This window comes from Colletes latitarsis, chromosome 7, assembly GCF_051014445.1.
Source record: "Colletes latitarsis isolate SP2378_abdomen chromosome 7, iyColLati1, whole genome shotgun sequence".
Lineage (NCBI taxonomy): Eukaryota > Metazoa > Arthropoda > Insecta > Hymenoptera > Colletidae > Colletes > Colletes latitarsis.
This window is the reverse complement of record NC_135140.1, coordinates 2,043,998-2,185,309: the sequence shown is the minus strand read 5'-3', so window position 1 is coordinate 2,185,309 and position 141,312 is coordinate 2,043,998. Positions and strand designations below refer to the sequence as shown.

The following is a 141,312-nucleotide window of genomic DNA, read 5'->3' as shown; positions in this document are numbered from 1 at the left end:
CCCCGAAATCCTACTCATTTTCTAGAAAAAAATTCAAGAAGGTGTGGAATTTTGCGACGGAAAAAAAAAATTTGAAATCGTTTTGGAAAAATTATTTTCGGTTGCGGGGGTCAATTACAATCATTTTTGGTAAATAGACATACCCCCGAAATCTTGCGTATTTTCGAGAAAAAAATTAAAAACGGACGGAACTTTAAACGTTAATAACTTTTTAACGAAGCATCCATCAACAAATTAGTATTCTTGATTTTCGTTTTATTTTAACCTCTAGAATCCCCCATTAAAATTTTTCCCAGGGGTGGCCGAAACACCCTGTATATTCCAGCCCGAAACGGACTGCAATATTCCGCGAGTTCCAAGAATGCTACCAAATTAAAAGCCGAAAGATTTCAAAATTGTGCATTACGCACTGGCTTTCCCACCACGCGGCTGCAACTTCATTATTAGATAATTGGGATTGTATTGTATCATATCTTCGAGAATTTGTCTTGAGCGAAAAAACAAAGTCTGAGGAACGTCTTCTTATCTTGTTACAAAATCCAGAAATAAAAGCATATATCTATTTTTTGAAATATGCTCTTGGCTTTTTCGTTAAATTTAATATATTTTTTCAAAGCCAAGAAGCCATTTACTTCAACAATCTGTAATATCTCTTTTGCAATGCATGCTGCGAAATTTTTTGAAACCAGAGTTGTTGAAGCAAATAGATACAATAATTAATGTAGATTTTTCGAGTCACGGAAATCAAATCAAGCTTGCTGAGATATGCGTTGGTTCAGAATGTGGTAGCTTCCTCGATGATTTGATTGAGAAAGGCAAACCCGATATTGCTAAAACCGTTCGAAAACATTGTTTGGATTTTTATATTACAGTTGCAAATGAAATTCGTCATCGATTACCAATCAATGACAAATTTCTCAGCAGTCTACGTATTTTCAGCCATCAATGGGCTTTAATTAATAGAAACAGAGACAATTCCTTCAGAGTTGTTCTCTATATTGCAAACAAATTCGATGGTTTCGATATAAAGGGTTTGCGAAAAGAATGGTTTGGTCTACATCTGGATTTTGATACTAAAGAAAAGGAGATGCTTTCTAGTAAGAAATTTGATGGTTTATGGAAAATGATCTTGTTAACGCGAGATGAAAATAATGCATTTAAATACCCAAATTTGGGTAAATTAATCAATTCTATTAGATGCCTACCAAATTCGAATGCCGAAGCCGAAAGAATATTTTCCATATTACCAGACGTGAAAACTAGAAAGCGTAATAGACTTTGTTCAACTTCCACGAGTGCTGTTTGTGTGTTGAAATCGTCGTTAAGAACGTCAGAGGGAAAATACCGAACTATAGAGGTAGATGAAAAATATCTATCTCTAATGAGTTCAAAAACTTATATTCAACAACTGCTAAGAGGCAGAAATTTCAATTACGTATTCATGCCGTAGATGATGACGGTACCGCGAATATTCCCTCTACGTCATACAACGACGATGATCTTTCTATGTCATATGACGTGGATGTTCAAGATTCATCTACGTCACATGACGCGGGCTAGACTGCAGTTACAAAGCAAATGTTTCCCACGATATCGCAGTATTTCCCTGTTTTGTTGCTTCTATGAACCGCGACATAGGCGCAACAAGACGTAATATCGGATAAAAACACTTGCATTGTAACCGCAGTCCCATTGGTAATGTCCAAAATATATTTTTTTGGATATTGCCAACTGACTGTTCGATCTGTCTCGCGCTATTCTTTTTTTAACTTGCTTGCTAGTAGTATTGTAGTTTTTGCTTGCTAGTAGTATTGTTGTTTTTGCTTGCTGTATATGTATATACGCGAAGACAGTTGGCGCGGAAATGCTTGTCCGCAGGTAACTGTAGAATAATCCTCTCCCACGCACCCTTTCCTTTGGAAATGTAAACAGTTGTATAATACTTTTGTTCCTATAGCTCGTATGTGCATTAATCAAAAATTAATGTATCTACGAGCTCTTTTTTCATTACATTAGTTTAAACATTTTAATATTGCACATTGCATAATTAAATAACAGTTTTTTACATTTCCCTCCTGATGGAAGAGACCACCACCTTCCCGTGGTTTCCATTGAGCGGTATCATGCACGTTATTAATTTTTATGGATCGATAAAATCATTTTTTTATGCAAAATTAAGCCAAATCAAACATATAATATTTAGTTCGTCATAACAAATTGATACAGTTAACGCAAAATATATCGAGGAAAATCATTATTAATTAATTTCCGCAACTATTAATTCTACTTTTTTGTTTATGTTATAAAAATAAGAATTCTTATTATTGAAAAATGCCACAGCGTGCACGATACTGGCAAAGAGTGGACTCTCATTTTAATTTATTAATTTTCAATCTTAAAGAATTTTGATTTTTAAAAATCGTATTATTAATATACATATGTACGCTCATACATGGGAATAGTAAAAAAAATTTCTTCTTTTTCAATAATTAAAATATGATCAGGGGGTCTTAAAACGTGTATTTCCGTAAAATAAATTTTACAAAATTTTTTTCCATTATGGGTACTTTGCTTATATGCGCCTACATAGGTCGGAAAGTAAAAATGCCTGGGCAGTCGAGAATCACGGCTCGAGATTCCAAATCGTACGCCGTAGACGGGAGGTCGGATTTCAGTTGTTAAGAACGAGAAGGCAAATGTGAGCCTTTCTCTCTCGACTCCCCCGAGGCAGTCCGAAATTACTTCGGGCAGCTTCGGAATAATCGAGGAAGAGGGCATGTGTCAGTTTGCCTTTGTACGCATGATTTGCCATGCGTGAGTATCGCGCCGGGTGCTGAATCTGGCATCTATGCCCGTACGGTGAGCATGCTCACGGGATCCACCCACTTGGAGCCTTACGAGCTCCATTTGGTGATCCGTCCGTGGCGAAACCGCCCCCGACAGGTATGAGTGAATTCTCTTCTGTTCAGGGCAAAAGTCTCGTTGATAGTTTAAATAAATAACTATCAGCGAGCAATAAAAAATACAGTCCATTGATCAACGCTAAACGACAGCTGATCTCCCCCTCCAAGCGCACCGATAGTCGTTAGGAGAGCGAGGCGAACAGCTGACGAGCGTGTGTTTACGATACGTCTACGCACGTATTTAATTTGATCGAACCTTTGTTACAGAAACCAAGGTCCAGCAAATCCGAGACAACGCCGGTGAGGCCACTCCCCCGGCCATAGAAAAAATATATTCATATTTTTATATTTTTTATATTTTTCAAATTTTGTTTTTTTTTTTTTGAATAAACGGCTTGTCGCAGCGCAACAAGCGAAAACATAAATAATAAAACTTGTCAATTAACTTTCCCTGCTACTTCCCTCGTCCGGACCCCGGTTAGAACCCTCAGATTCTAACAATATTCAAAAATCATTGAAATCGGAAGTACCGTCCGTAATCTAAATAATTACCAATTTAGGGGGTCGTTTCACCCCCTACATATGAAAACGGGCCGATATAAAAAAATACATATATCTTATTTTTTGCTCCTTTAAAACATATCCAAAATTCAGAACAATCGGAATCCGACACCTAAAAAACATTCCTTGTAAGTATCGCTTCCAGCAATCGTGTACAAGTAATTAATTACATGAAAAAATGTATAGAAAAATGGTTGAAGAACTTAATTAAATATTAATTAGATTCGAATAATATTTGGAACAGTTATATGGGATTATGAAACTTTGGAATCCTTAAAAATTAAGAAATTAATAGGAAAGACAAAGGAGAATGTGAATAAAACACATGGAAAATATGTACTATGATTTTGATTTTATATTGATATAAATATAAGGAATGTTTTACACATTCCTAATATTAAATAAAAAAAAACATGCCTTGAAATCTTCATACATAGCACGTTTTATAAATAAATTAAACTGATGAGTAATGTTTTTATAATAATAGTACTAATTGAAAATATTTTTTATAAAATATATTTATTTATTTACATTTTAAATATCATAGCTGACATATTAAAGCGTGTTAAAATATTTTATATAATTGAACTAATTTTTTCTCGTTTCTGTTTTATTTCTATACTAACGTTGTTCCATAATCCAAAATTAAAATTTGTAAGTTCTTCCAGCTGGTCTAAATATTTATGTGTTCTTTTTACTAGAGACCTGTAATATGAAAATATAGCTTTCATAAATTTAATTTAATTTCAACTTTAAGTATACTGTAATTAAAGAATAATAGATTTACTTATATGCATCTGTTGTAGTATCTAACTCTTTTTGTAAATATATAATATATAGGTCTGTTAGTTTATTTAATATGTTTAAAAGCTCTATACTGGATGAACCAAATCTTTCTGTAATTGTAGTAATTGTATTTTCTAAGCATGCTATACCATCCTTCCATTGTCCTAAAACATTACATTCGTTTAGTTACACAAAGTTATTTGAATATTATTATATGTAATTTGTTTTGTACAAACCCATTGTAGTATAGATTTTTTCCATTAGATTTAAAGTGATTGTAATATCTACATTATATTTATATAACACTGCTTTTCTAATATGTAAACATTTTTTTAATTCATTTAAGGCTTCATCAATTTTTCCTAAGTCCATAAAATCTTGAGCTGTATGAAACATTTTTGCAGCTTGTTGTATTTTACTTTCTTGACAAATTTTTGGTTTATTACCACAATCTAAACAATATAAAGAATTTTCAATGTTGCATAATGCACCATTACATATTAAACAATTCTTGGCGTTGAACCTTTCCTGAAATTATAATGTTTTTTATTATAATGTACTTCTCTATTATAAATATTTTAAAAATGTTTCAAATAATTAAAAATTTGTGTAAATTGTGCAATCTAAAAATTATTGCTTTAAATATATTGTTGGATTTTTGCAATTATATATATATAAACAATATACAGGGTATTTCATCTAACTTGAACACCTTAAACATATCGCTTATTTTGTATGATAGAAAAAATGTCAGGAGAAAATATTCTGTTCGAAGGCGCCAATACGGTGATGGGTCGAATTTTTTTTCTCGGGGTCATTTTTTTCGAGATTTCAAGGACATCGTAGTTTTTTTTAATGGGACTGCATATTTTCACTACACAGTCTCATAGCTTATAAAAAGACGAATCCAACGAAGTGCAATATGTTGACCTTCACTTGACCGTTAGTGAAGAGATTATGAACCTTCAGAAAAAAATTCGAACTACCATCGTATTGGCGCCTTCGAATAGAATATTTTCTCCCCCTGATATTTTTTCTATCATACAAAGTAAACGATATATTTAAGGTGGTCAAGTTAGGTGAAATGCCCTCTATACACAGGGTGTTGGGTTACTCCTGGAAACAATTTTAATGGGGGATTCTAGAGGCCAAAATAAGACGAAAATCAAGAATACCAATTTGTTGATGGAGGCTTCGTTACAAAGTTATTAACAATTAAATTCAAAAATTTCAAATCGTTCTGGGAAAATTATTTTCGGTTGCGGGGGTCAATTACAATCATTTTTGGTAAATCAATCAATTTTGGTACCCCCGAAATTTTACCCACTTTCTAGAAAAAAATTCGGGTATGTGCTGAAGTTTTTCGACGGAAAAAAAAATTTCAAATCGTTTTGGAAAAATTATTTTCGGTTGCGAGGGTCGATTACAATCATTTTTGGTGAATAGATATACCCCCGAAATCCTACCCATTTTCTAGAAAAAAATTCAAGAAGGTGTGGAATTTTTCGACGGAAAAAAAAAATTTGAAATCGTTCTGGAAAAATTATTTTCGGTTGCGGGGGTCGATTACAATCATTTTTGGTAAATCAATCAATTTTGGTACCCCCGAAATTTTACCCACTTTCTAGAACAAAATTCGGGTATGTGCTGAAGTTTTTCGACGGAAAAAAAAATTTCAAATCGTTTTGGAAAAATTACTTTCGGTTGCGGGGGTCAATTACAATCATTTTTGGTGAATAGACATACCCCCGAAATCTTGCGCATTTTCGAGAAAAAAATTCAGTACGAGCGGAACTTTAAACGTTAATAACTTTTTAACGAAGCCTCCATCAACAAATTGGTATTCTTGATTTTCGTTTTATTTTGGCCTCTAGAATCCCCCATTAAAATTTTTCCCAGGGGTGGCCGAACACCCTGTATATATCGGACATACCGCTCGCAAACACGCCGCGAACATTAATGATAAAAACGCTAATCGCTCCTTCGTTTTAAGACCCCGCAACTCATGTCTCGCTTGCAACCCCCCATTCTCACACGCGATTCAAATTGAATTGGACATCCTTCACTCCTACAATATGTAATAATAATAAATTAATTAATTTGATATTTACCACAAAATATTCCAAATGTGGCAAAATGCAAGGGTTACATTTGCAAGTAAAGCAATATTGAGCTTTTAAAATTTTCTGTCTCTCCTTTCTTGACATTTGTCTATAATGTGGACCTATGTATAATAATTTTTAATCAGTGGTAAGATGCTACTAATATGATTAAATAAAATTTCTTTGGACAAATTTTTAAAAAAATCTTATTTTACCATAACAATTGAAAATTTCTTCATTTATTGCAATGTGTTTTGATGCTCTCACAATTATATATTGATCCATAAAGCTAAAATACAATAAAAATAATATACAAGATATTATTAAAAGTACATTATGTAAATATATTATATATATTTAAAAATTACATGTTAATTATATTAGGATCACAAGAATGGTTCATCATACTTGCAGAAGGATAAATTCCTGCAGCCACAATATTTTGTTGTTCCATGGAAGATTCATTTTCATTCAATAATATGTTTGATTTTACAATTGCATGTCCATTACAAATAAGTTGTAGAATATGTCGCAAAAGTAAAGAACTTACATAAATTTGTTTGTCAATATTTGTTGAAATATTAAAATTAGAATTGAAAATACTATCAGAAAATTTGCTTACAAGACAATCATTAAGATTATTTATTTTAAAATAATCAGTATACTCTGATAAGTACATTGTAAGCATAATTGCAGTCTGCAAAAATGGTAACTGTATAAATTAGGTGAAAAGTTTTGGTTTTCCTTTAGTATATATACAATTTTGTTGTTTCATATTATACATACAATTCCATACACAATCAAATCTTCTATAGATAGTTTACTAAAATTAGTTACTAAGTTTTGCATTGCATTAAATTTAATTGTATCTGTTGTAGTCGTACACGTTAATAAAACTTTTAGTGCCAAATGTCCTATTCCAATTTCTTTCCATAGACCCATTTGATTTCCTGAACACTCCCAACAATGATATGAAAACCATGCTTCATTTAAACAATTTACATCGCAATAAAACGTATTTAAACATTTTGTGCATCTAAAATAATGTACAATTTGGAATATTTAAAGATTTAGAGAAAATATTTAGAAACTAAATATATATTACTTACGGAATAGGAATGTCTGTGTTTGAACAATTACAGTGTTGACAATGATGATTTACTATGGGTTCATGATTTGATAATACAAAACTTACGGGTTTCTCCAAAAAGAGAATTTCACCTTTTTCAATAAATCTATTTGCTATAACGTATCTCCCTAATTCTTTGTCATATTTTCTATCTACACTTGCAGATGCATTTGGAAAATCAGGATTTTCATCAAATACAATTTCAGACTTTAATTTCGATAAATTACTTATGCTTGGTAAGTCATTCTCTACACATGTTGTGCTGAAATTTATTTCAGAAATTCGCTTTTCAATATCGTCTGAAAATTTACAAAATATTTCTAAAGAACAATATTATAATTATAGTACTAAAATATTCTGATAATATATTTTATACCTTTCGTTGAAAGTGTAGTATAATCAGGATTATTTAGAATATCACGTAATGTTAAAAGTGTTTCTTTGGCTAGGTTCTGTTTGCCTAATTTCATATAACATTGTACTGCGCGGAAATATAATTTATAATGTAATTTTTTAGGATAATCAAACTTAATTGCTAATTCGATATCTTTTATGCAGTCCTTATCATTGTTGAACAATATTCATTGTATATATGAAATGCATATATAAATAAATTTTAGTATAACAAGAAAAATACTTAATAAAATAAATTTTGTTATATTTAAATGCTAAGTGTTATTCTTGAAATATAAATTTTATATATAGTCAAAGTATTATTAATTCTTATACTTACGTCATATCTATTTAAATAAAATAAGGAAGCTGACCTATTTGCAATTGCAACTGATAATTCATAACTATTTGTAGGCGCATATAAGGCACATTTTGTGTACGATTGTATACTTTGAATATAATTTTTTTCTTGAAATTCTCTATTTCCCATTATTTTAAAAATTTGTGCTTTCTCAATTGATTTAGATTCTTTTTTATTATATTGTTGCTCTAACCATAAGAGCACAAGTTTCCTAAATAAACAATAATATAAAATGTTTTGATTGCAATACAATAACAATAAATAAAAACAAATTGAATTTTTAAATTTTGAAAAGGAACCATTTAACCTGTTTGGAAGTTTCCATCAGTTTTTAATTTCAATATTGTAGAAGCTAAATTTATAATTAAAAATATCAATTACAGTCAGTCAAAAAAGTCTCCGTACACTATTCTAAAATTTATTGAATGTTGCATATTAGCCAAGGAGGTCAGAAATAAATAATTTTTAAGTTATTATATTCAAAAACATAACACTTATTATTAGTAAGAAAGGAAAGGGTATATATCCATTTATTAATGGAATATAATTGGTGAAAGCACAGACGTAACAGAAATGTGGTCAAAGAAGTCTCCGTACACGTAAATTTATTAACTATAGTTTTTCAGTTAGTGATCAGTGGGTCCTTCCTTTAATTTAATAATTTCTTGCCTGCTTTTTGCATGTTACATTTTTAGTTAAATCTGGTTAAATATTATTCCATTCTAGTAGTATTTTGGATTTCAAATCTTTCTTGTTTTTAATATTGTACCTTTTTAATTTTTTTTTCATTTCACCCCATAAATATTCGATGGGGTTCACATCAGGTGATTGGGGAGGCATATGAAGCTGCTTTGGGATATTATACAGTAACCATTCTTTTATTTTCTTTGCCATATGCTTAGGGTCGTTATCTTGTTGGATAACCCAGACCTAAATTTGATTTTAATACAGTATGGGCCAAATTTTCTTTCAAAACGTTCAAATAAACATTTTGATCCATAGTACCATCAATAAATGTCATGTATCCAACTCCCATAGCACTCATACACCCCTAAACCATCATGCAGCCATATCCATGTATAAATTTTGGATACAAATGTTTAGGTTCCATTTGCGTGTTTGGTTTTCTCCATACTTTATTCTTTCCATCTGAATTAGAAATAGTGAATTTTCTTTCATCACTGAGTATTACATTATTCCAAAAATTTTGGTCTTTGTTAATATGTAACTTTGCAAACTCTAAACGCTTCTGTTTATTAACTTGGCTTATAAAAGGTTTTTGTCTAGCTGTACAGCCATTGTACCCTGCTTTCCTTATTACAATTCGTATTGTCTCAAGTATTACTTGTATATATCAGTTTCTATCATTGATGCCAATTTTGGATCACTGTTTATCACATTAAAATGGCACGCTTATTGTGTGATTCTAATTTTTTAGGTCTCCTTGTTTGTCTTCAATTTTGATTTGATCCTGTTTCATTCTATCTCTAGCATATATATTGCACTGTAGAAGTTGACTTTTTTATAATTTGTGCAATTTTTTTTAACATTGCACCTTCTTTTCTTAAACAATTAACTTTCGAATCGCAACAGGGATTTCCATTTTGAAGAAAATACACACAATATGAACCTTTCTGTTTGCTAGTACTCAAGAAACTAACTTATTCTTAACTTTGGAATATTGTTCCAGTCTTGTTTGTAAACATTCTACAGAATTTTTAGAACTAGACTGTTGAATACTTCTTTGTATGGAGACTTTTTTGACCACATTTTTGTTACGTTTGTGCTTTTGTCCATTATATTCCATTGATAAATGGATTTATGCCCTTTCCTTCTTTGCCACTAATAATAAATGTTATATTTCTGAATAAAATAACGTAAAAATTATTTATTTTTGACCTCCTTCTTGGCTAATATACAACGTTCAATAAATCTTAGTGCAGTGTACGGAGACTTTTTTGACTGACTGTATGTTTTTGTTAAAATGTTTTCTATTTACCTTGTGGCTGCTTCAGCCCATAAATAAGACATTAATTCATGTTCATGTTTTAATTTTTTCTTTAAGTTATGTGTGGCATTAAATTTACGCCTAAGAAATTCTAATACGCTCTGCCATTCCATTTTATTGTCAATTATATGTAAGTTGAATTGAAAAGTAAAAATTTGAGGTTATGCATAGAAGCACAAATGCAAACGAAGCAAGTACGAATAGCGTGATTTGAATATTTCTAACAATTATCTTACTAATGTATTAAAAACTTAGTTTACAATTTATATTGTACTGATACAATATTTAACATGTACAATATTATATATTTTTCATTAATATTCTTAAAAACAGTATCATAACAACGAAGAACCGTTTTTCGAATACGAATTATACGAAACTATTTTAGCGAATCAATTTTATTAAATTTCAAATAACAATTTAATATAAATTAATTGTATTACACTGAAACCTTGATACGTACAAAGAGCAATTTACAATGTGTCACTTTGAATAAAATGTTATGGGTGCTTTTCGACGCAACAAAGTTTCATTTTTTTAGACACTAATTCACGCATATATGTAAATAATTGGTGAACATATAAATTAGAACAATATTTGTACATGAAGAAATGATATTTCTGATATTGATACTCATTGGTATTGAATCGCTATGAAGAGACAATTAACATGCACGTTTAACACTAGGTTTAAGGCCGGAGGCACACGGGTGTCGAAACACGTGTGTTTCTATGTTCTTCCTTGTCTTGCATTTGAAAACAACGAAAACAGAGAAGATCGGCGTTCCTATGTCTTTTCAATTGTAAGACAAGGAAGGGCATAAAAACGAACGTTGTTTCGACGCTCGGGTGCCCCCGGCCTAAGGAATGCGTCAATTTGAACGCATTCAGATTCTAAACTTAACGTTACAGAACTCATAAATATTATTTGTTAGTTAAAATTTATGTTGAGTTTAATTGATGTAATTATATAAATATAGACACTGATTAAAAAAAATAACTGCATTTTAATGTATTTGTCAACACAGCGAATTACAATAAAAATATACGCAACGAGTGTCCGTAAACCTAGTGTTAAACACATAAATGTAAACAACACGAAAATTAATGTTTCGTTTACAATCACTTCATTAATTCATACTAAAATATTACAATCGAAAGATTCCATGAAAAGATCGATTTCGTATAAATTATTTGTTTTGCAATATTACATATTAACATTTTTATTGCGAACAGTTTCGTACAATCTAAGAAATTTTTTTTTTATTTAATTTAAAGAAATTTTAATAATTGATGGTTGTAACTTATGACACTGTGTGTCTCCGTGATTATAAATAATTACTGTGTAACGCACAAAAGCTTTAAAACAAGTCCGGTACATAATCGTCATCACCATAATCACCGTAATCATCCGCTCCGGGTGGCACGAAAATTCCTCCAAGCAGACTCGAAAGATTTTCACCAAGACCCATGGCCGACGCAACTCCAAAAACCAGCCTCAACATGAGTAATCTCATGAAGTTTACTACGTTTGTTTCTTTACTTTGAAGAGATAATTGCGTAGTTTTTTTTGCTTTGCCATCGACGCAGTGAATCTGTTGATAATTACAAACATTTATTATGATATACCTTTTACAGATGTTAAATATGTGGCAGAAAATTAAAGAAAATATATTTATTCATTTCATTTATCATATAGTATTGCTCATAATACTTTGGTATTACGAATCGTAATATACTGTTCTGTCCGCTGACTTGAAATCTCGCGGGACGGCATAAGGGCAAGGGAAGTCGGACCGCCCATTTATCTATCTTGTTCCCTTGCTCTCAGGCAGTCCACATGTGTGTGTAAATACCGCGACGAATAGCGAGCTAGAAATCAATGTGTACGTGGGAATACGTCTATCCCTTCTACTTCTCTCGCATTCCTTCCGGGAGACTTCAAGTCAGCGGAAGACTGTACCGTGCTTCCACGAGAAGAAAGCACAGCGTGTTTACATCCCCACTCCTATTCCAGTCCGCTGACTCACAGGTATTGGTCGAAAACGGTGGCGAAGATCGGTGACAGCCAATCAGCGGACTGCAGCAAGAGTGGGGATGTAAACACGCTGTGCCTTCTTCAGGTGGAAGGACGATACCATTATTGTCCTTATTTTGTATTACACGAAAATTGTATGCGCGTTAGGTATACTCGACCTATAGTGATAATAATTTTAAGGAAAATTTACGATATATTTAATTACCCCATAAGTTCGTACCATTCGATATTTTCAGATCGATGAGGATGAAATTCATAACGTAGTAGGAAAACAAAAGAAATTTGTTGGTTCAAGAGATTTTAAAAATTTTTAACATGCCAAATGGGAGTTGTGTTGAAGCACAAAGTATGAGTTTCACACTGGGTAACGGAACGAAACTTTTTTGATTGTGTGACTGCGTGTATATCTTTGTTCGCATATTCTAAAATCGAATTTTTCCTAAAGCATTTAATAAGTGGAGATGAGAAATGAATTTTACACAACATGCTAGGATTACATCCTCATAAAGTTCTTCTGTACGCTTCCTGGGATCATGAATGTATTTTTTTTGTTTGTGTTTTTATTTCAAATTATGACTATAAAATGGAATTATCGTGTCTGATGTACATTATGAAGCAAAACTGAACACATACTTGGAATTTTAATATAAACAATATTTTATTCAATAAAATATTGAAGGTATAATATAAAATGCGTATTATTATTTACAATAATTTAGTTTTCTATGAAAAATATTAAATTCGTATTATTGTCATTATTTCACTTAATACGAATTTTTTGTGTGGAATCAGTTTTATACTGCAACTGATTTTCAGTAAATTGTTGAGTTTTGTAATGTGGTACTTTATAAAAATGCAAACACATAAATGACAAGGAATTGAAGCAACGGCTTTCTTTAACGGAACAACATAATGCGGTACGGCTGATGTGTGGTCATGGGCAAATTTATTACACGAAGAAATAGGAAAAGTCATTTTTAGCAATGAAAAAAATATCGATTTGCGTGGCTCTGAATGGAACTTTTATTTTCGTGAATTTATTAAGGAAAGACGAATGGTGTTTAAGTCGCTATCAAATGAGTGATGATAGTACCATGTTATGTACCAATATTGGCTATCGCGAAAAAATAGAAACAAGTTTTATGTCAAAGTACAATATATTTCTTTTATACAGGGTGTCCCGCAATATGTGCACATGAAAACAATAAAAAAAGTTCATATAAACATATGCCCTATTCGTCTTTGTTTCGAGTTATGGCGAGTTTCTTCTTTAACACATCGTATTTGCTCACCTTCACAACAAATGTTTGAATACAGGCCTGGAGACGTTTTATCATTGACTGTCTTACCCTTTTCATTTGTCCAGGAATTGTTCAAATTTCATGGAAGCCTTGCACAATTCTTTCGCGTAGCATTCCAGCGTTATTAATAGGTACTTTGTATACAATGGATTTCAAATAGCCCCAAAGATAATAATCCGTTGGATTTAACTCGTCGTAGCTCGAAAACAAGATCGAATAGGACGTATGTTTATATGAACTTTTTTTATTGTTTTCATGTGTAGAATCTAGTCACATGCTATGGGACACTCTATATACGTATAAAAAATATATGTATAAGTATTCAAAGTGTCTTATATTTTTGTCCAGTGCCCTATTAAAATTATATAAATCCTTCTTAATGATGATCAATCTTTCGATCTGTTAGTAATTTGAAAACGTACACCGTTATAATTCTTATTTACGATTAATTGTCCTTCTTAATGCATTAATTAATTCTTTACATTTGAATCGTACTTTCGCTTAATTTGAACTTACGTTGACGCAAGCAAGAATAATTGCTACTAAAGCAAGCGTGATTTTCATCTTGTGTTTCCGCTGCGTTAATCACTTCCGGTGAATACCAGCGAATCCTTTTGAGACTGTTGATCGCACTTTTCGTTGCGTTTACGTTTGTTTCCTGCGACAAGTAAATACGTTTAGCATCGATAGAACTGTTTCGACCGCGCACGCAGAGCGAGCAACGAGAACTGAACGAACCACGTTTACGCGACAGAAACTCACCCAGTTCTTCTTCTCGTTATATTTCGCGGCTAATAGAGGACATGAACGATCGAACAGATTAACGACAATGACATAGTGAAATAAGTGGCAGTGTCATGATCATAGTATCTAAGTTATTCTATAGTAACGGTACACGACGAAAAAAGGCATCCAGGCCACCTCTCCAGGTTACGCGTTACGTGCTCAGGCGTTGTACAGTCACGGATGGCGGAGGATCCCTTTTGGAATCGAGCGCGTGAAAAGAGGCTCTTGAAAGTGTCAACACATTGTCGATCGAAGTTCACGATACTTTCGTCGACGCCCGATAGACAACTAAAGCGCCTATGATTTTTTTTCTAAATTTTATTAGAGAACTTAATGGTCATTATTCTGTATTGAATCTTTAATGAATCACCGGACCAGGAAAAAGAAAGTAGCGTAAAAGGTCAAACTTTAAATTCTCAAGTTTACACGTTTCGAACAAAGTAAACGCGGGCGCACGGACTGCCGATAAGCGACACTGAATCAACATAAATGATTTTGAACGTTTTAAATAACTATAATTTTCTAAGAACGTCACATTGAAATGTTGAATCGGTATAATAAAATATCGAATTAAGATAAACGCATTATAATATCATTGTTCGGTGTTATGGGGTTTTTCTTTCAGTACCAACAGTTTGTAATCGACGAAAGTTATTTCATTATCGTAGCAAATGAGCGTTATTAGATCTAATTATGTACTTCTAGATTTAAATATTGAAAAAAAAGAAAAAATAAATCATGATGCGTAAAGGAGACGGATTTTAAGGGAACTAGCACGCGTGTATCGTCTATACAGGGTGATCGGCCACTCCTGGGAAAAATTTTAATGGGGGATTCTAGAGGCCAAAATAAGACGAAAATTAAGAATACCAATTTGTTGATGGAGGCTTCGTTAAAAAGTTATTAACAATTAAATTCAAAAATTTCAAATCATTCTGGAAAAATTATTTTCGGTTGCGGAGGTCAATTACAAGTATTTTTAGTGAATAGACATATATACGAAATCCTACTCAGTTTCGAGAAAAAAATTCGAGTAGGTGATGAAATTTTTCGGTGAAGTTAAAAAATTTCAAATCGTTCTGGAAAAAATATTTTCAGTGCGGAGGTCAATTACAATTATTTTTGGTGAATAGACATACCCCTGAAATCCTACCCACTTTCTAGAAAGAAATTCGAGAAGGTGTGAAATTTTTCGATGGAAAAAAAAATTTCAAATCGTTTTGGAAAAATTATTTTCAGTTGCGAGGGTCAGTTACAATTATTTTTTATGAATAGACATACCCCCGAAATCCTACGCACTTTCAAGAAAAAAATTCTTAACCGAAAATCTAATGTGAGGCCAGAAATGCTTCCCTGAAATTTCATGCATATCTTTAAAACGTCGTAACTTCTGAACAGATTGAAGGATTTTAATGTTTAAAAAAGCAATCAACGCGTATTTTAGTAGAGAATATGTAGAAATTCTAAAAATATTGGAAAAGTTGCTCCTTGATCCCGTAAAATGTGAAAAATCCCATAAAAGTGGTCCAATTTATAAACGGCCATAACTCCTACAATAGTAAAGGTATCTCATTGAAATTTTTTTCTGAAGCAGAGCTCATGAACGCCTACAAAAAAGTATTAGGCAATTTTTCTGTAGGGTGTCAAACAAAATTATTAAAAACAAAATACGAATATTTAAGAAAAATCGACGAGGGGAAGGTGCCTAAATTTTTCAGCGAAAAAAAAGATTTCAAAACGTTCTGGAAAAATTATTTTCGATTGCGAGGGTTAATTATAATCATTTTTGGTGAATAGACATACCTTCGAAATCCTATCCACTTTCTAGAAAAAAATTCGAGAAGGTGTGAAATTTTTCGACGGGAAAAAAAATTTCAAATCGTTTTGGAAAAATTATTTTCAGTTGCGAGGGTCAGTTACAATTATTTTTTATGAATAGACATACCCCCGAAATCTTGCGCATTTTCGAGAAAAAAATTCAGTACTAGCGGAACTTTAAACGATAATAACTTTTTAACAGAGCCTCCATCAACAAATTGGTATTCTTGATTTTCGTCTTATTTTGGCCTCTAGAATCCCCCATTAAAATTTTTCCCAGGGGTGGCCGAACACCCTGTACGTACATCGTAAACCATTATGCTGGCTTATCCAATTATGTTGACCCTAATCGATACCTAAATTTAATCGATGCGAAGAATATCATCGAAAACGCAAACATGCGACCGGTTGGCGTTGACGTTTGAATATGGCCTTTGAAGGTAGTCGAGTTGGTTGTCTAGATACTGGAACGTTTAAAAAAAGAAACGGACGAAAAAGAAAAAAGAAAAATAAAAAGGATTTCCGGACGGAAAGGACGTGCGTTAAAAAAAGTTAAAAGAATTTCTTGTAAAAGACCCACCCGTTTTCATTGAATATTCTTTCTTGTTAATAAAGTGTGTATAAATTGGTTAGAAGTTTTAATCAACATGAAAAAAGTAACGAGACAAAGGCTTGGTCGTCCGAGAGAACCTGGTAGAAGTAGTCCAAGAGCAATGGCTGATAAATTTGTTTCTCTGACATGTATATTATTCTAACGACATGCAACCTCAATGATCAAGTTTTTGACGTTCAACAGAAAGATTTAATGCTTCGTGGTAAACGTTAAGACATTGTATGTTGTTAACAGCGAGCAAGGCATTAACCTGAATACATGTATGTAATGCAAGTAACAATGCTGACATGGATGGTTGCTTTACAGCTACTTTACAGCTACCGGTATGAACTTCATACTATGAAGAGGGTAATCTACTGTAAACATTTAAACGAATCGATTGTTTTTTTTTCACATTTTTTTGAAGAATAGTTACATACGCAATATCCTTTATCCAAATTTCTTGTTTCTTTCATATTTGTTTAATTCACGAAAATGATAAGAAAAACTTTAAACGCGTTTATCTCAAATCTATACATTATTAACTGGTTTCCATGATGTCTGAAAATCTATTTGTCCGATTGATTCAGTACATTCGTCATTATAGCCCGTACCAGAATCAATTTAATGTTTTGTTTTCTTCATATTCTTTTGGTCCGCAAAAATAATAAAAGACATTATAAAATCGATAATTAAACTTTAAAGTGTTGCCATTTTTTAAATTATCGACCTTTTCCTTTCAGTTTAGTGCCAGTCAGTTATGACCAAACTTGAGAATTTTTTATTTAATTTTCATTTCAAACATGTAGAATTACTGAAATCATAGGAACCATAAAATTACGTTTTCCTTTTTTTTTTACTATATTTCGAAACATGCAAAATGACTAACCATTCACACTGAACGGAAATACATGTCGAAAGAACGGATCACTGACACCAGTCACCAGCAACTGATTATGAGTGTGTTGTTCGAAAGGAACCTAATCGAGTAAAACATTTAAATTGACAGAAAAAGGACGATCGTTAAACAATGGTTGACGGTCTAAACGATTGAATGGAAATGAAAGTCGTTCAGAAGCATTCCGACAATGACCACTGATCGCTGACCGGGAATGACGCTGCCAACGGCCGACGTTCGATTTGTGGTGTATTCGAAGGACAGTCGAGGATTCACCTGCGACGAGGGTTTCCTATGGAATCGGCGATCGAGCGAACACGAGGTGTCTCTAATGAAAGGCAGGATGCGCCCGGGACCGGACGTGATGTTCTTCGCATACAGAAACAGTTCCAGAAACGAAGGAAACACCGTCGCTAGGCTATGATGATCCTACACCTCCATCAAGATAACCGTGCCCTAAGTATGGCATAGCGAGAAGACGTCACTGGATAAATTTTTACGCCTTGACAACAATTTCCGTATAATATTTGAGCCGGTTATTATGAAAGTGGTTTAAATCACGAAACCAAACAAGTTAAGATTTTCATTTAGTATTATGTCGTACCAACTACATTTCATTATTATAACAGAATTTTTATCAAGTTGCCACGAAATAAACAATAAAATGAAGTTGCCATTTTCATTACTATCTGCTGCATATTTATATTTACTTTAATAGCGACGTGAGTCACTTTTTCTTCTATGCGCAGCGGTATGACACTATAAATGATTTTTTCGACCGAGGAACTAGAAAAAGCAACGGCACAAAGAGTCAAAAATACTGATGAAAGACCAATTAACTGATTAAAAATACAGTGAATACGATACATAAAGCTCTATATAAAATGTTTTATAAAACTTCAATTGATTGTGCGGCGAAACTTTGTCCCTTAGATCTTTCGCTAAGAAGGGGTAGACCAAAATTATTTTGTAACCTACAGTTGTCTTTAATATTCACTGTCACAGAAAATACTTTAATGGATTTATTATCTTACAATCTATCAATTCATCACGAATATTTCAAGTTATTCAAGCGTGCTATACAGGCTTCGTTAAAAAGTTATTACAAAATTAAATTAAAAAATATCAAATCATTCTGAAAAAATTATTTTTGGTTGCGGGGGTCAATTATAAGCATTTTTGGTGAATAGACATACCCTCGAAATCCTACGCACTTTCGAGAAAAAAAATTCGAATAGGTAGATAAAATTTTCGGCAAAATTAAAATATTACAAATCGTTCTGGAAAAATTATTTTCGGTTGCGGGGGGCAATTATAATCATTTTTGGTCAATAGTCATACCCCGGAAATGTTATGCACTTTCGAGAAAAAAATCAAATAGGAAGACAAATTTTTCGGCGAAATTGAAATATTTCAAATTATTCTGAAAAAATTATTTTTAGTTGCAGGAGACAATTACAATCATTTTTGGTTATTACACATACCCCAGAAATTCTACGCATTTTCGAGAAAAAAATTCCTTATCGAAAATATAATTTCAGACCAGAAATGTCTCTTCGCGTTTATCTTTAAAACGTTATAACTTCTAAACAGATTAGAGGATTTTAATTTTTCAAAATGCAATCAACGCGTACTTTTGCGAAGAATATGTAGAAATTCTAACAATATTGAAGAAGTTGTTCTTTGACTCCGTAAAGTAAGGAAGATAACATAAAAATGGTCTAATTTTCAAATAGCCATAACTCCTAGAATAATGAATATATTTGAATGAAACTTTTTTCTGAAGTAGAGCTCATAGGCTCCTACTAAAGAGTATTAGACAATTTTTCTATAGGGCGTCAAACAAAATTATTAAAAATGGAAATCGAATTTTTAAGAAAAATCGATAAGGAGGTATAGGTAAGTGCTTAAATTTTTCAGCGCAAAAGAAAATTTCGAATCGTTCTCGAAAAATTATTTTCGGTTGCGGGGGCCAATTACTATTATTTTTGGTCAATAGACATACCTCCGAAATTCTGCACATTTTCGAGAAAAAAATTCAGTACGGGCGGATCTTTAAACCTTAATAACTTTTTAACGAAGCCTCCATTAACAAATTGTTATTCTTGATTTTCGTCCTATTTTGGTCTTTAGAATCTCCTATTATAATTTTTCCCAGGAATGGCTGAACACCCGCTTTTATGATTTACCACTCAAGTCGAGACGTCTCCGCCGAAAATCAGTAAACTTCCAAGCGTTATATCTTGAAAACTAATAAAAATCAGGTAAATAAATTGCAGGTTAATAAATTCGTCTTGGAAAACACTATCGCATGATCTAAAAAAAAATATATAGTTCCATTTAAAAAACGAAACTTCATCATCGTATCTTTTAAATTAATAACATAAACAAAATTTTCATTACGCCAAAATAAAGATCCTATTTTATCCTGCAATTTTTATATAAAGAATTTTTCCGTATCATCAATAGTTATTGAAATATCGCGACTGTCACACTTTAGCTGGGACACCCTGTAGAAAATCCTGTAGTTGAAGTAAACAACGCATAAATAATGAAATGTTAATTATAAAGTTGCAATCATGACATAAATAATACAATTCTAAAACTAAATTAATTTTTGTTAAAGTTATTTTCCTAATGAAATTTGTAATTTTTCTGTTAGCGTAGGTAACATTTAATTTTTGATACAATTTGCATTACGATGAAAAAATATTTTTTAATATGGTCATTTGCAAACGTTTAAATATCTCAAAACGGGAAATACATGACTTAAACCACTTTCATAATAACCAGCACATTTATAACGTGACACTAATTTTGTGCCCGTTCAGTTGGAAATTGCATAGATACAGTCAGTTTCCTAAATATTGGTGCCCTTATATATAATTTATAAAAAATAGTTTTGAAATTCAAGCGATACGTGTAAGATTTTGTAATAAATTTATTATAAATGAATACGCGTATAAAGTTTATTTCTACCAAATTTTAACAAAACTTCGTAATTAATAACAAAAATTATATTAATTTTAATCTACATAGCACATAATAACAAAATTTCACAAAAATATTCGTACGTACATATTCGTGCGTGCGAAAGATAAAAACTATTATTCATTTGTATTATTTAGTCAGTTGAAAGTGGAAAGCATATGTTGTGATAGAAAAAGTATTAAAAGTACTTTTGCAAATTGTTTAATTGACGCTTTCTTTCTTAAATACATACCTATGTCAATAAACACAGCAAATTATCAATCGAAACATTGTGTCTAGTTGGTAACAACAGAGATTTTCGTTGAGAAAAGCGATTCAGTAAAACGAAACGATCAATACCTATCAATGGGTCTTTCTGTTGCAAACGAAGGTAGGCATAGAACGAAGTAAACGTTTGTTGAGAGTTCATAGACCCAGTCAGGCCATTATTTAAGTTGCTCCATTCAAACGTACATATCACCTAATGTAGTTATGCAACCTACAGGATAAACATAAATTTCTCAATATTCCTTCCAAAATTTTGCGATATTCTTACATTCTTTCAGACAGAGTCATTGAGTAATTGATTATTTTTTTCATTACAGTTTTAAGGAGTTACACCACATTGACGAGCTCAAAACAAGCGATATTTTCATGAATTTTTTACAAGAAGTGTGTGCATTCAGTCGAAATGATCTACTTACCATATATGAAGCATTTCTTCAACTTTTTAGAACAATTTTTTTTTGAATGTTTATATTTATTTATAACGGAGAAAATGGTGTTATCCCGAACCATGTACGATACGCTGGTTTACGTAATAAATCAAAAACCATTCAACCGAATTTAATGAGATTTGATACAGATATTATCAATAACATTCTCTATCCTTAAATGTTCAATGAGTCCATTGTAATAAAAAGAATCATTGTTATATTAATCATCGTTGAGATTAATCAATCACAATCTATACAGGGTGTCCCGTAAATAGTGTAGGAGCCGGAAATGTGGGGTAGCTGAGACGATTCTGAACAACAATTTCCTTTGCAAAAATGTCGGATGGAGCTTCGTTTTTGAATTATTAACGAAAAACACTGACGAATCACGGCGCGTGCCTGCCGCGCGCTCAGGGCCGTCCGAACTAAGAGAGCCACCGTGTCGGGTAGGTAGCAAGATGTGCATCGGAGATACGTCGAGGAATGAATACAAATAATTAAAAATACTACCACTGCAACTGTTACCTCTGCGGATTGGATAAATCAGTCAGATAAATCGAATTTATTAATTATTTGTATTCGCTGTTTCCAAGAAAGAAGAAATAAAATGTAGGAAGATGCTCTCGGAATTTTTAGGAAATTAATTCTTCGCACCTGAGTGACGCTTCTCGCCAGAGTGTGTTAAAATTAAAATAAGAATTATTTTCAGAAAATTAAAATAAATACGGTAAGAACCATTTGTAATCGTTTGTTATTAAAAACTGTACTGGAAAAGCAGACTGGATTTGTGCGTACCGAAACATTTTTCGCATGCAAGGGGTTAATAGAGAATTAATTGAAATTCGCCTTACCCATTTACTTGCAAGTTGCAATAGGGCCAGTTAGTGCACCCCTGTCGATCATGGAAAGGTCGAAGACCCCAATAAAAATCAGCTGATGGGACGACCCGGTCACTGCACTCGCTTCTTACCCCGAAAACACTTTACAGTACGGTCACTAGCACTTTTCACTTTTACATTTTCGGGGTAAGAAGCGGGTGCAGTGACCGGGCCGTCCCATCAGCTGATTTTTATTGGGGTCTTCGACCTTTCCATGATCGACAGGGGTGCACTAACTGGCCCTATTGCAACTTGCAAGTAAATGGGTAAGGCGAATTTCAATTAATTCTCTATTAACCCCTTGCATGCGAAAAATGTTTCGGTTCGCACAAATCCAGTCTGCTTTTCCAGTACAGTTTTTAATAACAAACGATTACAAATGGTTCTTACCGTATTTATTTTAATTTTCTGAAAATAATTCTTATTTTAATTTTAACACACTCTGGCGAGAAGCGTCACTCAGGTGCGAAGAATTAATTTCCTAAAAATTCCGAGAGCATCTTCCCACATTTTATTTCTTCTTTCTTGGAAACAGCGAATACAAATAATTAATAAATTCGATTTATCTGACTGATTTATCCAATCTGCAGAGCTAACAGTTGCAGTGGTAGTATTTTTAATTATTTGTATTCGTTCCTCGACGTATCTCCGATGCACATCTTGCTACCTACCCGACACGGTGGCTCTCTTAGTTCGGACGGCCCTGAGCGCGCGGCAGGCACGCGCCGTGATTCGTCAGTGTTTTTCGTTAATAATTCAAAAACGAAGCTCCATCCGACATTTTTGCAAAGGAAATTGTTGTTCAGAATCGTCTCAGCTACCCCACATTTCCGGCTCCTACACTATTTACGGGACACCCTGTATTTACAGTTAACGATTACAAAGTGCATTTTATGCATATACCGGGTGTTCGACCACTCCTGGAAAAAATTTTAATGGGGGACTCTAGAGGCCTAAATAAGTCGAATATCAAGAATATCAATATTTTGACTGAGGCTTCATTAAAGTTATTAAAAAATTAAATTAATTTTTTTAGTAAAATTGTATTGTTTGTTTTTTTTTCATAAATCGATGCATCTTTGTATCCTTTTGAAAAAAGTATTAGAGGCTTTAGGTTGAAAATTGAATAGTTTAGGAGTTATTAGTTTAATCTCGAACTCTCATATACAGGGTGTTCGGCCACCCCTGGATGAAATTTTAATGGGAAATTTTAGAGTCCGAAATAAGACGAAAGTCAAGAATGCCAACTTCTTGATGTCGGCTTCGTTAAAAAGTTATTATCGTTTAAAGTTCCGCTCGTACTGAATTTTTTTCTAGAAAGTGGGTAGGATTTCGGGGCTAGGTCTATTCACCAAAAATTATTGCAATTGACCCTCGCAACCGAAAATAATTTTTCCAGAACGATTTGGAATTTTTTAATTTTGTCGAAAAATTTCACACCATCTCGAATTTTTTTCTTGAAAGTGGATAGGATTTCGAGGTTATGTACAATGACCAAAAATGATTGTAAATAACCTCTGTAACTGAATGTAATTCTTTAAGTATGATTTGAAATTTTTTAATTTTGTCTAAAAATTTCAGTATCTACTCGAATTTTTTTATCGAAAATGGGTAGGATTTCAGGGATATGTGTATTCACCAAAAATGATTGTAATTGACCCCCGCACTCGAAAATAATTTTTTCAGAACGATTTGAAATTTTCGAATTTAATTGTTAATAACTTTTTAACGAAGCCTCCATCAACAAATTGGTATTCTTGATTTTCGTCTTATTTTGGCTTCTAGAATCTCCCATTAAATTTGTTCCCAGGGGTGGTCGAACGCCCTGTATGACAGTCTTACAAACCAAAAAATAACAAGCCTCGAATTTTGAAAAAATTAACCATGAATCTGATGTCTTGTAATAATAATAATAATTCTCTACCTACTGGACCATGAAGAATTGTCACGAAATTATAAAAAAGGAGGGCAACTTTAATTCGATAAAAAGGCACTGCAAAATTTGTTACGAAAAAAACGTTAAAAATTTAGGTTCTCAATCGGCAAGAAACTGTACTGTAAAAATTGCAATATTCAGTGATAGTTGTGTGGATAAATCATATTTATATTTGCCATGTTTTAACAAAGTTCACCGTAACATCCCTTTGTGATTGTATACAAATTTGTTACATAAATATAGTATTAAACATATTTCAATTAAAATGTTTTATTTTAAACTAATATAGACATAATAAAAAAATATTATGTGCGAGGATGCGACTCGCTTGGTAGAGTAATGTTCAGCCAGGTATTTGTTAAATCAATTCCTAGAAAATGCGTTATGCATCTTGAACTATACACCCTTTCCTTGATAATTATGATTTGTGCACTATTTTAATCATTTGTAAGACATACGCCAGAAACAAAACAATACAATTGTAAAGCGTTTACAATTGTTCAGCGGCCTGAACGGAAAGTCCTCAAAAAACGAAAAATTTCTTTGAAAAATTAATTTTTCATTCGTCTTAAAGAAACTGATATCCTAAATATGCCGTACTTCCCCTATAACTGTACATGACTACTTCGATCGAGCGTCGCCGTTCTTTCAACTTCATTCAGATTCATCCGGAAGCACGGACGTTGAGTGGGTTTCGTGGAAATAAAAAATTCATGTTACGTCAATTTAAAAATCGATTATCATTGAGAGAAGATCGTTTTCTCGTGACGTGCGTGCGTTAATGGAATACGTGTCGCGAAGCGTGAAACAATAGCGCGTGTTTCTGTCCTTGTTCAATCGAACGCCGCTAGGAATCGGTTCCTCTTGTCGAGGTATCCTTCGCGAGAAAGAGAGGACTCTCCTCTCTGTTAGTGCGTGCTTCACCCTCACGGATGACACTTTGTTCGGACTCCGCGACAACTTTTACCCGCAGCCACGGATTTCCATTCGTTCCTGGCGTTTCGAAGCGGGATGCTACAAACGTACTTTCTTTAACTCTCAGAAAATCTTTCGATTCGACGATAATAACAACCATGTTCTCTTAACGCGCGTTCTTAAGCAGTATTTCTCGAATACAAATGGATGAGCGTGCCGGTGTCAGTGAGTTAAGAATTACAAAGTCGTTCCACTTTGCCACTGGATGGATTTTCGATTTGAAACTGTGAATCATTTTGGCGCTATCGATCGCATCCTGACGCAAAATTTTGCGGAAAAAGAGTGACGATCGTGTGTAGATATCGTAAGAAATGAACGCCGAAGAGGTAAAAGTTGGTTGCTTTCAAGTGGTCATCGTGTTCCTGCTGGCCATTAATTATGTCATAGTCGCTATGAGCCACGCGCTGCCAGTCTTCCATAATTACACGCCGAAATTTTATTGTCAGGTAAGCTTCTCGGATTTTAGTTTAATTTACAGATGGCTTTTTTTCTCCTTTTTCTTTTGTTTGTCTAAGAAATATTTACTGTATTTCATCACGAACTAAAAATCTTGATAAATATTTTTCAAAGAATTAAATTATTTATTAAATATAACTTGATGTAAATTAAATTAGTTGCAATTTAAATAGACGAATAAGCAAAATGAACTTCAGTAGTTAATTGTTTCCAACAAATCGAGCATTGCGAAAAGTTGTGAGAATGTGTGCAATGTATGAAAAGTTGGGAATAAAAGATTAGAAGTTAACAGGTGTAAACTTTTTCACAAAATAATAAAGGGTTTAAATGATCATATTAAACGAACGTTGTTTTACAAGTACTACGTCTTGTACGTTTGAACAAAAATGACTGTCATGCATTCGGGAACTTTTGCTTGGCGAGAAGTACTGAGATCCTTTTCTATGGCGAATCTGTCTGCGCATACAAACAAAAGCCACAACTTTACATAATGCGTAGCAGCAAAATACAGTACTTGTTGAATAAAGTACGATCTATAAAAAACAAATTGTACAATAAAATTGTCCAAACGTTCTAATGCCTTTTAAATTTCTTGATAACGATTAACAAGAAACAATTTACTCGTTCTTCGTATTAGTTCAGCTTAGTAACTATTTTTCAAATAAATAATTCAATTGGAAATAAATTAATTAATTTTCCAAATGAAATACTTCATGAAATAATGGTGTTATTTCGATATATATTATTTCTCAAATAATTCTGGAAGTTAATTTTAAAATAATGTATCACGAAAATTTTTTAAAACGTTCACGTCTAATTTAAAGCATATTGAAAATTGAAGATTTGTTTTCCTATTACAGGAAAGAAATGGAACGAGACGAACGTACGGTTGTCAAGAACTTGGCAACGTGACCGTTGCAATCAATGGGACTTTCAATCTCAAAGAATCTGCGGATTCGGATTTGTGTTTCGGTGATTATCAATTTGCAACCGAGTTCGGGGAAACTAGCGTAGTAACGGAGTGGGGTTTAATTTGCGAGAAACAATATTTGACGTTTCTTGGCCCAACTGTTTATTGCATTGGGGTTTTAATGGGTGCTTGGATCGCTGGTCTTTTAGCCGATCGCATAGGAAGACTTCCGGTTCAGGCAATTTGTCTTTATACACAAGGTACAATGGCTGTAGCATTATACGTTGTGCAGGTAAATAAATTATTTTAAGTTTTCACCTTGCGAATAGAGAACATTAAACATTTATAAATACAGCATACAGGGTGTTCGGCCACCCCTGGGAAAAAATTTTAATGGGGGATTCTAGAGGCTAAAATAAGACGAAAATCAAAAATACCAATTTGCTGATGGAGGTTTCATTAAAAAGTTATTAACGTTTAAAGTTCCGCCCGTACTGAATTTTTTTCTCGAAAATGCGAAGGATTTCGGGGGTATGTCTATTAACCAAAAATTATTATAATTGACTCCTGCAACCGAAAATAATTTTTCTAGAACGATTTGAAATTTTTTTTCGCCGAAAAATTCTCGAATTTTTCTTTCGAGAGTGGGTACAATTTTGGAGGTATGTGTATTCACCAAAAATGATTGTAATTGACCCCCGTAACCGAAAATATTTTTTTTAGAACTATTTGAAATTTTTTTTTTTCAGCGAAAAATTTAGGCACTTACCTACCCCCTTGTCGATTTTTCTTAAAACTTCGTTTTTCATTTTTAATAATTTTGTTTGACGCCCTACAGAAATTTTGTTTTGTACCTTTTTGTAGGTACCCACGAGCTCTATTTCGAAAACAAAGTTTCATTGAAATATATTCACTATTGTAGGAGTTATGTCTGTTTGAAAATTAGACCATTTTTATGGGGGTTTTTTCACTTTACGAGGTCAAGGAACGACTTTTTCAATATTGTTAGAATTTTTACATATTCTTCACTAAAATACGCGATGTTTGCCATTTGAAACATTAAAATCGTCCAATCCGTGCAGAAGTTATGACATTTTAAAGATTTGCATTTTTCGGGCAACATTTCTGGCCAGAAACTATATTTTCAGTAAGGAATTTTTTTCTCGAAAGTGCATAACATTTCGGGGGTATGACTATTGACCAAAAATGATTATAATTGACCCCCGCATCCAAAAATAATTTTTTCCAGAATGATTTGAAATATTTCAATTTCGCCGAAAATTTTGTCTACTTATTCGAATTTTTTTCTGGAAAGTGCGTAGGAATTCGGGGGTAGGTCTATTCATCAAAAATGCTTATAATTGATCCCCGCAACCAAAAATAATTTTTTCAAAATGATTTGAAATTTTTTAATAACTCTTTAATGAAGTCTCAATGAAGAAATTGATATTCTTGGTTTTCGTCTTATTTTAGCTTCTAGGTTCTCCCATTAATATTTTACCCAGGGGTGGCCAAACACCCTATATAAACGTCAATATAAATAAACTGTTTTTGTATTCCAGTTAAAATTAAAAAACCAGTCTACGTTAATCCCATTCTAAATTAAAAAAATTGATTTTTTTCTTAAACTCAAACATTTTAAGAGCCGGCCAAAAAGGCTTGCAATGTCTCTATATAACAGTTTTATACCGATGATGGTCTTTGCTATGATCAATATTTTCATTAATTAACGTTCTATTGTATTTAGATTTTACTCTTATGAATTAAGAACGATTCTCTTTCTCCTCTTAAATGTAATTTAAATTTTAGAACTACCAAACGTTCCTGGCCTTTCGTGGACTTCAAGGAGTCTTCGTTCAGGGTCTGCAGAATTCAACATACATTCTTTCTTTGGAATTGTTTCCTGCGAAAGCCCGGACTTTCGTCGCATTAGTAATGCAAATCGCATGGGCGATCGGTTTGGTGCTTTTGGCTGCGCTCAGCTACGTCATACCTGACTGGAGAATTTTACAGCTGGCGGTTTCGGTTCCCACAGCGGTAACCGTACTTTATATTTGGTAATTAATTTTTTTTATCACGAAAGAATTACATATGTATGTCAGTCTTATACTTGTTGGTGAGGTCGGGATACGAAATAATAAACTGTATACGAAATAATAAACTTAGACACGATAAACGAACAAAATGGAAATTTATATAAAAGTAAATATGGCTGCACAGAACTGTTCTGTTTTACATGTGACGATGTAATGCGACGATCTCTCGTCGCAACGAAATATTTGCGACGTGTTCAAACATTTACTGCTTCTCAGCAGGCGACGACTGGACATCTATCCAGTGCCTGAGAAGAATACTAGTCCATTTTTCTGACAATACTGTTACGAAGATACGTGACTACGATATTGAAATGTCTTTACGGAAATTCATTTGCCTTATTTAATGTAATTTCTGATTTAAGGGAGTATTTTACTGCAAAACGCGTATTTTAGGTTCTTTTTGATAACCTTTTGACAAAGAATACAACTTTCTTTGTCCGAAATTCTCACACATATTTATGGATAAATCACTGAATTTTAGGGAGTATTGCTGTTTAGGCTGTCATTTCTTCGGCCTTCTTTTGTGATTTTTTTTTTTACGTAGGTAGGTTGTTTTGTAGTGACATTTTGCAGATATATTTATTTGTCTTATAGGTATGTATAGTATTTTTGTCATCAAAAAATATTAAAAATTGCGAGAGTTATAGCTTCTTGTTTAAAAAAACGCATTTAAACTGGCTTACATGATATTTCAAGATCTAGCAGACCGATTGACTTCAAATTTGAAGAGAATATTCAGCAGACACGCCTTTATAGCTGGAACTAGAGATTTAAAAAAATATTGAGTTTTACTATTTTTTTTGATACGCTAAAGCCAAAAGAACGATTAACAAATAGAAATTCGAAACTTGAAGCGTTGCCATTTCTTTATTTATCAGGATTTTGACTTCTCCCTAGTTCCTGCTATAACCACAACCTTCCTTATGAAGATACTTTAACCCCCTCCGTTTCAAATTATCTCTTTTCCAAAAGAGCAATTAAATAAGAAGTTATAATTCCCACGATTTTTAATATTTTTCCATGAAAAAAATATTCTACATACTTAGAAGATGAATAAATATATCTACAAAGTCTCAGTACAAAACAGCCTATCTATCATTAAAAAAAAATCACAAAAAGGGCCGTGAAATTGACAGTCTAGACAGCAATACCTCCTTAAACATAGCATTCATCCGGAAGCTATGAACTCGAGTACAAACAAACTGTAGTTTAATCTTTATTAATATCAGTAACAATTATCTGATTGAAAAATTGTTTCCCATTGGCGTAATTGGCGAACCTAATCCATTGGTTTAAAATTATTTAAAGATTCTTTATGAGTCTTTAAATGTTTGTAATAAATGAGTACTCGAAAGTACGTAGGATTTCGAGGGTATATGTATTTACCAAAAATGTCTGTAATTGACTCCCGCAACTTAAAATAATTTTTTCAAATGATTTGACATTTTTTTTCACCTAAAAACTTAGGCACCTACCTCCTGTCGATTTTTCTTAAAAATTCGTTTTTCATTTTTCATAATTTTGTTTGACGCCCTATAAAAAAGTTGTCTAATACTTTTTAGTAGGAGCCCATGAGCTCTACTTCAGATAAAAGTTTAATTGAAACATATTCATTATTATAGGAGTTACGGTCGTTTGTAAATTGGACCATTTGTATGGTGTTTTTCTCAGTTTACGGGGTTAAGGACCAACTGTTCGAATATTCTTTGAATTTCTACATATTCTTCACCAAAATCTCTAAAATCCTCCAATCCGTTCAGAAGTTATGATATTTTAAAGATTCGCATGAAATTTTCGAGCAACATTTCTGATCATAAATTACATTTTCGATTAGTAATTTTACTTTTAGGATTATACCAGAATCGCCAAGATGGTTACTAGCAAAGGATAAAACGACAGAAGCAGACATGGCGGTGGAACGTATTGCAAAGTACAACGTTTGTTGCACAAGATCGCGCAGGGAAAATGACGCCAAACCTGAAACAAGCGTAACTGAGAACTTGACACCGGTTAAGCCAGAAAGGAAATCGCGTGTTTCATGCACGGATTTGAAGAAATCGAAAACCGATAGCGATATGAAAGAGGAAGCTACTAATTTACTGACCAATAATATGGACGTTGCTCAACAAAAAGTTCAAAGTAAGAAAGACGAAATTATCGGAGACAACGATTATCCACCATATTTAATAGAAAAAAACATAATAAAATGATAATAATAACGATAATTTATTTAATAAAGAAAAAAATGTTAGTTTTATCTGGACTCTTTAGAATATCCTAAAAATGTTTTTACAAAAATTCTTTAAGATTTTCTTGACTGCTTTGATCGAACTCTAGAATGTAAACAAATAGATAAACTCGATGCAACAATTTCTAATACTCCGAAAATATGCTCGTTACAAGTACTTTTTGTATGCTATATCGTCTTTTCATATTTTAGAGATGATCCATCGATCGCTTTGCAAGAAACACTTTGTACAATTCCTCCTAAATTGCTAAACTGATGAAACAATATTGCAACGTAGATGAATTCATGGATTTTGATAAATATTATTGATAAATATCTTACGTGTATTTTCCAGAAACAAGTTTGAGGGCAATTTCAGAAAATTTAGAAAACAAATTTCCGAAAACGGTGTCGGCATCGGAAATTTTTCAGTGCGGAAATGGAGAAAAGGAAAAGGGAAATACACCGTCGAGTTCGAAAAGTCATCGAAAGTCGGAATCGATATCACAGCCGGCCAGTAATCAACGATTATCCATGAAAAATGCGTACGATATTGTAGAACTAAGAATACCCGCAAAAAAGAAAATGTTAAGCAACAACGAGGAGATGATAAGCAGCAAAATCGAAGAAAAATCTAGTAATGTGAAAACGGAACAGGAACTGAAGAAACTATTTAAATCCATACTAATGAGAAAATATGGCATAACATTGGTTTGTCAATGGTAAGATTCCAGGTACTTACTCTTTACACAAAAAAATATTTGTGAAACACTAAACGGCTTCGTAATCTTGCTACTAATAAATAGGTTTCTACAGGGTGTTCGACCACCCCTGGGAAAAATTTTAAATGGGGGATTCTAGAGGCCAAAATAAAACGAAAATCAAGAATACCAATTTGTTGATGGAGGCTTCGTTAAAAAGTTATTAACGTTTAAAGTTCCGCTCATATTGAATTTTTTTCTCGAAAATGCGCAAGATTTCGGGGGTATGTCTATTCACTAGAAATGATTGTAATTATCCCCCGCAATCAAAAATAATTTTTCCAAAACGACTTCAAATTTTTTTTTTCCGTCGAAAAATTTTACACCTCGAATTTTGTTCTAAAAAGTGTGTAGGATTTCGGGGGTATGTAATTGACCCCCGCAACCGAAAATAATTTTTCGAAAACGATTTGAAATTTTTTTTTTCGTCAAAAAATTTAGGCACGTAATTAGATTTTCGGTAAGGAATTTTTTTCTCGAAAGTGCGTAGGATTTCGGAGGTATGTGTAATGACCAAAAATGATTGTAATTGACCCCCGCAACCGAAAATAATTTTTTTAGAATGCTTTGAATAATTTTTTTTCGCCGAAAACTTTCAGCACCTACCCGATTTTCTTTTCTCGAAAGTGGATAAGATTTCGGAGGTATGTGTATTCACAAAAAATGATTGTAATTAACCCCTGCAACCGAAAATAATTTTCTCAAAACGATTTGAAATTTTTTAATTTAATTGTTAATAACTTTTTAACGAAGCCTCCTTCAACAAATTGGTATTCTTGATTTTCGTCTTATTTTGGCCTCTAGAATCCCCCATTAAAATTTTTCCCAGGGGTGGCCGAACACCCTATTTATTCTCTTGAATAACCAATATGTTTGTGAACATGATTTAATTTTCATTAAAAAACATTATAGACGATACAAGCATATCTTTATTTTTTGTTATTATAACTTTTGATCTTACAGTATAGATCAATTACTCAATTAGGTTTTCAAACATTTTGGGAGAAGACTCTAAAAAGAAAAAAGAAAATGTTTTTATTTCTTCTTAAACGTATGTATGATATAGTATGTTTATTTTCTATTTGTTCAAGGTTGACTTCTTCTATGGCGTTTTATGTTTTCATGGCACTCGTACCGAATTTATCCGTCAACAGGCACGTTGCTTTCGCACTTGGAGGGGTATTAGAAATTGCAACATACGTGTTGCTCTATTTTGTATTATCTCGATACGGCAGACGAGTACCGATGTCTGTATATCAATCTTTGAGCGGTGTTATTTGTATTTTGACGGCCGCAATCATCATTATGTCGAAGCCCATGATCGGAATCGGTATATAATTTAAATAACAAATACTTATTCGCAGGGCCATCTTGACAGCATTTTTGACTCCGAGGCAGATCTGTAAATGAGGGCCCTTATCTACACAAGCACTTATAGAAATACAAATGTAGAAAATTGATAAAATTAAACATATGTTTATTTGCATTTGCTAAAAAATAGTATTAGGCAGTTGAAAAATTAATGTTTTGAAACTAAATTTTTGGTATTTTCATATACCAATATTTCGATATTTCGGATTCTATAAGGGTTATACATACAGGATGTCCGGCCAACCCTGGGTAAAATTTTAATGGGAGATTCTAGAGACTAAAATAAGACTAAAACCAAGAATATTAATTTCTTGACTGAGGCTCCATTAAAAAGTTATTCAAAAATTCAATTAAAAAATTTCAAATCATTCTGAAAAAATTATTTTTAGTTGCAGGAGACAATTACAATCATTTTTGGTCATTACACATTTTCCGACGAAAAAAAAAAATTTCAAATCGTTCTGGAAAAATTATTTTCGGTTAAGGTGGTTAATAACAATCACTTTCGGTGAATAGACATACCCCCGAAATCCTACCCACTTTCTAGAAAAAAAATCGAGAATGTGAAATTTTTCAACGAAAAAAAAAAATTTGAAATCGTTTTGGAAAAATTATTTTCGTTTGCGGGGGTCAATTATAATCATTTTTGGTCATTAGACATACCCCCAAAATTCTACGCATTTTCGAGAAAAAAATTCAGTACGGCAGAACTTTAAATGTTAATAACTTTTTAATGAAGCCTCCATCAGCAAATTGGTATTCTTGATTTTCGTCTTATTTTAGCCTCTAGAATCCCCCATTAAAATTTTTTCCCAGGGGTGGCTTAACACTGTATAATAATTATATTGATCGTACAAATAATGATTTTTAGCAATTCATATAAGATCTAAAATTCTTATTCATTATTTATGGTTTTATTTTCAGATCTCGCGAAAACCATTCTGTTATTACTTGGCAGAGTAACAGTAATGAGTGTAATTTCTATAGTGTATTTGTATACAATAGAGATATATCCAACAGTTGTACGAGGAACCTGTTTAGGCTTGTGCACCATTTTTGCGAAAATCGGCAGTTTGTGCACACCGCACGTATTATTATCGGTAAGATTCGCGTATCATTTACATGCTCCTGTACTCAGAATTCATTTAACGGAATATGTAGCATAACTGTTTCGAAAGTCAAGCCTTATTTGACTTGAATTTTTCTCAATACTTGTTAACCAACGGGAGGCTTGAAACTACATTTTACACACACAACTGTGCAAATTTTATTTCAAATCAAACAAAATATTATAAAATTAGTGAATTCATTTTAGATTAAGAATGAATGAAATTATAATTATTGTTTTTTCAAAGAAACTGTCCGACTCATTCGATCAATGCAGCGGTAAGAATGAGAAAAATTTTAAAAATATATGTAGGTACATTTGTTAGTAAAATTTTAAACTTCTACCATTTACGTCAAAAACTCTACCAATACGAAAAACACGTTATTAGGAATATCCTAATTATCAATGTTTGTTTCAGGAAAAATACTTTCCAGTCACTGTTCCATTAATAATCATTGGAATGCTTTGCTTAGTGTCTGGAGCACTAGCTCTAATTTTGCCAGAAACTGAGAGTAAAATTTTACCTGATTCAGTAAACGATTCAGAGTTACTGGTCGTGAAAAGAAGAGAAAAGAAGAATAATCAGAATTTAAACAATGAAAACACGCACACAGACGAAGATCTCTCAGAAAGAGAAATACTTAGAGCAAAACTCTTCTCAGAAGATTGGGTGGATGCTGGAAATGGTATATTAGTAAATTTTACAGAGAATAAGAATTCTGAGTGAAAGATAGGTAGGATCTTACAAGATAAAAATAGATACAAATTTAATGTTGCATTTTTGAAAGGACTCAACTATCTTGATCACTAAGCAGTGGCAAGACTAGGAGATGAGAGAGTGTGGATCGCACTGGGTAACACCATCAAAAGAGAACACCAGAAATTTGTAAATCCTCGAGTTGAAATTCTCGTCTTTCTATTATCCTTTGCAATCTATATTTTATTGTTTCATTTTATACAAGGACAAAATATTATTCTCGTGTTGACCTCTTTAACCGATTAATTCTACTGGAAGGGTCCAAGAAAGTAATACCAATCCCAGTCACGCTATTGTCACTAAACATTCAATGTTTATTATTAATAAACAATGATCAATAACGTTGATACAATGTTGTAGAACGAGATTGGTTTATTTTATTGTTTACTTAACATATGTTTTATCATAAAGATTTGTTTATTATAATAATTTTTCTACTGGATGGTTCGAACTATGAATATCTGACTGAACTACAACAATATTTTAGTTTTCTTTATATCCATTTAGTATTTTAAGATTTATGATTGTGGTTTATTCATTATTACTGAAACAAACCAAAATTCAAATTGCATGTATGAAATAAATTTTCTTTTATTATATTTGAAAATGAATGTGTACGGTATTTTCGATAAAATTGTCTTTATAAATTTAGCAAAATATTCATAAACATGTATCATTGTGTACTATATTCTCCATACAAACGAACGTATTAGGTTATAATTATAATGTAGATTAATCTATATTTATTATTTGTTACATTAAAATATCAAATATTAGAATAATTATAATAAAACAATCAATTGTCACTGCCTGTTAAATTAAATATAAGTTTTATTATAGAAGCAAAATATTTATTAGAGAAACAATAAAAATTTAGAAATGTTATCATTTTAGATGATAAAGTAATGTTAAATGATATTTTATTAATTTTTTTATATAGAGTATTCATACATTTCCATTTGTAATTTCAAATAAATACATTGTACATAGAATAACAAAATATACATACATGTGTAATTACTCTATAATTGAATTTTAAATAAGACATCCAAGTAAAAACTATAAAAATGTATGTAATCAATTAGAAAATAATGCATTAATAATATCCCATTAGTAATTTAATTATAAAGGCCAAGTATTATGAAATATAGTTTGATACCTTTATGAACATTCTACTGAGCAGATATTGTATATTTTTATTACCTCGATTAAATCCAAAAAATTAAATTCTTTCACAACAGAATCTTATGAAATGATAAATAAATGAAATCAAATATTATTTGAAATATTATATTTATACATAATATTTCAAAATCAAACAAATTTTCCAATAAAATAAAACGAGTAGACTTACTAAGGCTGCCAAAATCTGCATCTTCGACGACGACCTTCCACCCTTTCCATTGTCTTGAAGCATAAATAGTCTATTCTATTCAGGTTTCAGCATCACTCGTCCAAAATCAGATTCTACAATTGGAGTGCCTTTATTTCAATTTGCTTACATTGGTCCCATAATATTAATAAACTTCACCAAACTCAATACATCTCAAAAGCTTAATTTTTGTAATCGATTATTTATTTACTTAAATTATGTTTTTTTTTAATTACGAGAGGATCAATTTGTAATTTTGTTAAATACAAAGTACATACATTTAGTGTTTATTATTATAATAACTTCTTTTAAAATATTAAATTTTAAATGTAATTTACATATTAACGACAGATAGAAGGAAAAGAGGGAAAAGTATGACAGGTGTATAATGAACATAGAAAAGTACTTTATTTGTGATTTATCACAGTCAAAAAACATAACGCATAAAACAATTCTGATAAGGAACTATATTATAGAAATAATCTTATGTGGTGTCACAGATTTTATGGACCCATTTAATACTGTTTTTTTGCATATATTACTCAAGGAACTTTAGGTTGTACAATACCATTGTTTTGAGGATTTACATGCTGTGTTTGTTCAGCAGCAGCTTGTAATAGTCTTGTCCTACGTCTGGTATAATGTTGCCATAATAATATTTGTTGATCATCTATAAATTTCGTACACTGAGAGTTTACTACTTCTCTTCTAAAGTGTTCGTATTGCAATAAATCTAGGAAATACAAACACATAGGATATTTTAAATATTTTGCGTACTCAGGTTCCTTCCAATATAACAGGTACTTGAGATAATTTATGAATGTTGCATCCTTAAAGTAACCACGTTGTGCTAGAACTATAATGTAACAATTATTAGTACATTTGAAAACAAATTAACAAAATATTCAATAATCATTATGAACATACAATTCAAATAGTTTGGATTAGCAAGACATTGAACAAATTCTAGTTCAACCTGAAATCTTAAGCGTTGTTGCTCGTCAGTTTCTGGACCTCCTGAAAAATAAATTGAATCTTTTATTGGTAAATAACATTACTTCAATGTATATATTAAGTTTAGTTTATTACTATATTATTTTTAATACACTTATTAATATTAATACAATATTGATTTAGTTATGATCTAAATATTAATTTTCTTGTGTACAACTTAATTTTTTCTATCCTAATGAAGGTTAAAACTTTGCAGATCGTAATTGAAAATTTAATTTTGATAAATGTTCATTGACTTATTAGATATCTCATATACTAGCACAAACAAGTATTAAAACTATACAAAGGACGTATGGAACACGTAGAGTATTCAATAGAAATTGACAGTGTAAAAATAATAAGAATGGTAAGAATTCGATTAAGAAATACCGTTCATTCCAATGAAAGATGGTTTTCTGCCTTTCATGAGACTCGGAGGATCATCCAAACGGTTCATAGTACATTAATTCTTAACAGTCAATTATTCCTCATAACGTCCTGATAATAGAAACACATTTATATATTTTATAACAAAAATACACAACGAATACTTAATATGATTTGAACGTTCATTAGGTCCAATAAAGTTCTTAAATAATTCGGCATACCATTTACCGGGTATATTCGGAATTTCCTCTTCCACTTTCGTACACTAATGCCCGATCGCATGTGCGTGAGCTCGAATGAGTTTCGAATGGTCGAGAAAGACAGGTTAATACTTGCCCTCTCTCTCGACTCTTCGAAGCTGTCTGAAGTCTGAAGTGCCGCGCATACTTCGGTCAGTTTCAAGGAGTCGTAAAAGAAGATAAGTACGAAGAAAACTGAGTAAATAATTATTTTATTATTTTAAGTATTTTGTATACTTTTTAAATGTATAAATTTGAGTGTTACTACACGTTACTTGTCAAAAATGGACGATATTCAACGCATAGTCGAGTACTATTCGAATGTTCGGCAATGCGTTAAACGAAATTGTTAGATATCTCTTTTAACCTAAATGTACTCAAAATAAAAACGGAGAGTAACTTTAGATAGTTTGAGAATCTCTGACCATACACAATACAATTAATCGATATCTAAATTGAAAGAATGATTTTGTATTTTTTTTAAATATACGAAATATAGTATATGTATTGTTCTTATTTTTTTATCGTGACTAGAGTTTCCGCAAAAACGAAAACGTTTATCTTCTGCATACCAATATAAAATACTGTTTACTGAATTCTTTAAAGTAAAACGGTTATGTCATGGAATTGTATAAAAACATTTAAAATGTTTAATCAATAAATTGTTAGTTTAAATATATGCTAATATGTAGATTGATTTTTGTACAATATGTTCTTTATTATAATTTTTCTTATTCTTATATTTCTTAATCTTATAAAATTTCTTTTCTTTACACTAAGAATCATATAAAATAAAGGAACCTTTTATTACGCTACTGATTATACAGGGTGTTCGGCCATCTCTGGGAAAAATTTTAATGGGAGATTCTAGAGGCCAAAATAAGACGAAAATCAAGAATATCAATTTCTTAACCGAGGCTTCTTTAAAAAGTTATTACAAAATTAAATTAAAAAATATCAAATCATTCTGAAAAAATTATTTTTGGTTGCAGGGGTCAATTATAAGCATTTTTAGTGAATAGACATACCCCCGAATTCCTACGCACTTTCGAGAAAAAAATTCGAATAGGTAGATAAAATTTTTGGCGAAATTAAAATATTACAAATCATTCTGGAAAAAATTATTTTTGGATGCGGGGGTCAATTATAATCATTTTTGGTCAATAGTCATACCCCGGAAATGTTATGCACTTTCGAGAAAAAAATTCAAATAGGTAGACAAATTTTCGAACACTTTCGAGAAAAAAATTCCTTACCGAAAATATAGTTTCTGGTCAGAAATGTTGTCCGAAAAATGTAAATCTTTAAAATGTCATAACTTCTGAACGGATTGGACGATTGTAATGTTTCAAATGGCAAACAACGCGTACTTTAGTGAAGGACGTGTAAAAATTCTAACAATATTGAAAAAGTTGTTCCTTCATCCTGTAAAGTGAGAAAACCCCCATTAAAATGGTCTATATAGGCATAACTCCTACAATAATAAATATATTTCAATGAAACTTTTTTTCCGATGTAGAGCTCGTGGGTACCTACAAAAAAGTACAAAACAAAATTTCTGTAGGACGTCAAACAAATTTATTAAAAATGAGAAATGAATTTTTAAGAAAAATCGACAAGGGAGTAGGTAAGTGCTTAAATTTTTCGTCGAAAAAAAAAATTTCAAATAGTTCCAAAAAAATTATTTTCAGTTGCGGGGGTCGATTACAATCATTTTTGGTGAATACACATACCTCCGAAATCCTACCCACTCTCGAGAAAAAAATTCGAGAATTTTTCGGCGAAAAAAAAAATTTCAAATCGTTCTGGAAAAATTATTTTCGGTTGCCTGGGTCAATTATAATCATTTTTGGTGAATAGGCATACCCCTGAAATCCTGCGCATTTTCAAGAAAAAAATTCAGTACGGACGGAACTTTAAACGTTAATATCTTCTTAAAGAAGCCTCTATTAACAAATTGGTATTCTTGATTTTCGTCTTATTTTGGCCTCCAGAATCTTTCATTAAAATTTTTCCCAGGGGTAGCCGAACGCCCTGTATACCTTTTCTTATTTTTTACGGAACTTACTTCATAAAAATCTGCATGTATTAAAAACGATGAATTGTTTGCCGTTTATATTTTTATTTTACCATTTACAGAATTGTTATTTCATTTGTAAGTTACAAATCGTGTAAGATGATACCGTAACAACAGATACGATATGTCAGTCAATTTATACATTAATAAGGGATATTACCTTACAGATGGAACTATAAATTCATTCACTTGTCAAAGTTAATTTCTTGAGTGTGAGAATCTAATTCGGCGATACGATTTATTTTTTTTCGAAATAATAATGGAATGGTTTAACGATCATAAAGATATTTTTTATAAATAAACAAAAACCTAGTTTATTATTATTATGACGATATATTTATATCCAATTATGTTTACAGAAGTAAAGCACAATCTTCCGGAGTCGTTCAACGAATATCTGATTCCCCTCGTAATTAAACATAACATTTTGCATATTATCGTAACTAAGATTGGACTCTTTGATGTCCATCGTGAGTATTTTTATCATAAAGCACAAATGCAGGAATTCACGAGAAGCATCTTCAGCTATCTTTTCTCTGAATCCTTCTTTATTGAAAGAAGACGTATCGCATGCCATTATATTTAATTTGTCCACAAGTGCGTCATAATATAAATCCATCAGATTTTCGAGTTGTTTGTCCGTGACGTTGGTCTTGACACTCGAAAACAAATAAAAAATTAAATCCCGTACACAACTACTGTATACGTATATTTGAAAATCGACAAATTTTACATCGTCAATCTGACCCTTCTCATTTCGATGAAACATTAAGTTGTTCACCCAAAGGTCAGAGTGAATAATTGTCATCCAAGGTTCACGTGGGGTATCTGCCCAAAACTCCATTACTGCTGCAGCATTCAGTCTCTTATAGCATTTATCGTAATAGGGATTCATTTCCGGATCTTCTTTTATTTTCTTCAATATCACAGTAAACAAATCGTCGGAATTACCTTCTACTTCCAAGTTTTTCGAGTGCATTTTGAACACTTCGAAAATTTCGGGTTTCTTCAGTTTCATGGCCATACCTAAAGCGTGAAATCTTGCCAAACTTTTAATTGCCATTTCCGAATGCTCCAAATCATAACCTACATAGAATAATTGAAACAGAAGAGTTTTCTTTTAAACGGTGGATTTTTTGTTTTTGTCGTGGTTGTACTGTGGCGCTGCTTCACTGCGGGTAGGAACTCGTGAGAATCGTAGGAGGACAGAAAAGGAAAGAAGGGGGCACGGGGTTTCGTCCGAGCCTATAATGGACTTATCTCACAATCAGTAAGACTTTCTAGCAGGCTCCGCCTTAGACGACTGGGATATTCGGAAGATCGGAAGTCGGTCGAGGAGTGTATACAGGGTGGGGCAGTAACTATTAGCACCTCAGATATCTTCGAAACTATAAGTTTCACAGAAATGTTTGCTAAAGTAAATTGCACAGTACGAAGGGCGCTATTGGCTGGCGATAATAGTTTTTTTGCAGGTGGAGGTACTTCGGACATTTGAAGGTCACATCCATTTTTTTAAATGGATCGGTATGATTTTGCTTCCGTATCACGATAGAGAATCTTAAAACGAGTTCAACGACCTATTACACAAGGTCATTGAAGGTCATAGAAAGTAGAGAAAGGCGATAATACTTACGGTTTTGGTAGTAATTGAAACATACGTATTGTCAACAGCAGAGGAATGCGTAATGCTTACCGTTTACTTCACTGAGAATAAACACTGCTTGAAGGACACTTTAATAGTTTGCAGAGTAAGATAAACATCATAAGATTAGTATCGATAAATCGGTCAATCCGGCACGATGTATCCGTTTGAAGAGCAGGTTGATATGCTTCTTATTTATGGCGAATGCCAACAAAATTCTGTAAGGGCGAAAAACTTGTATGCTGAACGATATCCACATCGGTCTCAGCCTTCGCGTCAAACATTTAAAAATGTGTATGATAAACTTAGGCAAACCGGTAGTTTAAGTGTTCGTAAAAGTGAACGCCAGAAACGAGTAATTAACGAAGAAATGGAAATCGGTGTGCTCGCTAGTGTGTCTAGAAATTCTCATACTAGTTCGCGACAAATTGAACGCGAATCTGGCATTAGTAGGAGGAGCGTACTTCGCATTTTGCACCGTCTATCACGGTGTCACGTTAGTCTTCACCAAGAATTGCATGGGAACGACTTCATGAATCGCGTTGAGTTTTGTCGATGGGCTATACGTCAGATTCAAAACAATGAGCTTTTTTTTAATACCGTCTTATTTACTGATGAAGCAACATTCACAAATCTCGGGAATGTTAATTTGCATAACATGCATTTATGGGCAGCGGAAAATCCACATTGGCTGCGACAGGTTGAACATCAAAAACAATGGTCTGTGAATGTATGGTGCGGTATCATAGGTGATAAAATTATTGGACCTTATTTTATCAATGGAAATTTGAATGGCAAAATTTCGAAAAATTTCGAAATCGTTGGATTGGACGCGGCGGTCCAATATCGTGGGCAGCTCGTTCACCAGACATAACACCTTTAGATTTCTTTCTGTGGGGAACACTGAAAGAGAAAGTGTACAAAGAAGTACCAACTACATCTCACGATATGCAATAGCGAATTATTGCAATCTGTGCATCAATAAGTTCTGACGCTGTAAGACTTGCAAGTCAATCAATCGTAAAAAGAATCCAACGGTGCATTGACAGTGATGGTCATCATTTCGAACACCTACTATAAACATGTTTCATTTACTACCAAAACCGTAAGTATTATCGCCTTTCTCTACTTTCTATGACCTTCAATGACCTTGTGTAATAGGTCGTTGAACTCGTTTTAAGATTCTCTATCGTGATACGGAAGCAAAATCATACCGATCCATTTAAAAAAATGGATGTGACCTTCAAATGTCCGAAGTACCTCCACCTGCAAAAAAAACTATTATCGCCACCCAATAGCGCCCTTCGTACTGTGCAATTTACTTTAGCAAACATTTCTGTGAAACTTATAGTTTCGAAGATATCTGAAATGCTAATAGTTACTGCCCCACCCTGTATATGTATAAGACACGTTTAAAAGAAGAAAATGCACGTTTTGTACAGGGTGTTCGCCCACGCCTGGGAAACATTTTCATGGGAGATTCTAGAGGCCAAAATAAGACGAAAATCAAAAATATCAATTTCTTGACTGAGGCTTCATTAAAAAGTTATTAACAATTAAATTCAAAAATTTCAAATCGTTCTGGAAAAATTATTTTTGGGTGCGGGGGTCGATTACAATCATCTTTTGTGAATAGACGCACCCTCGAAATCCTACGCACTTTCGAGAAAAAAATTCCTTACCGAAAATCTAATTACTCGTATAAAGTCGACAAAAAAAAAATTTCAAATCGTTCTGGAAAAATTATTTTCGGTTGCGGGGCTCAATTACAATCATTTTTGGTGAATAGGTATACTCCCGAAATCCTACCCACTTTCTAGAAAAAAATTCGAAAATGTGTGAAATTTTTCGACGGAAAAAAAAAATTTCAAATCGTTCTGGAAAAATTATTTTCGGTTGCGGGAGTCAATTACAATCATTTTTGGTGAATAGATATACCCCCGAAATCCTGCGCATTTTCGAGAAAAAAAATTCAGAACCGGCGGAACTCTTAAACGTTAATAACTTTTTAACGAAGCCTCCATCAACAATTTGATATTCTTGATTTTCGTCTGATTCTGGCCTCTAGAATCCCCCATTAAAATTTTTCCCAGGTGTGGCCGAACACCTTGAATAGTAACCGAGGGGTCTGTCGAGCGCTTGTCAGAGCACGACCCCTCTGGTGGCGAGCATGGGAGGCGACGCCACAAATCTTAAAAAAAAGATTTTTTAAAATTACTTTACTATATAATATTATTTATATTATTTATATTGATTTGTTAGGCGTCATTTGACCCAGTACCTATTCTATTTTTTTTTAAATAAATTATTAAACACACCTTCAGTTCTGTTGCCATTGTAGTAGCCTTTGCTTTTCAAATTCTCCATAAGAAAGACAGCGTCGTCGTCTATATCAACGTCCGGTTGCAAGGATAGTCTGGATCCATAAAAATACGGCAGTATGTGAGATATCTCGCTCTCTTTTATTCCAGATTCGAGTTCTAGTTTATTATATGCTGGCATGATGGTCTCGTACATGAAGATCTCTTTTGTAAATGTTTGCGAACTATTAAAAATGAGCCTTTGGAATTCCGTAGGCGGTAACATCTTCGCGATGAGACGAAGATCTTCTTTCATCCCTGTATTTCTATTTTTCAGTACGACATCAACTTTCAGGATCGTACTTCCGTAATTCTCACCGGGTAGTAACAAGAGCTCGGTTGTAAAATTTTTAACGATCACACACTTCCCGAGCTTCTGTTGCAGAACAGGCTCTACGTCACGGAGCACAATTTCTTTTACCGTTTGGTCACTATTATTCATAATTACATGCGAAAATGTTCCGTCGTTTAATTTTATATTTACCGAACGCCTAGAGTAATCGCTGCTTGACGAAAGATACGACTGAAGAAACTGTGCGAAACAATTTATACTTCTTTTACTAATATCGTTTGAATTTATAAGACCAGTCACCAATAAGAGCTAGAGATTTCTTATCAATTAATTCAATACGTGTATTAATGTGTAATTCGAATGTCAACGTTAAATATCTGCGAAGTAGTATGATATCAAATCCCAACTTACATATTGTTCCCCAATTTTACTTATCTTCCGTATCTACAATGATAATGATTATTTCCTCCTAACGATCTCTCTTACTTACTATATACGATTCGTCTTCGTTTTAAATGGGCATTCTACAACCAGGAAGACTATTAAGAGGAAAATTGATTTTTTAAATATATACGTTCATTACAATGATCTATTTATAGCCGAAAATATTTGTGACGTTTCGTTTATTTCTTATAAAAGTTCGTGAATCTGTTTCTTTATATTCATTATTCTTACATATTTAACGTCACTAACTTAAATAAAAAAAAAAACGTAGTACGTGTTCAAAATAAATCACAAATGCTGCTTAAGCATCGCCACCACATTTGTTAACTATGTCTAAAATAGAATTCTAAGAAAATAAAGTGAGAGTGATCGACCGACCATGAAAAGAGCTTCTGTGTGGTAGATAGTTAAAGACGCACACCGATTATACTACGTAAACATATTTGATTCTTTGCCGTCTAAACTTATCAAATCACGTTCTCTTATTGTTTCAATTGATTTTCAACATATTCAAAGTTTTTGCAGTAAAAATGTTTCATAAATTTGGATAATATTAAAAAGTCATGTATGATAAGGGTAAATTTATTTGTGGAAAAGTATAATGATACAAAAATATGGCATTTCTGTAATATTAGAACAGAAATTATAACAATATAATAACTCATTTCTATACAAACAAGTGTGTATATAATATAGTGTTTTCATTTAGAAATAGCTTATTAAGTAAATATTATACACGAAAATCGTGTTTTCGTAAAGTCTTCGGATCCATCTTTTTAAATTTTTTCTGACATAGCAAATTATACATCATATTATATCGATATTTTTCCAGGCTCGTCAATTAATTTGCTGTGAATGTCCCATAAATTCTGTAAAAAATAATATATTATACATATTTATTGAATAATTAACTTTTATAAATTGATTTATCTAACTTATTATATCATCTTCTTTTTACATCTTAATTATCTTACAACTAATTATTATGATAATCATATGAACTAAAATAATCCAAAATACCTAAATACAATATCTACGCATTTGATAAAATCTAGTGAACTATATTGCAAACATCTAATGTATCAATGAGCTATCACATGTTAAAAATGAATAGTCACTATATTTAATTACATATACAGTTTTGATAAAAACAAAATACAAATCTATTAACAATAAACAATGCTGAAGAGAATAACTACCATTTTAATTGTTTTGTATTGAACGACGGGGGATTGCATCTCCATCTTCCTCAATCAATTTGTGATGTACAGCACTGAGAGCCTATATACCAATATGTATAAATTCATTGCAAAACCAATTCAATGAAACAATACTTGAATTGAAATTTATATATCTTTCAATCTCAAACACAAGGTGTACAAATTTGTTTAAAAAACCTTACAAATAGGAATGTTTAAATGTATACCTTAAAATATTTTACAGTTTTCACACGCAATTCTAAAGTTGCATCTTCGTCGCAAATAATTATTGTACGAGGGTGCTGTTGGAAAGCTGATACAGTCCACATATGATTTATGCCTTCTTCTATCGCCTTATAAAGTGCGAATGCTTTATGAGATCCTGTAATAAGAATCATTACTTCTTTAGCATCCATTACCGTACCAACACCAACAGTTAATGCTTGCTTTGGAACTTTCGAAATATCATTTTCAAAAAATCTTGCATTGGCTTCCAATGTGTCTTGTGCTAATGTTTTTACTCTTGTACGTGATGCCAAGGAGGAACCAGGTTCGTTAAAAGCTATATGACCATCTGGACCAATACCTGGGAAATAATATTTTATTGTATTAGAAATTGATTTCTTCTTATAAATTTGTTCATCGTGGTAAACAATATATAAATAAAAACAAATACCGCCAATAAATAATTCAATTCCACCTGCCGCTTTAATTTTTCTTTCAAAATCATTGCATTCTTTTACCAAATCCGATGCATTACCATCAAGAATGTGTGCATTCTCTGGATCAATATCTATATACTTAAAGAAATTATTATACATATAATAATGGTAAGATTGAGAGTGATTCCCGGGTAAATCAACATATTCGTCCATATTGAATGTTTTTACATATTTGAAGGAAATTTTACCAGCTTTGTAATATTCTATAAGTTTTCTATACATTCCCAAAGGTGTACTTCCTGAATAATAAATCAAAATAAATACGATTTATATTAAAAATTGGCATTATAAATTATAATAATTAAAAAGACACATACCTGTTGGAAGACCAAGAACAAAATATTTATTTTCATTCGGTTCAAAATCATTTATTTTTTTTAAAACATATTTGGCAGACCATTCTGCTACATAATCTACTGTATCACAGATTACTAAACGCATCTTTAATTTATACTATAAATAAATCTCCGCTTAACTAAAAACAAATATAATAGTATACAATACAGTAAATAAATTTATATTTCAAAGAAAATTTTAATTTGTAAAAATACAATTAAACGCCTTCAATGATACAATTAACGCTTCAATTTATCGCAAATAAGCAATGCATACTATAGTTTTACCAATTCCCAGTGAAATTTACGATATAATGTTCAGGATATCTTTATGGCAACGACCTTTTATCAAAGATGCCAGACAGAGCCCCGGGTGCACCGGGGCGCTGTGGCCAGATTTGGCATAATTGAGTGAATCGACGTTGACACTAGAAACGACGAACTTCCTTAACGTCTAACGAAGTGGTGGGGATAGCAAACATACCTACCGCACGAGCCACGTGTACGTGAGCTCGGTACGTCGCACAATTTCGGGAAAACAATAAAGAACGCTAGTGTGAGCCTTTCCTTCTTGCTCTTGTCAAAGAGAAACAGTTAAAATACGACCTCGCGATAATCGGCATACGATTCCAAGCCTCGACTGCCCCATCATTTTTACTTTTCAACCTATGTAAGATATAAGGAAGATACCATAATGAAAAAAATATTTCGAAAATTTTTTTAAGCGGAAATACACGTTTCAAGACCCCTTGGTCATATTGTGACTATCGACAAAAAAGAAATTTTTTTTGTTCCTATGCTATTAACACGATTGCGTTTAAGCAGCTGAATGAATTTCAATGAAACTTTACATTTAAGTTTTATGTTCTCGTTTCAAGGTCTGATTAGATTTTGAGTGTGATCAGCTCTTGGATAATAATGATTAAACGTCTTGTAGTTTTTTAATTATTCCAATACATATACATTATTTGTAAAAATTTTTCAAAACGATTTATATAAATCTTAAGAAGGGTTAAGATCAAATAAACTTTATCTCTATTCTTTCCATCTGCTGTTACAGCAGTGACTCATGCAGGTGATGACAGTGTTTTGTTTATACTCCTCGCGGGTCGCTGGGTCGTAGAAACGACGAGAATGGAGAAAGAAGGGGCATAGATATACATACTTACATAGCCCAGTCTCCGTAGGTTTTTAAAGGACAATAATTAAAAATAAAATTCTATTGCATGAATAGCAGTTAATTTAATATATTCCAGTAATGAATTCAATAGGGAATAAAAAAAGGCAAGACGAATGTGGATGTTTTAATATACGGCGTATGGTAATGTTACAAATAAATAAGAATTTTTTACATCCTAATGGAAAGAGGGAAATTGAGATCCATCAGATTTCCATTGAACAGTAACGTGCACGTTATTGTTTTTCCAATATTTAAATTATTTTGTTATGTAAAGTTAAGTCAAATATATAACATTTGAAAACCATAGCGGGAAAAGTCAGTAGTAATCCATTTTCCTATTTAAATCATATTTTTACAAAATATTTGTTACTGAAGATTGTTACAGCGTGCACGATACTGGCTAAGAGTGGTTTTTCATTTTAATTAACCCTTTGAGGCGCTGCTTCGTTGTGGTGTGGGTCTCGTGAGAATCTCGTAGGAGGACAGAAAAGGAAAGGATGGGGCGTGTTTCGTCCGGGCCTGCTAGTGGATTCATCAATAAAACTTTCTAGCAGGCCCTACCTTAGACGACTGGGATACAGAGGTGCCAGAACTGCACCGAAGGTGCTCTCTCACACTATGCCAGATCACGCGTACGTGAGCTCGTAGAGTTTCGGAAAGTCGACAAAGGCAAACTTGACGCATGCCCTCTTTCTCGATTCTCCGAAGCTGCCCGAAGTAATTTCGGACCGCCTCGTGGTGGGAGTCGAGAGAGAAAGGCCGCACATTTGCCTTCTCGCTCTTAACAACTGAAATACGACCTCACGTCAACGGTATACGATTTGGAATCTCGAGTCGAGAATTCTTGACTGCCCAGGCATTTTTACTTTCCAACCTATGTAGGCGCACATAAGCAAAGTACCCATAATGAAAAAAAGTTTTGTAAAATCTATTTTACGAAAATACACGTTTTAAGACCCTCTGATCATATTTTAATTATTGAAAAAAAAGAAATTTTTTTTTATTATTCTTATGTGTGAGCGTATACATATATGTATATTATTAATACGATTTTTCAAAATCAAAATACTTTTAGATTGAAAATTAATAAATTAAAATGAGAGTCTACTCTTTGCCAGTATTGTGCAGGCTGTGATATTTTTCAATAAGAAGAGTTCTTATTTTTATAACATAAACAAAATAGTAGAATTTATAGTTGCAGAAATTAATTAATAATGATTTTCCTCGATATGTTTTGAGATAACTGTATCAATTTGTTATAACGAACTAAATATTATATGTTTGATTTGGCTTAACTTTTGCCAGGAGTCACGAGATCCTCACCATCAAACCCTTTGAAACAAAGGAAAAGTGATCCCGTTTGCCAGTTTAATACAAAGTATGGGTTGGATTTAAAATTTTACAAGGACATAGTCGAATATTTTTAAAGGTACAAAACATAGCGTTTCATTTTAGAACAGTAACATGAATTAGCAGGTACTATCATAAAACTGTTTTACCCAGTTATATCCCTTTTTACCTGAAGTATAAGGTAAAAAGTACGAGGTATATACAAGGTACAACTGTCCGAAAATCGTTCACATTTTATCAATGTAAATGAAGCATTATAAAAAAATATTCGAAGGTCAGACAAAAATATAATGTTACATTTAGTGTACGATTAAAATATGGTTGAAAAAATAAAAAAACGATTTGTTCTGCCAGGGTTCGAACCTGCAGAGCAAAAGAAACTCGAACCTGCAGAGCAAAAGAAACTCGAACCTGCAGAGCAAAAGAAACTCGAACTTGCAGATAAACACCTTATCACTTACGTCACGCTGATTAGTTGTAAATATGGTTCTATTTCTGAATCTAAGTACCTGTAATAACCTAACCCAAAATCGGGTACCATTCTAATTTTTCCTTGTTAGAATCGAGTTTTCAATTTGTCTTAGCGAAAATCGCAGCTGGTTAAGCTTCTTTAAATATCGCGTTAATTCGACAATCGAAAAACGTCGGTTAAACCATCGCGTGATCGATAGAAAAACGGGCCATTTCTTGTACGGTGTCGTTCCTAGTTTACGCGACATTCCAGAGTCTTCTCTGCGGTGTAATACGTTCCGGGAACAATACCGTATAGAAAAACTCCGAATTTACTTTCGATAACAGTCACGCGATCGGCCCAATAGCGGTTCCTAGAGAACAGGTGTTACTACGCCGCAACAAAGAGAGGATACAACGATAATAAGAGATAGACAACGAAAATCAGACAGCGCTGCGAGACGACAAGTTTCCCTCTCGTGGCCGCGATTAGGAATGTCTGTCTCTTCAAACACTCGCTATTTGGTTCTCGACGAGAGCGGACCTCAAACGCCGACCTCGTCTGAAGACGGAGACCGATTCTCGACAAGTTAGTTTTATCTAACTTGTCGTAGAATCACGTGAACGAAGTTGCACGGAATTGAGACTGTAGCGGATTCTAAATAATCCCGCCTTGAGTCGAAATATTCCAGCCATACGTTCACGTGCAGAAATCGGTCACCGCGTCGAACGAACCATTTTGGAATGAAACAAAATCAGACTTATTATCTTTCCAAAAAATTAAATAGCAACCGGTGGCTGAAAAATACCGAGCTTACACTTTTATAGTGATTGGTTACAGCCATCGGTGCGAGGTAAACACGTGCCGCTTTAGTAAGCGTCGTGTAGGAGGTATCGAGAAAATTTCTCGATCCTCCCTTGATTATTGCACGGTGCTAAAATCATCCAATAGAGGCCTTTTGGCGTATTCCCTGGGTGGTGTCGCTGTCCTCCAGGGTCGAATCTGAGCTTGGAATAACACCCCCATAGGGGCCTTCTTGGCACATTCCCTGGGTAAAATCCCAGCTGTTTTCGACCTGCTCGAGCGTGGTTTCCGGATCGTCAGTGTGTACGGACACTCGACGTAGAGCGACGCTCAAAGGGCACCGTGGTGTAAGCACCTTAATAGTCAGTCGCTTCTTGCGCAGTTAAGGGACTGCACCACACCGGTCCCGTACTGATCAGGGGACGGTGAAGAGCCGCGGAGTTGACAATATTCGGAGCTTTACAACCTCCGTCTGTTGCTCACTTCAGCAATAATCAAACCCTGCAGTCAAGAGAAAATCGAGATTAGAATCTGGCCTTCCCATACTGCAATCGAACGTTTCTCAATCATACGAGAAACGTTCACTTATACAGTCCACTAACATAGTTGTGTATCGCTGTGTAAGAATCCCGCTCCTGTTTACCGTAAACGGAGTAAAGAGCGTGTGGATTAGAGCGAGTCAGACAACGCAACGAGCGTTGTCAGGTATTAACAGCCGGATTTCGGTATTTCTTTTGGTTACAGAAGACCGAGACGAGAGCCGTAGGGGCCGACGGCGACGCAAGTTTTTTTCCGAGCCATCAGCTCGGGTTTTTTCCTGCAGGGTTTTATTACATAAATAAAATATAATTTAATTTTATTTTTTAAATTTCCTTCTTTTTGTTTTATTTTGAATTTTAATTTTTACATAAACGGCCTGTGTCCGGTGGACTAGGCGAAGGAAATATTTCCAGTGTACAACTCACTTTCCCACACAATTCCAATCCTTCGAAATTCGGACTCCACGTTAATGGGTGAGAGATCAGGTCACGGGAGAAAACACAATGACCGACTCGCACCTATTTTAACAATTAATCTATTTCTATAGTAATTAATTCTTCTGTTTAGATCATATCTTTAAAAAACATTTTGTTAATAAGCTGATGCTTTTAACGACGAAGTCCGGATAGAGGGATCGGATTTTTATTGTGGGAAGTGAGTTGGGAATGTAAGATTTTCTTTTTCAAAAAAACTGTTTATTATAAAAATAAATAAAATAAACAATAAGAAATGAAGAAATTCTTATTTAGTTCTCCCGGTAATCGTTTCCAATTCTGGTCGGAACCGACACGTTGAAGTAGGCCAAGATTCTGTGAACAGAAAAACACGGCAATGTGTTAGACACGTAAACACGTTACACGTATATTCGCCGCGTGTGTGTCCTCACGCTCCTGGCTTCGATATTCGAATGTATAGGAGCGGAGAATTTCGCTCGCTCGTAATATACGAGCTCGCAAGTGGACTGTATTTAATATCTGGCGTGAAAAGAATTAAATTTCCTTTCGACGCCGAACTGAGTCGATTGTCTAGTGGACGGGGATGCAAGTGGAGGTTGTAAGGCTCCAAATGCACTGATCCCGTGAGTATGCCCACGGAGTCTGTGCGTCGAGTCGCACTGCAGTACAACGGCACGACCGTCGATCTGCGGCTTCTCTTTAACGTTCCAACAGATGACTTGTTGGTCGAGAATTGTATTGCGAAGCCCGACAGCACGTGGTTCACTGCACGAATGCACCACTCGATGTGATTCGTGACAGTATTTGAACTACGTGGGGGCCTGACCCGCGACTCCTTGACCTCTCCGCACAGGTGCTCCTCTAAGCGTTACACCGGCGGGGTCTGTAGAAGGAAGGAATCGAAGACCGAAAGTCAAGCGTCCGAAGTGGACGCTGACCTGACTCCAGTGAGCCCACCTGGAGGTTCACCACGTAGGTGCCTCCCTTCGGTGTCTCCTAAGCCGAACGACAATCACAGAGAAGTTTGAACGGTATTCGCCCACTTCTCTGTGTTTCAAACGTTTATACGCTTGAAACGACAAAATAATACTGCACGAGGGGGGTCGAGCACCTTATTGGTGTATTCTCGAGCCCTCCAAACTAGACAGAAAATAGAAATTGAGCTTGTTTGGGACTTTCCCGAATGAAACTCCTGAATGCTTTTATTCGAATCGAGAGTCGACTCGTTTGATAAGCAAAGACTAAAATTAATGAGTGCTAGTTTGAGTTTTAATGAATTCTCAGCTGTGCGAGGTCAGAGGACCCGCACCAGACTGAACATCGACTCGTTGCACCCTTTATTCAGTAATTGTCTGCTAGCTTTATCTCGAGAATTTCACTCTCGAGATTCGCTCGAAATTTGTTCGGACACGATCGGGAGCCGATGTGCCTTCTTCAGAAGTCGTTGTGAGACTGTGTCGATTGACAGCCGAAAACGTCGCCGCGTTGCTCCAATTAGCCGTTCCGCGGCGCTGTCCAAATTTCGGCAGTCGATCTTTGTCTAATTCTCTACGCGCTACTCTCGCACGGTACTGACGTCATCAACACCGTTAGCACACTCGAATCGAAGGTAATGAGCCGTTACCGATGGCAGAAAAACTAGTAATACACGCGTTTTTCTATCACTGTTTGCTGTACAAATCCTATTAGAGATAATCTCCTTCGAATTGTACGTTAACAGGATTAACGGTAATCGCGGCCGAGGACAATCGCTCGGCATTATGCAAATCTTTAAACACATTTGCTGTTGAAGATTATAGCGTGCACGGTACTGGTATTACAAACCGGGTAAGAAACTCGTAAACTATCGGTATATTACAGGTATAATATATTTCAGTGGTTTCTAATACCACTTGCTTACGATAAAACTAACGAGAAATGGCGTGACGTGAAGTGATTGTATTCGAATTCGTACTGAAAATAAGTAAGTCTATGTTTTGGGGCCTATACATATACATACAGGGTGTTCGGCCACCCCTGGGAAAAATTTTAATGGGGGATTCTAGAGGCCAAAATAAGACGAAAATCAAGAATACTAATTAGTTGATGAAGGCTTCCTTAAAAAGTTATTAACAATTAAATTCCAAAATTTCAAATCGATATGGAAAAATTATTTTCGGTTGCGGGGGTCAATTACAATCATTTTTGATGAATACACATACTTCCGAAATCCTACCCACTTTCGAGACAAAAAATCGGATAGGTGCTGAAATTTTTCGGCAAAAAAAAATTTTTCAAACCGTTCTAAAAAAGTTATTTTCGGTTGTGGGGGTTAATTACAATCATTTTCGGTCATTACATATACCCTCGAAATCCTACGCATTTTCGAGAAAAAAATTCCTTACCGAAAATCTTATTAGATGCCTAAATTTTTCGACGAAAAACAAAATTTCAAATCGTTCTGGAAAAATTATTTTCGGTCGCGGAACTCAATTACAATCATTTTTGGTGAATAGACATACCCCCGGAATCTTGCACATTTTCGAGAAAAAAATTCAGTACGGGCGGAACTTTAAATGTTAATAACTTTTTAACGAAGTCTTCATCAAGAAATTGATATTTTTGATTTTCGTCTTATTTTGGTCTCTAGAATCCGCCTTTAAAATCCTTCCCAGGTGTGGTCGAACACCCTGTATACATACATTATTCTGGTAAATTGATGGGGAAGCGCGAGCGCTTAGCGACGAGGTAATGAAAGATGAACTTTGCACGGAATTGTATTTTGTCAGCGTGCTGCACCGACTAACAATAAGATGTTTTTGCAGACTTCGGCTATTTGACGAAAGGATATCGTGACTCAGGATAGATACAGATAGTAAATAGAAGACCGGATCCTCCAACAAAACTAGCTAAGATTGGTTTTTCATTTTAATAAATTTTACTTGTTTTTCAATTTCTAAATATTTATTTCTTAATTAACCCTTTACGAGTGAGACTGCTTTGAACAACATTATTCTAAAATATTTGTGGTATACGTTTTTAATTTGGTTTAGGTAGGTATGCAATATGTAAGATTTCTTTTAATTTTTCCTTTCTAGAGAAGATAGAGATAAAGTTTATTCAATCTTAATCCTTCTTAAGATTTATATAAATCGTTTTAAAAGAATCGAGACTTGGAATCGAATGCCGATTGTCGCGAGGTCGAGTTTCAACAAGAGCAAGAAGGAAAAGCTGGCATTCGCCTTTTTTCTCGATTTCCCGAAATTGCGCGAAATGCCGAACTCACGTACACGTGGCTCGTGCGGTAGGTATGCCTGCTATCCCCACCACTTCGTTAGACGTTAAGGAAGTTCGTCGTTTCTAGTGTCGACGTCGATTCACTCAATTATGCCAAATCTGGCCACAGCGTCCCGATGTAGTGTGGCCAAATCAGGCATAATTGAGTGCATCGAAATCGACAATAGTGACGACGAACTTCCTTAGCGTTTAACGGAGTGGTCAGAATAGCAGGCATATACAGGGTGTTCGGCCACCCCTGGGAAAAATTTACATGAGCGATTCTAGAGGCCAAAATAAGACGAAAATCAAGAATACCAATTAGTTGATGGAGGCTTCGTTACAAAGTTATTAACGTTTAAAGTTCCGCCTGTAGAATGGCAACCTGCGTACAGCTGCGTTCGCGCGGAAGGTTGCGGCAGGCCAGTGCTAGTGGTTCTCACGCAGCATGAAAAATTCTACTTATCGACGCTATCGACAGCCTTAGATTTTTGTCCATTTAGGGAAATGCGAACACCTTACGTTGAATAAGATTCAACCTGTCTTATGAAAATCCAGAAGGGCATATCAAAACTCGCCCGACGAGATTTTCACAGAGAAAGGGTGAATGTCACTTCCGATACCATAACGTTGTGCACAAAAATCACCCACACGCGATCATACACGCCCCACAATCGTCCACAATGTCCGTAAGTATCCACAAATAATCCTTTCAGGCACTAACCACTATGCAATTAAATAAACACGCACCGCGATTACGGTATTCGTGAGTGACTATGTGTACGTGTATCACGATTGTTCCGAGTTACTTACGAATAGAAACGTTCTTAATTTTTCAAATACACTTTAATTTAAAAATGTAAAAAGGAATTTAATAAGTATTCGCTGATTGTTTATATCACTGTATTTCTTACATGCTCGATAATACATAACTGAATGAAATATCTCTAAAATGTGTCGCGTGAACTGTCTTGACTGATTCTTTTTTACGACTAACTAGCTGGCCAAACACGTGCCGATGTTGCCCTTTGTCTCCACTGAGCGTAGAGTGCATGTGTTGTGTGTATGTGTGTGTGTGAGAGAGAGAGATAAGCGAGACGAGTGACGTAGAATCGGGGTCCTTTTCGGCATTTGTTTCTCAGAACCTCGTCGATCGATGGCACAGTCAGCTGCTAGTATTGTTACATTCTTCGACGTGAACGCAAATCGATGGGAAAATTTCATTTATCCTACGATTCCTTTTTACATTTTTAAATTGTAGTGTATTTGAAAAATTAAGAACGTTTCTATTCGTAAGTAACTCGGAACAATCGTGATACACGTACACATAGTCACTCACGAATACCGTAATCGCGGTGCGTGTTTATTTAATTGCATAGTGGTTAGTGCCTGAAAGGATTATTTGTAGATACTTACGGACATTGTGGACGATTGTGGGGCGTGTATGATCGCGTGTGGGTGATTTTTGTGCACAACGTTATGGTATCGGAAGTGACATTCACCCTTTCTCTGTGAAAATCTCGTCGGGCGAGTTTTGATATGCCCTTCTGGATTTTCATAAGACAGGTTGAATCTTATTCAACGTAAGGTGTTCGCATTTCCCTAAATGGACAAAAATCTAAGGCTGTCGATAGCGTCGGTAAGTAGAATTTTTCATGCTGCGTGAGAACCACTAGCACTGGCCTGCCGCAACCTTCCGCGCGAACGCAGCTGTACGCAGGTTGCCATTCTACAGGCGGAACTTTAAACGTTAATAACTTTGTAACGAAGCCTCCATCAACTAATTGGTATTCTTGATTTTCGTCTTATTTTGGCCTCTAGAATCGCTCATGTAAATTTTTCCCAGGGGTGGCCGAACACCCTGTATAGTAATTATACTATAGTGTAGGCAATTAGAATGCTTCGGACAGGGACAGGGTTTATGATGCGTACGCTAGCTCGATCAGCGAGAGCGCACAATAGCGATGGTTGCATCATAAACCTTGTTAAGGATTCTTAAGGAACCTTGACATCGCGGGGTTTATGATACGGACGTGACTTCTCCGCTATTTTTGAGGATTAGGCCTTCGAGACATTTTTGCTTGATAAAGTACGTTACGGTCATTAAGGAAACTCCAAACTCCACACGGGACTTGGAATCCTTGGAGCTCTTCCTTGCCTCAATAGCGATTGACGTATCGTAAACCCGCGGTAGCGCACATCTGCAGACTAGCGGGGTCTTGGGGCTCTGGTTTTCCCCAAATTATTTATAACAAAGGCAACGTTCTCGCTCACTCTTGCATGGTGTACCAGGACACTGGTCGGCAGGGTGGGCGGGAATGTTGCAAAAGGTTAAGAAACGCCCTGCCAAGGTGACGACTTTGAGGATTGGTTTAACCAATCCTCCCACCGGTAAACGCTACGCGTTTTGTTTGGTAGGGGATACCGAGCTTAGGTTAAGGGTAACTTTAAGATTCGGTTTAGATTAATTGGAGATTCGTGGGAGATTCGTTGGAGATTCGTTTTGAGATTCGTTTGGGATTGGTTTGGAATTTCGAGACGATCGAGCTTACACCTCGAATCGTCTCACCTTACGATAGCGGACTAAAGTAGCAACGGGCTCTCCTTGAATCAACGGGATTCAAGGGTATCGGCAATTTCCCAACATCAGTTGGGTGCTCCTTCGCGCCACGGTTAAGGGAACACAGCATCGGAGCTGTTGTCATACGCACGGTCCGCGCAGCACAAAGCAACTGGGCATAGTGCTTCGTGGCCGAAACAAACCTGGTCGCCGAAGGGAGTGCAGGTAGCCGACGTCCAGGGTGCAAAATTGTCACCTGGTTTGCACGAGGAGGGACGGTGTTTTCGGAGGAATATGATTGGCGGAAAAAAGAACCGCCTATCCTCCAAAAACCAAGTAAGTAGCAGGCCGCGACAGGCAGTCGGGGCCATAAGTGATACGTAAGCCAGAAGAGACTTGTATGATTATAATTGTGTAGTATATAGAATATAGACTGTATTATTTATTGAACTGGTATCTCCGTTCCCTTGCCCTGATTCAGCCATCCCTTATACTTGACCACAAAACAGAGTGTCGGAAAAACAGTGAAACGTAGAGGATTGTGACCGGCAACAGTGGAGAAAGATCGAACATCGCGGAAGTGACGCGAAGTGGTTCGAGAGTGGACTTTCTCATCCGTCGGAAAAGAAAAAAAAAAAAAAAAAAAAAAATTTTTTTTTTTTTGCCAAAATGTCAAATAACTACACAGTCGCGGAATTGAAAGAGTTTTTGCGGGCGCGAAATTTAGCGACGACCGGGAGTAAGAGTGAGTTAACATATCACTTAGAACAGTTCGATGCAAAAATTTGGGAAGTTATCGCGGCCGAAAAAACACAAGCGACCGAGAGCACTGCAACTAGTGACGAAGCGCGACGAAGGGAAGCTGTGGACAGGACAAGCGGCCAGGAACAGAGTAAAAACCCGGCCATGTGTATGCGACCTGACGAGTTGATGCAAAGGGAATTGGAGCTGCTGAGAAGGGAGAAAATGCTCATGCAACGAGAATTGGAGCTTTTCAGAAGTGACCAGATGACTCCGATCGGCTCAGCAAGTCCGAGGAGCGCAGAGGGCAGCAACGGACACAGGATGTCCTCCCCGACGCTCAGCATCCAAGCAATCAGCGGGCTCGTTTGCGACTTCGATGGGCGCGATAACTCGTTTTGGAAGTGGGAGCAACAAATAAATCTCCTACGGGCCAATTACCGATTAGACGATAACACGGCGAGAGTACTAATCAGTGCGAAACTCAAAGGGCGGGCGGCGGAATGGTTCTATTCCAGAGCAGTACATCTCACCCTACCGGTAGATAAGTTACTGAAGGAAATGAAAACGATGTTCGACCATCGGCCCACCAAATTGGCGGTGCGTCGAAATTTCGAGAGCCGAGTATGGACATCGGGAGAACCTTTTGCGGACTATTTCCATGACAAAATCATCCTCGGTAATAGAGTGCCGATCGCAACCGATGATCTAGTGGAGTATGCCATCGACGGGATTTCAGACCCGCAGTTGCGAAACCAGGCCCGAATTATGCGAATCAGAACACCGGCCGATTTATTGGAATCTTCCGAGAACATTTCGCTGGAAGCGAAGAAACCGAACGACCCAGAGAGCAGGAGTAAACGAGAAATAAAAGTGATCAGCTCGCCACCGAGGGAAGCAGCAAGGGCAGCCAGGTCGTCAACGAAAATAGTGAAATGTTTCAATTGCTCCGAGACGGGACATATAGCACCGAGATGTCCAGAGCCAAGACGACAACGGGGATGTTTCGAGTGCGGCTCGACCGATCAGCGAATCAACCCGGAGACAGCAGCAGGACCAAAGCACCTAACGCGACGACCTCGACAAACATGGTGCATCCCACCACGCATCCAGCCCCGTATATGATACAGCTGCGGTATGGTCTGTCTGATTCGCACGGCCATAAATGTGAATACGCGTTGACGGCGATGTTAGATTCAGGATCGCCGATTAGCTTAATTAAGAGTAGTTTAGTACCACCCGCTGCGCGTTCACCGATCTTGGAGACAGGGGAGGAATTTTGTGGGATCAACTGTTGTGCCTCGCGTGTCAATTGCGACAGCCCAGTGGCAAACTGACCTAAAGGAATTCGCGGATCAGCAAGGTGTGGTAAATGCGGAAGCGCAACGTTTCCATTTAGAATCTGTTGACCCGCAATACGACAAAGGAATCCGCAGGTCAGCAACATGTGCAAATCGCGGCTGAAAAACGCAATATCACCAGCTGGAAAATAGATCAAAGACTGATTCTCGAAGAGGGGGGAGGCAGATAAAAGACTGCGTCGCGTCAGACCAGAGAGCCTTTTGCGATAATAAACGTTAAAAATAAACGACATATCGTTCTGCACCAGTGAAGTTCCTTCTTGCCGCCCGCTCAAGGTCCGGTGAACCTCAGTTCTTTAAAGACTCCCGAATCCAACTTCCCACACCATACGGTGACCCCGAGGGGCACAACAAACGGATTGCGATTAGAATTGCTGGGAAATTTTTGTCACCTCGTCGCAGTAGAGGGAATCGCGGTCGAGATGAAATTTTATATCGTGCCGGACAATACAATGGCGTTCATGGCCATATTAGGACGAGATTTCGCGTCGCAACCGTCGGTAAAAATTACGTGGGACGGGAAATTAAGTATCGCGAGAAGAGATACAGAATCGGTACAGACTGATTTATACCGGGCAATACGGCAAATAATGAATATAGATTGCGTAAACGAGGACAACACGGCCAGCGAAAAATTGCAAATAAATCCGGCACTAGAGAACGAAGTAATCGAGGAAATCCGGAGTATGTATGATTTAGATTATATAAGAACGAAAGAAATCAGTACCGATCATATAGATTTCGAGATGAAAATTGTTCTTAAGCACGAGCAATCGATTAGTTTTAGACTGAGAAGACTTTCCTTCGCGAACAAGGAAAATTTACAAATTATTCTGGACGATCTGTTACAACGAGGAATTATTCGGCCGAGCGAATCACCGTATGCGAGCCCAATAGTATTAGTGCGGAAAAAGAATGGCGAGATGCGACTTTGCGTCGATTTCCGAGAACTAAATAAGATTACGGTTAAAGATAATTTCCCAAGCCAACTAATAGATGACAATATCGAACGGTTGGAAGATAAGAGATTTTTCACAACGCCAGATTTAAAAGACGGTTATTTTAACGTAAAAATGGCCCGGGATTCGATACAATACACCGCCTTCGTAACCCCTCTCAGGCAATTCGAATTTTTGCGTTGTCCATTTGAATTGACGAATGCTCCGAAAGTATTCCACAGGTTTGTCCGGAAGATTTTTACGGATTTAATTAGAAAGGGAAAATTGTGTGGCGTCGCCTCCCATGCTCGCCACCAGAGGGGTCGCGCTCTCACAAGCGCTCGACCGACCCCTCAGTTCCTATATATACAGGGTGGGGCAGTAACTATTAGCACCTCAGATATCTTGGAAACTATAAGTTTCACAGAAATGTTTGCTAAAGTAAATTGCACAGTACGAAGGGCGCTATTGGCTGGCGATAATAGTTTTTTTGCAGGTGGAGGTACTTCGGACATTTGAAGGTCACATCCATTTTTTTAAATGGATCGGTATGTTTTTGCTTCCGTATCACGATAGAGGATCTTAAAACGAGTTCAACGACCTATTACACAAGGTCATTGAAGGTCATAGAAAGTAGAGAAAGGCGATAATACTTACGGTTTTGGTAGTAAATGAAACATACGTATTGTCAACAGTAGAGGAATGCGTAATGCTTACCGTTTACTTCACTGAGAATAAACACTGCTTGAAGGACACTTTAATAGTTTGCAGAGTAAGATAAACATCATAAGATTAGTATCGATAAATCGGTCAATCCGGCACGATGTATCCGTTTGAAGAGCAGGTTGATATGCTTCTTATTTATGGCGAATGCCAACAAAATTCTGCAAGGGCGAAAAACTTGTATGCTGAACGATATCCACATCGGTCTCAGCCTTCGCGTCAAACATTTAAAAATGTGTATGATAAACTTAGGCAAACCGGTAGTTTAAGTGTTCGTAAAAGTGAACGCCAGAAACGAGTAATTAACGAAGAAATGGAAATCGGTGTGCTCGCTAGTGTGTCTAGAAATTCTCATATTAGTTCGGCGACAAATTGAACGCGAATCTGGCATTAGTACTTCGCATTTTGCACCGTCTATCACGGTGTCACGTTAGTCTTCACCAAGAATTGCATGGGAACGACTTCATGAATCGCGTTGAGTTTTGTCGATGGGCTATACGTCAGATTCAAAACAATGAGCTTTTTTTTAATACCGTCTTATTTACTGATGAAGCAACATTCACAAATCACGGGAATGTTAATTTGCATAACATACATTTATGGGCAGCGGAAAATCCACATTGGCTGCGACAGGTTGAACATCAAAAACAATGGTCTGTGAATGTAAGGTGCGGTATCATAGGTGATAAAATTATTGGACCTTATTTTATCAATGGAAATTTGAATGGCAACGTCTATGCTAATTTTATTAAGGATACATTGGGTCTTTTGCTAGGAGAGTTACCTTTATTTACACGACAAACCATGTGGTATCAACATGATGGATGCCCAGCACATTATTCATCGATTGCGCGAAGGGAACTCGATGAAAAATTTCGATATCGTTGGATTGGACGCGGCGGTCCAATATCGTGGCCAGCTCGTTCACCAGACATAACACCTTTAGATTTCTTTCTGTGGGGAACACTCAAAGAGAAAGTGTACAAAGAAGTACCAACTACATCTCACGATATGCAACAGCGAATTATTGCAGCCTGTGCATCAATAAGTTCTGACGCTGTAAGACTTGCAAGTCAATCAATCGTAAAAAGAATCCAGCGGTGCATTGACAGTGATGGTCATCATTTCGAACACCTACTATAAACATGTTTCATTTACTACCAAAACCGTAAGTATTATCGCCTTTCTCTACTTTCTATGACCTTCAATGACCTTGTGTAATAGGTCGTTGAACTCGTTTTAAGATCCTCTATCGTGATACGGAAGCAAAAACATACCGATCCATTTAAAAAAATGGATGTGACCTTCAAATGTCCGAAGTACCTCCACCTGCAAAAAAACTATTATCGCCACCCAATAGCGCCCTTCGTACTGTACAATTTACTTTAGCAAATATTTCTGTGAAACTTATAGTTTCGAAGATATCTGAGGTGCTAATAGTTACTGCCCCACCCTGTACACTCCTCGAACGACTTCCCAATATCCCGTCGTCTAAAGCAGGGCCTGCTAGAAAGCCTTACTGATGAGTCCACTAGCAGGCCCGGACGAAACGCGCCCCCTCCCTTTCCTTTTTCCGTCCGTCCTACAGAATTCACTCGAGCAGCCCCCCCCCCCCGTTGCAGCGAAGAAGCGCCACAATTGCTTTCGTTTTTCGACGATTTTTTGATCGCGACGGAAACACTAGAGGAACACCTGGAAATTTTACAGGAAGTGTTTCGAGTGGCGGGTCAATCTCGCCTGACGTTTAGGGTAGACAAATGTTTTTTTGCGAAAACGGAAATAGATTATTTAGGTTATTACGTTAGTGTCAACGGGATCCGTCCGAGCAATGACAATATAGCGTCGGTAGTCAACTATCCAGTGCCGCGGAACGCGAAACAAGTCCTTCAATTTGTGTCGTTGGCAAGTTATTTTCGGCGTTTCATTCAAGAATTTTCGATTATCGCGAAACCATTGTATAACTTGGTTAAAAAGGGGGTACAATTCGAGGTCGGGGCCGCAGAAAATAAAGCCTTTGAGACAGTAAAGAATTGTTTAGCAAGTAAGCCTATCTTAGCTATATATTCGCCAAAAGCTGAAACGGAATTGCATTGTGACGCAAGCGCTTCAGGCTTCGGCGCAATTCTTTTGCAGAGACAAGCTGATGGTACTATTAGACCGATTTCGTATTTCAGCTAACGAACGACAATCGCGGAATCTAGGTACCACAGTTTTGAATTAGAATGCCTCGCGGTAGTAGGAGCGGTCAAGCGTTTTCACGTATATTTGAGCGGGACAAGATTTAAAATCTTGACGGATTGCGATAGTTTTCGGCTTACCTTAAGTAAGCAAAACGTGAATTCTCGAATCTCACGGTGGGCAATGTTCTTGCAAGATTACGATTTCGAGATACATCATCGACCGGGCAACAGAATGAGCCACGTCGATGCACTAAGTAGGTGCCATAGCGTGTTGGCAATTACGGGAAACACCTTCGAACAAACACTAGCGATATGCCAAGATCGAGATGAGGAAATCAGTAAAATACAAGAGGAATTGGAAAAAACGGAGATGAAAAAGTTTGAATTACGCGACGGATTAGTTTATCGGAAAAATAAAATGAAAAAATTACTCTTTTATGTACCACGGAAAATGGAGAATAATGTAATACGATCGTGTCACGACGACCTCGGACATGTAGGATTTGATAAAGTTATTAATAATGTAGGATTCTCGAGGAAAGGGAAGGTTTAAATTCCACTAACGCGTTGATGGATATATATATTATATTTAAACTAATATTACATTTTCTGCTCCGTAGGAACTATGTATAACGCTGAACATCCCCTTGCATTCATCTCACTTGCACTCTGTCTTTTGGATCCATAGGTTACATTCATACAGACATTTATACTTTCCTATCGCTCAGTTCTAAACACTCTTCATTCACGCCTTCTCAGTCACTCGAGTTTTTCAAACATACCGGCGCCGGTCTGTCGCAACATGACCCGGTCGCTCGCACGCACGCACACCGGGCCACTCACCCCACAATAATATTACGAAAATATATTGGTTTCCCCAGTTGTATAAGAAAGTTAGAGAACATATTGATAATTGTCTGCGTTATATCGAGTTTTCACCGCCTAGCGGGAAACAAGAAGGTTATTTACATAGTATTAATAAGGGAACTATACCGTTTCAGACTATTCACCTTGATCACATGGAACCGCTAGAAAAAACCGGGAAGGGCTATAAACAGTTATTCACCGTAGTTGATGCCTTTACAAAGTACATTAAGTTATACCCATGTAAAACGACCAAGTCGGAGGAAGTGGTTAAACACCTTCGGGAATATTTTAGGGCGTATAGTAAACCCAGACGGGTAATTTCGGATAGAGGGACGGCTTTCACCTCTAAGATGTTTAAAGAGTATTTGGAAAGCGAAAAAATCGAACATGTTTTAATAGCGGTCGGAACTCCTCGCGCAAACGGTCAAATCGAAAGGTACAATAGAACAATAACGCCGATGTCAGCCAAAGTATGCGAAGTGCCAGAGAAATGGGACCGGGTATTAGACCAGGTAGAATTTGCGCTAAACAACACTCTTTGCCGGACGACGGGAGAAACCCTAAGCAAATTGCTGTTTGGAGTCAACCAATTGGGGAAAATAAACGATGGCATTCGATTTTTATTAGAGGGAATGTCCGATAATGAAAAGGATGTAGAGGCAATTCGGGAAAGAGCAGTAGACAAAATCATTAAAAGTCAGGAAACAAACAAAAATTATTATAATAGTAAGAGAAAGGACGCTTTAGTTTATGAGGGAGAGTATGTAATGATACGCAACATCGACACGTCCGCGGGAATTAATAAAAAACTACTACCGAAATTCAAAGGACCGTATCAAGTAAAAAAAGCTCTTGACTGCGATCGATATGTTATCGAAGACGTCGAAGGGTTTCAAAAAACCCAAATACCATATAAGGGAGTAGTAGCCGCGGATAACATGAAACCTTATATGGCGTAAAATTGCATTTTGTAAACTACACCGTAAGTTAGTATTGTGCGTATTTTGTATTAAGTAGGGATTAGCATAGGTTTTAGTAATAAGGTTGTGGGGGGATCGGGATAGGCAAAGAATTATAACTCGATCCTTACCACGATACTGCGGGAGTAACACAAAACGTTTTTATTATAATTTCTACACGGCTATACCAAATACAGGTCAGCGACTCGCGTCGGCGATCGATCGATACCAAGTGGCCTCCACCTGTTCCTCACGGGGTTTTTATATCTGTCTCGGACAAACGACAGTCCGTCTCCGATTTTCGCTTAAACATCCGCCAAACGCGACGGCAACAATCGGCTTCGACCACGCGGCCGACCCCGGCGACCGTCTAGACGCCAAAACGCCTATCGCTCCGAAATAATACATGGTGGCGACCAAGTCGCTACATCACCCCCCCCGCTAGTATTTAACTTAACTTAAATTACGAAAATCCCGCCTGGTATCTATCTGGAAATCTAACTCGCCTACCGGATCGCGTGGTACCACGTGCCGCGATGGGCTCTGGCACAGGTACTCGAGGAGGCTGTACTGCTGTTGCAGTACTTTGTGCTGGCCGCGGTACTGTCCCGGTACTGGGAGGCACCATGACCTGCAAAGGTATTACTTGTACCTGCTCCGGCGGTATCGCAATTTCTTCCGCTAGGCTGTACGCTGGCTTAACTCTATTGATCGACACTACACTATGCTTATCACCTATCTTAACAGTTACTACCTTATCCGTTCTACTTATGACTTCGAATGGACCATCATACGGAGCCTGCAATATGGCTTTCGCGGAGTCTCGCCTAAGAAAGACGTATTTACAACTACTCAAATTTTTAAATACGAAAATTCGCGAATTGCCGTGTCGTGATCCCTCCGTCGGTCCAACATTTCGAAAATAGCGTCGCAAGTCTTTAACAAAAACAGCGGTGTCGCGACTATCCACCGAAGGCGATAAAAATTCGCCCGGCAAGCGTAGAGACTCGCCGTAAACTAATTCTCCGGACGTAGATTTCAAATCTTCCTTCCATGCTGCGCGTATGCCCAGCAGGATGGTCGGAAGTACTTCCGTCCATCGATTGTTTTGTTGACATCGAATCGCTGCCTTAAGCTGGCGATGGAATCTTTCCACCATGCCATTAGCTACCGGATGGTACGCTGTGGTATGGAAGTGTGTCGAACCTACCAAAGAATTCAGTTCTTTGAATAGGCACGACTCGAACTGCCTCCCTTGATCCGTGGTCACGCGTAACGGGGTTCCAAAACGACAAATCCAGCCTTCGTAAAAAGCCCTTGCGATGGTCACGGCTTCTTGGTCGCCCAAGGGTATTGCCTCCGGCCATCGTGTAAAACGGTCTACGCATGTAAGACAATACCGATACCCTTCAGACACCGGTAAAACAACGATATCGATGTGCACGTGCTCGAAACGTCCTGAAGGGCGAGGAAAAGATCCGAGCGGCGCCGACACATGCTTACTAATTTTATTTCGCTGACAAGGTATGCACGAGCGGGTCCATTCGCGACAATCTGTTTTAATCGACGGCCAGACGTAACGCTGCGACACGCATTTGACCGTTGCGTTAACACCTGGGTGTGCTAGACCGTGCAGTGCGTCGAACGCAGCCCGTCTAAAAGTGGCTGTAAGAAAAGGCCGCACACGGTTTGTCGAAATGTCGCACCAAACTCTCGCATTCGAACCGGGGACAGACAATTGCTTAAATTTAATGCCTGATTCACCCTGCATCAACGCTCGCAATTCAGGATCTGCTGCCTGCGCTGTTGCCAGCGCTACAAAATCTAATTTTTTCTCTATTTCCTCTATTCGCGACAAAGCATCTGCGACGACGTTCTCGCGGCCTGAAATGTGTTGGATATCGGTACTGAATTCGCTGATAAAAGTTAAATATCGAATCTGTTTTGGAGTATGCTTATCTGAATTGCCGGAAAACGCGAAAATTAAAGGTTTATGATCCGTAAAAATTGTGAAATGTCTGCCTTCGAGAAGGTGACGGAAATGCTTTATCGCTCGGTATATGGTTAACAGTTCCCTGTCGAACGCCGAATAATTTTTCTCTACAGGTGAAAGTTTTGCCGAAAAGAAAGAAAGTGGTTCCCAGTTGCTACCGACACGTTGATGCAGGGCGGCTCCGACCATAAAATTTGAGGCGTCGCAGGTAAGCGCCACGTGTGCGTTCTCTTTGGGGTGCGCTAAGAGAGCCGCCTGCGCCAGGTCTTCCTTACATTGTATGAACGCCTCGCGAGCCTCCGGAGTCCACGCAACAGGCTGTTTCCCTTTAATATTGTTTACGAGGAGGTCATTTAACGGCGCCTGGGCTTGGGCCGCTCTGGGTATGAAACGTCGGTAGAAGTTTATCATACCCAGGAAACGGCGTAACTCTTTCGCCGTTACCGACTCAGGAAAGTCTTTAATAATTTTGATTTTATCTGTCCCCGGGCTGGAGCCTTCCTTGGACACGATGTACCCGAGGAACTTGACTTCGCTACTACCAAAAACGCATTTCCTCGGATTTATTACTACGCTATACTGTTTCAGGCGATTAAACAAAATCTCTAAATGCTCCAAATGCTCTGATTCCGAACTGGACGCTACTAATATGTCGTCAATGTACGCATAGCAAAAATCTAGCTCCCGTAATACCTCGTCGATAAAACGTTGGAACGTTTGAGCAGCATTCCGGAGGCCAAACGTCATGAATGGAAATTCGAATAACCCGAAAGGGGTCGTAATGGCAGTTTTCGGTATATCCTCGGCCGCTACCGGAATCTGATTGTACGCTCTCACTAAATCTATCGTCGAAAAAATTATTTTACCGCGTAAGGATTGAGCAAAATCTTCGACATGTCTAACCGGATACCGGTCCGGAATCGTACGCGCATTAAGAGCTCGATAATCCTCGCACGGTCTCCACGAGCTGCTCCCCTTTTTCGGCACTAAGTGCAAGGGTGAAGACCAACTACTCTCGGCCGGTCGCGCAATACCCAAACGTACCATGTCTTCGAATTCTTTCTTTGCTATCTTCAAACGATCCGGTGCAAGCCGCCGCGGTTTGCATGCTACGGACGGTCCTGGGGTAGTTCTAACAAAATGACATGTCCCGTGGTTGATTTCCGTGGGCGTTCCGCTCGGCTTGGTGATTTCCGGAAAGCGCCGTAATAATCCGTGAAAAACAGACTCCCCTTGTACCTGCTTAATGCTGGGAGTGTCCTCCCGAACCGGTGCGCCTCTCGTTGCCAGCGTGGTGATCTGATCGATCAGCCGCTGATTCCGCACATCGATCAGGAGTCCAAAATGCGCCAGGAAATCCGCTCCGATGATGGCGCGGGAAACCTCGGCGATGACAAACCTCCATGTAAAATCCCGACGGAGACCCAAGTTTAAGGTCATGGTCTTCGTGCCGTACGTTGCAATCGGGGTGCCATTCGCCGCGGAAAGCTCGTACTCCAAGCGTGCACATGGTCCGCGGATTGACTTCCTTGGGAAAACACAGAGGTCGGCTCCCGTGTCGACCAAAAACTGCGTCCCCGAACTCCGATCAAGAACAAAAAGACGGCGAAACATCGGGCTGGAGTCGCTAGCCGCCATCAGCGATTGCCCTAGTCGTTTCCCGCCGTCGGTGTAAAAGAACAGGGCGCGACACACCGATGCGCCCTAGCTCCGAATCTTGCATGATACCAGCACATCCCGCTGGCCGACGGCGATCTCTCTCGCGAATTGAAACGGCGCCTCGATGCACTGCGTCTCCGATCGTAACGGCGGAACGGTCGAGGGTCTCTTCGCGAGGCGCGCAATTCCGCAATTTGGCCCTGCATAACCTCCGTTTGGCTTTGTAGAGTGATAAGCAACTGCATCATCCGCTCAGTCACAGAATCCACCGGAGCCAGCTGTGATGGTACCCCCGCGAGGGCAGCCTCGGCCACTAAAGGACGCCCCGGCATGGTATCCAAAATCGCGTCCGCCAACTCCGCGACCTTGTCCAACGCCGCGTCTTTCTGCGTCGCCAATATAGCCCGCACATTTCCCGGTAACCGACCCATCCAAAGGGTTCGTAGGAGGGCTTCGGAAACCGACGTACCCGCTAAGTCACGCAAATGTCGCAGGAACTGCGACGGCTTGCGATCTCCAATTTCCTCGTGCTTCAGAAGTCTTCTCGTCTTCTGTTCCTGGGACACACTTAACCGGCGGATTAACTCCCTCTTCAGGGTGTCGTATAGACCGGTGAGCGGCGGATTTAAAAGTACATCGCGCACTTCGGCGATATATCGCGGCCCGAGCGCGCCCGTCACGTAACTCGTCTTGACGCCGTCGGACGTGACTCCGCCTGCCGCGAAATTGCGCTCCAAAACGCAGAACCACAGCTCCGGATCGTCCGCGGTAAAATCCGGCACACGGAAGTTAACCCGTTCGAGCGCGGTCGTGGACGCACTCGCCACCGACGAACCGGCACCTTCATTGCTCACCGACATTTCGAAAGTTAGTCTTATAGTCTACACGAGTCACTAACACTAAATAAACTACACTTACACTAATAGAGTCACGATAAAACGTTACTAAAAATGCTCCGTAAAAACTCGCACTTCGTACAAAAAATTCACTCCCGCGTCGACGATCACGTCGGGGTCACCAATTTGTGGGGGGATCGGGATAGGCAAAGAATTATAACTCGATCCTTACCACGATACTGCGGGAGTAACACAAAACGTTTTATTATAATTTCTACACGGCTATACCAAATACAGGTCAGCGACTCGCGTCGGCGATCGATCGATACCAAGTGTCGGACAAACGACAGTCCGTCTCCGATTTTCGCTTAAACATCCGCCAAACGCGACGGCAACAATCGGCTTCGACCACGCGGCCGACCCCGGCGACCGTCTAGACGCCAAAACGCCTATCGCTCCGAAATAATACATGGTGGCGACCAAGTCGCTACAAGGTATCGCAGGTTTAGCTGGGACGGCTAAAAGGTCAGGCTGGCCGAACTGTAGGCAATTAGAATGCTTCGGACAGTTACAGGGTTTATGATGCGTACGCTAGCTCGATCAGCGAGAGCGCACAATAGCGATGGTCGCATCATAAACCTGGTCGCCGAAGGGAGTGCAGGTAGCCGACGTCCAGGGTGCAAAATTGTCACCTGGTTTGCACGAGGAGGGACGTCGGAGGCGGGTGTTTTCGGAGGAATATGAGTGGCGGAAAAAAGAACCGCCTATCCTCCGAAAACCAAGTAAGTAGCAGGCCGCGACAGGCAGTCGGGGCCATAAGTGATACGTAAGCCAGAAGAGACTTGTATGATTATAATTGTGTAGTATATAGAATATAGACTGTATTATTTATTGAACTGGTATCTCCGTTCCCTTGCCCTGATTCAGCCATCCCTTTTACTTTGACCACAATAGTAATAATTCAGTTCAAGAAAACAGCGGATTCGGTTTTCACTATATTTATTCTCAACAATAATGTCTAACAAAAAAGCTCCGTCTATAATGCACGTGGTTTTAAGGTTAAGAAACTAAGCGTGAGATAATGGCTGCGACTGTCTTCGTTCGCGTCGTGAAGCGTAAGACCTTTCTTCTCGAACCAAGAAGGCTGCCTCGCCGCTCGTTCGCCCCTTTCGTCGCTAGGGGTACGATGGCGTGCGTAGCGCCAAAGCTACGGATGCTGGCCACAGTACTCCCCCTGAGTCTTTTCAAATAAGAGTTTGAAAGAGACTTTCTTGTTTCCATACGTTCTTAGTGGAGTAGACGTACTGGATGGCCATTTATGTTCTGGTACTCGATCTTCCTGTGTGTGTTCAGTGTCGATGTCTGTGTCTGTCTTACTAATGTATGCAGGATTTAATCTGTCTATGTTTATGTTTTTTAAGGTACCGTCAATGTCCAGTTCAAAAAGTATATCGATATGTCTTCTTGTGATTTTATACGGTCCTCTGTATGGTTGCTCGAGTGGTGCTTTTACATGGTCGCACCGTACAAATGCATGGCTGCACGTGTAGAGGTCTTTAGCGATAAAAACTTTGGATTTTACATGATGTGCAGTTGGCGTCGGTCTCAAACCTCTCATAAACTCACGGTGCTTCTGTACAAAAATCTGTGGATTAGCCGCGAAGTCGGCGTTAACGAAGAATTCTTCAAGCACACGCAGTGTAGTGCCATACAGCATTTCCGCTGGTGAGGCTTGGATATCCTCTTTCAGGCTCGTGCGCAGTCCCAGTAGTACTGTTGATAGGGCCTCCGTCCAGGGCTTAGGTGAGCACATCAATGCCGATTTTAATGTGTGATGCCAACGTTCTATGATGCCATTAGATTGCGGATGGTAAGGCGAAGTCCTACGCTTATTGCATCCAATTAAATTCGCTAATGCCTGAAATAATGCTGGTTCAAATTGAGAACCTTGGTCTGACGTTATGGTTGTCGGTGTGTCATAGTGTGCGATCCAGTGATCAAATAAGGCTGTGATGATCGTATCGGCTGTAGTATCTTTCAGAGGAACGGCGACCGGCCATCTCGAAAATCGGTCGATGATTGTCAGACAATGTCTGTAACCCCTGTGCTCAGGTAACACAATGATGTCCAGGTGTATATGTTTGAATCGGTCGTCAGGTATATCAATGTGTCTAGGTTCTAAGCGAGTATATCGTTGGATCTTCGATCGTTGACATAGTATGCAGTCTCGAGCCCAAGTGACTACATCCTTCTTGATCCCTGGCCATATATATTTTTCTCGGATGAGACGTGAGGTAACGTTCCTGCTCGCGTGTGACAGTCCATGAATGACATTAAAGGCTGTTCTACGAAGCGTCTGTGGTAGGTACGGTCGAATTATGCCAATCGAGATGTCACAGTGGATTTCTGTATCGTCAAAGTTTAGTTTGTTGAGTTTCAGTGATGAACTGTCGTCTTCGAGGAGTTTAATAAGTTCTTCATCGTCTTTTTGATGTCGTTGTATCGTCTGTAAGTCCAATATTGTCGGCATATTTATCGTGTTTATTCGTGAAAATGTGTCAGCGATTATGTTATCTTCCCCTTTTATATAGACTATGTCTGTCGTAAATTGGGAGATATAATCCAGTTGACGAAGTTGTCAATCTGACGCTTTCCCGAGTTTCTGTACAAATGCGTAAGTCAGTGGTTTGTGATCTGTCCTGATAGTAAATTGTCGTCCTTCTAGTAAGTGTTTGAAATATTTCACGGCGGCAAAAATTGCAAGTAGTTCCCTGTCATATGTGCTATAACGTGTCTCCGTTTCTGTCAGTTTTCTAGAGAAAAACCCTATAGGTCTCCATTCTCCGTCCTGCTGCTACCCGAGGGTTGCACCGATAGCGTTGGTTGATGCAGCCGTGGTTAGTCTGAGTGGCGCATCTGGTGCCGGGTAGCTGGTGAGTGTTACATCAGAGAGTGCTTCCTTGCAGGCTTGGAAAGCTGATTTTGCACTGTTGGTCCAATCAATAGGCGTCTTGTCATTCTTTTTAGAGTTTTTTAAATACCCAGTAAGAGGAAGTTGAAGCTGTGCAGTGTTCTTGACGCATGGACGGTAATAATTAAACGTGCCAAGAAACTTTCGTAATTCAACCACCGTTGATGGGAGTGGGTATTCATCAATGGCTCTGACCCTCTCTGGATTTGGGTGAAACCTTTCGCCGTTAATATGGTACCCTAGGAATGAAACTTCTTTTTTACTAAAGTTGCATTTGCTGACATTAATTGATAACTTGTGATCCGCCAGTCGCTGGAAAACTTGTTGCAGATGGTTTCGGTGTTGTGCTTCGTCTTCTGACATTATTAAGATATCGTCTATATATACGAAAGTAAAATCTAACCCACGAAAAATGAAATCAATGTACCTTTGGAAGGTTTGTGTGGCGTTTTTCAGTCCAAATGGCATTCCAATATATTCGTAAAGTCCCCAGGGTGTTGTTATTGCTGTCTTAGAGATACTGTCTGCGTTTACCGGTATTTGGTGATAGGCTCTTTCCAGATCTATTGTTGAAAATATACTCTTTCCATGGACCACCAAGAAGAAACTTTGAACTAGTGGCGGTGCGTATTTGTCCGGGGTGGTGATGTTGTTCAGCTTGCGGTAGTCCCCGCAGAGTCGGTAGGTATTATCTTTTTTTCTAGTGAGATGAATCGGACTGGCCCAAGCACTATTGGATGAACGGATTACCCCATTGTCCAGGAGTCGTTGTATTTCTGCGCGAGCTGCGGTCGCTTTCTCGCCAAACAGTTTGCGAGCACGTTCAGTCACAGGTGGTCCTATAGTAACGATACTGTGACTGAACTCACTGTTGGCATCGGGTGTGAAAGGTCTTGGCTTTGTGATGCTGACGAATTGGGTTAGTAGATCTGCATAAGTCATCGACGTGCTAATTGTGGTGATGCTATGCACGTTAGCCTGAATGATCTTCCCCTTTGAAGTACAGCCAGTAATGGAATCTATGAGTTGTTTGTTTTTTAAATCGATCAGGAGATCGTGCTGCACAAGGAAATCCGCACCCAAAATTGGTTCAGGCACGTCGGCTACGATGAATGACCAGGAGAATTTCCGTCGTAGACCCAAATCCACATCGCTTACGTGTAAACCATACGTTGGTATCGGGGTGGAATTGGCTACAAATAAGATCAGGTCAGCATTGCATGGGCGGTTTTTAAACAAACGTACCGGTAGCAATGAAGCCACTGATCCCGAGTCGATCAAGTATCGTTGATGAGTATGTCGATCATATAGATGCAGTTTTATATCGGCTGGGAGTGCGGTGCTTTTTTTTTTTTTTTTTTTTTTTTTTGTCGTGGGGAAAATCTTCGAAAGACTCCCTCCCACCTCCTTGGGGAGAGGTGGGAGGGGTGTGTGGGATTCCCCGCGCCCGTACGACAGGCGCGGGACCTACCCACTAAAAACCCCACGGTGACCCTTCGGCACGCTTTGGGAGGATACCGGGAATCGCTCGAAGCATTCTTCCGGTATCCTCCCCGTGCCCGCGCTTTCGCGCCCATCCCCCGGGGGGACAATCGGTCCCCCCAGTAGACACACTGCCTCATAGCGGCGGGACGGGGCCACTCCATCCCGCCGCTATCCGTCCCGGGGCCGCGTTTAGTGGCGGCTGCGAGCCCCAACTCGCAACCGCCCGCGACCCCGTTTCCACCCCTCGGCGGCCGGGCGTTCATGGCCGCACCAGACCGCCGAGGGTGCCTCCCCTTGCGTCGGACCGGTAGGGGGAGGCACTCCTACCCCCAACCGGTCCGACCCGGCGCCGCCTGGCGGGAGGAGGGTCCCCTCACGACCCCCCTCCCAGCCTAGGTCATCCGCCACGCCGAGGCGGCCGCCCGCGACGCCTCGCGACCGGGCGACGACCTCGGGCCACCGCACGAGCGCGAGCTTCAGCGCGCCGCTGAAGCTCGCGCTCCCTCCCCGCGGCCTCCTTCTGCAACATTACGTTCTCGCAGATGGAGGCCACGGCCCTCCACTTCTCCTCGCTGCCGAGCATGGCGCGCACCACGCCCGGCAGCGAGACATCCCGCCCGACGACGCCGACCAGGACACGGCGCTCCCCCTCCCGCGCGGGGCATACCTCCAGGGTATGATCCGCCGTGTCCTGCTCAGCGTCGCAGTGGCAGCAACGCGCCGTCGGCTCCTTCCCTATCCGGCACAGGTATCTTCCGAAGCTGCCATGCCCGGAAAATACCTGTGCCAGCCGGTAGGTGAGGCTGCCATGGCCTCTGTCCAGCCACTCCTGAAGGAGTGGCCGAACAGCCCCGACAGTCCGGTGCCCCGCGGTTGGCAGAGCCAGCCGCTCCTGCCACGCGAGCAACACGGACTGCCGGGCCTGGCGCTTCAAATCGCCCCAAGCAGGTTCCTGTCCGCCCGGGACCGCCCCCACCCCCGCGCGACGGTCGACGCGGTGCCGGTACATCACCGCGTGCGACCGCGCGAGCAGGTCCATGGGCGGCATCCCCGCTAGAACCGTCGCCGCCTCATGTGACATGGTCCGATACCCGCGGACGACCCTGAGCGCCATGCGCCTCTGCACCCGACGCAGCATAGTCATGCTGCGCCGGGAGGCAGCCAGGTCGTCCGCCCAGACGGGGGCCCCGTATAGGGCCACCGACTGTACCATTGCCACATAGAGGCGACGAACTCGGCCCGCCGGGCCCCCCAGGTTGGGCAGGATCCGGCCCAGAGCCGCAACCATCCTTTCCAACCGGGGGACCAGGCAGCGGAAATGCTCCTCGAAACGCCAGTGGCTATCGAGGATCAGCCCTAGATACCTGATCTGGGGCTTCACCTCGATGTCAGCCCCACCCACCCGGATCAGAGGGGGTGGCGGATCCTGCCGAGGTGAATGAAACGCAATCACCTCGGTCTTATGGACCGCCACCGTCATCCCCATCCCCCTGATCCGGTCGACGACGCGTTGCGACCCCTCCTCCGCGCGACGCATGGCCCTCCCCCAGTACGCCCCGACGGCCAGCACCAGTGTGTCATCCGCATAACACACCGTGCTGACGCCGTCGGGGAGGCCGGCCCGCAACACCGAGTCGTACGCGATGTTCCACAGGAGTGGCCCGAGGACCGACCCCTGCGGAACACCGCAGTACACCTCCCTCCGCATATCACCATCCCGGCCCGGATACTCGATCCACCTGCCGCGGAGATAATCCCCGACGACCTCCCTGAGACAAGGGGGGACTCGATGATATTCGAGTCCCCTCCTTATCTCTTCCCAGGGGAGGGTGTTAAAGGCATTGGCAATATCCAAGGATATGCCCGGGAGACGGCCGCCTCCGAGAGGGCCCTCACACGACCTATCGCGTCGATAGTCGATCGGCCCCCCCGGAAACCGAACTGGCAGTCGGCCAGACCGGGATCACCCCGCGACAGGTGCTCGACGAGGCGGGCAGCAATCACACGCTCGAAGAGCTTGCCCACCTCGTCGAGGAGACAAATGGGCCGGTATGCGGAAGGAGACTCCGCGGGCCGACCCTCCTTCCGGAGGAGGACCATCCACGCCACCTTCCAACTGGGGGGGAATCGCCCGTCCCTCAGGCAGCGGTCGAACAACCGCCTGAGGTCGGCCCCAAGGACGCCCTGGGTCAAGACCCAAACCCGGCCGGGCACACCATCCGGACCCGGGGCTGTGTTACGAACCCCGAGCCGTCTGATGGCCGCTGCCAGCTCCTCCTGCGTGACCCCCAGCTCGGCCGTCCACTCCACTGGGACAGCCGCCGCCGCCGGAGGACGCGGTCCCCTCTCCCCAATTGGGAAGAGTGTATTGACCACGTCCTCCAGCAGCCGGGGGTCAAGACCCTCGGTGACGGGGGGCGCCCACGGGCGGAGCTTATTCAGCACCACCTTATATGGGCGCCCCCATGGATCGTCATCAAGGGTCTGGAGGAGCTCCTTCCATGCCTGGGTCTTGGCCCGTTTGATGGCGACCTGCAGAGCAACCCGCGCCACGCGGTATGCTCCATACAGGTCATCAGCTGCCCTCGCTCGCGCCACGCCGTCGCCTGTACGTTGACGACGGCGCGCGCGGGTGTACTGGCGTCGGGCGCGGACAGTCGCGACTCGCAACTCCGCGATCGCGTCCGACCACCAGTACACCGCCCGGCGAGGAGAAGCCCGCCCGACCCGAGGCATCGCCGCATCGCAAATACCCGCGACCAATGCTCCGAGCCGGGCGACCTCCTCCTCTATGCTCGGCAACTCGGCCGCTCCCTGCGGCCAAGTTGCAGCGAGGGCAGCTGCCATCAGGGCGTCCTTGTCCAGGCGCCGAAGCGCCCAGCGGCGTGGTGGGGTGCCACGCAGGCGGCCGTGTCGGGATGCACTCGCGGCGGCAGAGACCTCCATCCGGATGTACCGGTGATCGGAGAGTGTCTCTGCCCCCGCGACCACGTGCCAACCCGACACCATGCGCACGGCGTTGGGGGTCGCGAATCCAACATCCACGATGGACCCCCCATATCGCCGCACGCATGTGTGCTCCGACCCCCGGTTCAATACCCGGAGGTCGAGCCCCGCCGCCCAATCGCCCAGGATCCCGCCGCGAACGGAGGTCCTGGGGGATCCCCAAGCCACCGACTTGGCATTAAAATCCCCCAGGACCAGCACCGGCCGGGCCGCGTAGCGCTGCACGCATGCCGCGACCTCGGCCAAGTACAGCTCGAACGCAGCGTGACCGCTACGGGGCGAAATGTAGCACCCCACCACAGCGACTCCCCCCCAGTCCACGGCGACGAATCCCCGACCGCGCTCCAACAAGGAGAACGGTGGGGACCCGTCGCCCCCTCCCCATACCGTCGCCACCAAGCCGTCCGTGTCGCCCACCCAATGAGGGTGATCAGGGACGCGGTACGGCTCGGCGGCGACCGCCAGGCCAACCCCCCACTCCGCGAGGACTTGCGACATCAAGTCCTGTGCCGCGCGGCAGTGGTTGAGGTTGGCCTGGAGGAGGAGGCGGGGCGCCATTAATTACCGACCGCCCCAGCCTCCTCCCGGCTGTCCGTCCCCGTAGCACCGTCCACCTCCATGGAGGACGATGCCACCGCCCTCGGCACCGGAGCCGGTGCAGCCCGCCTCTTCCTCTCCTTCCGGGAGGGGGGGGGGGAGCACTTCCTGCTCCACACCCTGCGGTCGGCTGGCATCCCCCTGTCCGCACATAGCGGGCAGTGGTGGGCCGCCGAGCACTGGCTCGCGCGGTGGTCCTTCGCCCCGCAGCGGTAACATTGACCGCTGCGGTCCACCGGCGAGGTGCACCACTGCCTCAAGGGCCCCAATTCGAGGCAGCGGTGACACTGGAGCGGGCGCGGCGCGAGGATTTCCACTCGCGCCGAAACCCACCCCACCAACACCCTCCCGAATTCCGCCACCTTACGGGCGGCGGAGAGGGGGTACCGGGCCCACACCGACCCGAGGCCGGAGGGCGACCTGCGGATCTCTCCGATCCGCAGGTCCTCCACAGGACAGTCCCGCGCCCTCGCAAGGGCACGGGACACATCCTGTGCGCTGACCGAGTCGTCCAGCCCACAAACGCGCATCTCCGTGCGTTTCGTGGGCCGGGCGACCCGGACACCTCGCTCGCCCAGCTGCTCCCGGAGCCTCTGGGCGAGACGATCCGTCTTCGCGCCGCCTTCTGCACCGGGGATCTCCAGCAAGAGACCCCCGGTCACGGCCCTCTTCGCCCTCACGGAGGCGATGCCCAGCTCTTCCAGGGAGATATTCTCCCTGGCGAGCCGCATCGCCTCCGCGAGGGTCAGGTCGCCCCCCTGCGCAACGGTCAGCGTCACCGCTGCCGTTTTTGGGGGACGACCTGGTCGTGCCTTCCCGACCTTCGCGGCCTTTACCTTGGCCGCCGGCGGCGGAGGCGGAGGCTGCGGTTGCGAGGCCTTCCGCCCCACCACCTCACTCCACGCCACCCCCCCTTGGGAGGGTGCTGTGGAGGACGCGACCACCGCGACCACGGATACATCACCCCCCTTGGGGGTCGCGACCCGGGGCCCTGGTGCCGCAACGCTGGGCGGAGCCTTCACTCCGCCCTTCTTTGCCTTCCCCGACTGTACCGGAACAGGTCGGGGAGGCACCGCCTTCCTGCTGACCGCTCTTCCGGCGAGGAGCTCCTCCCGGAAGGCGGCCAGCTTACCTAGCAAGTGCTTCTACAAACCGCTAGCTAAAAAGGATCACGACCAAGGCACCTGCCCAGGACCTGCGAATAGGACACGGAAACATTCCCGACAAACCGGATACCACGATCTAACGATCAGCGCTGGCCACTGGGCCAGAGAAATCGGCATTTCGCCATCGCCAGTCTGCTCGACAAGATGGCAAACCATACATCCACACCGTAAGACGACGGACAGCGTCGATGTCGAATTCAAGACCCCCCACCATGTTACTCATACAAGACGTGACCGCAAAACCAACCTCAATGGACACATCGCGTAAAACAGAACACAACCAACGTCTCAGTGTCCAACAGGTACACAACACAGCAATCACCCCACCGCAGGTAACCCCAACCGTCTCCGTCAAGTCGCCTCAAGGTAAGTCACCACCAACATTCATCCACTCCATGATCAAGGACCACAAGGGATTCTGCCACTTACTAGAAAACACGGTAAAAGACACCTTTGAGGTCAAATACCTATCCAATCAGCTCAAAATCACACTAAACACAGTCAGCAACCACCACGCGGTCAGAGATTTAATAATTAAAAACAATTTACCAATGCATACTTTTTTTTTTTTTTTTTTTTGTCGTGGGGAAAATCTTCGAAAGACTCCCTCCCACCTCCTTGGGGAGAGGTGGGAGGGGTGTGTGGGATTCCCCGCGCCCGTACAACGACAGGCGCGGGACCTACCCACTAAAAACCCCACGGTGACCCTTCGGCACGCTTTGGGAGGATACCGGGAATCGCTGGAAGCATTCTTCCGGTATCCTCCTCGTGCCCGCGTTTTGCGCCCATCCTCGGGGGGGACAAACGGTCCCCCCGGTAGAACTCTGTCTCATAACGGCAAGACGGGGCCACTCAATCCCGCCGCCATCCGTCCCGGGGCCGCGTTTAGTGGCGGCTGCGAGCCCCAACTCGCAACCGCCTGCGACCCCGTTTCTACCCCTCGACGGCCGGAAGCTCATGGCATCTCCAGGCCACCGAGGGTACCTCCCCGTGGGCCGGACCCACCCGGTCCGACCCTTTGCCGCCTGGCGGGAGGAGGCTCCCCTCAGGGCCCCCCTCCCAGCCAGGGTCATCCGCCGCGCAAAGGCGGCCGCCCGCGACGCCTCGCGCCTGGGCGACGCCCTCGTGTCACCATACGAGCGCGAGCCTCAGCGCGCCGCTGAAGCTCGCGCTCCCTTCCCGTGGCCTCCTTCTGCAGCATTACGGTCTCGCAGAAGGAGGCCACGGCCCTCCACTTCCTCTCGCTGCCGAGCATGGCGCGCACCACACCCGGCAGCGAGACTTCTCGCCCTATGATGCCGACCAGGACACGGCGCTCCCCCTCCCACGCTGGGCATACCTGGAGGGTATGATCAGGCGCGTCCTGCTCGGCGTCACAATGGCAGCAACGCGCCGTCGGCTCCTTCCCTATCCGGCACAGGTATCTTCCGAAGCTGCCATGCCCGGAAAATACCTGTGCCAGCCGGTAAGTGAGGCTTCCATGGCCTCTGTCCAGCCACTCACTCAGGAGTGGCCGAACAGCCCCGACTGTCTGGTGCCCCGCGGTTGGCAGGGCCAACCGCTCCTGCCACGGGAGCACCACGAACTGCCGGGCCTGGCGCTTCAAATCGCCCCAAGCAGGTTCCTGCTCTCCCGGGACCGCCTCCACTCCCGCGCGACGGTCGACACGATGACGATACATCATCGCGTGCGACCGGGCGAGGAGATCCATGGGCGGCATCCCCGCAAGAACTGTCGCCGCCTCATGCGACACGGTCCGGTAGCCGCGGACGACCCTCAGCGCCATCCGCCTCTGCACCCGACGCAGCATCGTCATGCTGCGCCGGGAGGCTGCCAGGTCGTCCGCCCAGACGGGGGCCCCGTATAGGGCCACCGACTGAACCATTGCCACATAGAGGCGGCGAACTCGTCCCGCCGGCCCCCCAGGTTGGGTAGGATTCGGCCTAAAGCCGAGACTATCCTCTCCAACCGGGGAACCAGGCAGCGGAAATGCTCCTCGAAGCGCCAGTGGCTATCGAGGATCAGCCCCAGATACCTCATCGAGGGCTTCACCTCGATATCAGCCCCACCCACCCGGATCAGAGGGGGTGGCGGATCCTGCCGAGGTGAATGGAACGCTATCACCTCGGTCTTATGGACCGCCATCGTCATCCCCATCCCCCTGATCCCCTGCGCCCCGAGCCGTCTGGTGGCCGCGGCCAACTCCCTCTGCGTGAACCCCGGCTCGGCCACCCACTCCAACGGGGCGGTCGCCTCTGCCGTAGGACGTGGACCCATCTCCCCAATTGGGAAGAAAGTATTGACCACGTCCTCCAGCAGCCGGGGGTCAAGACCCTCGGTGACGGGGGGCGCCCACGGGCGGAGCTTATTCAGCACCACCTTATAAGGGCGCCCCCAAGGGTCGTCATCAAGGGTCTCGAGGAGCTCCTTCCATGCCCGGGTCTTGGCCCGTTTGATGGCGACCTGCAGAGCCATCCGCGACATGCGGTATGCCTCATACAGGTCATCTGCCCTCGCTCGCGCCACGCTATCGTCTCACCGTAGACGACGGCGCGCGCGGGTGTACTGGCGTCGGGCGCGGACACTCGCGTCTCGCATTTCCGCGATCGCGGCCGACCACCAGTACACCGCCCGGCGAGGAGAAGCCCGCCCGACCCGGGGCATCGCCGTGTCACATATGTTCGCGACCATCCCCCCGAGCCGGGCGACTTCCTCCTCTATACTCGGCAACTCGGCCGCCCCCTGCGGCCAAGTTGCAGCGAGAGCAGCTGCCATCAGGGCGTCCTTGTTCAGGCGCCGAAGCGCCCAGCGGCGCGGTGGGGTACCACCCGGACGGTGGTGTCGGGATGCATCCCCCGCGGCGGCAGAGACCTCCATCCGGATATACCGATGGTCCGAGAGTGTCTCTGCCCCCGCGACCACGTGCCACCCCGACACCATGCGCACGGCGTTGGGGGTCGCGAATGCAACATCCACGATAGACCCCCCATATCGCCGCACACACGTGTGCTCCGACCCCCGGTTCAGTAACCGAAGGTCGAGCCCCGCCGCCCAGTCGCCCAGGATCCCGCCGCGAACGGAAGTCCTGGGGAACCCCCACGCCACCGACTTGGCGTTGAAGTCCCCCAGGACCAGCACCGGCCGGGCCGCGCAAGCGCTGCACGCATGCCGCGACCTCGGCCAGGTACTGCTCGAACGCGACGTGACCGCTGCGAGGCGAGATGTAGCACCACACCACGGCGACTCCCCCCCAGTCCACGGCGACGAATCCCCGACCGCGCTCCAGCATGGAGAAAGACGGGGACCCGTCGCCACCTCCCCATACCGTCGCCACCAAGCCGTCCGCGTCGCCCACCCAATGAGGGTGATCAGGGACGCAGTACGACTCGGCGGCGACAGCCAGGCCAACCCCCCACTCCGCGAGGACTTGGGACATCATATCCTGTGCCGCGCGGCAGTGGTTGAGGTTGGCCTGTAGGAGAAGGCGGGGCGCCATTAATTACCGACCGCCTCAGCCTCCTCCCGGCTGTCCGTCCCCGTGGCAACGTCCACCTCCACGGTCGGCTGGCATCCCCCTGTCCGCACATAACGGGCAGTGGTGGGCCGCTGAGCACTGGCTCGCGCGGTGGTCCTTCGCCCCGCAGCAGTAACATTGACCGCTGCGGTCCACCGGCGAGGTGCACCACTGCCTCACATGCCCCAATTCGAGGCAGCGGTGACACTGGCGCGGGCGCGGCGCGAGTATCTCCACTCGCGCCGAAACCCACCCCACCAAAACCCTCCCGGATTCCGCCAATTTATGGGCGGCGGAGAGGGGGCAGCGAGCCCACACGGACCCCAAGCCGGAAGGAGATCTGCGGATCTCCCCGACCCGCAAGTCCCCCTCAGGGCAATCCCCCGCCCTTGCTAGGGCACGCGCCAGGTCCTCCGCGGTGACCGAGTCGTCCAGCCCACACACGCGCATCTCCGTGCGCTTCGTGGGCCGGGCGACCCGGACACCCCGCTCGCCCAGCTGCTCCCGGAGCCTCTGGGCCAGTCGGTCCGCCTTCACGCCGCCGTTTGGACCGGGGATCTCCAGCAGGAGACCCCCAGTCACGGCCCGCTTCGCCCTGACGGAAGCGATGCCAAGCTCTTCCATGGACACATTGTTCCTGGCGAGCCGCATCGGCTCCGCGAGAGTCAGGTCGCCCCCCTGCGCAACGGTCAGCGCTACCGCTGCCGTTTTAGGGGGGCGGCCAAGTCGCGTCTTCGCGGCCTTTCCTTTGGCCGCGGGCGGCGGGGGCGGAGGCTGCGCCTGCGAGGCCTTCCTCGCCGCCCTCCTCGCCCTCCGCCCCACCACCTCGCTCCACGACACCCCCCCTTGGGGCGGTGCCGCGGAGGACGCTGGAACCGGGACCACGGGTACGCTTCCCCCCTTGGGGGTCACGACCCGAGGCCCCGGCGTCGCCACGGTGGGCGGAGCCTTCGCCTTCCCCGGCCGTGCCGGCACTGGTCAGGGTGTCACCACCCTCCCGCTGACCGCTCTTCCGGGGAGGAGCTCCTCCCGGAAGGCGGCCAGCCTCTTGTCGATCATGTCCCCTATCCTCCTCAGGAGATCGTCCTCTGAGGAGGACGGGGACCTGTGCGCGGGCGGAGTGCGGGTGGAAGGGCCCGTAGTGGCCCGCACCACTTCCGCCGCACTCCGCTTCATAACGACCGCAGGAGGGCGCGGCGTAGGAGGAGGGAGGACAGGAGGGAGGGCCGCGCTGTTCCAGCGCGCCTCTGCCCTCATCCTCCCCCGTCGCTCCTCCTCCAACAGGAGCTGCAGACGGGCGTTCCGCCCGCTGAGCTCCCGCGCCGCGTCCCTCATCATTTGGGCAGCCTCCCTCAGAGCCCCTCAGGGGCTGCCAGCCTTTCAGCTGCAGTACGAGCTTAACGAACCCGGGGTACCCAAGTCATACACACACCGTAAGCCTCCTGTTGGTCGTCACAACGACCCATTCACAATTCCCTATTGGTTTTGTGAATGGTACGTGACGGCAGGAGGAACGGGGGTCTTGGCTTAACCGCCTGGGCCACGAGTATGGCGACTCTATAAAATCGCCCTCCAATCCTAAGCTATGGTGCGCGGCGATGGGATGCATGGTTGGGGGAGAAGGCCCAATCCCAAGCGACCACCTCCGGGGAACCTGCCGAACCCCCGCAGTATATAGGCTTACCCGGGTAAGGCGGCTCTGCCCGGGCGGACCTTTTCTTCCGACCTGCTCGTGGGAATATTATGGAGTTCAATATTAAAACGGGGATGGGACGGGGTAAGTCAGAGGGGGAGGACGAAGGCGGTGTTGGGACTGGAGTGACGGCGCTCGCGCCGCCTCCAGCGCCTGGCCCGGCTTCGTGGAAGGTGGAGGAGGACGACGAGACTGCGTCAGTCTCGTCCTTCTCCTCCACCAGGAGCCTCATAGGCTCTAAGAGGAAGAGGACGGGGCAGGCCGTCGTCGAGGTGGGCGGGGCGATGAGCCCGTCGGTGAGGCTGAGTTGCCTCAGGGACGAGGTGACCGAGGAGATATCGGAGAGGATCTCCTCGTCCCTGAGGCGGGTGGAGAAAGTCGCCGCTGCCTGCGCCTTTAAGGGGCAGAAAAGCGGTGGCGCGGAGGCCCTGAAGGCCGCGGCGGAGGAAATGAGGGAGGCATAGAGGAGGAGGTCGCCCGACTCGGAGCATTGGTCGCGGGTATTTGCGACGCGGCGATGCCTCGGGTCGGGCGGGCTTCTCCTCGCCGGGCGGTGTACTGGTGGTCGGACGCGATCGCGGAGTTGCGAGTCGCGACTGTCCGCGCCCGACGCCAGTACACCCGCGCGCGCCGTCGTCAACGTACAGGCGACGGCGTGGCGCGAGCGAGGGCAGCTGATGACCTGTATGGAGCATACCGCGTGGCGCGGGTTGCTCTGCAGGTCGCCATCAAACGGGCCAAGACCCAGGCATGGAAGGAGCTCCTCCAGACCCTTGATGACGATCCATGGGGGCGCCCATATAAGGTGGTGCTGAATAAGCTCCGCCCGTGGGCGCCCCCCGTCACCGAGGGTCTTGACCCCCGGCTGCTGGAGGACGTGGTCAATACACTCTTCCCAATTGGGGAGAGGGGACCGCGTCCTCCGGCGGCGGCGGCTGTCCCAGTGGAGTGGACGGCCGAGCTGGGGGTCACGCAGGAGGAGCTGGCAGCGGCCATCAGACGGCTCGGGGTTCGTAACACGGCCCCGGGTCCGGATGGTGTGCCCGGCCGGGTTTGGGTCTTGACCCAGGGCGTCCTTGGGGCCGACCTCAGGCGGTTGTTCGACCGCTGCCTGAGGGACGGGCGATTCCCCCCCAGTTGGAAGGTGGCGAGGATGGTCCTCCTCCGGAAGGAGGGTCGGCCCGCGGAGTCTCCCTCCGCATACCGGCCCATTTGTCTCCTCGACGAGGTGGGCAAGCTCTTCGAGCGTGTGATTGCTGCCCGCCTCGTCGAGCACCTGTCGCGGGGTGATCCCGGTCTGGCCGACTGCCAGTTCGGTTTCCGGGGGGGCCGATCGACTATCGACGCGATAGGTCGTGTGAGGGCCCTCTCGGGGGCGGCCGTCTCCCGGGGAGGGGTGGCATTGGCAATATCCTTGGATATTGCCAATGCCTTTAACACCCTCCCCTGGGAAGAGATAAGGAGGGGACTCGAATATCATCGAGTCCCCCCTTGTCTCAGGGCGGTCGTCGGGGATTATCTCCGCGGCAGGTGGATCGAGTATCCGGGCCGGGATGGTGATATGCGGAGGGAGGTGTACTGCGGTGTTCCGCAGGGGTCGGTCCTCGGGCCACTCCTGTGGAACATCGCGTACGACTCGGTGTTGCGGGCCGGCCTCCCCGACGGCGTCAGCACGGTGTGTTATGCGGATGACACACTGGTGCTGGCCGTCGGGGCGCACTGGGGGAGGGCCATGCGTCGCGCGGAGGAGGGGTCGCAACGCGTCGTCGACCGGATCAGGGGGATGGGGATGACGGTGGCGGTCCATAAGACCGAGGTGATTGCGTTTCATTCACCTCGGCAGGATCCGCCACCACCTCTGATCCGGGTGGGTGGGGCTGACATCGAGGTGAAGCCCCAGATCAGGTATCTAGGGCTGATCCTCGATAGCCACTGGCGTTTCGAGGAGCATTTCCGCTGCCTGGTCCCCCGGTTGGAAAGGATGGTTGCGGCTCTGGGCCGGATCCTGCCCAACCTGGGAGGCCCGGCGGGCCGAGTTCGTCGCCTCTATGTGGCAATGGTCCAGTCGGTGGCCCTATACGGGGCCCCCGTCTGGGCGGACGACCTGGCTGCCTCCCGGCGCGGCATGACTATGCTGCGTCGGGTGCAGAGGCGCATGGCGCTCAGGGTCGTCCGCGGGTATCGGACCATGTCACATGAGGCGGCGACGGTTCTGGCGGGGATGCCGCCCATGGACCTGCTCGCGCGGTCGCACGCGTTGATGTACCGGCACCGCGTCGACCGTCGCGCGGGGGTGGGGGCGGTCCCGGGCGGGCAGGAACCTGCTTGGGGCGATTTGAAGCGCCAGGCCCGGCAGTCCGTGTTGCTCGCGTGGCAGGAGCGGCTGGCTCTGCCAACCGCGGGGCACCGGACTGTCGGGGCTGTTCGGCCACTCCTGAAGGAGTGGCTGGACAGAGGCCATGGCAGCCTCACCTACCGGCTGGCACAGGTGTTTTCCGGGCATGGCAGCTTCGGAAGATACCTGTGCCGGATAGGGAAGGAGCCGACGGCGCGTTGCTGCCACTGCGACGCTGAGCAGGACACGGCGGATCATACCCTGGAGGTATGCCCCGCGTGGGAGGGGGAGCGCCGTGTCCTGGTCGGCGTCGTCGGGCGGGATGTCTCGCTGCCGGGCGTGGTGCGCGCCATGCTCGGCAGCGAGGAGAAGTGGAGGGCCGTGGCCTCCTGCGAGAACGTAATGTTGCAGAAGGAGGCCGCGGGGAGGGTGCGCGAGCTTCAGCGGCGCGCTGAAGCTCGCGCTCGTGCGGTGGCCCGAGGTCGTCGCCCGGTCGCGAGGCGTCGCGGGCGGCCGCCTCGGCGTGGCGGATGACCTAGGCTGGGAGGGGGGTCCTGAGGGGACCCTCCTCCCGCCAGGCGGCGCCGGGTCGGACCGGTTGGGGGTAGGAGTGCCTCCCCCTACCGGTCCGACGCAAGGGGAGGCACCCTCGGCGGTCTGGTGCGGCCATGAACGCCCGGCCGCCGAGGGGTGGAAACGGGGTCGCGGGCGGTTGCGAGTTGGGGCTCGCAGCCGCCACTAAACGCGGCCCCGGGACGGATAGCGGCGGGATGGAGTGGCCCCGTCCCGCCGCTATGAGGCAGTGTGTCTACTGGGGGGACCGATTGTCCCCCCGGGGGATGGGCGCGAAAGCGCGGGCACGGGGAGGATACCGGAAGAATGCTTCGAGCGATTCCCGGTATCCTCCCAAAGCGTGCCGAAGGGTCACCGTGGGGTTTTTAGTGGGTAGGTCCCGCGCCTGTCGTTGTACGGGCGCGGGGAATCCCACACACCCCTCCCACCTCTCCCCAAGGAAGTGGGAGGGAGTCTTTCGAAGATTTTCCCCACGACAAAAAAAAAAAAAAAAAAAAAAGTTCTCGGCGCGTGCCATGGAATATTCCCGATCCTTCGAGCGAGAACCGGCGACATGGCCAACCGAGCGATTCTTACACACACACATATGCGCGCCACAAGCATACAGCCTACCTCTAACGGTCTAAACTACATTGTATACACAAAGTATCGGCAACGGTCTACAAATGCTCGGTTTGCGCCTAGATTTCCTCGCGTTGAATTTCCTACAATAATAATACGCATTACAATACGCGAGTTCGTTTGAATCTCCCTCGCTCAAATCGCAGCCTCGATAGTGATAAAACCAGTTCCAGCAATTTCCCGTCGCGCCGCTGTATGTACATAAACCCTACGTCATGCAAATGCGTAACACCTCTAACTTCAGTCAAGTAATCTAACATGATAAAACCCCACACAACATAAACCCATACAAGAATTAACCAATCAAACTGTTACGCATTCGCGTGAATGCAGGTGTTGCGTCGCGTGGTCGGTGGTTTAGGGAAAAAGGAGGTGGGTTGGTGCCCGTGGAGCGCTGAACCGCTCTGCTCGGCGAGACGCGCAAAGAATTAAACTACACGACAAATTCAAAGTACTGTTAGCAGAATTTATTCGTAGAGTTGGCTCAATGTAAGACTTTTAGATACTACTCGGTTAAGACTGAAAATCTCTCGACTCCCACGCTTTCTCTCACTCGCGGCCGCTCCGAACATGGTCGCGCAGCCTCCACCTTCGCCCGTCTCGGGGGTGGATCACCGATCGAAGACGATTCCGGACGGATGGGGTAGGGCCCAACCCCGATTGGACCAGAACAACCCAGAGGGAGGATCAAGAATTTTCCGGAGAAGGGACGAACGCCTAGGACGGCGGAAGGATTTTCGCGGAGGAACAGAACGATTTTCAGTCTTAACCGAGTAGTATCTAAAAATCTTACATTGAGCCAACTCTACGAATAAATTCTGCTAACAGTACTTTGAATTTGTCGTGTAGTTTAATTCTTTGCGCGCCTCGCCGAGCAGAGCGGTTCAGCGCTCCACGGGCACCAACCCACCTCCTTTTTCCCTAAACCACCGACCACACGACGCAACAAAACTAATTGCAGGTCATAGGGGAAAAATCCCCGAGGTACTGCGCTCACACAGGGAGAAAACCAAAAAAAAAGTGCCCGCGGCAGACATACCTCAACCACCAAGCAAGACGGAGCGAGAAGAGAGACGAAGAATTTCATTGAAGATTTACATTCAATCAAGATCGAAGATGGCCAAGAAGATGTTAAATGGTCAAGATGCTGCAAAAAGAGACAACCCGGGTTTCTTTGAAGACGAAGAAAATCTCATCTTTGGGAACAACACCTAAACTAAACAACTCTTATATTGAACAACTCAGAAACTGAACATCTCTGCTACGGAATAACTCTGGAATAAAACTGAACATCCTACATTTGCCTATATAGGCAAAAAATATAATTGACACAAATTGAATTATATATTAAATAAACATTCTTTGTTATAAAATTAAAGAATTATTATTTGAAATAATAGAATACTTCGAAAATAAATCGTTTAAAAATAATTTCTAAAGTCTTACTTGATAAACTATATTCAAACGATTTATTTCCAAAGTATTGTATTATTCCAAATAATAATTCTTTAATTTTATAACAAAGAATGTTTATTTTTAGTCCTTTCGTAGACCAACAGTCTTAACTTTGATTTTGCATCTCTCCGCTAGAGACCGTATTATTTGCCAGGAGTATTGATTTTTTGTTTCAGAGATCAGCTGAGCACTGCCGATCGGTGCTGCCCACTGGTAGCTACTTGTCAACAAGTAGCAATAATATTATATTATCAAATTATTAATATATGTATTGAATTTACATGTCTATTTTGTTTCATTTCTAGGTTTTCATTAAACTTTATGTTTAACTTTTTTTTCTATTTCACCATTATGTTCCTAATCAATTTAATTGTGTCAATATTTGTAACACACCAACATTTGTAAGGCTCCGATTGGTCGACAGTCATCTCAATAAGTTGCATAAAAACCGTGCCCCCTGGCGCGCCCGCGGCAGACATCCCTCAACCACCAAGCAAAACGGAGCGAGAAGAGAGACGAAGAATTTCATTGAAGATTTGCATTCAATCAAGATCGAAGATGGTCAAGCGAGAAGAGTGGCACCTACGCAGCATTCAAATTCTATTTTGAAGAGATTTTTCAAGGACAGCTGTCAAAAAAGACCACTCTGGTCTCTTTCAACACGAATAAAATCATATTTTTCGTGTTACGAACAACTCTGAGATTCAGCATCTCTGACTGAACTCGGCTACTCTGTGTTACTGAATAAGAAAAATAATTACTCGTTCCATTCAGGGTCGAGAATTCTGGTTTGCAGAGATCTTTCGCAGACAGCGACCAGAACGAACAACTCTGGTTCCTTTGAACATGAACATGAGCAAAGTCTATTCTTCACATATTGAGTATAAATTTCATCAGCTGTTTATACTCAATCGTATTAATAACATACATATGTATACATATGCTTATTTATAGGAATAATAAAAATAATTTCTTTTTTTTCAATAGTTAAAACATGATCAGGGGGTCTTAAAACGTGTATTTACGTGTAAATTTTTAATTCATTATGGAGTTTGCTTATACAGGGTGTTCGGCCACTCCTGGGAAAAATTTTAATGGGATATACTAAAGATCAAAATAAGATGAAAATCAAGAATATCAATTTTTTGATTGAGGCTTCGTTAAAAAGTTATTAACAATTAAATTCAAAAATTTCAAATCGTTCTGGAAAAATTATTTTCGGGTGTGGGGGTTAATTACAATCATTTTTGGTGAATAGACGTACTCTCAAAATCCTACGCACTTTCAAGAAAAAAATTCGAGTAGCTGTTAAAATTTTTAGGCGAAAAAAAGAAATTTCAAATAATTCTAAAAAAATTATTTTCGGTTGCGTGGGTCAATTATAATCATTTTTGCTCATTACACATACCCCCGAAATCCTACGCACTTTCGAGAAAAAAATTCCTTTCCGAAAATCTAATTAAGTGCCTGAATTTTTCGACGAAAAAAAAAAATTTCAAATCGTTCTGGAAAAATTATTTTCGGTTACAGGGGTCAATTACAATCATTTTTGGTGAATAGACATACCCCTGAAATCTTGCGCATTTTCGAGAAAAAAATTCAGTACGGGCGAAACTTTAAACGTTAATAACTTTTTAACGAAGCCTCCATCAACAAATTGGTATTCTTGATTTTCGTCTTATTTTGGCCTCTAGAATCCTCCATTAAAATTTTTCCCAGGGGTAACCAAACACCCTGTATGTATGTGCCTATACATACATATGTATACATATGTAGTTCGAAACGTAAAAATGCCTGGGCAGTCGAGATTCGAAATTGTATGCCATTGACGCGAGGACGGACTTCAGCTGTTCAAGAGCAAGAAGAAAAGGCTCCCGTTCACGTTTTTTATTGACTTCAATAAAGAAATTAGTTTATATGACCTGGTGTAACATGTGGCTCGTGCGGTAAGATATATCGACTTTCCCCACCACTCCGTTAAACGCTAAGGAAGTTCGTCGTTACTAATGTCGACGGTCGATGCACTCAATTATGCCAGATCTGGCCATACTGGAATGAGGTGTCTGCGGTACACCCGGGGCTCCCTTGACATCTCTGCTTGCGACTAACACTAACTTAATCGCGGTTCTTTGTTTCTTTTCAACAGAATGAATTAATCTATTCCACTTACAGGAATTGTTACATTAGCATTTAAAAATAAGTTATTCGCAACAGAGTGGTCAATAATTTAATGATACATAATTTCAACTATCTGACAAATATTTATTGATAACATGTCCTGATAGCTATCGTCCTTCTACGAGAAAAAGGCACAGCGTGTTTACATCTCCACTCCTGTTGCAGTCCGCTGACTCACAGGTATTGGCCGATAACAATGACGAAGTCGGTGACAGCCAATCAGCGGACTGCAGCAAGAGTGGGGATGTAAACACGTTGTGCGGCACAGCCTGTGCCTTCTTCTCGTGGAAGGACGATACAATAATACGAATACCGTTTTTTAGCAATGTATTGAATTAAATATGTATATTCATTTTCAAATAGTGCTCTATTCCTATTTTAATACTATTTTGTTATAATAGAAGGATTTATTAAATTTAAAATATGTCAAATTAAATTCCATCATTATACATATACAGTTAATAGTAAATAAGTTTAGTACAGAGTTTTGGCGGGAATTTGCGGTTCGTGATAATTAAACAATTTTTGTGATGTTATAGACATTCTCTTATAAGTACGGAAAAAATTCATAGCAATACAATGCCTGAAGTCACAATTAATAATATCATTATTAATTTTCCTTTCAAACCATATCTTGTTCAAGAGGAATATATGGCGAAAGTAATAGAGTGCTTACAGAATAGTAAGAATGGTGTTCTAGAATCTCCAACAGGTACAACTCAATCTCACTGTTTCATATTTACATATTACTGAAACATTAATACGAATTAATATAAATACCACAGGTACAGGAAAGACTCTGAGCCTTTTGTGTTCTTCTTTAAGTTGGTTATTAACAAAAAAAGCTCAATTACAAGCACAATCATTGGTCGGTGGAATAGAAACACCAAATTTTGGAGGACATTTCTTTAAACAATTAAATAATGGACTTAAAGAAGCTGCAGGCAAGTCAGATCCTTCTATTAGTTTTAACTGGGCAGCGCCGAAAATTATCTATGCATCCAGAACGCATTCTCAGCTCTCACAGGCGATGCAAGAGTTAAAAAAAAGTTCTTACAAACATGTAAGTGTAGCTGTACTAGGGTCGAGAGATCAACTTTGCATTCATCCAGAAGTTTCCAAAGAGACCAACACTTCGAATAAAGTACATATGTGTCATTCTAAAGTAAAGTCTAGAACATGTTTTTATTATAACAACGTTGAAACAAGGTAAAATGTTTTGCTGATATTTTGTAATTTTTAATAAATATTTGTTTGCTTTTCGAAAGCATTAATGAAAAACAAATGTTTTTAGAAAAGAAGATCCTTTCTTCAAACAACAATTATTAGATATAGAAGATTTAGTAAAAGCTGGTCATAAATTCAAATGCTGTCCATACTTCTTATCCAGAGAACTTAAACAAAATGCAGATATAACATTCATGCCATACAATTACTTGCTAGATGTAAAATCACGAAGATCCCAAAATATAGATCTGCAAAACAGTATTATTCTTTTAGACGAAGCACACAATATTGAAAAGATATGTGAAGAAGCAGCATCGTTGCAAGTAATACATTAAATATGATAATATGTAACAGAAATCATTATACTATACATACGAATTATTTATGATATACATATGTGTTTAAAAAATATTAAAGTCTGCTAAGAATAAAGAAGACGTATGAATTTTATACAAAATTTTTCTAGATATGTAGTACAGATATTGCAATGTGCATTGATGAAATAACAGCAGTAATGGAAGATATGGCTAACAATGTTGAACAAAATGATCTTTTTATGGAAAATTCAGGAAATGTGCAAAAAGATTTTACTGCAGATGATTTATGCATTTTGAAAGCTATGTTTTTGGAATTGGAGAAAACCATCGATTCTATAAAAATCAATAAACGCGATGTGGGAGATACGCTTCCTGGTGGATATATTTTTGAATTACTAGAAAAAGCACAAGTACTTATGAACTAGTTTTTGAATGCATCAAATATTTTTATAATATTTATATTTCATCGTAGTTTACTTGACAGTTAACCCACGGCAAGGAGCAACTGGTAATAGAGAAATTAGATAAAATTGTATTTTACTTAACAACTACAAGTGCCTCTCCATTTACAAGGAAAGGCAATGCGCTTCAAAAATTTAGTGATTTGCTAAGAATTGTGTTTAGTAGTGGTAATAGCTTACACTACAGGGAAAAAGTAAAACAATGTTATAAAGTATATATTCAATTAGAGGAACAAAAAAAAAATTATAAACACGATATATGGGAAACAAAGAAAACCATTTTTAAAAATGAAGGCAAAGTTATCAGTTATTGGTGTTTTAGTCCTGGTTTTAGGTAAAATATGTATTATATTATTAATATACTGTTTTATTTATTTTAATTATAACGATACATATATTTTATAAAGTATGCAGCAGTTAATGGAACAAGGTGTACGCTCAATGATATTAACAAGCGGTACATTGTCTCCATTAAAACCTTTTATATCCGAACTTGGAATACCAATTGAAGTCCAATTGGAAAATTCGCATATTGTAAAAGGAGATCAAATTTGTGTGGGTATTCTTAGCCAAGGTCCTGATGGTTTTGCTTTAAATTCTTCTTACAACACAAGGTATTTTGATTAAAAATACATTCACACAATATATATTTAATATATTACTCAGATTATATATTATATTATATTATATAACTTCTTTTAGGAATGATCCAAAATATATAGGATCTCTTGGACGAACTATATTTAATTTTAGTTGTCTCATACCTCATGGTCTATTAATTTTTTTTCCTTCATATCCAATAATGAAAAAGTGTAAAGAAGAATGGCAAAACACAGGTTTGTGGACAAAAATTGCAGACCATAAAGTAATTATTTTTAATATTTATGTAAGATATTGTTATACAAATTTATATGTGTAATAAAACCATTTTCTTATATTTACTAGCCTATATACGTCGAATCTCAACATAAAGATGGTTTCATAAATGTTTTAAATGAATATTGTGAAAAAATCAAAGATCCTTCTTGTAAAGGGGCTATCTTCATGGCAGTTTGTAGAGGCAAAGTGAGCGAAGGGCTCGATTTTGCTAATGCAAATGGTAGAGCTGTGTTAATTACAGGTCTTCCATTTCCACCTTTGAAAGATCCAAGAGTTATATTAAAACAACGATACTTGGAAGAAATAAGAATTAACAACAAAGAAGTAATTAAAATTTGAATTTATATTAAAATATCAAATAGATTAAATTTTGTCTTGTATCCTTTAACTCTTTGTAGGCTTTGTCTGGGCAAGAGTGGTATCAACTCGAAGCATCACGAGCTGTTAATCAAGCTATTGGTCGAATAATACGTCATAAAAATGATTATGGAGCTATTATTCTTTGTGATTGTAGATTTGAGAATCCAGGTTTCAAGAAGTATTTATCTGCTTGGTTAAGGCCTCATATAAAAAATTTTACTAATTTTGGAGTAATTACAAAAGATTTGAGAGATTTCTTTAAATATGCAGAACACACTGTAAGTTTTCTTTCTTTGTTTATACAAGTATTAATGCAAATGTAACTATGTTCGCTAAAAATTTTATTTTTAGTTACCCCAACCAAATATGCAATTTAGAAATAATAGTATTTCGTTACCTGCAATGGCAGCATCTTTTGATACAACTTTGTCGCGAACTGCACAAAATCCTATGAAACACAAGTCTAAAGTAACATCTTTAGTAGAGAACACTTTTAATATAGATTTATATACTAATGAAAATAAAGAAGCTGATGAAACAATTGATGTAAAGAAAAAAAATTTCTCTGAGCTTTTAGCAACAGAGTCAAAGCCTATAATTAATTTTAGCGATTGCAAATTAAAAACAAATTATGTTACCTGTGAATTAACAAAGAATACCACAGAACCAGTTACAAAAAAAAGAAAAATAAAAATGTTACCTATTGAATTCAATGAGTGTTTGTCTGGTCCTTCTACATCGTCTACGTGCACAAACAGTATAACTAATTTAAAATATTCACAACAAATTTCTGAAGAATCGAATGATACCGATAAAAAATCTTTAGGCAAAACATATTTAAAAGAGGTAAATATGCAATTATAAAATATGTTTAAATCTATAAAATATTGTTTAAAAAGGAATATTTTACAGTTTAAATGTCACGTACATATACAACGTACTTTTAGGTAAAACGTTCTTTATCAGAAGCTGATTACAAAACATTTGCAAAAATGATACAAAATTATACGAAGACAGGTAACCTTGAAGAGTTGCTGAAAATACTTGAAAACATATTTCCACAGAAAAAACTATTTCATTTGTTTATAGGTACTTTTTTTACATTAATATGAGAACTAATTACATCATACTGTTAATTATCGATAATTGAAAAAATATATGAATTTTTAGGGTTTAAACATTTTTTAAAAAAACAACATATTGCTGCATTTGATACTCATATTACTTGTTTAAAAAATGTGCAGTTAGAAAATTAAAACTTTTAAAAAAAGAAAAAACTAAATTTACATTTATTGAATGATTATTAAAAATATGATACAAGTAAGTAGTAATGAATCACAATATATTTTATATTCTAAATAATCTTTTTTAATCATGGAGACCTGTACAAATTTCTTAAATTTTAAATTATTTGTTTATATCCAGAAGAAACAGAGTACTACAAAATGAGTTTAAATTTATACATATCGTTAAAATATCTTTTTCTTTTTTAAAAAATGTTGCGTTGAGCTCCTTGTCGTCACTCCGAACTTATACATTTTTGATACACGGAATCACAGTGCTCCTATTGTAGGATCGCCACTTGAATCACTGTCAAATAAAAACATCTATAGCATATTAACGGTTACTACTCTCTACGATACAATACTTTTAAGAACAGGCCTTACGTCATTAGATTCGTTAATCTAGACACATGTGCCTTTTTTCAGAAAGGCGTTGACGCTAACATATGTAATATTTACAAACAGTTCTTGTTATTCTTAAGAAGAATCAAATATTATAAAATAACCATAGACCACTTAAAAATACAATATAGTTTCATTACAAATTGATTTAATTTCATATTTATGTATATGTATGTTACATTTTGTCTCTCACTATATATATATAACATTTGGAAAAAAATATTTTAAAGCACCAAGTACGGAAAATTAATTGTAGCAAATTATAATATTTGTTATTGAAGATTATAATAATATTTAAATTATGTCAAGTAATACATACATTGCTTCAAAAACAAACCCATTAATATCCACATATTCGAACATGTGTTTTTTCATCATTATATGTATTTTTTAGACAAATACTAAAGTATATCATTCATAACTTACGTCGACATCGGAATGTCTTCTATCTAATATTTTTGTCTACATGCGTTTAATGTATATTTTTCCCTCTTTTGTTATGAATCTTGACATGAAAATGCATTAAGTATTACTTTAAAAAAAAAAATATATATATATATCACTTATTTTGAATTAATGTGTTATTTAATGAACATATAACATTAATGTTTGCCTTATAAAGATAGGTTAAAAATTGCAGTTTTTTACAACTGTGTGGTATGAACTCCACTTGCATCTTTATTATTATCAGTTTGTGTTTTTATAAGTGCATTGGTCACGATTTCTTCATAATGCTCTCCAAACACACGTCTATTATGAGAAATGAGTATTAAAAACTGAGCTGCTATAGCTGTCAGCTCCTCTTGAAGCGATGATAGCCCTGGTGGTACTTGTAGCGGTGCTAAAGATTTACATAGCATTAGCTTTTGTACAAATTGTCGAATTCTGAAATCTGAAAATGTATGAAAAAAAGAATAAAATAAAAAAACCAATTCCAATATTCGAATTATAAAATTTTGCATGCAATACTCACTTATAAGGTGCCTAATTTTATGTTCTGGTTTAGTAAGTTCTAATATTTGTCCTTCTAATAATATTTCCAACTCTGGAGATAATGGAGCAGAATCAATCTCTTCTAATGTCGTTCTTACGTCTGCTTTTACTTGCAATACAATATTCGGCATTACAGTTTCCAAATCCCTAGTAACAGTATATGTATAAAATTTAACTTATAACTGTATTGTTTGTGTATACAATTATAAATCATTTTGTACATACTTATTTGAATGTACAGAATCCAACAGCACAGTAAGATGTTGTTTAATATTCTTTTTGAACCTTGATACTCCATGAATTGGTGCACCCACTGTATTGTTTACTAGCAATATCACAGCGCCTATAATGCTTAATCTACTGGTCTTATCACGCAATTCTAGTAACCTATCCTGATCAAGTAATAAAGTCTAAAAGAAGCATATAAAACAAAATAAATATTTGTAAGATTATTAATGTACGTAATGTAAAATGAAAACATGTGCCATTCTAAATGGATTGCATGTTTCCTGTAATTTAATATTCCTAAACATACTTCTGTTTCTGGAATGAAATCCCACTCTAGAAGATCAAGATATGCTTCAGTTAAAAGAGAATATGTGATTAGTCGTATATTATCAACATCTAATGAACTGTCTGTAACTTTTGTAGGATCGAAATGTCTTAATAACCACTTTTCTGTATAATTCAAACCATTTGCACAGATTTTTAAGAATTCGGCAAACTTTGCTTTTTCATATTCAACACTCGAAGCAACTATGTTTGGTCTCATCATGGTAATAGTAAAATTTGCCAGATCAAGTTGCATTAACTGCAATATTTCCATTATACCTTTAAATATTTCAATAACATCTGTTTTTTGACTGAGCTCTCTAATCTTTCCATCTCTTACTGGTGCACATACTTTACTCATAATTGAAATCACATATTGTGCATAATGATGGAAATCTAAAACACCTTTTTCTGTTTGTTGTTTGATTAGATCTACATCAAGTACTTCTTTTAAATTTTCTCGAATTTTTGTATGGTGTGGCAATACCAATTCATTTAATATCTACAAAGGAAAAAAAGAAAAATTATTGAAAACTACAAACCTTGTGCTACTTTAGAAAATCAGTATGAACATATTACTTCTTTAATTTCGTTTAATAAAACCATCGCCTGTGTATAGTTTGGAGGATCTTCAGCCAATTGCTCGGCTAACAGATTCCAAAAAGCTGTATGCATAATTTCTTTGACTCTTTTGTAAAATGTACCATCTTTATGCTCAAACTTCTGTAATTGAAAATTTTTGTCCATTGCAATTTCGTGAGCCAAAGTCATATTTTCCATGTCGTTAACAACTTTTATAATTTCTTCAAGGGGAACAAATTTTGGCGGCGACGTTCCTACTAATCTGGTTGTCGTAAAATTTGGAGTTTTTTGCCTATATAATAGGAAGTACATTACAAACCACATTATTAAAAATTTAAATAATATTTATTATACAATGAATAAATGATAATTTGAATAACAATTGAATTTACCCTGTTGCAATATCCTCCCCTGGATCGGTGTTAGAATTAGACTGACATTCTAAAGGTGTAGATGCACTGGCCTCGTTTATATTACATTTCTGTTCTTCGTTATGTTCCATTTTTTGATTCCTTTAAAATACATTTTGTTATATTATAATATTTAACAAATATTATGTTTACTGTAACAAATAATACAGTTGATATTATTAAAACATTAAACATTATCATATTGAAAAAATACAACATTAATAATGAATATAAATTAATTGTTAAATCAAATAATACATTAGTGATAAACATAAGTATTCAAATTGGGAAATTTTATTCACACATAACTCTGCAGGGTGCGGCCGAATAACATGTACTAGGTGGTTCCTTATGAAAAACTAAGAACAAAATATGGAATAAAATTCTTTCATTTAAAGCTTAGTTTTGGAGAAAATCGAGTTTGAAAATCCTATTTGTACGTATGCTGTTACAGCTAAGTTACGATTCGTTGAGCATTGTATAACACATATCGTTTTTATAAACAATGTCTACCCAGCATTTAAAAGTTACCGAGTTTAAGAAAAAATACACAGAAGACTTTTAACAAACAACAGATCATTGGTTATTAAAACGTAACGTAATCTAACAGCATACGTACAAATAAGATTTTCAAACTTTAAATGAAAAAATTTTATTCCATATTTTGTTCTTATTTTTTCATAAGGAACCACCATGTTATTCGGCTGCACCCTGTATAATTAGAAGATATAAAGAAGTATAAAAAGTACTATATATGTTAACCATTTAATACTCTTGTTACACAAAGGCACACTACTGACCAAAACAAAATACCAGGAATGAAACTTAATAACGCCATTGATCCTGGAAGTTTGCGACTAACGAAGAGGCAGCAAAGAGTAATACCCCATATTACTCCAGCGCCAACCAAAATTTTATTCCTAATAAAATAGCGTTTAATTGTGTGCATAATAATTAACTTTATTTGAAATTAAGTAAAATGGTTTTAAAAAATAAAATTAAATTGTAACTCTACAAATTTTATTAATAAGAAATTTTCAGTTTATACGTATATAATTATACTCTCATCTTTTGTTTAAAAAGTAAAAAGGCTAAAAAATGAAATGAAAATAATAAATAAAAATACCTAAGAATTACATTTCTTTAAGTGAAATGCCTTTTCTATTACAAAGTAGTAAATTCAAATTTGCCTCCAAAAATGACACTACATTTTATTCCATGAAGATAATATAATTATTTATTTACATAAAAGATCTTTAATATATATTACAAATTATTAATGTAGGAAACATACCTGTCTGACATGATTAATATTAGATTTAAATGTTTTGTTGCAGCACAACCTATACTCAGAAGCAGCTGGCAGTTGAATGCACTGGTTAATAAAGAAAAGGAGGTCAAACCTTGTCTATAAAAAGAACATCCACAAGGTACATATAAGAATTACCCTTCCTAATTGATTTTAAAGAAATGGCATAATATTTTTTGTATATACAATACCCTGCCTTATATTTGTGCATAATATATGAGATTAATATATGACATATTCCAATTGTTACTATTAACATATTTTATATTGTAATGTACTTTGAAAATATCTAAAATTTTTTTCTTTAGAAAAAATAAACAAATACAAATACTTTCTATCCATCTCTTAATTTCATTTATAATTACAATTTTGAAACAGTATCTATTTTCAATACCTTTGATTAGAAATAAAAAATTATTTTGAAAATTGAAGGTTTAAATAATCACGAATTACATTACGTATTTTTCTTAACGCGCAACACTTTTTAGACAATCAAATACAATTAAGCATTTATCGATTTGATTGCAAACAAAACTAAAGTAATTTTTGTCCATAACATGACTCTAAACATATTTTTTCGTTTAATAACTTGGAAATATTATGAAGTTAATTATGTAGACGTAATTACTTCTAATTTTCGATATAATTACAAAGACGTCATTCACTAGAAAGTCAAAATGTATAAAATGAAATCTTACCTGTTCAATATTTTACTAAAATATTTGGACACTCATTATAATAAAGTTCGTACTTCTATGGTAAATTTATTAATAATTTTATATACAAATCATCATGTCCAGAAATCAGTAATGTCCCAAACAGCTGTGTATTGTGTATTTACTACTTTCTAGCTAGGTGATGTTCAACAGTGAAGTTAGGCATGAATTCTGTTTCAAACAGTAGCGTCATCTGCTAAATGTCTTTTTTGCAGAGTTACCATTTCTCATAATTATCTTCTATATTCATTTATATTTAACTATTAAAATATGTTTACTATTTAAAATATCCTAAGATACATAATTTGATCAGTGATGATTTAACAAATTATCATGTCAATAATTTGTTATTTTTTATAATTTTCTAAAATTTAAAATTATTAATAGCTACACCACACAGTAATATATTACTCTGTAATTACATTTTAAATGCTGTTTGAATGTATTTTTTATTTATTTAGGAAGACGTGTATAATTTTTAAGCAACTGTGAAATAATCATAAAATATGCATTTGTATCACAATAAATATAAAATGAATCCATTTTTATATGTCAAAGTTGGTAGCATATTTTGTTTGGAATATTTATCTTAAAAATTCGTAATCGTATCGTCGCAATAATACGTATGAAATCTGAAAAGTTTTAAGATATACGTGACATTGTCTTCCTTGGAAGGTGATATGAATCATTGTTGTTCACCTTGAGCTTGACAAATATTGCACACGTTCCAATTACAGCCGACTCTAGTACCAAGAAATGAACTCGGCTAAGCGTTCTTTATCGAATAAAACTGATTAAATTATATTTGGATAATAAAAAATAATTTTTACGTCTTGTTCATATTATTTTTAAACTTACCAACTATGTAATTATTTTCAGGGAGTAAAATAATAAAATATCCTTCATTTGTTTTGTTTGAGAAATTACAAGAATTTCTTATTTTTGAAAACTATTTTGGTAAATGTTTATTTCAGTGACTTTACCCTAAATCTGTATATTTTTTTATTATTTTTTCACAAAAGACTGTATCTGACCTTTATAAAGGAATATAGATCGGGGGAGGTTGAAAAAGTAACGCGCATTAGCTTTTCTTTTTTTAAAAAACTTTAAAATTTTAAGAAACTATAGTATCCGTGGAGCGATCCCGATGATTTCTGAGTACGTTATAGAGAAGGAGATTGTGAACAACTTTTATCTGAACAATAATTGTCACTTGGCTTCAATTTTAGAGATATACAAGGGGCCGCCGATCGTTTTCTGTTCACATTAAAGTGACCGACAGGCGAGTGTACATGTATAACAGGTGAACAAAAAGATTTAATTTATCCAATTTCAACAACATACTTTTTTTTTTTGTTTTTTTTTGACGCGGGGAAATCTCTGCACAGGGGGATTCTTACTGGCTAAAAACCCCGCAGTGAGCAGGCGCCTGATGGGGGACCGGGAATTCTAGTGAGACATCACAGGCTAGAGTTCCCCACCGCGCCGTGCCTTTTCAGGCCCATCGCGGTAGAAGGCACTCCTCCAACCATATCCTCTTTTAGCCGCAGACGCCTGAATCAGGGATAGTAACTATCCCACGCCAGCCCATCCTCACACTCATTTTCATACACAACACATTCATACCGGTATTTGGTCCGCGGGAGCTTTCGCTCCGATCTCCGGGATGCCATACGAGGATGTTGCCACCAGCCTTCTCAGGCTGATGACCCCATTTCCGCATCTTATCCCAGTGACCGCCCCTATTCGCCACCTGGGGACGCATCATGTAGGGGTTCACCTCCCCTGCCGCCTGGAGAATTAAACGGGTGCGTGGTTCAATAACATACTTTTTTTTTTGTATGTGGGAAAATCCTCATGGATACCCGCGGGACCACCCGAAGGGAGGGCCGGCGGGTAATGCCAAACTCTTACCGGCTACAACTTCGCGGTGACCATCCTCAGGCACCTGACGGGGGACCGGGAACTCTAGTAAGACATCACAAAGTCCCCCGCCGCGCCTTGCCTGTCGAGGCTCATCCCGGGGGGAAGGATGACATATCCCCCCCGCCCGCTCCCCCCTGATATCTCCGCCGCGGACGCCAGGTTACCCGACGCTTGCGGCCCCGGGGCTGCCTTCGGTGCTCGGGCCCCTGCTGTAGCCCTCATGGGTGGCCCATCAATCCCCCGGCCGCCGACGTGGTGGCCATAGGAGAGTACTGACGGACCGCTCCACTTCCGGAGGTCCATCCGGACCTCAAGGCCGTTGGAGGAAGCCAGGAAACGTAGGTCGCCTCGCCTTCCCCCCCCCCCCCCCCCCCCCCCCCCCCCCTCCCGATCCCCCCTCTCCGTGCAGGGTCGCGCTCCCGCTCGGCGGCCTCCTGTGACATTACCACCTCACAGAAGGAGGCCACAACTTGCCAGGTTTTCTTGCTGGCCACCATCTTTCCCACTATGGTGGCCAGCGAGAGATTTCTCCCCACTTCCTGCTCCAGGACACGGCACTCATCTGCCCACGCTGTGCAGGCTTCCAGCGTGTGCTGTGCCGTGTCCTGAGGGTCTCTACAGTGGTAGTACACCGTCGTCGCCTACTTCCCGATTCGACACAGGTACTCACCAAAGCAACCATGCCCGGTGAGCACCTGTGTCATCCTGTAGGATAGCCTAACCGGTTTGTCCTGCCACTCTTGCCAATATGGCAGGATTGCACCAACGGTCCGTTGTGCACGGCGCCTCGTCGGTTTGACCGCTTGTCTCCTAACCCAGACCTCTAGCGGTCTCCCAACCTCCCGGAGCTTCCTGGAGTGCTGGAGAAACCAACTGGTTTCTCCAGGCTAGGAGCTCCAGGGGTGGAAGACACGTCAGGATAGTCGCCGCCTCGTGGGAGATAGTGCGATAACCTCTAACAACCCGGATGGCTAGCCGACGGTTGACGCGGCGCAGCACGGAGGTGCGGCGCCGGCTGTCATCCAGGTTCTGGGCCCAAACTAGGGCCCCGTAGAGAGCGGTTGAACGCACCACCTCCACGTAGAGGCGGCGGACTCCAACATCTTATTCGGGAGAAGGCGGCCTAGAGCGGCAGCCGCCTCCTCCACCCGCGGGGGGGGGGGGGGTCAATAACATACTAGCCCAGACCTAACTCATGTGTCGCACTCGTTCCAGGACGCAAACTGCCCTCCTCTTGACGTCGAAATAAAAAATAGTCAGACCTAACCTAGTCACTAAAACAAATTGTTGGAATATTGATTAAATTAGTTAATTATTTTTACTAATTAGATTAGATTTAGTTATATTTTACATAATTATGCAAATGACTGATGACCTCGCCGATTTTGATGACCTTGAAATATGTTGTCAAGATCACTATTCTGAACAACTTTTATTACCACCACTCGGCCTTAGTTTCCGAGATATATTATATTAAAAATGGGTATCGGTATTAGTTAGTGTAGTTGTTAGGGGGAGTCTGGAAAACGAATTTAATATGTTACTATTGAAGTCGTGGGGGATGTTTTATTTTTTGCTCCGCAGGGCTCATGGAATGAAATTTCATATTTTTGTTTTTTGTTGCAGGAAAAGAATGTCTGAAATTGTGGCTTTGAACCGACAGTCGGTGAATGACGGAAATAAAATTATTTTTGCAAATATTTAGAAGACGAAGGCCAAGCGGCAGTAACATGTATAGGGAAAAGTTGTTCAGAATAGTGACCTTGACAACATATTTCAAGGTCATCAAAATCGGCGAAGTCGTAAATCATCTGCATAATTACCATATTTTATATCGATACTATGCATATATGAGTTTTTGTCCACCTGTTATACATGTACACTCGCCTGTCAGTCACTCTAATGTAAACAGAAAACAATCGGCGGCCCCTTGTGTATCTCTAAAATTGAGGCCAAGTGACAAGTATTGTTCAGATAAAAGTTGTTCATAATCTCCTTCTCTATAACGAACTCAGAAATCATCGGGATCGCTCCACGGATACTATAGTTTCTTAAAATCTTAAATCTTTAAAAAAAAAAAAATACTAATGCAAATACAGTCTTTCGTAAAAAGAACCATTAAAAAATTAAAGTTTAGGACAAAGCCACTAAAGTAAACGTTTACCAATATTTTAAATCTTTTTTTTCTAATACTGTATAAGCAATATTTTTTTACAAAAATTTAATGCATGAAGTCTATTAGAAAATTTTTCTCTTAAAAGTTAAGGGTTTTTTGAAGTATACAGACACGTAGAAGGTGACTTTACGGTAGGTACAAGTAGAGGCCAATTTATATTGTCTGTCCATATTAATGGTAAAGAAAGAAATAATAATAAAAGTTTGTTCTAAAGAACTTAAAGCAAGTAATAAAACGTTAATTAAAATGTACACCACTTTCGTAATCGTTAACACATATACACATACATATGTATATGCATATGTATACATAGAATTTGAACTGGAATGAACTCGCGCGATTGTTACCGCGTTGTCTGCCTGCACGGCTGTCATTCGTTACCTACCTATATACAGTTAATACAGATTTTAACAAATTTGCACGTTTATTTTTAACGTTGCACAACAAATTTTTGATAAAGTGTTTCAAATTGATAAATCGTAAGTACGGCAACTTAGTTGCAAAGAAATGAGGTAATGGAGTGTCTTGCGTTAATTAATTGTGATGAGAAAACTATAAAGCGACTTCTAGTCGTGCGCGTGAACAGAACCGGCCGTACGCGCCACCACCATATTGCATAAGGCCAAAATTGGCCCGTCAAAAATGTTTAGCTGTGGTAGAGTTATCGGACGATTGCCAAAACTTACGAGGCATTCGCATGTTAATCATTTCTGTCGACCTTTAAAATATATCGGTAAGCATTTACATATTTATTCACTTTGAAGAAAAATTTTTTTCGGCTAAATTGAAAAAGTTTTTTCAATTTTCAGGCTTCATGATACTTTTTGATTAAGTTTTTAATTAATACTATATTAAGTAATAATTATAATGATTAGTAAAATGTAATCATTGTATATACATGTCCCTGTAATGACAATTGTTAATATTCCTTTAAACTTTTGTGCGGCATGTACGATCTGAAGTATATACCACGCGACATAACCTTAAAACTCGTTTTTTTATTTTCATTAACACTGTTTGTCATTATAGTAAAAGTTCATTATTCTAATATTCATCTTACTTCAAAGTACAGTTTATAATTATTTTTCATACTTTGTATTTATTGTATTACATTGAAACTTCTCTTCCAATATTTTAATTACTACTTCTAATTATTTATTGGTTTTTAGGAATTGTTAAAGCTAGCAATTCATGGTATAGTAATAATGCATCTGACAAGAAAACGTACAAGCTCCCGGGAACCACCATAAAACCTGAAGAATGTGTACCTGAAAGTAGGTATCTCAAACTAAAAAAAACTGTCCCTTCTTGTGAATCTTATCCTAATGCATCTTGTCCGCCATCATGCTATGAAGCTTGTGGAAAATCAGAAGATTCGCAAAAGTGTATAGACAAGCCACCACCACCATCGCCACCATATTGGAAAATATTGGCCACTTTAATCATAGCTGGAGTTACAATATATGTGGTACAATATTATTGATTTTCTGTCGATTATATTTTATATCTTTTATATTCAAAATAGCTTATAATTGTAGTCAATGTGAATTATTATTTAAATATTTCTTTGTTCTGATTTTAATAATTTATTTAAATCTATTCCATAGATATCTAAGACAAATTGGTTTGCATCAAAAAAATCAGATTTGCAGACGGATGTAAGTAAGAGTAAGTTGAGTTATAGCCTATCACTATTTAATTTTTTATGACGTGTAAAAATTCGTAATTAATCATTTTTTATGGTTAATATTTAGGGAAAAAGGATGGAAGAAGACATAGAAGATTATCGGAAAAAATTAAATCTCCTTCTAATTCTAGTTCAATTCCTAAAAATGTACCTTACCTTTTAATAGGAGGTGGAACTGCTGCATTTTCTGCATTTAGGTCAATTAAATCTGGAGACCCTAAAGCTAAGGTATATACTACTATAACAGTAGATTTATTCTGTTATTGCATAATACGCATAATTAAATAATGACTTCAGGTTTTAGTAATAACAGAAGAAACAGACTTTCCTTACATGAGGCCACCATTATCTAAAGAACTTTGGTATAACACAGATCGGAAAATAAGTGGGCAGTTACTTTTTAAGCAGTGGAATGGAACACAAAGAAGGTAGTTATTCAATAACATTTATCTATTAAATAAATAACTGATATGAAATATTTACTATATTGCAGTATATTTTATGAGCCACAGGAATTTTATTCGAATGTTAATAGTTTAATTGAATCTGATAAAGGTGGTGTAGCTGTAGCTACAGGTTGGAAAGTTATAAAAATTGATGTCCAAACTAAAACTGTGACGCTCGAAGATGGTTATGAAATAAAATATGATAAATGTCTTATCGCAACTGGTACGTGTAATTAAATTGTGTTCAAGATGTATACATATTCTTTAATTTTAACATTTTTTTTTAGGGGCTTTACCTAAAAATCTTCCAGTTTTTGAATCTATCGAAGATGAGCTCAAAGATAAAATTATAACGTTTAGAACAAAAGAAGATTTTCTTGACTTAGAAAATAGTGTGCATAATCCTAAATATAAAAATATAGTAATAATTGGTGGAGGGTTTCTTGGATCAGAACTCGCTTGCTCGCTTGCCCGTAATTGTATGTTTTTTCTATTCTTTCTTTATTAACATAACGTTTTAATTGCTAATTAACATAAAGAAGTAGTTAACCATACTGTTCTTTAGTACCTGAAAATAAGAGAGTATATCAAGTATATAAAGAAAAGTTCATAATGGATCAAATACTGCCACAGTATTTAAGTGAATGGACAACAAAAAAAGCAATGTTGGAAGGTGTTCAGTGTATCCCCAGTTCTGAAGTTGAGGACTATTCGTATAAAAATGGACAGTTGTCGCTTGTTCTTTCAGAAAATCGTACTGTATGTTTACTTTAAAAGTTCAAAGACTTTACATAAACATTGGAAAACTGCAAGTAATTATTTTGTTTCTCTTTATTTATATGAAAAGGTTGATGCCGATCAAGTGGTTATAGCAGTAGGTGTTGAACCAAATACTGATTTAGCAATAGCTTCGCATTTAGAAACAGATCCTGATGTAGGCGGTTTCCTTGTAAATGCAGAATTAGAAGCAAGGAGTAATCTTTGGGTTGCTGGAGATGCAGCTTGCTTTTATGATATTCGACTTGGTAGAAGAAGAGTAGAACATCATGATCACGCTGTAATTTCAGGAAGATTAGCAGGAGAAAATATGACTGGTGCAGGTAAGTTAAAATTTATGTTATTATGAAAATAATATTATCATTTTTATATAATTGTGGAAATCGCAATAAAAAATGAAATTATTAAAACATTTTTGTTTTTGTTAGGAAAACCATATCTGCATCAGTCAATGTTTTGGTCCGATTTAGGACCAGAGGTTGGATATGAAGCAATTGGTATTGTAGATTCGTCGCTGCCAACTGTAGGAGTTTTTGCTAAAACATCAGAGTCTATTGCTTCACCAGCATCCATTTCTAATTCAGATGAAATAACTCGATCTTTGAGTGAAAAGGTAATAAATGAAATATTACATTAAAAATCATATTATGTTCTTGTGATTTTTATAACCTATATTTTCATAATATAGAAAGTACACTCGATGCAAACACAAAATTTAGTAAAATCAGAATTAGAATCAAGAACAATCATAACCACTGATGAACAAGCAAGTTCAGAAAATAGTAAAACAACAGTCTGCGATAGTTCAAAATCAACAACAGAGGAACCCAAAAAATATGATGATTTTGGAAAGGGAGTTATTTTTTATTTAAGAAATGATATTGTGGTTGGTATAGTTCTTTGGAATATCTTCAACCGGATGTCAATTGCTAGGCAGGTATGTGTGTGGAACATGGAAATCATAAGAAATAGAGTAAAAGAAATTTTCCCGTTTTATTGCTCCTATTATCAAAAAAACAGTTCCTTTGCCAAAGTGTCTGTAGAACAGTACAAAAATTAGAATAAACTTTATTTGCAGGTCCTTGCCAGAGGCACAAAATATGATGATTTAAACGAAGTAGCAAAACTGTTTACTATTCACAATGATTAATTCCGTTAACACAAGAATATGATGAATGTGTGACAATGAATTGTGTCACTAATATATGTGGGTCTGTATTCATTCTTCTGAAACATTTTTACAAATAAAAAATCTACAACTAGTATATTATTCCTGAGTTTAAAAGGTACGACTTGTATAAATATTGCACATATTACGTACAAAGCTTATCCAAAAGTAATTTATAGACAAATGCATTTTTATGGACATTCAGATACTGTTTATTACACTATTAATACATGTAAACTTTATTAAGAGATAAATAAAAAACTGTTTTATTAGTTATTAAATCAAAATTTAATTTTTGTTAATATACATATACATACATGTACTCAACAGGTACATATGTATGTACATATGAAGAATATTTTATAAAGCAATAAGTATATTGACCGTTACATGCATGTATGTAAGGAAATGTGTTAAAAAATATTATAAAAATGTACAATTTGTATAATATGTAATAATAGACGTTGTTCAAAATTATTAATATTCAATAGATATACATATTTTTACAGAATTATTTTAATTTTTTGTTTCTTGTCTTATTACCATAATAGACGGTTTATTACAAAGTGAATTGTTACCTCATACTTTGTTAATAAATGTTCATATTTCATTTATTACTGAATCACATTTTTTTATAGATAATTTTGGTAAAATTTTATTTCCATATCTTTTGTCTAATGTATCCATAAATTTGATATAACTATGACATTGATAATCATCCAACGTCTATGTAAAAAATATAAATATATATTGGTGTACATACTAAAGGTTATATATATATATATGTATATGTTTATATATATGTATACATATATGCAATATTTACATACCATATGTTCAAGCCACATCTTGCCATTTGCCACATGTTGCATTATTGTATGCTGACAATGATACAGAAGTGATACACAGTAGTATATCATGTAATCAGGCGAATATATTACACAAATAGCGAAAAAATGTTTAATTTGAGACCAAGGAAGTAGACCCAAAAAGCATTGAGATATCATTAAGTTACATATTAAGGACCAATCCATTCCAAAAGTACTCTAGATAGCAAAATTAATTGTTACTAAAATTGAGAAATAATTCCTAATGATAAAACCATAATTTATAAAATTGTATTAAAAATAATTACATGTGCCAAAATAATTTTATTTGTAATATATACCTTAAGTGCAAATTTTATATGTGGGAATTCTTTACTAACGATGCTTTCTAGCAGTTGCATAAACGTAAATTGAGTAGCACATTCTTCCTTAACATTTTTATCTATGACTTTTCCCCAATTTGACCATAAAAATATGGTTACTGGGAACCGAATTAATTGCATAATAAATAATTTGCATCTGTAATCAGTGATCACAACTTAAAGTATTATCTCACAGGCATTTCAAAAGGTCGATGATGATAAACAACGTTCTTACATGCAATGATGACTAAGTTTTCAACCTGAGACCTCTGCCAATGATGATATTTGACTAGCTAGAGTTACCTTAAACTTTTTTTCATTCAAAAGATACTAACAGTTTTAATATTGTTTTATCAAGATATTTTTATGACTATTTACAAAAAGATCTTGAAAAAACATTTTTAATTTTGCTGCTAAAAGGTGTATTCGCTGTCAGCTGAGGCACTTATTTGCACATATAATATACAGATGATAAAGAATTAAATATCAATCAGAAAGTAACTATCAGAAGTTTTGTCTCATTTCATGAATACATACAACGTAATTTAGTTAAAAGAATTCAGTATTATAAAATGAATTAATACATACTTTTCTATGTCTCCACTACAAATCATGAACACTGTTGATAAAAACCAATCAAAACCGTCAAATTTTGTTGATCTTTCATATTGTATAAATGCATAACATGCATTTATAAATTCTTGTAACTTTTCTCTCATTTCAACTGTATTTTCCATAACACCATTTTGTTCTGCATAATACAGAGCTAAATTAATTCCATGAATTTCTTCTGCAAACCAAAAATCTGTATTCGATGATACATTTTCTTGCCACTGAAAATTTTCTCCCCTTTCTGTAGTGGGAATTGCTTTCTGCATTTGATCTACTAATTGAATCAGTACTGTGTTCTAATGATCAAGAAATTTGAATGTATAAAATCTTCTCAGGAAATGATAAAATTAGAATAACTTAATATATATAACAAAAATATTTACATTTATTGGATCAGGTGATTCTTTATATGCTTCTCTGACTTGCTGAATCCAATTACTATCTAACAATCCAGGCTTATCTTCCTGAAGCAAATTTTCTAGATCTGTGCTATATTCTGTTTTTGAGAAGAATACGTTTTCTTTATTTAATTTTGGGGGTGGTAATTTTGGTAAATCGTATTCTTCTGATTTTGAGCTTTCTTCATCATCCATGCTTTTAATGAAATATGTTTTTGATATAATTTTATGTTGTATTAAAGTATAATCATCAATATATTCTGTATTTATATCTTCGTTTTCAGTTTCTTGTGTATCCAAATTTTGAAGTTTTAACAAAACGTTCTAAAATACATTTGTGTTATGAAAAAAATGCAAATTAATTAAAATATCTTTTTAAAATACATTTGAGCAATACCTGAAAGTTTAATAATTCTATTAAATATACATAAATATCTAAATTCCAAATTACGGTATTTAATGATGAAAGTCCTAAATAATGATAATTTGACTTAGGATTTATTGAGTTTTTAAATAGTTCAAGTAAATTAAGTGGATAATTCTGTTCCTCGTTACTATACGATTCTTTTGCATTCGTCATAAATGCAGAGAAACCTAACAACATTTTAAATATACAATTAACATTAATAGATTAATATTAAAATGAAATAAATTTTCAGCATTATACTTACATTTAAAATTAAGGGAAAATAATGTTAATACGTGAAAAAATGTCTGAATATTTTCATGATTCCATGGATCGAAAAAATAATGCGGATCTTCTAATATGATACTTGTTTGTGAAAACAAAGTTGATAAAACATGGGGTGCAAGATTAGCAAGTAGATTATATCCCAAACAAAAAAATGCAGCAGATGATATAAAGTTGATTACTTCCATCGATGACCATGACATTCTTAATGGCGCAATAGATCCCTCGATTAATTCCTGAAATACTGATGATTCCTGAACAAGAGATTTCAATCCAAATGGTATAGATACTATTTTAAGTAGTAGTGTATTAATTGCACTGCAAATAAAATTTTGTTTTTTACTATTGTATACCACCAATGGATAAAGATTATCAAAGAATGAAATTTACCTATTTATTTGTTGCGCTTTGTTTTCATTTTCAAAATAAGATTTATCCAATTTATTATAAAAATATGATACAGCGGGATAAAATTTCTTTTCTATTTTATATTGTATAATTTCATAAACATCAAATATGTCAAATAATTTTTCTATTACTTTGAATAATTTAAGAAGATATTCAACATTCATTATAGAGAAAGGTTGCTTTAGCATATTTGATGCTATTACTATAATAAACATGGCTGGACATTTTATCACATTGTTTTCAAAATTAACTGTATGCTCTTTACATTCTGAGGTAAGAAATAAAGAACCATCTGCTGTATCTAGCATCTGTAGAATAATGTTTAATGTGTGTGGCCATATTTTTATGTTATTTTCAGAAAGTGAAGGTAAATGACATAATGCAATGTGATAAAACTCAAAGTCATATAAAATTGTTGGTTTATCTAACATAATTTGTAAAGCATAACAGGAGACATTATATACACCATTCAGTGTATCTACAGATAATTTATTCAGAGCTTTCAAAGAAGCAGATAAGAATTCAGAAACTGAAAATGGTTTTTCAAATGTACTTTCGACTAAGAGTCTCCTGCCTGTTTCATAAGCACAGAGCTGCGACACAAAACATAAACAGTGTAGATAAGTTACTGTTTCTATCATATTTCCATTAATGATAACTTCCATTGGATCATCATAAATAGAAACTGTTATAAAATGAGGGGGATCTTCCAATCCTTTTTGTACATAGTGCATTATATGTTGCAACAAACCTGGCGATTTGCCTAATGCAGTTAGAAACATTTTTCTGGTAGCGAGGCTAACCACCCACTTTTTACTCCAGCCAGCACGTGGTTCTACTATGGAAATAATGTTCAATATATTTAATGTCGTAGGTTGCATTGCATTACCAAATTCGTGTGTGCTTAGAAAGCTCATAAATTGTTCTATTAGTTCTTCTGTAGTTTTATCAGGATTTCTTGCACTTTTTAGCTTCTCATCATGGTAACGAATTATCAAATGTATAATACGAAACATTCTTTCATGCAAGAAAAATTTAAAATTAATTCCAGCAATTAGAGTAGGTAATATTTCAAATATCTTCTGCGATTGATATTGAGCATTAAAGGCATCTAATAAGTTTGTATACACATCGTGTGGTTGTGAACAAGACAATAATTTTGCATGCACTTGTAAACTAGCTTCAAAAATAGGCCTACTCTCATCTGTAAGACTATCTAGTAAAGCCTTTTTAAGAAAATTCCACACTGAATTATTATTTAAATTTGATAAATCATTTTTTAATAAAACTTCGTAACCAGCTAATCTAACATGAGCAGGTTTATCACGATTGATTTTTTCAACAATAACATTATAATATTCATCATTATTCAAAGGAGAATACCAATCTTCACTTGTTTGATCACTAAGACAAGAAAGAGATGATTGAGGTCGAGATTCAGAAATCACAGTTGATGTAGATCTTGAAGCAGATTGTTCAACAATTGTAGCTCTTATAGAATTCAACAAAACAGACATTTCTCTTGAATGTATAATTCTTCGAGCTATATCGATACTGTCTTCATCTTCCTCCAATGATTTTTGTATACTAATTTCAAACTCTTTCTTTAAACACTTTTTTATCCACTTTTGGAGATTGGGAGAAATACTATTTTCCATGCTCGAAAAATGATTTAAATGTATTTACAAAATCATAGTGCTTTTAATTAAAAGTAGTAACTAAAGGTGAGTGAAGCATGTGTATTAAAGTTCTGTTTTGCCTCAGTTTCTATGACTACCGGTAGGGTAGATACAGATATTTTAGAATAGTATACTTTATGTAGTATAAAAAGTGTCATTTCTTTCAGTTTTATAAGGCATGCTTTGTATTCACAATTGTTTCATAGCGAAATTGTTGCAAGTGTTACGATACTTAATAATACTTGACAATAATTTTGTACAATATTTATAACTAGGTAAAAATTTATAGATATACAGGTAATATAATAAAAATCAATATTTTTATATATGTACAAACGTAGACCTTTTACAATAATCTACAATAACAAAATGTTACTTTTAACGCGTAGCTACTATAGCATTTACAGACTTTGCTCGCAAGGCATGAATTCCTCCTTGTAAAGTACACACTCCCACAATTCCACACTTTACAAGGAAATCTGCAAACTATAGAAGATATTTTAATTTCAATACTGTCTACAGATAATAAACAATTTTATTATACAATATTTACCAATGCATTATTTTGATCATGAGGCCCAATAATTACAACAATACTGTTTCTATTTCCTACAAGTGGTTTGGCATGTGGTCCAAGAGTTTCAATTTGAGTTTGAGAAAGTTGTACACTTGTAAATGGAATGTTAATACTTCCAACCACAGCACCCCTTTCAAATCTGAAAACAAGTATAATTACAAGTAAATTGCTAAGAAATAACAAGTTACAAATTAATGCCAATAATTAGAAATAATTTCAAGTTCAATTATTTTTGCTACAAATAAGATACTTACTGTATATTATTGCGCACATCAACGACTATTAACCTCTCAGAATTACTGTCTAACAAATTCAAAAAGTCATCAACACTAATTCTCGGCATTCTTTCTGTCCCTGGTTCTAATTCCGGCCAATTCACATTCTATAATACAGCTCTATATTTAAACTTTTAAAGACATTAAATAATATCTACATATAAATGCGTTTTTATACCTTTGGCTGATTAAATTGATGTTTTCTATAAGTTATACTAGCTGGTGTAAATTGATACATTATCATAGAATCTTTGACACATAATTCTATGTCTATTTCAGGAAGATCAGAGAATAAAAGAATGCATTCGTTAAAACCCGAAGTTAAAAGCGAGTCGCGCAGTTGTTTTAATATTGCTAAGCCGACTAAAAGTGGAAATGAAGAATCTCCTAATAAAAGTTTATCCCATAAATGGAGTATTTTGTGAAGTGGAAATACATCTAAAACAAAGAAACTTCGTAAATAGATATAAGCGTTATGAGAGTGAATAGTTTCCTTTACATAGTACTAATATTGGTAATGTACAACTTACGTGAAAACATCGTTAAAAACCATGGTATAGCAAACAATTCGGGTACGAAGTTAATCGATCTAAGATGATTAGCCAATTGAGGGTCGTGAAATGCGATAATTTGTGAAAACTTTCCTAAATATTCTTGGATAATGGCAGAATTATCTTTCAGAAAGAATTTATGAAGATATTTTGGTATAAATGCAGATAGACATTCAAATGCTCTAGCTGAAATGACAATATTATATATTAAATTTATAAATAATATACAGGGTGTTCGGCCACCCCTGGGAAAAATTTTAATGGGGGATTCTAAAGACCAAAATAAGATGAAAATCAAGAATACCAATTTGTTGATGGAGGCTTCGTTAAAAAGTTATTAACAATTAAATTCAAAAATTTCAAATCGTTCTGGAAAAATTATTTTCGGTTGCGGAGGTCAATTTCAAGAATTTTTAGTGAATAGACATATATTCGAAATCCTACTCAATTTCGAGAAAAAAATTCGAGTAGGTGATGAAATTTTTCGGTGAAATTAAAAAATTTCAAATCGTTTTGGTAAAAATATTTTCAGTTGCGGGGGTCAATTACAATCGTTTTTGATCATTACACATACCCCCGAAATCCTACGCACTTTCGAGAAAAAAATTCTTTAACCGAAAATCTAATTAGGTGCTTAAATTTTTCGACAAAAAAAAGAAAATTTCAAATCGTTCTGGAAAAATTATTTTCGGTTGCGGGGCTCAATTACAATCATTTTTAGTAAATAGACATACCCCTGAAATCCTGTGCATTTTCGAGAAAAAAATTCAGAACGGGCGAAACTTTAAACGTTAATAACTTTTTAACGAAGCCTCCATCAACAAATTGGTATTCTTGATTTTCGTTTTATTTTGTCCTCTAGAATCCCCCATTAAAATTTTTCCCAGAGGTGGCTGAACACCCTGTATTCTAATTTAGAAATAAAATATTTAGCAGATTACCTTCGTTATTAAAATTAAGATAAAGAAATGGAGCAGTTAACGAATCTAATCCCTGCCAATAAACATAATGAGGATTATTTCGAACCCATGCTTTCAGTAATCTCTGTAATCTCTCATGACCAGCACCAGATGATAATAATTCACTGTATTGATGACATCTCGGTATGTCTACCTCTATCTATGAAATTATTAATCATTTGAAGTACGATAGTAAACAACATAATACAATCTATTAGTTAATTACCTGTCGATCCGTATGGGTGGGTGTTTCTTTATCAAGCATATCATAGCGTTTTTGAATGTCACCAGTAATACCAAGTAAAGCTGCCCAAACAGCTCCTCTAACAGGCGGTGGTATATCTTTATGAGCTTCTTCTATAATTGCTTCCCGGGTAATTGGATAAACCTAAATTACAAAATTATTTTCGTGAAATATGGCGGATATCTAAAGTGAGCCAGCCATCATTTCCGAATTCAGCGATTGTTCAACAAACTTTTACATTAAATTTAATTAGTATTTTTTAATTCGGATGGATTCGTCTGTATAGAAGCTAAAAATCCAGATAATGAGAATCGTAGTATTAAAAAAAAAAAAATTAGAGGTCATAAAATTGTGCTAACTAAAACATATCCCCCTGAAAACAAATTAAGTTTGATCTAAAATAATTTTTAAAGAAACGACTTAATACAGAGATAACAGCATGGAAGGATTGAACATACTATACAGAGTGTTCGGCCACCCCTGGGAAAAATTTTAATGGAAGATTCTAGAGGCCAAAATAAGACGAAAATCGAGAATACCAATTTGTTGATTGAGGCTTCGTTAAAAAGTTATTAATGTTTAAAGTTCCGCCCGTACTGAATTTTTTTCTAGAAAGTGAGTAAGATTTCGAGGGTATGTCTATTGACCAAAAATGATTGTAATTGACCTCCGCAACCGAAAATAATTTTTCCAGAACGATTTGAAATTTTTTTTTTTCGCCGAAAAATTTCAACACCCCCTACTGATTTTTTCTTAAAAATTTGTTTGACGCTCTACAGACTAGTTGTCTAATACTTTCTTGTAGATACCCATAAGCTCTACTACAGAAAAAAGTTTCATTGAAATATGTTTACTATTGTAGGAGTTATGGCCGTTTGAAAATTGAACCACTTTAAGTGGCTTTTCTCACTTTACGATGTCAAGGCACAACTTTTTCAATATTGTTAGAATTTCTACATATTCTCCACTAAAATACTCGTTGTTTGCATTTTGAAAAATTAAAATCCTCTAATCCGTTCAGGAGTTATGACATTTTAAAGATTCGCATGAAATTTTAGGGAAGCATTTTTGGCCTCACATTAGATTTTCGGTAAAGAATTTTTTCTCGAAAGTGTGTAGGATTTCGTGGTATGTCTATTTACCAAAAATGCTTGTAATTGACCCCTGTAACTAAATATAATTTTTTTAGTATGATTTGAAATCTTTTAATTTCATCTAAAAATTTCAGTATCTACTCGAATTTTTTTCTGTGGGTAGAATTTCAGGGGTATGTGTATTCACCAAAAATGATTGTTATTGAGCCCCGCAACCAAAAATAATTTTTTCCGAATGATTTGAAATTTTTAAATTTAATTTTTTAATAACTTTTTAACGAAGCCTCAGGCAAAAAATTGATATTCTTGATTTTCGTCTTATTTGTGCCTCTAGAATCCCCCGTTAAAATTTTTCCCAGGGATGACTTAACACCCTGTATAGGGTATTTTACCTAACTTGACCACCTTAAATATATCATTTATTTTGTATGATAGAAAAAAATGTCAGGGTGAGAAAGTATTCTGTTCAAAGACGTCAATACGGTGATGAGCCGAATTTTTTTTTGCTCAAGATAATTTTTGCGGGATTTCAAGGTCATCGTTTTTTTTTTTGTTTTTTTTTTGTGAATGGGATTGCATAATTTCGCTACAACAGTCTTATAGCTTATAAAAAAACGAATCCAGCTAGGTGCAATATGTTGACCTTCACGTGGCCTTCAGTGAGGAAATTATGAAATGTTTGTCAGTAATTTCAGTACGCGTTCGAGGACGGTAAATGAAGGAATTTCAATTTCATTGAAACAGTCTTAAGTTAAATCTTTATTTTAAGTTTTCAAAATGTGCACCATGAACCTGGATACATTTTTGGAGGCGGTAAATAAATTCTTGTTGTACATTTTTAAGTTGTTCTACAGCAATTGATCTATATTCATGTAGAACCCTTTCTTGCATGTTTTCTGCTGTTGTGGGAACATCAGTACACTTTAATTTTTGGGCGACCCCACAGAAAGAAATCAAGTGGAATAAGATCCAGTGATCGAGTTGACCAATAAATTCGTGCACTACGTCCTATCCAACGATCGGGAAAAATTTTGTCTAATACATTGCGTGCGACGAGTGCATTATGCCGTATGATGCCGTCATGCTGAAACCATGTTCTTGACCGATATTGTAACGGAACGTCTTCTAGCAATATAAATAATTTATTTGTTAAAAAATCTACACAGTTTTGATCATTTGATGTTCCTTCGATAAAGAATGGGCCAATAACTCGGCGACCGATACCGCACTACATATTTACACTCCATGGACGCTGATTCTGAACTTGCCTCAGCCAATGTGGGTTCTCCGCAGACCAATAATGCATATTATGCTTATTTATTTGCCCGTTATTCGTGAATGTGGCTTCATCAGTAAATAACGCATAATCAAAAAAATGTTGGTTATGGTACTGTATTTGATTAAATGACCAGTTACAGAAAACACGTCGTTCTTCAAAATCGTTATCATTAAGTGCTTGATATAACGAAACGTTGTATGGATGGAATTGATTGCGATTCAAAATTCGCCACACGCTTGTACAAGACAAGGCAGACTTGGACGCCATCTGCGAGTAATTAACATGAGGATTTGTTTCTACTGTCAGTACTGTAACCAAAACTGCGATTTCAGCTTCTTCGTTTCTTTTAGTTTTAGTACGATTTCTTTTAGATAAAATGACACTGCCTGATTCAGTAAATAATTTTACTATACGGTCAAAATTTCGTCTGAAAGGAACGCGACAATCAGGATGTCTTTCTTCGTACAACCGTTGTGCATGCGTTGAGTTCCATCCTGCTTCTTCATAGATTAAAATCATTTCAACTTTTTCGATACCGATACCGCAGCTTGTTGTGCTGATACTGATAATAATGTTTGTAAACATACTTCAACCGATGAAAGGAGAATACGGATGTTTGTTTACAAGCACCAGGAACAATTACACGGTACACTGTTTCAATGAAATTGAAATTCCTTCATTTACCGTCCCCGAACGCGTACTGAAGTTACTGACAAACATTTCATAATTTCCTCGCTAAAGGTCACGTGAAGGTCAACATATTGTACCTAGTTGGATTCGTTTTTTTTATAAGCTATAAGACTGTTGTAGCGAAAATATGCAGTCCCATTCAAAACAAAAACAAAAAAAAAAAAAAAAACGATGACTTTGAAATCCCGCAAAAATGATCTTGAGCAAAAAAAAATTCGGCCCATCACCGTATTGGCGTCTTTGAACAGAATACTTTCTCCCCCTGACATTTTTTTCTATCATACAAAATAAATTATATATTTAAGGTGGTCAAATTAGGTGAAATACCTTATATATTAAAAAATTGTAATAAAAATCTATAGGTACCCAAAAATATTATAAATTTGAAATTATGCAATTACCTGCAGTAATCTATCATATAAAACAATCCTATAAAATTGATATTCTGTATCCCTCTCTCTTATAATTAAAGGTAACTGAGAGGCAGCATCTGTTAAATCTTCTTGAGATTGAACACGCATTCTGTAAAAACATTAGCGAACAATTTGTAAAAGTTGAAAAGAACTAAGTTTTATACTTTGTTACGATTATACTTACTGATTTGTTAACCATGGATAATTTGCTATATACGGAATATGAGACAACCGTTGACGTAGTGTATCAAGTGGAACTTTGACTACACGCAAATCGAGTAAACCAGCACTGTCTCTCCGACCAAACATTTGACCTAAAAGTATAACTAAACTAAAAAATAAAAAAAAATATTAAATTATATTTCAGTTGCATAGAACACAAAATTTATAACATTTTGTATAAATACTTTGGAATAGATAAAATAGGTGGTCTTGATCTGATCAGTCCTTGTTTTTTCAATTCCACTGTAATGTCTCCACCTGCTAGCTGCCATAAATAGTACAATTCATCCATTTTCCTAACAATAACATTCTTATAAAGATTTTCTTTTTTTTCTTTTTCATTTTTTAATAAAAACTCTTCAAATATTGGCAGTTTTAACAATTCCTCTGGTGTTCGACGTGCGGAGGGTTGAATTTGAAGACATGAATCTATAAACTCTTTTACTTTATCAGGCAATTCCTGATACAATAGTTAATTATTAATACTTAAAGAATTAATAAAAAGTTGTAATATTATAATAAGGAAAAGTACAACCTTGTAAATATTATAACAATTTGTTTCTCTTGCAAGGCGCTCAAATACAGAAGTTTCACAGTGTATTAAACTAAGAACTTTTCGCAAACATTGAGACAATTTCACGCCTGGCCATATTTGTCTTCCAAATAATAATTCAGCAATAATCATACCCAAGGACCAAGAATCTACTTTTGGACTACTAACACCAGGACTTAAAAATACTTCAGGTGCAGTGTACTTTGGATAACTATAAATAAATAACGGCTATTGTATTATATATTAATACAAAATTTTAAATTTATTATACTATACGATTTGTTTTTCGTAAAATACAAAATAAAGTATATGATGAATGTCAATGAAAAAAATCATGCATCAAGAATCTTTTTGGCAAATATTAATATTAATGTATAATTAATTAACACTGTTACAATTTTGCTTTTGTATAAGTTGATATACATTATGTTAAATATGCAAGGCATCATGAATGATCTTTAACTGATTTCAATTGTCAATGTAAGACAACTTAGAAACAGGAATCATGGAGAAAAAGAGTAAAATAAAAGATTACCTACAACGATAAATGTTAATTCAATTACACAAATGAGTTATTAACGCAATAACGAAATTGGGTTTCCAAAGAATACTATGTCATTATCTAAGGGATAATAAATTTTGTTATACATACCCAATAGGGAAAGATACATTCTTTCCATTATCTGTCATATAATATAAACCAAAATTGTATAACTGTACATTTCCACTCTTATTAATGAGTATATTTGCAGGGTTTAAATGTCTATGCACTAAGTCTAATTTGTTCATTTTTTGCAAACCTAATAAGCATTGAAATGTTATTTTCACAATATCATCTATGATTAAGTTTTCCTTAGTGCTCAATGGATCTCCATTGTATTCTGTAACCACCACTATCCTCTCTATACAGAAAGTAATTTACATTATAATACTAATTTATAATAGATTCATCAAATTCTAAAATTAATAATTCAGTATTTACCATGTTTACTTCTAATTATATCAAGATAACTTGATAAATTTTGATCGTGTATAGTTTTCAGGAACTGAGACTTTCCATATATGGTTATTGAATTTGGTGTAAGAGGTAGACCATTACTACCACAAACTTCAACTGGATGACTTTGTGCAAAAAATGTTATTCCGCCAAAACAACGTTCTTCATTTTCTAAAAGTGCTGGACACATTTCTAACCCTGCAATTAAAATGATCATTCTTTTAAATAGTTTTAATACAATAAAAAATATTTTGTATGTAACAGTTTGACTAACTACATCATTACTAATCCGTAACAAATAACTTGGATAACTCCTCTATGGGGATACAAAGAAATTACAGGTGACTATATAGGAAAAAATTTCATAAGTGTAAAATTTTTAAAAATATGTTTCTTTCAAATTTTTCATTCACATTGTATGAAATAACAAATAAAAAAATGAAGAATTTACCCAAATATATGTAAAAAAATATCAGTTAACTGTACATAAGCCTTCACAATAGTGATACAGAATAGTGTAACAGAAATTATTGATAAAGAGCAATTTTATATGAAGAGCAATTTTTTTTTAAATTAGGTATATCATCATATGATGTGTTTAAACTGAAAAACTCTGGATGAAAAATAACAAACAAATTATTGCGTTACTTACTCTATCAAACATATATTATATATTGGTGATTGTTTCAAATATTATTGCACACTTGAAAAATACAAGATGTAAAAATTCGATTTATGTTTTTCATGAATAAGTTCTATAAGATTGTAAGGCAAATATCTGCCTTATAAAATAATTGATTCCAATATTATACCATTTAATTTGAAGCGGTTCATTTTCCAGTATCTCAAAAGAAAATGTATTCAAGTTGCTAGTAGGTGATCAGAGAAACGCCTCCAAATACAAAGGGTTAAACTTTGTATTAAGTAATGTACCAAAATATTTAAATACAATTTAAAACATTCTTCTCGTATTATGCTGTAGATCACAGAAAGTTAATGTATGTTTTACGTACTTAATTTATTAATAGGTTTTTATGTAATTCCAAAACATAGGCCAGTAAGAATTTATATTATTAATCTCCAAATAATGTTTATGATAAACATTAATTTATAAAAGGAATACGTTCGAAGACTTTTTAGGTTTAAATTTCCTCATGATCAAATTATTCAATATGACCATTTGTAAAATCATTTAAATGATGAATTGGTGTATCCGGTTTCGTTTATAGCAATAGATGGCAAGAAAAATCACTTTAACAGAATCTGATGTTTTATAGTATATTATGTCATAAATGGGGATAGCAACAAACCATCGATGTTTGGAGATCGATACTATCGAAACCATCGATACTTTTTTTATGAATTTCCTTGTTTGAAACTATAACCACAGTTTACAAACTGTGCTATAACCATGAACACAGCTACTTTTACATGGTTTATACAGGTTTATAAAGTTAATTGTTTATCTATTATTTAATGGAACTTTGTAACACAATGAATTGATATACCAACCTCGTAAAATATAAATTGCTTTAGAACAATCTTTTCGCTAAAAGAACAGTGGCTTTAGATATTATAGCGAACCAAACTAATGAAATCGATAAGGCTAGCAAACGTAGGAAAGTCTTTTTCTCCTTACATGATATACAAGATTGCCATTATTAACAATTTTATTCGCTATATAAAGCTTAATTTTATAATAAAAAAGAATGTGTTGTTAAACTGCGGAGTCGTCCTCTCCCATATTCGCCACCAGAGGGATCGTTCTTTCGCAAGCGCTCGACCGACATTTCGTTCCTATACATATACAGGGTGTTCGGTTACCTCTCGGGAAAAATTTAATGGGAGATTCTAAAGGCCAAAATAAGATGAAAATCAAGAATACTAATTTGTTGTTGATTGAGGCTTCATTAAAAAGTTATTAACGTGTAAGATTCCACCTATAGAACGGCAACTGCGACCAGCTGTGTGCGTGCGATAATAGTTCGCAGTCAGCAGTAGAAACTCTACTTACTGACGTATCGGCAACCTTACGGTTTTCTGAGTGAGAACCTCTGGGATTGACCTGCCTAAACCTATCACGTGCATGCAGCTGTTTGCAGATTGCCGTTCTACAGGCGGAACTTTAAACATTAATAACTTTGTAACGAAGCCTCCATCAAGTAATTGGTACTCTTGATTTTCGTCTTATTTTGACCTCTAAAATTGCTCGTGTAAATTTTTCCCAGGGGTAGCCGAACACCCTTTTTTTGTACGTGGGGAAATCCTCATGAACAACCACTGGTCCGCCCGAAGGGAGGACTGGCTGGTAGTGCCGGACTCTTACCGGCTAAAACCCTACGGTGACCATTCTCAGGCGCCTGGTGACCTGATGAGGGACCGACAACTCTAGTGAGCCATCACAGAGTCTCCCGCCGCGCCGGGCCTTTTCAGGCCCCTCCCGGTGGGAGGCACTCCCTTGCCATTCTACAGGCGGAACTTTAAACGTTAATAACTGTTTAACGAAGCCTCAATCAACAAATTGATATTTTTTATTTTCTTCGTATTTTGGCCTCTAGAATCTCTCATTAAAATTTTTCCCAGGGGTGGCCGAACGCTACGTATAACATCCGATAATGTCGGACTCTACTTTAAATAACGCGAGGGTGTCTTCACTCTGGGCACAATTTCCTCAAAACGTACAGTCTTTTTGATTTCCTTTTTTACCGTTTCAGGTACCTCGGAATTTATATTGTTTAAACTAAACGTGGATTTTAGTCTTTCTATTGAAATGTTTATTTTTCGATCACCCACGCGCACAATAAAGTTCTTCTCGCCTCGACGCACTATCGGGTATGGTTCGTTGTACGGTGGCTGCAGCGGCTTCCTCACTGCATCCTTCCGCACGAACACGTGCGACGCCGTTGCCAAATCAATTGATCACATTATCAATTTTCGTATTAATTTCGTTAGTACAGTTACCGAAAAAAGTATCCATACACCGCAATACATTCAGTTTAAACAATAATAACTCTGATTATAGAAGGCTACTTAGCTATGAAAGGCACATATGCAGTTGGGAAATTAATTCAGCTTTCAGATAGTATGAATTTGATTATGATTTAAATAAAAATACAACAAACAAATCTCAAATACCGAATGAAGTAAGAAAATCAGCGAGAAAAAAGTATTCATACGTGATATCTATTGGCGAAATATACCAATAAAACTCAAAATGTTGGGAGAATTTCGTCTTTCTTTTATCTCTGTTTCTTTTGTTTCATAGCATTTCGTCAAATGTTAGCGTGGTTTGTTAAAGAATCATAGTTTGTATCATAATGAATGCTAAAAATAAGGAAACTACAATAAAGGAAAGAGAAATTGTAATTGAATTATGGAAAAGTGGGAAATCACTTCGCGAGATTGGTGAAATGGTAAAAAGGAGTCATGCTAGTGTACAATATATGTATAGTTAATAAGTACAAAAGTACAGGATTAATTGAAAATATGCGTCGTTCCGAGAGACCGAATAAGTTAACTGAAAGGGATGAAAGATTTATTACAAAGAAAATAAAAGAAAATCCATTTGAAAGTGCACCTAAAATCGCAACAGAATTAGAAGCAAGAACTGGTAACAAAATTTGTCCAAAAATTATATCAAACAAACTTAAAGAATCAGGGTATTTCGCACGAGTAGCGAGGAAAACCCCTACGTCAATAAGGTGAATAGAGAAAAAAGACTTAATTTCGCAAAAATTTACATAAATAAATCGTTAGATTTTTGGAAGCAAGTTATTTTCTCAGACGAGAGCAAGTTTAATACTTGGGGTTCAGATGGACGAAAATTAGTGTACAAAAAAAAGGGAGAATCTTTAAGGCCCAAAAATATTAGACCTACAGTCAAACATAGTGGAAGTAGCCTTATAGTATGGGGCTGTATGGCCGTAAATGGCCTGAGAAACTTGCATCTCATTGATGGAATAGTAGATCAATATAAATATTTAGATATTTTAAAATCAAATTTGAAAGACGGCGCACGGAAATTAGGTCTTTCTGATAATTACTATTTTCAGCAAGATAACGCTCCCATCCACAAGACTCATTTAATTAGAGAATGGCTTTTATACAATACGCCTCACGTTCTGGAAAGTCCTCCGCAATCACCGGACATAAATCCAATTGAGCATATATGGTAAGAATTGAAACATCGTTTGCAAAAATATAAAATTTCAAATAAAAATGATTTAACAAATGCTTTGCAAGAGGAATGGCAAAAAATGGAGAGAAATGTAACAAATAATTTAATTGAATCTATGCCCAGGCAATTACAAGCGATTATTGATAATAACGGATATCCTACAAAATATTAATTATTATAAATATGACTGATTCACATACAAATAAAATTCTATATGAATACTTTTTTCTCGCTGATTTTTTTACTTCATTCGGCATTTGAGATTTGTCTGTTGTATTGTTATTTAAGTTATAATAAAATTCATACTATCTGAAAGCTGAGTTAATTCCCTAACTGCATGTGTACCTTCCATAGTTAACTAGCCTTCTATAATCAAAGTTTTTATTGTTTAAACTGAACGTGTTGCGGTGTATGGACACTTTCTTCGGTAACTGTAGTTCATCGAGCGATAGCGAGGGATCCAAGGATGTGATTACCGAAAGGGAATTTCGGATTGACATCTGTTAGAGAGTACTTAGGGATTCTAACGTGGGTCCGGATGCGGGAACAGACAGAGAGAGAAATTGTTACCAGTTTTTCAAATTAATTTTTTATTTTACAAAAGAGTATCAAAAATATATACTACAAAAATGTAAAATAAAACGAAAACGGGAAACAAAAGAATTATTGGTGGCTCTGTCTTGGCCTCGTTTCCTCTTTTCTTTCTCCTAATCTTTATTCTACTGCAAATAAATACTTTTGCGGACAAGACAACAATCGCCCGCTCGTCAGCTGCTTATCTCGCGTTCCAGCGACAGTCTGATGTGCTTGGAGGGGAGAGCCAACTGGCTATTTAGCGCTATAACAAGTGGACTGTATTTTCTTTCTGGTCGTTGAGATTCGTTTTCTATGATCTCACCGACGCGCACAACCGGGTAGACGAGGTTTTTTTCCGTTCTACCGGGTTCTCTTCGCAATGTCACGGACGGGAAACCAAATGGAGGTTGTAAGGCTCCAAGAGGCTATATCCCGCGAGCACGCTCACCGTGCGGGTGGCGTATGGACACCACCCACGCAAGAGGACTTCTTGTCTTGGTTCGGCTTCCTCGACGGCGGCTCCTCAGGAGCGACCTGCGGCCTGCCCACGCAGCTGCCTCGCCAGCGATTCCTTCATCAAAGGAACGCCCGGCAGCCAGCCGTGGCTACCTCGACGGAGGCTTCTATGGTACGAGGAACTAGCCTGCGGCTCACCGGTTTAGGACGAAATTCCCTACAATACCAACCACCCTACGGTCATAGCCCAATGTGGTCGACTCACAGCTGATAGTGGGTGTAGAGGTGGAAGGAAGGCTCTTCGAACCCTTTGCTCCACCGTACGCTTGTGCTCTACTTATTGTCACCTCACGACGGTATATTGGAGCGGGTTCTCCGAAGCCCGATCCACGGAGAGCACCACGGAGTGATATCCTTCCTGAATATCTATCTTCCGGTTGCTCCTACGCCGTATAGCTCTAATGGGTCGAACCTGCCACTCCACCGGTCGGTGTCCCCTATATGGTACACCAGACGGGTGATTCGAGTGGATTTTCCGAACCCTTCGAACGGCGAACCACCACGAGGCGATACCAGTATGTCGGTATCAACCTTTCAGTGACTCAAATCGTATTAATCCGGAAGAGACTCTAAGTGCTTCACACCGAATCCCTAACGTCACAGTCGCAGCAACGAACTGTAACGTTCAATCTCTATCCTGTGTCTACGATCGCGTCACGCGCTGTGTGCACGGTGATCGCTTCAACAACAGGCAGATTGTCCTATATCTCGGGAAAATCTCAAGTCGCTATGACGAGATTTCCCAATAAATTAATTGTCCGCAAACTGATTCAATAACGAGGAGCGAGATCGACTTATTCTCCTCGGAACTCGTAGGTAAATGGGAACAAGACCGTCACAGAATCCACTCTCGATCGCTGACGGCTCAAGAATGAACCGTGACGATCTGCAAGCAGCGACGGCCGCGGCCAGCTCGGTCGCGCAGGCACAGAACCGGGTAGCGACGCCTCGCGCTGCGTTTCGTCTATCGATCTTTCTCCGATAGATCTCTTTTCTCTTTCTCTCTCTCGGCGCTAGCAACACAATTCCTAGAATTTCTCCCAAAACCCGAGAATTCTAGTGAAGCTAGCTTAAAAAAACACGTAAATAGCCGCGGTATACTAATCTGAACGATGAAAAATTCAACGTCAGCATAACCATCTAGAATTACGCGAATTCAAAATAGATACGGACATCGCGGCTGAGTTTCTACGTCTCGGACTCATGCGATATTTAAACAACATCCAAGACTTACTAGACTAGACGCTACTAGAACTGTCAAACATGGCAATTCCGATACTAACCGTACTTTCACTGGTAAAAGATTTCGATGGCACGTCCACCACCGAGGTGATGACGTTCATAAAATCATGCGATCTCGCATCAGAGTTGGTGGCACCGGATTACGAGCCATTTTAGGAACTAAATTGAAAGACAGAGGGACCATAGAGCTAGAATACTGCGATATAGACAGCTTCGAAACACTCCAAACGATGCTGCTCTCGTTATTTACTGAAAAAACGATCGTTATGCGCTGTGCAAACCGAATTCAATACCTGTAGACAACGGGACAACGAAAACGTGAGATCGTTCGCGACCAGACTAGAAAAACTGACAGTAGAACTGACTCAACTCACTACAAGACCGACTAACAGTAATGTCGTCAACTGAGCTCTTGCGCAGTCCGTCCAGGAACAAGCTCTTAATATTTTCAGTGTTGCTCTGAGGGAAAAATTTGGAATAATAATTCGCGCACGTCAATTTGATATTCTGCAAGAAGCAGTCACCGTTACAGTGGAAGAGGAATAAGCTCTTGGGCTAGGTACGCTCCGGACTTTCGGAAATACGAGCAGTCCCGGAAACTTCCATGGAAGCATGGATCCAAGGCCCAACGCTTTACAATGCACAAAGTGCCACCGACAAGAGCATCTAGCAAAGAATTTCTGCGCGCAATTAAGCGTGCCCTGGCCAGCTACATTAAGTCAGCGCCACCCTCCTAGTCGCCCTGGTTTGAGAATCAAGCGGGAGGTGAATTACACTGAAATAATGTGTAATTATTGTAAACGGTCGGGTCACGTTTAGCGCGATTGCTGAACGTTATGTTGGGAACCGGGTAAGAAACTCGTAGACTGTCATATACCGACTGTAATATACAGGTATAATATATTTTGCAGTGGTTCCTAATATTACTCGGTTACAACAACTAGAGTTCTACGATAAGACTAAACGAGGAAAAGACATGACGTGAACTAATCGTATTCGAATTGGTACTGACCATTCGAGAGTCTATGTTTTGGCTCCTATATACAGGGTGCTCGGCCACTCCTGGGAAAAATTTTAATGGGGGACTCTAGAGGCCAAAATAAGACGAAAATCAAGAATATAAATTTTTTGACTGAGCCCTCGTTAAAAAGTTATTAATAATGTGGAGTGAGAATGTGAGTGCGTTGGTATGTAAATGCGTGAGGTGAGTGACTGGAGTCAGCTGATCGGACCGGGAAAACAAACTAATCGATTGCCCGGTTGCGAGGACGAGTGCAGAATGCGTACAGGTTTTATCGATTGCCCGGTTGCGAAGACGAATGCAGAATGCGTGCAGGTTTTGTCTTAAGGCGTGCGTGTGTGTGTGTGTGTGTGTGTGTGAGTATGAGAGATTAGGAGAGAGTGACCGGGGAAAAAACAGAGCATTGCGAGCCATTGTGAAGTGCGGAGCGAGTGTGTGCGCTGATTTTATCCTACAAATTTGGGGGCTCGTCCGTGCCTACGGAGAAGTGAGAGTGCGAGGATTAATTGTCGAGATTGAAATAGTGACGGTTAATGTTATAAGTTATTTTTTTTACAATGAGTAAAGCTGCCAACGAATTTTCTGTGGTGCAATTAAAGGAGAAATTACGAATGTTGGGTCTGAGTTCGTCGGGGGTGAAGTCGGAGTTAATAAACCGGCTGATGGAAGCTGACCCATCGGGTAGCTGGGCAGAAGAGTGTGCAATGGAATCGACGGATCATCAGGAAGACTTAGCGGAGCAGTCAGGGGAGGCGAGCATCTCTTCTATGGGTGAGCAGGAACGGGCCAGTATGCAGCGGGAGATTCAACTTTGCCGGGGAGAGAAGAAATTGAAAGAGGACGAACTTGACCTGGCACGTAGAGAAATTGAATTTTTGAAAAGTGTGCAGCGATTTACAATTGGCGACAATAATCAGGCGATTCATGCATCTCGTTCGATGCAATACAAGACAACACCTCATTTGACTGCACCGATGGTGGCGGACATGTTAAATTATTTTGATGGCAACAGCGAGACGTATGAAACATGGGAAAAACAAGTGCGGTTGCTAAGAGCAACATATCGAGTGACAGATGAAATAGTAAAACTGGCCATTTCGTCACGGTTAAAAGGGAAGGCGTTCGAGTGGTTCCACTCAAAACCCGAGTGCATTGTAATGACGGTCGAAGAGCTCCTGGGAGGCTTACGAGAAATGTTTTTTCACGAGCCAAGTAAGATTCATTTGCGGCAAGAATTTGAGCGGCGTATATGGAAACAGGAGGAAGCATTTAATCAGTATATGCACGAAAAAGTGATTATGGCGAATCGTATTGGCTTGAGTGACGGGGAGACTGTGGACTACATTATTGAGGGAATTCCGGATTTCACGTTGCGAAATATTGCTCGTGCTCAGAGGCTGAACACGAAGACATCGTTATTGGAGGCGTTCGGGAAGGTATCGTTGTATGGGAAATCCTTACCGGCGATGGATCCATACGCAAGGAGGGAAGAAAATATGTTTCGACCATGGAGGACAGAGGAGAGAACATTTCGGCCAAGGAGAGCAGAAGAGAGGGCGTTTCAACCGTCGAGAATAGAGGAAAGGATGTACCGTCAACCGAGACCTGACGATAGAGCGTATGGACCGCTGCGACTGGAAGAGAGGCCGTTGCGACCAGCGTGGGAGAACGGAAGAATTGCATCACCGAGAGTCGAGAGAAGGGAAGTACCCAGAAATGTTAATCGTTGTTTTAATTGCGGTATGGAAGGTCACTACAGTGCGAACTGTCATTTAAAAAATCGCGGCGCGAAATGTTTTAAATGTCAAGCATTTGGTCACGTAGCGGCGAATTGTTCAAAGAAGGACGATGTAAGAAACGTTTGTGATATTTCGCGGCATACGCGCGAGAAATATTATAAAGAAGTAAGGATAAATGGAGAGAATTTAACAGCGTTGGTTGATACTGGTAGCGATTTGTCGGTAATGCGTGCAGAGCAATATGTGAAGATAGGGTCACCACCGTTATTACGACGAGAAATTACGTTTCGCGGAATTGGATCTCAAAGTAACAAAACAATAGGCGAGTTCAATGCGCAAATAGAAATCGATAGTAATCAATATTCAATTAACATTTGGGTAATATCTGATACGTTAATGCAACATGATTTGATAATGGGCACCGATTTTTTAAATACAGTTGAAATGAATATTAAGAGAGGTGAGATTTCTATTCGTAGTGTTGAAAAAGAAGACCAGTTAGAAAGTAATATACCCGAAATTTACAAAATAGATTGTATAGATGAAATAAATGAGATCGATTTGTCGAATATTGCCAGTACCAAACATAGGAGCATCATTCGCGATTCGATAAAAAATTATGAGCCTGTCAAAACACGAGAAACGGGGGTAAAAATGTCCATAACGGTTAAAGATGATGAACCAGTTTATCAGAGGGCTAAACGATTATCTCCTCTTGAAAAAGAAGAAGTTGACAAACATATAAAGCAGTGGCTTGCTGACGGTATTGTACAGCCGTCTCTTTCTGATTATGCCAGTCCAGTAGTACTTGTAAAGAAAAAAGACAATACGACCAGGCTCTGTGTAGATTATAGAAAACTTAATACAAAAATAATTAAAGATCGATACCCGTTGCCGCTAATTGAAGATCAATTGGATGCTCTACAAGGTTCACATATTTTTAGTACTTTAGATTTAAAAAATGGATTTTTCCACGTGCTTATAGATGAGGATAGTAGGAAATATACTGCTTTTATAGTTCCAAACGGCCAATATGAATTTTTGTATGTTCCATTCGGTTTATGTAACTCACCGGCGGTGTTTCAAAAATTTATAAATGCTGTTTTTAAAGATTTAGTTAATAAGAAAAAAGTTATAATTTATATGGATGATTTAATTATTCCTTCATTGGATTACGAAGATGGTATAGAAAACCTAAAGATGGTATTGCGCGTGGCAGAAGAATTTGGTTTGAACATTAATTGGAAAAAGTGTAGCTTTTTGCAGACAAAAATAGAGTTTTTAGGGCACATAGTTGAAGACGGAAGCATTCGTCCGTCGGAAAAGAAAGCAGAGGCAGTTATGAGATTTTCCCAGCCACAAAATTTCAAGCAGAATCAAAGTTTTTTGGGTTTGGCTGGTTACTTTAGAAAATTTATCCGAAATTATTCCGTGATTGCGCGGCCGTTAACAAATTTATTGAAAACAAACGTTAACTTTCATTTTGGGGAAGAAGAAAAATTAGCATTTACGAGATTAAAAACTATTTTTAATTAGATTATATAGGTTAAAAGCGGAAACGGAATTACATACGGATGCTTCAATGTATGGTTATGGTGCGATTCTTTTACAGCGTGATAGTAATGATAATAAATTTTATCCAGTATACTTTGCAAGCGGAAAAACAACACCAGCAGAATCGAGATATATTAGTTATGAGCTGGAAGTGTTAGCAATAGTTAAAGCTCTAAAAAAATTTAGAATATATTTGTTAGGTATATCGTTTAAAATAGTTACAGATTGTCAGGCATTTTTGGGCTCTTTTGTTAGAGGAGTTCGATTATAAAATAGAGCACCGTTCGGGAAATAGTTTAAGGCATGTAGACGCGTTAAGCCGGAATCCGCTTCCGGAGTGTATGTTAATAGACGAGTGTGAGGATAGTATGATTGTGAGATTACGTAAAGCGCAGTGTGAGGATGAGAGTTTGAAACCGATTGTCGAAGCGATGAATGAAAAACAGTTAAGAGGGTTTGTGGTACGAAATGGTCTTTTGTTTAAGGAAATTGAGAGTGACGTAAAATTGATAGTACCGCGTATTATGCAGTCACAAATCATTCGACGTGTACACGAAAACGGTCATATCGGGAGTGTGAAAACGGAAACGCTGGTTAGGAAGGACTATTGGTTCACGGACTTAAAATCAAAGGTAGAAAAGGTTGTGCGTAATTGTGTTCCATGTATTCTTGCTGAAAGGAAACATGGGAGACAGGAGGGATTTTTACATTCTATTGACAAGGGTAGTGTGCCATTAGATACATATCATATTGACCATCTCGGACCACTTCCGTCTACGCGAAAGACTTATAAACATATTTTTGTAGTTGTGGACGCATTTTCGAAGTTTGTGTGGCTGTATGCCACGAAGACTACAGCTACCTCCGAAGTGATGGAACGTTTGAGAAAGCAATCGTCAGTTTTTGGAAATCCTCGGAGAATTATCTCTGATCGGGGTACAGCTTTCACTTCGCATGATTTTCGGGAATATTGTAGATCGGAAGGGATCGAACAGATTTTGATAACTGCGGGAATGCCGAGAGCAAACGGTCAAGTAGAGCGCGTAAACAGGACGCTTATACCGGTGGTAACAAAGTTAGCGGCACCAAAGCCGGAAGAGTGGTATCGATATTTGGATATTACGCAGAGGTTTTTAAATGTAACGCCTCATAAGAGCATCGGGACAACGCCGTTTAAGTTACTTTTTGGGACATGCCCAAGAATGAAAGATAATCCGGATATTCGTGAGTTGATAGAGAGGGAATGGATTGATATGTTTCAAACTAGCAGGGAAGAACTGCGGAATCAAGCTAAGGAAAATATTTTGAAGATTCAGAGTGAGAATCGTCGCGGAAACGATAAACGTCGAAAGGAAGCTCGACAATACAAGGAGGGAGAGTTGGTTGCCATAAAAAAAACCCAGTGTGGCCCGGGGTTAAAATTTGCGTCCAAATACTTAGGTCCGTATCGGGTTAAGAGGATTCTAAAGAATGATCGTTTCATTGTACATAAGGTGGGCGAGCACGAAGGTCCGCAGCAAACATCGACTTCGGCGGAACACATGAAACCGTGGGTTAATGAAGCTAGTGATGTCTCATCAGGTGAAGAATGAACAATGGATATCTGAGGGCAGATATCATGCAGGATGGCCGAGTGTGGAGTGAGAATGTGAGTGCGTTGGTATGTAAATGCGTGAGGTGAGTGACTGGAGTCAGCTGATCGGACCGGGAAAACAAACTAATCGATTGCCCGGTTGCGAGGACGAGTGCAGAATGCGTACAGGTTTTATCGATTGCCCGGTTGCGAAGACGAATGCAGAATGCGTGCAGGTTTTGTCTTAAGGTGTGCGCGTGTGTGTGTGTGTGTGTGTGTGAGTATGAGAGATTAGGAGAGAGTGACCGGGGAAAAAACAGAGCATTGCGAGCCATTGTGGAGTGCGGAGCGAGTGTGTGCGCTGATTTTATCCTACAATAATTAAATTAAAAAATTTCAAATCGTTTTGAAAAAATTATTTTTGGTTGCGGGAGTCAATTACAATCATTTTTGGTGAATAGATATACCCCCGAAATCTTGCGCATTTTCGAAAAAAAAATTCAGTACGGGCTGAACTTTAAACGTTAATAACTTTTTAACAAAGTCTCCATCAACAAATTGGTATTCTTGATTTTCGTCTCATTTTGACCTCTAGATTCTCCCATTAAAATTTCATTCAGAGGTGGCCGAACATCCTGTATATGGGAGTTCGGGACTAAACTAATAACTCTTAAACTATTCAATTTTCGACCTAAAGCCTCTAATACTTTTTTCGAAAGGATACAAAGATGCATCGGTTTATGAAAAAAAAACAAACAATTTAATTTTACTAAAAAAATCAAGGTGATCTTAATTTTTTATTGAATACAAAAATTGTTATAATGAGAAAAATCAACATCGTTTACGAAAAAGATTTTGCGTTTCACTATTAATCGAATGAAAAAGAAATAGTTTTGTCACGTAGCCGTGCATAGCAGTGGCACGGCCCGGCCGTACCGACTTGTGCCGCGCTGTGCCGACGTAGTGGAGATGCAGCTTAATGTACGAACGTATGATGTACGGGCCCTGACCGGGCAAGCGAGGATAATGACCCTGCGAGAAACCATACGAACTGAACATTTAAACATAGAGGAAAAAATTAGCTTACTCGAACTATGCGACCGATACAACGACATCTTCTACTTGGACGGAGACAGCCTAGGGACTATGACTACGGCTAAACACCAGATTCGGTTAGTACTAGGTGCCAAGCTGGTAAATGCAAAGCCGTATAAGTATAATAATCGTGCCAAAGAAACCTGACGAGTCAGGGAATAAACATTATAGAGTAGTGGTGGACTTTAGGAAACTAAACGACATAACCGTCGGAGATTCGTTCCCCCTCCCCAACATTACTGAACTATTGAACCAGCTAGGAGGAGCCAAGTACTTTTCCACCTTAGACTTAGCGGATGGTTACCACCAAATAGCAATGGACCCGAGAGACAGCGACAAGACAGCTTTCTCCACGTCTCACGGGCAGTTTGCGTTCCGATGTATGCCTTTCGGGCTTAAGGGTGCTCCCCCACCTTTCAGAGAGCCATAAAAGCGTTATTGGAAGGATTGCACGGAATAAAATGCTTCGTCTACCTCGACGACATAGTAATTCATGGACGATTACTTGAGGAACGCCAGAAGCGCTTAGAACAGGTTTCCGTTAGGATACGCGAAAGTGGGCTGAAACTACAGTCCAAAAAGTGCTAATTTCTGCGGAAGGAAACATTGTATTTAGGGCATGTCATCACGGAAGGCGAAATAAAACCCGACCCGTCGAAACTGGACGCGATGAAGAACTTCCCAATTCCCAAAAGGGCAAAAGACGTACAATTGTTTTTAGGGCTGGCTAGTCACTACTTTGTGAAACACTTCTCAAACATAGCCAAACCGTTGACGCAACTACTAAAGAAGGACCAGAACTTCAGGTGGACCGATCAAGAACAAGAATCCTTCGACTTACTAAAGGAAAAATTAACGACAGACCCAGTCCTACAGTACCCGGATTTTACAAAACCGTTTATACTGACGACTGACACACCAGAAAAGGCGTTGGGTGCCGTCTTATCATAGCTTCACAACGGGCAGGATCTGCCAATTTCCGGCCCTATCTCTACGATATAAAATTTACGATAGTGACAGACCATAAACCACTAACGTGGCTATTTAGCGTAAAGGACTCGGGCTTGAGATTGATCAGGTGGCGTCTAAAATTGGAGGAGTACGATTATGAAATCCGGTATAAGGAAGGGAAATCCAACAAAAACGCAGACGGTCTCAGTCGAGTATACATATACAGTGAAAAGAGGACAGGGAAGACCACGGCAGAATTCCCCTGCCACTTCGTCCAGCGCAACGCGGACGATGACGACGACAAGAAGGCCGACAACGAACCTTGGGTCGATGACACGACTACGATGGCCGAGAACACGTACTCGGAAAATGATAAAAAACAGTTGCTGTACGAATACCATGATGCCCCGTTAGGTGAGCATTTGGACACGAAACGGACATTGGAACGTTTATCCTTAAAACATTCGTGGCTTGGTATTCGACAGAACGTAGAAGAGTACAGTTTCAGGTATGGGAAATGTCAAAAAAATAAACTACATAAGAGAGCCAAAGCCCCGATGGTATTGACCGACACCCCGACGGCGCTCTTTGAAAAATGTGTCCTGGACATAGTAGGTTCACTGCCTAGGACCCAAAATGGTAACATCTGCATATTAACATGTCAAGAATTACTAACCAAATTCAGCAAGGCGATTGCACTACCCGACCAAGAGGGCAATACCATCGCTAAGGAATTCGTAACGAAAATAATCTGAGAGTACGGAATACCTCAAACTCTATTAACGGATCAAGGGACGAATTTTTTATGTCAGATATTCAAGGACACCTGCAAATTGTTGAAAATAGAAAAAATTCAAACGACAGCCTATCACCCTCAATCCAATGGTGCACTTGAAAGCAGTCACAGAATTCTAGCAAAGTACCTAAAGAATTTTATAGACGAGGACCAGACAAACTGGGACTAGTGGTTGCCCTACGCAATGTTCATATATAACACAACTCCCCATACTACAACGGGCTACACACCCCACGAACTGCTATTCGGACGACCCGCGGAACTGCCCATATCTTTGAAACAAATGCCACAACCTAATTACACTTACGATAAATATGCTAACGAATTAAAAGAACGACTGCGTTCCACCAATGCAATGCCTCGCGACACGATACAAACCCGAAAACTAGTATCTAAACGATATTATGAAGAACAACGACTAAGACTAAATTCAAGATAGGAGACAAAGTACTGTTGCACGACGAGACGTTAAGACGGGGACGATCTGAAAAACTAACGCCAAATTGGATTGGATCATACTCTATAACACAGACACACGCTAACGAGAACTACACCATTAAGAAGGGTAGACAGATGGTAAGAGTGTATGCTAACCGCCTAAAACATATGGAGGTTATAACTGGTAGGAACGCGTGGGCTCAGGCATAACTGTAACACTGGACTGTTAGCACCAAATCACACTATCCTCATCGAACTATACAAACCCAGATCGTGGATCTACGTTACCCCTAGCGTAGAAAGATTGGTAATCACTTGCGAGGGCATCCCACACCCACAGTTCGAAACTATACAAGACTCTGGTACCATCACGTTAAACGGAAAATGTTCAGTTTCGGCGACCGATTTCAAAATAGAGACTAGTAGAAGTTATAAGATGGAAAAAACTGTAAACTACTTACCATCGCAAAATTTATCAATACCAAATTTACCAAAAAATTTTAATATACCTCATTGGCAATACAATGAACAGTATAAATTACGCAAAATCATAAGTCACCCTGAAGAACTCCGCGTTGTAAGTAAGAGCCTAGTCGAAGTAAGAACAGCATTGAGTGCAAACACTAATGTTATACCTTCAGAGTATCATTTTAGCCTAATCTCCTCATTCTCTGCAAGTGGAATAGCGCTCGTAATTGTAATAATACTAGTTGCCTATAAATGTAACGTGCGAATGAAACGTAAGGAAACAACAGAAATTGAAATACCACCAGTAACTCCCAGTCCATCACAACCGCAAATTGAAATACGAGCCAAACAAAAGGAACCGAAGAGGAAAGGGACATTGGGGGGAAAAAAAAGAAAAAACTTATGTACGATTACCATATACATTTTACCATTAGCTTCATAACTTCATACATATTAATCGTTGTATCATTATATTGTATTATTGTAAAAATCTAAGCGCCTCCTCTCCAAAGGGGAAGGGATGTTGTGTCTTGAGTGACACTTGCGATGGCCTAATGGTAACATGACCAAGGGTCATTACCTGCCGCTCAACGGAAGGAATCCACAGATCAGCAATATGTGCTAACCGCAGCCGGAAACGTGACGCTCCCATTTGGGACGCTGACTAAGAAATTACGACTAAGGAATTCGCGGATCGGCAATATGTGCCAATCGCGACCGAAAGCGCAACGTTCCCAGTTGGAAATTAGGTTGATGACCGATTCCCGAAGAGGGGGGAGGTGCATAAAAGGCCATGTAAAAACAGACCAAGAGGAATTGATAACTAGAGTTACAAATAAACAAACACATACTGTCTGTACGAGTGAAGTTCCTTCCTGCCGCCCTCTCAAAGTCCAATGAATGCTATTGTGGGGTGTGAATGTATAAGTGGGTTGCCTGTGTAAGTACTATCCAGTGATAACTTGATGGCTAGATACGCTGATTGGCCGTAGCGTAATAGCGACGCTTGTTCTTACACGCATTGTCATTATTGGCTGAGCCGCTCACAACTACAATTCCATCGCGTGACAAAGGACGTGAACAAAACGTATAGGGACAAAGTAGGATAGGACAAGATTGAGAGGTATTGGGGTAACCGTACGCTCAAAATACTAGCCGTGAATAGAAGAAAAATGTATCGTGATTATGGAGACCCTACTACTATGCAACGTGACGTCAGAGCGAGCCTCTCCAGTGGGAATAAGGCGGCGCGAAGACCTTCTCTCCTTGCCCTTGCCCCGTTTAGTTTGCTGGTGCCTAGCCAACAAGTCATCACTGGATAGTACGTAAGGCGAGTGACCGGAGTCGCAGTCAGGTGTTCGAAACGGGAAAACAAATCGATCGATTGCTAGGTTGCGAAGACGAATGCAGAATTCGTGCGGTTTTTGACTCAAGGCGCGCATGTGTGTGTATGTGTGTATACGATGGGAGATTAGGGGAAGGCGACCGGGAACGATTCGTGGATTCAGAGCGAGCGTGTGCAGAGTAAAGCGATTATTTTTGTGTTTTAATAATCCATTACTCTCGTAGTCAGCCATATCATCCTACACTAATTCTTTAACCACTCCCGAATCCGCAACCTCCGACAGAATACGTTTAAAATGTACCATCGGCATCAGGAACCGACCAGGTAGCCGCGTGAATTTTCTTTTAAATCCTATGGGTTTGTGGCGCTGCTTTGCTGTGGTTAGAAACTTGTGAGAATCGTAGGAGGACAGAAAAAGAAAGGAGGGGGTGCGTTTCGACCGGGCTTGCTAGTAGACTCAACAGTAAGGCTTTTTAGCAAGTCCTGCCTTAGACAATTGGAATCAAGAAGTCGGGTCGGTTGAGCGCTTGTGGTGGATTGGTTCGTGCTGGGAGAGGCTTCTGATATAAACTCAGTTCTGCGGTCGTATTCACAGGATTTTTATTCTTAGACGTGTTCTCGTATGTACTTCTTACGTTCTCGCAGGCGTCGAACAGACCGGGCCCTTACAAACTCTCCGGGCCACGAAGAAGAAAGGGGTGCACCAACTTAAATCTAGTACTACCAACTAATGACTAAACTAACTAGACCTAGGAACTTAACTAAATGGCGCTTGCTACGCCTGTGACGTCATCCGCCACATGCTTGTAGAGCGCGACCCCTCTGGTGGTGAGCATGGGAAGCGACGCCACAGGTTCGTAACGCCCGCTACCTGTCGTGGTGCGCGAATTTCTAGGCCGTCGCTCGCCAAATTAATATTGAGCGACTGATTTTAAGTGTCGGAAGCTGTTTTCTGCGAAACGATTTCCTTACTGTTCGAATGATTAAACCTTGAATTTTGCGCAACGATTTCTTCGGTATTCGAAAGACGAGTTCACGAAACGATTGAACCTTGTTTTTACGAAACGATTACTTCGGTATTCGAAAGACGAGTGTTCGAAATTTACGGAGCCCGTTTTCTCCTCAACTCGAACCCCCTCCGAAACGCGATTTTGGGAGATGGACAACCGATTCGCATTGACCTCTCTATCGATCGATTGGCCATCGACTTGGAGAGGGAGGATCTATTTTACTGACTCGGGCAGAAAACTGCTCTCTCACGCCCAAACGTGGTGAGGTTTCCTCGCCAAGTCGAAGGCCCCGTTAATTTTGCCGAGGAAAAAACGGAACTCCGGATTAAGACGCGTAGCTGCACGTGCATTTTAGCTGGTTTATGGCTATATTGTTCCACGAGTTGGCGATAGTCGTAGAGGACCGTGCCACCCGCGGAACAATATAGCCCTTCGTTGGTCAACTCGGGCCTAGCACTTTCGGTTCGTTAAAACGCTCGATAGTATTATGACAAAATCTGCCAGATGCGGAATATTCGAAGACTTTTTCGACAAAATCACATTTCCGCATCTGACAACATAAAAGAGCGGAAACCCCCGAGTTGACCGAACGGAACAACGTTGAACCCCGAGAGGCACAACAATCATATAACAACAAAGCAGACTTGAAGAATGTTCTTGTAGAAGAATGGAACAAAATCGAGCCAGATTTTACAAAAAAGTTACTCGATTCTGTGGCGCTGCTTCGCTGCGGCGTGGGAGCTGCGCGTGAGATTTCTGTAGGGCGACGGAAAAGGAAAGGAGGGGGCGCGTTTCGTCCGGGTCTGCTAGTGGACTCATCAGTAAGGCTTTCTAGCAGGCCCTGCCTTAGACGACTGGGATATTGGGAAGTCCTTCGAGGAGTGTATATATAGCAACTGAGAGGTTGGTCGAGCGCTTGTGAGAGCGCGACCCCTCTGGTGGCGAGCATGGGAGGCGACGCCACA

The 141,312-nt window shown here is 39.1% G+C and overlaps 12 protein-coding genes across 43 annotated transcripts; 3 read left to right on the top strand and 9 right to left on the bottom strand.

Annotated features, from left to right (window-relative positions):
• Positions 1-4,019: 4,019 nt before the first annotated feature.
• Positions 4,020-10,778, bottom strand: LOC143343578 (protein-lysine N-methyltransferase SMYD4). Of its 6 annotated transcripts, none has more exons than XM_076768599.1 (11): positions 10,235-10,778; positions 8,215-8,446; positions 7,858-8,041; positions 7,462-7,801; positions 7,139-7,388; positions 6,721-7,064; positions 6,568-6,641; positions 6,362-6,474; positions 4,487-4,778; positions 4,252-4,414; positions 4,020-4,169 (listed from the first exon to the last, which is right to left on the bottom strand). In XM_076768599.1, the coding sequence occupies exons 1-11, from the start codon at positions 10,354-10,356 to the stop codon at positions 4,040-4,042; spliced, it is 2,244 nt and encodes a 747-aa protein (XP_076624714.1). In that variant the 5' UTR covers positions 10,357-10,778; the 3' UTR covers positions 4,020-4,039. The 6 variants fall into 6 exon arrangements, with proteins under 6 accessions (XP_076624714.1, XP_076624715.1, XP_076624716.1 ...); XM_076768600.1 differs by having other exon boundaries at positions 6,721-7,049; positions 10,235-10,776; XM_076768601.1 differs by having other exon boundaries at positions 7,462-7,780; positions 10,235-10,773.
• Positions 10,779-10,959: 181 nt separating this feature from the next.
• LOC143343582 (uncharacterized) lies at positions 10,960-14,305 on the bottom strand. 2 transcript variants are annotated; one of them, XM_076768611.1, is made up of 2 exons: positions 11,957-12,106; positions 10,960-11,837 (listed from the first exon to the last, which is right to left on the bottom strand). In XM_076768611.1, exons 1-2 carry the CDS (start codon positions 12,044-12,046, stop codon positions 11,604-11,606), a joined length of 324 nt encoding a protein of 107 aa, XP_076624726.1. In that variant the 5' UTR covers positions 12,047-12,106; the 3' UTR covers positions 10,960-11,603. The 2 variants fall into 2 exon arrangements, with proteins under 2 accessions (XP_076624726.1, XP_076624727.1); XM_076768612.1 differs by lacking the exon at positions 11,957-12,106 and adding an exon at positions 14,098-14,305 and having other exon boundaries at positions 11,108-11,837.
• Positions 14,306-25,461: 11,156 nt separating this feature from the next.
• Positions 25,462-35,329, top strand: LOC143343579 (solute carrier family 22 member 3). The gene is made up of 8 exons (XM_076768605.1): positions 25,462-25,596; positions 26,467-26,808; positions 28,326-28,573; positions 30,462-30,751; positions 31,195-31,561; positions 32,692-32,930; positions 33,896-34,071; positions 34,498-35,329. Exons 1-8 carry the CDS (start codon positions 25,462-25,464, stop codon positions 34,804-34,806), a joined length of 2,106 nt encoding a protein of 701 aa, XP_076624720.1. The 3' UTR covers positions 34,807-35,329.
• A 32-nt stretch (positions 35,330-35,361) lies between these two features.
• Med31 (mediator complex subunit 31) lies at positions 35,362-37,925 on the bottom strand. 4 transcript variants are annotated; one of them, XM_076768608.1, is made up of 6 exons: positions 37,817-37,895; positions 37,592-37,699; positions 37,136-37,225; positions 36,777-37,064; positions 36,191-36,303; positions 35,362-35,380 (listed from the first exon to the last, which is right to left on the bottom strand). In XM_076768608.1, the coding sequence occupies exons 2-5, from the start codon at positions 37,656-37,658 to the stop codon at positions 36,266-36,268; spliced, it is 483 nt and encodes a 160-aa protein (XP_076624723.1). In that variant the 5' UTR covers positions 37,659-37,699; positions 37,817-37,895; the 3' UTR covers positions 35,362-35,380; positions 36,191-36,265. The 4 variants fall into 4 exon arrangements, with proteins under 4 accessions (XP_076624723.1, XP_076624721.1, XP_076624722.1 ...); XM_076768606.1 differs by having other exon boundaries at positions 35,363-35,380; positions 37,810-37,925; XM_076768607.1 differs by lacking the exon at positions 37,817-37,895 and having other exon boundaries at positions 35,363-35,380; positions 37,592-37,796.
• Positions 37,926-40,197: 2,272 nt separating this feature from the next.
• On the bottom strand, positions 40,198-44,877 carry LOC143343291 (uncharacterized). Of its 2 annotated transcripts, none has more exons than XM_076768042.1 (2): positions 43,865-44,877; positions 40,198-40,990 (listed from the first exon to the last, which is right to left on the bottom strand). In XM_076768042.1, the coding sequence occupies exons 1-2, from the start codon at positions 44,346-44,348 to the stop codon at positions 40,242-40,244; spliced, it is 1,233 nt and encodes a 410-aa protein (XP_076624157.1). In that variant the 5' UTR covers positions 44,349-44,877; the 3' UTR covers positions 40,198-40,241. The 2 variants fall into 2 exon arrangements, with proteins under 2 accessions (XP_076624157.1, XP_076624158.1); XM_076768043.1 differs by having other exon boundaries at positions 40,198-40,930.
• A 341-nt stretch (positions 44,878-45,218) lies between these two features.
• Oscillin (glucosamine-6-phosphate isomerase Oscillin) lies at positions 45,219-47,310 on the bottom strand. Of its 5 annotated transcripts, none has more exons than XM_076767658.1 (6): positions 47,176-47,310; positions 46,881-47,038; positions 46,518-46,802; positions 46,069-46,427; positions 45,842-45,923; positions 45,219-45,511 (listed from the first exon to the last, which is right to left on the bottom strand). In XM_076767658.1, exons 2-5 carry the CDS (start codon positions 47,002-47,004, stop codon positions 45,846-45,848), a joined length of 846 nt encoding a protein of 281 aa, XP_076623773.1. In that variant the 5' UTR covers positions 47,005-47,038; positions 47,176-47,310; the 3' UTR covers positions 45,219-45,511; positions 45,842-45,845. The 5 variants fall into 5 exon arrangements, with proteins under 5 accessions (XP_076623773.1, XP_076623774.1, XP_076623775.1 ...); XM_076767659.1 differs by having other exon boundaries at positions 47,115-47,279; XM_076767660.1 differs by having other exon boundaries at positions 47,187-47,241.
• A 21,594-nt stretch (positions 47,311-68,904) lies between these two features.
• LOC143343451 (uncharacterized) lies at positions 68,905-69,774 on the bottom strand. Its single transcript, XM_076768357.1, has one exon. It carries the CDS (start codon positions 69,772-69,774, stop codon positions 68,905-68,907), a length of 870 nt encoding a protein of 289 aa, XP_076624472.1.
• A 21,149-nt stretch (positions 69,775-90,923) lies between these two features.
• Rtel1 (Regulator of telomere elongation helicase 1) lies at positions 90,924-99,759 on the top strand. Of its 5 annotated transcripts, none has more exons than XM_076768386.1 (14): positions 90,924-91,112; positions 91,884-92,056; positions 92,130-92,553; positions 92,639-92,894; positions 93,038-93,298; positions 93,373-93,683; positions 93,757-93,963; positions 94,052-94,214; positions 94,295-94,552; positions 94,627-94,866; positions 94,940-95,434; positions 95,536-95,677; positions 95,759-95,908; positions 99,598-99,759. In XM_076768386.1, the coding sequence occupies exons 1-13, from the start codon at positions 91,084-91,086 to the stop codon at positions 95,842-95,844; spliced, it is 3,045 nt and encodes a 1,014-aa protein (XP_076624501.1). In that variant the 5' UTR covers positions 90,924-91,083; the 3' UTR covers positions 95,845-95,908; positions 99,598-99,759. The 5 variants fall into 5 exon arrangements, with proteins under 5 accessions (XP_076624501.1, XP_076624500.1, XP_076624504.1 ...); XM_076768385.1 differs by lacking the exon at positions 99,598-99,759 and adding an exon at positions 96,014-96,151; XM_076768387.1 differs by lacking the exons at positions 90,924-91,112; positions 99,598-99,759 and adding an exon at positions 91,366-91,384 and having other exon boundaries at positions 95,759-95,879.
• Positions 96,434-101,015, bottom strand: LOC143343464 (T-complex protein 11-like protein 1). Of its 8 annotated transcripts, none has more exons than XM_076768390.1 (9): positions 100,818-101,015; positions 100,105-100,218; positions 99,611-99,730; positions 98,793-98,912; positions 98,398-98,692; positions 97,802-98,320; positions 97,492-97,676; positions 97,247-97,413; positions 96,510-97,165 (listed from the first exon to the last, which is right to left on the bottom strand). In XM_076768390.1, exons 2-9 carry the CDS (start codon positions 100,113-100,115, stop codon positions 96,918-96,920), a joined length of 1,665 nt encoding a protein of 554 aa, XP_076624505.1. In that variant the 5' UTR covers positions 100,116-100,218; positions 100,818-101,015; the 3' UTR covers positions 96,510-96,917. The 8 variants fall into 8 exon arrangements, with proteins under 8 accessions (XP_076624512.1, XP_076624511.1, XP_076624509.1 ...); XM_076768391.1 differs by having other exon boundaries at positions 100,105-100,185; XM_076768394.1 differs by lacking the exon at positions 99,611-99,730 and having other exon boundaries at positions 96,436-97,165; positions 98,793-98,962; positions 100,818-101,011.
• Positions 101,016-105,280: 4,265 nt separating this feature from the next.
• Aif (Apoptosis inducing factor) lies at positions 105,281-109,302 on the top strand. Of its 2 annotated transcripts, XM_076768196.1 has the most exons (13): positions 105,282-105,670; positions 106,107-106,211; positions 106,293-106,405; positions 106,545-106,605; positions 106,692-106,852; positions 106,922-107,052; positions 107,118-107,293; positions 107,358-107,549; positions 107,636-107,829; positions 107,918-108,170; positions 108,276-108,460; positions 108,536-108,784; positions 108,926-109,302. In XM_076768196.1, the coding sequence occupies exons 1-13, from the start codon at positions 105,580-105,582 to the stop codon at positions 108,995-108,997; spliced, it is 1,983 nt and encodes a 660-aa protein (XP_076624311.1). In that variant the 5' UTR covers positions 105,282-105,579; the 3' UTR covers positions 108,998-109,302. The 2 variants fall into 2 exon arrangements, with proteins under 2 accessions (XP_076624310.1, XP_076624311.1); XM_076768195.1 differs by having other exon boundaries at positions 105,281-105,670; positions 106,107-106,405.
• Positions 109,303-109,419: 117 nt separating this feature from the next.
• LOC143343361 (protein broad-minded) lies at positions 109,420-113,998 on the bottom strand. Its single transcript, XM_076768187.1, has 8 exons — positions 112,296-113,998; positions 111,886-112,223; positions 111,612-111,808; positions 111,200-111,538; positions 110,793-111,112; positions 110,184-110,361; positions 109,846-110,061; positions 109,420-109,741 (listed from the first exon to the last, which is right to left on the bottom strand). The coding sequence occupies exons 1-8, from the start codon at positions 113,969-113,971 to the stop codon at positions 109,616-109,618; spliced, it is 3,390 nt and encodes a 1,129-aa protein (XP_076624302.1). The 5' UTR covers positions 113,972-113,998; the 3' UTR covers positions 109,420-109,615.
• Positions 113,999-114,156: 158 nt separating this feature from the next.
• Positions 114,157-123,321, bottom strand: LOC143343362 (TBC domain-containing protein kinase-like protein). 6 transcript variants are annotated; one of them, XM_076768194.1, is made up of 15 exons: positions 122,659-123,321; positions 121,832-122,044; positions 121,650-121,751; positions 121,502-121,532; positions 120,832-121,060; positions 120,482-120,756; positions 120,259-120,405; positions 120,063-120,183; positions 116,581-116,742; positions 116,337-116,514; positions 115,375-115,581; positions 115,023-115,282; positions 114,824-114,951; positions 114,546-114,708; positions 114,157-114,478 (listed from the first exon to the last, which is right to left on the bottom strand). In XM_076768194.1, exons 1-15 carry the CDS (start codon positions 122,678-122,680, stop codon positions 114,371-114,373), a joined length of 2,346 nt encoding a protein of 781 aa, XP_076624309.1. In that variant the 5' UTR covers positions 122,681-123,321; the 3' UTR covers positions 114,157-114,370. The 6 variants fall into 6 exon arrangements, with proteins under 6 accessions (XP_076624309.1, XP_076624303.1, XP_076624306.1 ...); XM_076768191.1 differs by adding an exon at positions 122,499-122,601 and having other exon boundaries at positions 114,158-114,478; positions 121,502-121,751; positions 122,970-123,320; XM_076768188.1 differs by having other exon boundaries at positions 121,502-121,751; positions 122,659-123,320.
• Between the last annotated feature and the right edge of the window lie 17,991 nt (positions 123,322-141,312).

What these genes read in the sequence shown, in the direction of transcription:
- LOC143343291 (XM_076768042.1), bottom strand. Translation starts at nt 44,348, where the DNA reads ATGAATAATAGTGACCAAACGGTAAAAGAAATTGTGCTCCGTGACGTA. An exon ending in CAATGGCAACAGAACTGAAG is followed by an intron (nt 40,991 to 43,864) that starts GTGTGTTTAATA and finishes TATTCTATGTAG; the next exon opens with GTTATGATTTGGAGCATTCG.
- LOC143343362 (XM_076768188.1), bottom strand. Translation starts at nt 122,680, where the DNA reads ATGAACCGCTTCAAATTAAATG. An exon ending in CCTATTTTATCTATTCCAAA is followed by an intron (nt 120,406 to 120,481) that starts GTATTTATACAA and finishes TTTATTTTTTAG; the next exon opens with TTTAGTTATACTTTTAGGTC. An exon ending in GTTTTTAACGATGTTTTCAC is followed by an intron (nt 115,283 to 115,374) that starts GTAAGTTGTACA and finishes TCTTTGTTTTAG; the next exon opens with ATGTATTTCCACTTCACAAA.
- Oscillin (XM_076767658.1), bottom strand. Translation starts at nt 47,004, where the DNA reads ATGCGTTTAGTAATCTGTGATACAGTAGATTATGTAGCAGAATGGTCT. An exon ending in TGTTCTTGGTCTTCCAACAG is followed by an intron (nt 46,803 to 46,880) that starts GTATGTGTCTTT and finishes TTTATTATTCAG; the next exon opens with GAAGTACACCTTTGGGAATG. An exon ending in AAACTGTAAAATATTTTAAG is followed by an intron (nt 45,924 to 46,068) that starts GTATACATTTAA and finishes ATTGGTATATAG; the next exon opens with GCTCTCAGTGCTGTACATCA.
- LOC143343578 (XM_076768599.1), bottom strand. Translation starts at nt 10,356, where the DNA reads ATGGAATGGCAGAGCGTATTAGAATTTCTTAGGCGTAAATTTAATGCC. An exon ending in TACTACACTTTCAACGAAAG is followed by an intron (nt 7,802 to 7,857) that starts GTATAAAATATA and finishes ATTGTTCTTTAG; the next exon opens with AAATATTTTGTAAATTTTCA. An exon ending in ATTTGATTGTGTATGGAATT is followed by an intron (nt 7,065 to 7,138) that starts GTATGTATAATA and finishes TAATTTATACAG; the next exon opens with TTACCATTTTTGCAGACTGC.
- LOC143343464 (XM_076768390.1), bottom strand. An exon ending in TATTAAACGAAATTAAAGAA is followed by an intron (nt 98,321 to 98,397) that starts GTAATATGTTCA and finishes TTTCCTTTGTAG; the next exon opens with ATATTAAATGAATTGGTATT. An exon ending in ATTTCATTCCAGAAACAGAA is followed by an intron (nt 97,677 to 97,801) that starts GTATGTTTAGGA and finishes TGCTTCTTTTAG; the next exon opens with ACTTTATTACTTGATCAGGA.
- LOC143343579 (XM_076768605.1), top strand. Translation starts at nt 25,462, where the DNA reads ATGAACGCCGAAGAGGTAAAAGTTGGTTGCTTTCAAGTGGTCATCGTG. An exon ending in CGCCGAAATTTTATTGTCAG is followed by an intron (nt 25,597 to 26,466) that starts GTAAGCTTCTCG and finishes TTCCTATTACAG; the next exon opens with GAAAGAAATGGAACGAGACG. An exon ending in TAGCATTATACGTTGTGCAG is followed by an intron (nt 26,809 to 28,325) that starts GTAAATAAATTA and finishes TTTAAATTTTAG; the next exon opens with AACTACCAAACGTTCCTGGC.
- LOC143343451 (XM_076768357.1), bottom strand. Translation starts at nt 69,774, where the DNA reads ATGTCGGTGAGCAATGAAGGTGCCGGTTCGTCGGTGGCGAGTGCGTCC.
- Rtel1 (XM_076768386.1), top strand. Translation starts at nt 91,084, where the DNA reads ATGACCTGGTGTAACATGTGGCTCGTGCG. An exon ending in TGTAACATGTGGCTCGTGCG is followed by an intron (nt 91,113 to 91,883) that starts GTAAGATATATC and finishes GTGATGTTATAG; the next exon opens with ACATTCTCTTATAAGTACGG. An exon ending in AATTACTAGAAAAAGCACAA is followed by an intron (nt 93,299 to 93,372) that starts GTACTTATGAAC and finishes TTTACTTGACAG; the next exon opens with TTAACCCACGGCAAGGAGCA.
- LOC143343361 (XM_076768187.1), bottom strand. Translation starts at nt 113,971, where the DNA reads ATGGAAAATAGTATTTCTCCCAATCTCCAAAAGTGGATAAAAAAGTGT. An exon ending in TGTAGTGGAGACATAGAAAA is followed by an intron (nt 110,362 to 110,792) that starts GTATGTATTAAT and finishes CACTGATTACAG; the next exon opens with ATGCAAATTATTTATTATGC. An exon ending in ATATAAAATTTGCACTTAAG is followed by an intron (nt 110,062 to 110,183) that starts GTATATATTACA and finishes TTTGCTATCTAG; the next exon opens with AGTACTTTTGGAATGGATTG.
- Med31 (XM_076768606.1), bottom strand. Translation starts at nt 37,658, where the DNA reads ATGAACCGTTTGGATGATCCTCCGAGTCTCATGAAAGGCAGAAAACCA. An exon ending in ATCTTTCATTGGAATGAACG is followed by an intron (nt 37,226 to 37,591) that starts GTATTTCTTAAT and finishes TTTATTTTTCAG; the next exon opens with GAGGTCCAGAAACTGACGAG. An exon ending in TGTAAATCCTCAAAACAATG is followed by an intron (nt 36,304 to 36,776) that starts GTATTGTACAAC and finishes CTCCAATTGTAG; the next exon opens with AATCTGATTTTGGACGAGTG.
- LOC143343582 (XM_076768611.1), bottom strand. Translation starts at nt 12,046, where the DNA reads ATGGGCGGTCCGACTTCCCTTGCCCTTATGCCGTCCCGCGAGATTTCA. An exon ending in TTACGATTCGTAATACCAAA is followed by an intron (nt 11,838 to 11,956) that starts GTATTATGAGCA and finishes AATTATCAACAG; the next exon opens with ATTCACTGCGTCGATGGCAA.
- Aif (XM_076768195.1), top strand. Translation starts at nt 105,580, where the DNA reads ATGTTTAGCTGTGGTAGAGTTATCGGACGATTGCCAAAACTTACGAGG. An exon ending in TGGAATGGAACACAAAGAAG is followed by an intron (nt 107,053 to 107,117) that starts GTAGTTATTCAA and finishes ACTATATTGCAG; the next exon opens with TATATTTTATGAGCCACAGG. An exon ending in CTCGATCTTTGAGTGAAAAG is followed by an intron (nt 108,461 to 108,535) that starts GTAATAAATGAA and finishes TTCATAATATAG; the next exon opens with AAAGTACACTCGATGCAAAC.